Here is a 144,179-nt window from a genome sequence, read left to right on the forward strand (position 1 = left end):
CTTTGCAATTAAGAAATTACTAGGAACTTATATTACTGCATAGCCATTACTTGCTCCTTGATAACATTGGTTAGCCTCAAGACTTGTTGGCAAACCATAGTTTCACATTGGTCAGCCCGTTTTTTGTTAGCCGACGAACGTGCGTTGTTTGGGTGGTCCTGCAATGGAGTTTCTCGAGGAGGTGGTCCTGATAGCAAGGATACCGTGGTTAGTAATAGTTCTGCCAGTAATTATTAATTGCTTGGAAATAGAATAAATACATTTATCAATTCATCATCTGTTTGCTTGTTCACACTTAGGCTAGGCACACATTAATAAGAAACATGGACTATGATGATAAAGATTATGATGAAGGTTATAGCATAAGAGATATAGACAATAATTGGTTAAATAGTAATATGGATTATGATGAAACAGATTCTGATTCTGACAGTGATATAGATGATTATAACTATAATAATAGCATAAATAATTGAAATACATTAACAGGAGATAAAATCAACCAACAGACTGATAGACACAATAATTGTTTGTTAGAAAAGATTAATAAAAAATTAGAATTTTTAGAAACTGTCAAAAGATCCATAACAAATACTAAAGTAGAAAGAAAAAATGATAGTTTTTGGGACCTTCTTGAAAGAATGAAAGCTTTGAATTCAGAAAGAGAATTTGAACCTCATCATAGATCAACTTTAGCAAAAACCGTTATAGACAATTGGAATAATAGACAAAAGATGACAGATATAAAAAATAGTAAAAAAGATAGCCTAATAGAGACAAGTGATGAAAGAAATGATGTAAAGATACTAAAAACAACTTTGACAGAAAGTAAAGAAGATGGTCACATAATGCAACAAAAGTCAGAAATGATAGAAGTAGAGAAAGAAAGAAGTCCTATAGAAATAATGCAAGAAGAAAATGACGTAGAAAGACAAGAGAATAATAATAAGAAAGATGGCATAGTAATGGAAAGAACAACACGTATAGAAGCCAAAGGAAAGAATCCTAGTGCTATAGAAATAATACAAAAGAAGAACCTAGATATAATTGATAAAGACAAAGAAAAAGGAATGATAAGAAAAGGCATAGTAAAAGAGATGTTAGAAAAAATTGAAAGACAAAATGATGTAAAGATAGAAGCTATACGTAAGAAGATAGATATAAAAGAAAGACAAAGGAGTACTTTAGTAGAACTAGTCAACAAAGGATGGACAAATAATAGTCCTAGGAATAATGATAGTTTAAAAGAAAAAATTGATGAAAGACTAAAATCAATTGAAAGATCTATGATATATACCCAAAATGATAGCTTGGTAGAATTAACTAAAAAGATAGAAATTTTAAATTCACCTTTAGATATAGACAGAAAAAGAGACATAATAGTTTTAAATAATATTGAGTTATCAGATAATGAGAAAACTGACAGACATACTAGAAATATTATTTGTCATAAATGTAAACAATACAGACATACTAAGAAACAATGTGATAGACATAATAAAATTGTTAAACAAATCAGTAAATTAGAGTTTGAGAAAGATGTAATAAATGAATTAATGGAAATGTTTGATGTTAAATAGAAAGAGATAGACCAAGTAACGAAAAAGGAAGAACTAAAAGCAACCAACCCACTCAAAGTCAATAAAAGAAAAAGGAAACAAAAAAACATAATAATGAAATTGATAGACAACCTACCTAATCATTTAAAAGACAAAAAAGACTATTTACTAAAATTGAAAGATTCTATAGATATACCTATTGCCTGTATTAAGTGTAGGAAATATGGACATCATGTTACGAAATGTGGAAAAATGGAAAAAGCTAAGAAAGAAAAGACAAAAATGAAACAAGATGGAGTAAATATAAAACCAGTAACTCTACAAGACTTAATGACAGAAGCAAAAATGATAAAACAAGAAATTAAAGATGATAATTCCACAGACATAAATGAACAAAATATTGCAGAAATAATGATTTTAAAAGAATTTTCTAAACCCATGATAGACCCCCCCCCTTCATTAGAAAACGATATTCACAATAGACAAAATTTTTTGAGTTTAATTGATAGAGTAATTTTTCAAAAATGGCATACAAAAATCACTTTAGTAATTAATAAAAAGTTTTCTTTGACAGAAATTGCTTTAATAGACTCAGGTGCTGACATGAATTGTATACAAGAAGGACTAATACCTTTAAAGTATTATGAAAAATCATCTGAAAGATTAACTCAGGCTAATGGAGAAAAGCTCATAATTAATTACAAAATACCTAATGTTCACATAGGTAACGATAGAATATGTTTTGAAACTGTTTTTGTTTTAATTAAAGGCATTTCTTCTAAAATCATTTTAGGAAATCCCTTTATGTGCTTACTTTATCCATTTTTAACAACAGACAAAGGAATTAAAACTAATGTATTAGGAAAAGACATACTTTTTAAATTTATTTTACCACCGATCCCGAAAGAATTCTATTCACTAGATAATACTTCCATAATAAAAGAAATTGATAAAGAAAGAATTTACAGGAAAAACTAGCATTTGTTATCTTTAAAGTCAGAAAGAATATATGAAAGAATTGCTGATCAATTGACAGATCCCATATTAAATCATAAAATAAAAGTATTCAGACAACAGATTTAGACAGAAATTTGTTCTAATCTCCCTACCGCTTTTTGGCATAGGCACCCTGTGCCTTACCGATCCATCCAACGACCAATTGGTGAAGGATGAGGGAGCACAAATCTTTTATAGCATTCGATCGCAAACCAAGCCTATTGGTATTGGAGCGAATATGAAATCCCTCACAATCCCTCCCTCACAATGCGGCTCCAACGACTCGAACCTTTGATTGAGCTCCGATACCACTTGTCAGACTGTGTGCCTTACCGATCCATCCAACGACCAATTGGTGAAGGATGAGAGAGCACAAATCTTTTATAGCATTCGATCGTAGACCAAGCCTATTACTATTGGAGTGAATTGTGAAATCCCTCACAGATATGAAAAGTGGATTTTGGCAGATACAGATAAATGAGAAAGACATATATAAAACTGCCTTTAAAATTCCTTTTGGTCATTATGAATGGAATGTCATGCCTTTTGGTTTAAAAAATGCACCTATTGAATTTCAAAACATAATGAATGATATATTTACACCTTTTACAGATTTTTCAATTGTTTATATAGATGACGTCTTAATTTTTTTAAAATCAATTGATGACCATTGGAAACATTTAGTTATATTTGTCAAAGTAATTAAACACAATGGATTAGTTGTCTTAGCCACTAAGATAAATTTGTTTCAGGATAAAATCCGATTTTTAGGTCATAACATTTATAAGGGAACCTTAAGCCTTATTGGCAGAGCCATTCAATTTGCAGATAAATTCCCAGATGAAATAAAAGATAAAACCAGTTACAGAGATTTCTTGGCAGCCTAAATTATGTTTCGGATTACTTTCAAGGATTAAGAAAGATATGCAAACCCGTGTATAAAAGGCTAGAAAAGAATCCTCCTCCATGGACAGACAGACATATTATGATAATTAGATAGATAAAAAAAAAATGTTAAACAACTCCCTTGTATTGTTATTCCTTCCCCCAATACTTTTAAAATTGTTGAGATAGATGCTTCTGACATAGGTTATGGTGGAATTCTAAAACAGGTAGCAAAAAATGATGCCAAAGAACAGATTGTTAGATTCCATTTTGGCTCCTGTTTAGCCACCTAGTAGAATTACAGCACTATTAAGAAATAAATTTTATCTATTATATTATATGTTTCAAAATTTCAAAATGATCTTTTTAATCAAAAGTTTTTAATCAGAGTTGATTGTAAAAGTGCTAAAGAAGTTTTAGAGAAAGATGTTCAAAATCTTGTTTCCAAACAGAGTTTTGCTAGATGGCAGGCTATTTTAAGTGTTTTTGACTTTGATATCGAATATATTAAAGGAGAAACTAAATCGATTCCTGATTTCCTAACCAGTGAATTCCCACAGGGAAGATGAGTTTCCCTTCAGATAAGAGCAACTTCCCAAAACCCAGAACCAGACAGTCTTATGCTGCTCCTCCGATTCCCCCTAGCAGATTTCTCCCTTGTCCCTCTTTCACCTCACCCACTTTCTCTTCGAACAGATCCCAAGAAAGATCCCCATTAATATGTAGCCCAAACCCCTTTGAACCACTCTCCCCAAGCCCCACTCCAATAACCAAACAGAAATATGCCTCGTCCTCAACTCCCTTAACTCCTCCCTTAAAAAAACCATTTAACATAGTTGCATCCTCTTTTCCCCCTTTGGCCTCTCCCTCTAATCAACCAAAGCACAAATCCTCTAAAGCATAGATCCTCTACCTCTCAGAAATCCTAAGCCCTAAAAGAAGACCACAGTATTGAACTCCCAAAAGATTCCTGGAATTTTATTCTATGGATTGAACTAGAATACCAACACATAACAGATACCCTCTCCCTAGTCAGACAGCTCATACCCCCAAGATGGGAACACCCTAAGACAGAAACTTTAAAGATCCAGAAATTTTATGACTTTATTCTAGTTGATACAGACTCAATCCTGGTAACACATATGCCTTGCTCCTAAGACCCAAACAGAATTGGCTACTCTAAAGTAGTCATAAAACAGATCCTCACCCCCTTCTAATGGAAAGCACAACCTTGGATCACTAAGAACTTTTCCCAACTCTTTGACCCTTAGTTTTATAATTATTATGATTACATAAAAGCCTGGGATAGATTCCTTCTACTCCAAAATAATATTTATAGACATACTTAGTTTTTCCATTTTGATATGTATAGAAAGAAAGACATAATGATACCAAGATGGTTCATTGACTGGTGGAATTCTTATGGTCCTAAAGCTATGATTCTCCCTCCTGGTCTCTTAAAAGCTTATGAGACTTTCAAGAAAGAACCAGGCATACTGCATCTTAAGAATTTTCCGCATCTTTTGCAGTTCTTTTACAAGTTTCCAGATCTCCCATGGATCATTAGATGAGAATACAAGATAGAAAGACACCCCTAGTATCCTTTCCTCATGCTTACCAGAAAATTTAAATTAAAATGGTGGAATAAGTTTAATTTTGATCATAGTTGCCAAGAATTGCAGAAAAAGACCTCTTCCTCTCAGATAGAAACTTCTAATTTCCTTTTAGAGAAAAGTCAAGTTCAATGTCAACTTGCCTCTGTCTCAAACAAAAGACAGCTTAAAAAGCAACTACTTAAAGCTGCATCACAAATTTCGGATGATGAAGATGACATAATGATGGAATCCTCCTCTCCAAATTACAGGACTCACCCAGAAGCATTCCAAGACTCTCAAGATCCCTATGACATATGATAGGACGACAGAATGCGACAGCTCACTCAGACAGACCCTCCAGAAGACAATTATGACAAATCACTATTCACTAGCACCCAGACAGATCAAGACAAATGATAGATCAGAGACTACTTTCTGACTAAATAATGTGAATAATACCTTGACAGATTCCCAAATAGATTCAAAAGTTACTTCATGAAAGTCTACTGTTTATCAATAGTATTTTCCACAATGTTCTACAAGTTTCCGCTGATAGATTAACTTGAGTTAACTTTACCTACTCAGGTTACTTTTGAAGATTTACCATAGTTCATTTCATCTATAAAAGGACAGACTCCGAAGACAGAAGATAGGTTCTAGTTCTCAAGTTTAAGGTTCAAAATAGAGGTCCAAGTTTTAGGCCAACTCTAGAAAAAAGGTAGCCCTCTCTCCCTTAGAAAGACTTTTGTAATCCTTCCTCTCTTGTAATCTTGTAACCTTTCCCTTTAGATAGAAACTGGTAACCTTTCAGTTTCAAAGACAAATTTTACTTTGTAATCTTGTAACTCTTTAGACAGTTTTATTTTCAAAGCTTGTATCAAAGACAGAAGTTTGTTTTCAAGTTTTATCAAATATAGAAGTTTTTATTCAAGTAAGATTTTAGTAGTTTCTGTTTTCATATTCCATATTCCTTTTTAACCTATTTTGAATATATCTATTTTGCTATTTTCTTCTTTATCATCTATTTTATCATTGTTTATGCTTTCATATTACTGTAGTGCTCTCTCTTGGGTAGTTTATGGTAGATGAAAGGCAAGTGATGGGGTCAAGTGCCCCTCTTGAACTTCCAAAAAGTCCTTAAGTTATATTACTAAATTGTACTAAAAAGTCTTATTTACCCCCTTAACACACAGGACAAACAACTTCTCTACATATAGTGATAGTTATTAAATCTATACTAAACCACCGGTTAAACTATGAAACCCATAAACCAAAGCATTATCTAGAATAGTTTGGTGTAAAATACCAGATATGCAATGACCCATTATCAAACTGTATAGACCGACAGATTTCACGGGTTAATCTTTTTAACTTGCGAATAAAAGAAAGAAAAAAGACCATGTGTATCTATGAAAAAACTCAAAAAGACTGTACTAAATTACTGAATTTTGAAGTCATCAATTGTATTTGGAGATTTAAATAATTTAGTTATGCTTTAGGGTTTAATGATTAAGCTAAAAGTTTATTTTGAATTTCTATGAGATATGTTGTTTCAAGACTTTTGGACTATATAACTTGGTTATTAGATGATTTATGTGAATAATGTTTTTTTTTTTCTAGCCTTTTACCCCTATTTTTAAAAATATTTGGCAATATGCCCCTGTTTTGAAACTATATAGGTCCGTGCCCCTGTTTCGAAACTCAATTTTATTAAAATCGAGTTTCAATCAAAAAACTCGATTGGTAGAAAATCGAGTATGGGGCGATCAAACTTAAAAAAAAAAAAAAAAAAATTGCATGGAACTCGAGTTCATGGAGCTCAAGTTCCATACCTATAGCGGCGTTCAGGAAGACTTATAATGGTATTTTAAAGCCCTATAGTGGCGTTTTCATGCAATTTTTTTTTTTATAAATTTGATCGCCCTAGACCAAGTTCAGGGAACCCTATAGTGGCGTTTTAAAGCCCTATAGTGGCATTTTCATGCAAAATTTATTTTTATAAGTTTGATCGCCCCATACCAAGTTCAGGGAGACCTATAGTGGCGTTTTCACGCAAATTTTTTTTTATAAGTTTGATCGCCCCATACCAAGTTCAGGGAGACCTATAGTGGCGTTTTCATGCAAATTTTTTTTTATAAGTTTGATCGCCCCATACCAGGTACATGGAGCCCTATAGTGGCGTTTTAAATGGAACTCGAGCTCCATGAACTCGAGTTTCATGCAATTTTTTTATTTTTTATTTATTTATTTTAAAGTTTGATTGGGCATAACTCAATTTTAAACCAAGTGAGTTTTTCATTGAAACCCGATTTTGAGAAAATCGAGTTTTAAAACAAGAGCACAAACCTATATAGTTTCAAAACAGGGGCATATTGCCAAATATTTTTAAAAATAGGGGTAAAAGGCTAGAATCCCCTTAACTTTATTTCATATGATGTAATTTTTTTTTATTGTTATAATTTATTAATGGGTTTGGCTTACTTCTAGTATTTTTTAACTAGACATGTCATTTTGTTTTAATTATACAATGACAAGTGGCAATGGGTTTTAATTTCCATCTTTTATTTAGTTAGTGGGTGATGTGACAATCTTTCATTAAAACAAAAGGAGATTCCTTTTTAAAAAGTACTGGAGGTAAGCCAAAGCCTTTATTAATTGAGCTAAATGGAGTATTTTTATTTTATTTTAGTTGCTTTTTATAATTATAAAATATATTATTTAATTAATTAATAAATCTACAATTCAACTAATGAAACACGGGTTGAACCAATGTGCCAATTCTTCAGTCGAGTCAACTTTCGGTATGGTTTTGATAACTATGCATATAGTAACTTCAATTTCCATGACAAATTTTATTTTATTTAATCTCTTGTATTAAAATTGGGTCCCACCTAATAATGTTGAAACAACTTGTACAGTAACTTAGGGCTTATTTGGTTAGGGTGTTTAAATAACAATAATACTTCTGACATGTATTTCTATAACACTTAAACATGTATTTCCAAAACATTAAAAACTGAACAATAATACTTAAACACTGTTACCAACTGGCCCCCTTCTTTTCTACCACTACTTTGTGGACTAGGACTTTGACAACATACATTGACTTTTAGGGTATGTTTGGTTGGGGTGATTTCAGAGAGGATGGAAAAAAATAAAGAAAAATAAGAGAGAAAATAGTTGGAAGGGGTGTTTGGTTGGAAAGGAAGGAAGGAGAGAAAATTGGTCAAGCTCAGGTGTTTTCCACCCAACCCACCAAAAATAAATTGAAAGTTCAAATATGTGTATAAACACCCTTGAACGTTTAGACCCCCAAATTACAACTTAACCAATTCAAGCATTATGTCAAACAACTAGTGTGTGGAAAATTAACATAAGCTATAAACAGAATTGGAAATCAATCTAAGCCAATTATAAAAGACATCCACAGCAGAAAATAAGGCAAAGATAAAAGGGAAGGAAGATGCAAACACAAAGACAACACGCGATGTGTTATCGAAGAGGAAACCGAAGCCCTCGTCATAAAACCTCTCCGCCGCCCTCCAAGCGGTAATCAATCCACTAGAAAATATAGTTGGGATACATGGACAGCAAAAGACCTTCCAAGCCTAATCTACCCAGTGCACCTAAGCCCTCCAAGCTTCTTGCTCCAACGAGATTGCGCCGAACCTTTTTCTTTTCTAGCTTACCGGATTCCGCTACTAGACCATAGCATCAACCAATGTAGATTGGTTCCTTCCTAACTGCTTCCCAGAAATCCAAATAGCCCACTCACAGTGATGAATATGGTGAGAACAAGGTTTGGTAAAATGCCTCTCAAGGATTTGACAATAGAGAGGAAGAGAGTTGAGGAATTTGAAGAGACTCTAATGTATAGATTGTTGGTGAATCAATCTTGTTTTTCTTTAGGGTTTCTCTCTCAAAATTCTCTCTGGAAGCTCTCTTACATTTGTGGGTAAAAGGGGTATTTATACTAGAGTGAGAGAGGAATGTGAAACATCAGGTTTTACAAAACAGGGGTCGCTCGCGGCTTGACCTCGCGACTTGACTGAGTCGCGAGATCCAATCGCGAGATAACCATATGGCCAGTTGTCCTGTTTTGTCCTATAGTGCTCCAGCTGGCATGACTGTTCACCTTCCGGCATGCTTGGCACGTGTGCTGCGTCTGGCGGCTTGCAGCCGTGAGTCACCCACGAGGCCAAGCCGCGAGTCTCTGTTTTCTTGCACACTCTTGAGCAAACTTCACTCTATCTCACTCACTACCCTTACAACAAGCCCACCTAAATACAGGGTTACTAAATGCTGAAATACAAGCAAATTTGGCACGGAATAAAGCCAATAAAATGGTTGATTAAATTCAACCTTACAATCTCCCCCTTTGGCTATTTTGTGACAAAACCCTAAAACAGACTCTAGACTTAACATGTGAGTTGGGAACAGTTGAACAAAACTCACTCACACCTAACTCTAGAAGCTGTGAAACACTTGAATCATAAGAACATGAAACTCCTAAAACACAACAATACACCATGATCATTGTATGCAGAAAAACATGAAATGCATATGAAACAAGCTTAAGGTGATCAAGCAAAGATGAAGTGAAGATTCAAATCAAGGCTTGATCAACCAAGTAATCACCACAAGGTAGTAATCACAGTGCTCATTCACACTTGGAGTGAACACTTTGAGCATACAACTTAGCAAGAACAAGGCAAGATACTTGTATGCTCAACACTCAACCAATGCATAATACACAAAGTATATGCATCTAGGAACAATCCTACAAGGGCACAAGAGTGACAGTACATAAATCAAAATGCAAGACATTTAGATAGAAGTACTGATTTCAACATAGTATAAAATGCTGCATTAAGCAAGGTACAAACCATAAAGCCTACAGAATATGCATAAAAACATTAACCCTAAAAGCTTACATAAGCACATGGGTACAAAACACAATATATCCTGAAAAACATCAACAATATATATAAAAGGTTAAACCATGATTGTAAGTTATGAGTTTTTTAGAAACAAGAATACACCAAAACCACAGTGTATCAAACCCATATAAACACATAAAAATATAAACCTATAAGTTTAAAGGTTAAGACTTAAAATAAGAGTATGTGTGTACTCCCCCTATCACTATGCACACTTCCCTTTCAGCTTTCTCCCCCTTACTGAATGCTCTCCCCCTTTTTGGCACGAATAGCTAAAGGTTGTTGTCCAACTTTCGTTGAATATCATCTAGCTGATTCTTCATAGTCTCGAGACGCATTTGAACATGGTTGTTTGTGGAGTAGAGAAGTGTCACCATCTCATCAATGCGTTTCTGAATATTTTCAAGTAATCTACCCATTCTATCAGTTTGAGGATCAGTCTGTTCATCCGGAATGCTAGCTTGTGGAACTTCAGGAATAGCATGCGAAGTAGGTGTGGTATGTGCAGGTGTCTTTGACTCAGGGGCAGATGGAGTAACCAGAGAGATGTGTGCATTCTTTGGTGTTTTAGAGGAGTGACTTCTGCTAGCTTGAAGAGTGTACATGGAAATAGGACGTTGACGGATCAACATTTTTCCATCTGTGGGAGGAACAATGCCTTCACGAAGAATGAGCTTCATGATGAGACTGCAAAATGGAATAATTCCTCGAGCTGCAGTTCGAACCGCGGTCTTCCTCATGGTGTAAAAAATGTGAGCACATATATCAATGGGGGCTCTTGTAATAAGATCACAAAGGAATAGAGCTCTCCCAAGATTTATGAATGTAGTATTGGACAGTGGGTAGAGATTAGTGAACATGATCAACTTCAGTGTGGTCAGCTTTGGTGCAAACTTTGCGGTGCTGATGAATGTTCCTGTATTGGATACTTCATGATCGGATCCTAGGATTTGTAGAATTTCTTGAATCTCTGGAGTTCGATCATCGTACGGAGTTAGATCCACATTCTGAGGTCTAGTGATGCCGAGAACATCTACGATGGAGTTTGGGGAAATGCCAAACTCTTTTCCTCTGACCTAGAAAATAAGTTCAGCTCCAAGATCACTTGCATTGGAGAAGCATTCTTTAACCAGTTCATCCATTGGATCGACAAAGTTCCCAAACAAGTTTGCCCAATCTCGTGTCTCAAAGATTCGAGGGATAAAAGTAGTCCCTAAGGTGTTAAACTCCACCACCCGTTCCACTATAGGAGTAGACTTGTCAAAGATGTTTGAGTAGATGTGTGAGGTAAGCGGGGTTCTAAACCTCTCCTCATTGGAGTCTTGAGATGACTGTGATGAGAGTCGAGTCCTTTTAGCAACTGGGGTTGCTGAATCGTCAGCAACAATGTCTTTACCCTTAGAGGATCAACGAGACATCTGCAAGAGAATAGGTCCAACAGCAAAGAACCAAAAACAGCACCACACAAGATAAATATCAACATGATTCGATGCAAATAAGAGTGAGAACCATAGAGATTAATACACATATGCTAACTAAAGACAGTTCAGACCCAAACAAACCATCAACATTACTAAAGTGCACAAAACGACAGGTGCAGCAAAATGGAAAAAAATAGAGCATAGAGAGACACAAACTCTAAAATAACTGTCAATTAGACAGTCTACCATGACCATGATATGCATACAAAGATAGAAATCGAACATTAAGATCGGATAGCATAAAACAGACCACATAAAATCAGAGCACCCAAACAAGAACACATGGCTATGAGGCACAACATTCAGAAAAAGAAGTTGTTTTAAAGGAATACTTTCAAGATGCCAACAACCACACGTTATGTTAACATAAAAGCACAGTAAACCAATACCGTATGCCAACATCAACACATAAACAAGTGAAAGGAGCAAGTCACATAAATACCAAACCCATTTAACAAAAGATTTTCAGAATCAACAACAGGCAAATATCAGAACAAAGGAAAAAAAATTGTGACCACTCAACATGAAAACGGATGAAAACACCAACAAACATAACAAGCCATACCCATCACACAAAGAGAGGAACGTTTCGAACACAGTATCAATCCAAATGGTAAGAAAAACATCCATGAAATAGGGAAAATGAGATGAGGAAAACAAGACCCATACCTTTTCTTGATGATTTGGATAAGAAATGAAGCACCAATGGAGTTTGGAAATGGGTACACGGAGTGTTTGGGAAGGAGACAGTTGAGAAAGAAGATGAACAGTCACAAAAGTTTGAGGGAAAACTGAAAAAGATTTAAAAACTACCCCTATTTTTGCCAAACACGCGTTTTTCACGACTGAAGTGAGTCGCCACAAAGTCGCCAGTTCAAGCCACCAAAACACTCAAAGACAAAAGATTGAAAATTTTTCTAAGTGTTTTTCGCGACTGGAAGGTCTACCCGCGAGAGAGTCGCGAGCTGAGCCGCCAAAATCTCTGAGTAACCCTCGCGACTGGACCTTCCACTCGCGAACAAGTCGCCAAATATGACCCGCGAAGGCGCGACTGAGTCTCGCGACTTGACTTACCCGAGACTGAGTCGCCAAAACAGGGCAAAAATGGATTTTTGAAAAATTTCAGATTTTTAACAAAATACTTTCCAAAAACACCTAAAACACTCAAAAATCTTTTCGTGCTTGAATTAACAAAGATTGAGCATGTGAAAACACATTTCATCAAGTACAATCACACAAATGAATATGGCATTTATTGAACATAAACTTGTGTGTTGTGTGTGGATATCAACAATGAGATAGTCCTTAGACTAATGTGAAGCTTCAATGATCAATTCAACCAAGGCATACACAATTAGCACTAGATCATGTGATATATCTCAATAATAGAAATATGTATATATGACCTCCCACAAAGACTAGATAACATATCTTGGAGTTTTACATTTTACTCCACTTTCAATCATAACATTTGATCTTTTTGATCTTTTGAGACAATCACCTCTCATTGTGAGAGTGATATTTTATATTTCACTTCAATGAAATAGCCTTTGGCTTTTTGAATAAACATTCACTTTAATATAAGGTCGCTTACCCTTTTTCCTAGTCGAATACTAGAATGTACGACAGGCTTTTACAGCTCTATATCTCTTTTCATTTGGAGATTTACATTTGGTGAGCTCTTTTTAGCAAAAACAAAAATAAAGAGTGGGAAGATATATAGACGCAAGTCTATGCATGTCTCAAGATCATCATAACCATTCACTAATCATTCATGACAAGTTTGAAGATCTATTTACAACAATCACATAGATTTCAAGATTTCTCCCACAGTGATATGAGTGCAAAGGAACAAGCAATGCTCGAAAATGCACAAAGCCATTAGCACAAAGGTACAAGGCAAAACAGGTTTTGAGACAAAAGCTCAACCATGTCAATCAAACTTTTTGATTTTCTAATTTTTATGTGATTTTTGGATTTTTGACACTAGACAAAAGATTGATCAAAAACAAAAAAAAAAATCAAAAGTATGCACAAGTAGACAAGTAAACAACCATTGGCAAAAACAAAAAGCAAACAAACAAACATCGTCGCAAAACATAGGAAGTATTAATGCATGGACATGTTGTAATGCTTATGCATGAGTACCCTTTTTCACCCACACGTCACTTGCGTTTGGGGTGATTTCCTTAAAGGATTGGGTACGGGAGTTAGGGCTTTCAAACCTTCGTGAGAAGCTTTCCAAGCAGTTGGTGAATGCACCAATCATCTTCATCACGTTCATCATTCCGGGATCACCATTTTGATCTCTAGATTGTTCACCTGCCCAATTTCTTCTATCATTTCTAGGTCCTCGTGACCTTTGAGGAGTTGCACTATTCTTTGCTCTCAGCTTTTGGCAATTTGGTCGAGTATGCCCTAGAAGTCCGCAATGATGACACACATAAGTTGATCTAGGACCTCTTTGTGGTCGTGGACGAGACTTGGCACGAGATTTAGACCTACCTACATACTGATTGCGAGGATTCAGCAACCGTTGGTTCTCTACATTCTTCTTCTCCTTCATCTTGAGTTTCTCAGCAGTAAGGTCAACTTCAACTAGATCTTTAGCCTTTACAAACTTCACTTCTTTAGTGACATTTCCAGATGAGCTACTTCCTCCGGTATATCCCAACCCGGATTTGTCTGAAAAGCTCTTTTGAGATGAAATAACATCATCTAGCTTCTTGGTGGTGACCCTCTCTATTTTGGCATTTGCTTGCACAACCTCTTGCTCAAGAAATCTCACCTTTGTGTAAGCTTTGGACAGCTCACCATTCAGTGTTTCTATCTCACATTTGGCCTCCCTATATCGGATTAGGAGACTTTTATAGTCCTCCTCTGCCTTCTTCATTTTTCTCACAGCAGCCTTGGCCACCCTTGTGTACTCACCCGACTTCTCCAGGAGTGAGTTATAATTCTCTTGAAGATTGGCTGTGCTTTCATCTTCTTCAGTATCTGATTCTTCATCACTATGTTCTCCAAGGTCTCATACAAGCAGATTCAACTCGTCTGAAGACTCAACATGAGCAATAGTCATAAAAGCTGAGTAGTTCCCCTCTCCATCATAGCTTTCTTCAGATTCTGAGTCGGATGAATCCGAGTCACTCAATGTCGTGGCATACACTTTACCTTTTGATTTCAAATAGTTCGGACATTCCTTCTTAAAGTGTCCATGCCCGTTACATTCAAAACAAGTGACACCTTGTGTAGGTTGGGATTCTTTTCCATCTTTCTTATTGAAATCCCTTTTCTCCCTTCCTGAACTTTGGAATTTTCTTTTATCCCCAAATTTACCATTATTTTTGAATTTCAAGAACTTTCTGAAATTTTTAACAAGGTATGCAACATCTTTGTCAACCACATCTTCTCCCGATGAGTCTTGATCTTTCACCTTCTCATTAACGGTCTTAAGAGCAAGAGATTTACTCTTCCGTTGATTGGGCAGCGACATCTCATAAGTCTGAAGAGAACCAACCAACTCCTGGACTTTGATGTCATCAAGGTCCTTGCTCTCTTCAATCACTGTCACTTTAGCACGAAAACTTTCCGGCAAAGATCGAAGGATCTTCCTTACAACTTTAGAGTCCTCCGTTTTCTCTCCCAAATTGAACTTGCTGACAACCGCCTCATTTAGCTTCCCATAGAAAGAGTCAAAGGACTCATCCTCACTCATTTTTAGCTCCTCAAACCGAGTGGTCAGCATTTGCAACTTGGTGTCTTTCACTTTCTTCGTGCCTTCGTAGGTGGTTTCCAATATCTCTCATGCTTCTTTGGCAATGGTAATGTGAGAGATCCTGTGAAATTCATCTGGAGACACACCACAGAAAATAGCATTGAGTGCTTTACTGTTAGCATTAGATGCAGCGAGTGCTGCCTTATCCCATGTGGATTTGGCTTCCTCAAGCCTGGTCCAACCTATCTCAACAACATCCCAAACAGATTCATCAATAGAACACAGAAAAGCTCTCATGCGAATCTTCCAAAAAGCATAATTACTACCATCAAAATATGGAGGTGCATTTAGGGATTGAGACCGATCCATCTCAAAAGGGAGTCAAGGATCACACAATGGTATTGAAACCAATAAAAGTGTACCCGCTCTGATACCAATTGAAAGTTCAAATATGTGTATAAACACCCTTGAACGTTTAGACCCCCAAATTACAACTTAACCAATTCAAGCATTATGTCAAACAACTAGTGTGCGGAAAATTAACATAAACTATAAACAGAATTGGAAATCAATCTAAGCCAATTATAAAAGACATCCACAGCAGAAAATAAGGCAAAGATAAAAGGGAAGGAAGATGCAAACACAAAGACAACACGCGATGTGTTATCGAAGAGGAAACCGAAGCCCTCGGCGTAAAACCTTTCCGCCGCCCTCCAAGCGGTAATCAATCCACTAGAAAATATAGTTGGGATACATGGACAGCAAAAGACCCTCCAAGCCTAATCTACCCAGTGCACCTAATCCCTCCAAGCTTCTTGCTCCAACGAGGTTACGCCGAACCTTTTTTTTTTCTAACTTTCCGTATTCCGCTACTAGACCATAGCATCAACCAATGTAAATTGGTTCCTTCCTAACTGCTTCCCAGAAATCCAAACAGCCCACTCACAGTGATGAATATGGTAAGAATAAAGTTTGGTAAAATGCCTCTCAAGGATTTGACAATGGAGAGGAAGAGAGTTGAGGAATTTGAAGAGACTCTAATGTATAGATTGTTGGTGAATCAATCTTGTTTTTCTTTAGGGTTTCTCTCTTAAAATTCTCTCTGGAAGCTCTCTTACATTTGTGGGTAAAAGGGGTATTTATACTAGAGTGAGAGAGGAATGTGAAACGTCAGGTTTTACAAAACAGGGGTCGCTCGCGGCTTGACCTCGCGACTTGACTGAGTCGCGAGATCCAGTCGCGAGATAACCGTATGGCCAGTTGTCCTGTTTTGTCCTGTAGTGCTCCAGCTGGCATGACTGTTCACCTTCCGGCATGCTTGGCACGTGTGCTGCGTCTGGCGGCTTGCAACCACGAGTCACCCGCGAGGCCAAGCCGCGAGTCTCTGTTTTCTTGCACACTCTTGAGCAAACTTCACTCTATCTCACTTACTACCCTTACAACAAGTCCACCTAAATACAGGGTTACTAAATGCTGAAATACAAGCAAATTTGGTATGGAATAAAGCCAATAAAATGGTTGATTAAATTCAACCTTACATAAATCTACCCAAATCGAGAAGAAAGCAAAGAAGATCATTTTTTTCCTCTTTTTGTCTTAACAACTACCAACTTACCAGAATTAATTTTTAATTAAAAAAAATTTACTAGAATCAACGCTTTTTTTTCCTTATAAAGGTTCAGTACCAGACCCACCTAAAATAGGCACTAACACCGAGATGTGGGATTTCAATAATAATTTGAATAAGTAAAAAAAAATGTTAATGATTAATATAATAAAAAAAAATTGTAATGTTTTATGTAAAGATATAAGAGTAAATTTATACAAACCACATTTTTTATTCTTTCATTTTTCTTCTCAACCAAACAAAAAAGTTTTTCATCTCTCCACTTTTCACCCTTCAAACTAAAACACAAATGAGGAAAATTAAAATTTTTTATATCCTCTCATTTTTCCACTCCCTCCTCATTTTCTATTCATCCACTTTTCCATCTCCCAAACCAAATGGACCCTTAAGCAACTTTGCCACGTAGAATTCTGAAAATAAATACCACTTTTAAGGACTTACTATAGCCTCCACCTCCCATCAATTTTTTTTTCTTTCGATATCGACCTTTTTTTAGTCTCAAACCTAGAGTTTCTGCTATGAACCTAGTTTTAACTACTTATTAGAAGATGAAGATAAAATGTTGAATTCTACATAATTTCAAAAAGAATTCAAGGCATTAAGTCATGTATAAAACTTCACTGGTATATTGCTATATTCTTAATATTTTTACATTGATTTACTTTTCAATTTATTTTAAAGAATCAAATTATATGTTTAAACTGTTTGTATTTAGATTTATATCTTGCTTTGATTGTTCTTGACAATGAATATTATTTTTCTTTATTTTAATGATATGAAATATATATTTGTAATTAATTGAGAATATGGAGAATCCTAATCATAATAATGAGTCCGGATCAAATCCTAAATGAACTCATATTGAAATGAATTTTGCAACTCTTCACATGGATCCTAGTTAAAGAAGAAAAATTTATGATTATCATCCCAATGAAAGAGACCAAATTCGAAGATATTATCTGCAAAATAAACCTTGTCAACTAGTTGACCACGATTTTCCACAAAGTTAATTTGGCAAAATAAAGTGTGATTTAATCTAGCATAGTTCAAAGAAAATGCTAGTTGTTTATATTGTTATCTTTTTCGACCTAATACTGGTGATCAAGTAGGGGGAGACTCATTTGTTACTGAAAGATTTAGAAATTGGATAAAAAAAATTAGAAATTACAAAATCACGTTGGGGATCATAGTAGTGCACACAATATAGCTAAGAGAAAATGTGAAGATTTGTTAAACCAAAAGCAAAGTATTCAAACAGTTATAAACAAGCAATCAAATCTTGAGAAAAGGGAATATCGAACTTGTTTGAATGCATCAATGGACTATATTTGTTTTCTACAACAGTAAGGACTAGCATTTTGTGGCCACGATGAATCTAAAGACTCCAATAATCGAGGAAATTTTCTTGAATTATTATAGTTTCTCGAAAAGCACAATGAAGAAATTGATAAGGTAATCCTTGAAAATGCCCCTGAAAATCATCAAATGACCTCTCTTGATATCCAAAAAGAAATAGTAATACTGCTGTTATTGACATTATAAATGCAATTATTAAAGATCTTGGAGACTCATTGTTTGCTATTATAGTTGATGAATCATGTAACATGTCTACTAAATAACAATTGGCGATTATCAAAAAAATATAAATATCAATTGGCAAATTCCTTAGCATTATGTAGACAAATGTAGGACATGTGAAATAGCGTTTTTTAGGCATTACACATGTTAATATCACAACAACATCGACACTACAAGGCTACGACGAAGCAAGCAACATGCAAGGTAAGTTAAATGGACTAAAAACTCTTATTTTGAAAGATAATCCATCTGCCCTTTATGTCCATTGCTTTGCACATTAGCTTCCATAAAAAATCAATTGGTGTCTTGATTTGATGATAAAGTATTATCATCAAGAGCGGATGCCATAGGTTGAAACTATCTATCTCTTAAAAAAGAAAAAAGAAAAGAAAAAGAAGAAGCTTCAACTAGCATTAGTTGCAATAGAAAAAAATCACATCCAGATTGCAACCTTTTTAACTTGGTTACAAAGGTATCCACTATTGTTTGAGCATAGGGAAGGACAAACCCAGGTAGGGGCTTAAGGGGGCACAGGCCTCCCAGCCCAATTTTTTTTTTATTTTACTTATTATATTTTTCATTTTTGTTTTTGGGCCTCCCTTCCAAAATCTTAAGCCCCCCTTCTCCTCAATTAGCTAGCCTAGCCTAGCCCAACTAATGACTATTTAACCTAAAAACTTAACAAAAAAAATAAAAGTATTCACAATGGTGATTTTGTTTTAGCGAAAAGCTATTTTACCACCAAAGAACCAAAAACCATGTGTTATTTGGAAAAGCTAAAGTTAAATTTTTTGCAACTACAGTAAACTGGTATAAGTACTAGTTGACTGCAGTAAATTGTCAAAAATAAAATACAATATTTTATTAAAATTATCTCTCTTCGTTCAATTAAAAAACTCAAATTATTTCTCTTCCTTTATTATTTTAATGAGTTGTTTATATTATTTTATATGAAGTGGTAAAAAAATAGAACATTTGATGTTGGGTGTATTGTAAAGTAAGGTGATAAAATAGATAAAGTAGTTTTTTGATGTGCTAAAAGATAAATTTTTTAGCATCACTACTGTGAATGGTCTAACTTAAAAAAAAAAAAAAAAAAAAAAAAAAAAAAAAAAAAAAACCCTCTAGCCAACCTAGTATTAAAAAACAACATTATTTTGTTTTATTTTTATTTTTTTGTCTTTGTTCGTAGATGATTGCATTGCATCTTAATGTATTAAGAAACAATGATTTTGTGTATTTATAATTTATTAATATTAGATGGATGCCTATTTGGAGGTTTTTTTTTTTTTTTGCCTATACTTTGGTCTCCTCTAGCTTGAAATCCTGGGTCCATCCCTATTAGAGAATCATGCAAATGTTGTGATATTCTTCCTAAAAAACATAATGTTAAAGTTATAGAAGCACTAAAAAATAATGAAATTTCTACTGGTCATGGCTTGAATCAAGAAATGAGTCTAAAAAGACCTGGAGATACATGTTAGAGTTCCTATTATGGTGCACTTGTTAATCTTATTCATAAGTTTTCTTCTGTAATTAATGTGATTGAAACTATTATAGAAGATGCTTTAGATTCTATTCAAAGAGCAGATGAAAATATCTTAATTGGTTTACTCCAAATATTTGAATTGTGTTTGATTTACATTTGATGAAAGGTGTGCTTGTCATAAGTAATGATTTGTCAAATGCATTACAACGAAAAGATCAAGATATTGTGAATGTTATGAAGTTGGTTAACATTTCATAGTAACGTTTATAGGTCATGAGAGATGATGGGTGAAACTCTTTGCTTGAAGAGGTTTCTGCGTTTATTGCGAAAAATAATATTGATGTCCCTAATGTGGATGATTTATATCAACCTCCTTCATGACGAAAAGCTCAAAACATGAAAAATTCACATCATTATTTTGTGGAGCTTTTTTTATTTTTTATTTATTATATACTATTATAGATATGCATCTTCAGCAACTTAATAGTCGTTTTGAAAATTCTGGGTTGTTACTTTGTGTCGCATGTTTGAACTCAAATAACTTTTTTTCAACATTCAACAAGGAGAAATTGATTCTGGTTGCTTAGTTTTATTTAAGTTATTTTTCATTAGTTCAACTTATTATTTTGGATAACCAACTTAAGAAATACATCCTTCTACCAAAAAAAAAAAAAAAAAAAACTTAAGACATACATCCATGACATGCGGTCCACTGTAGAGTTTTTAGCGCTTAAAGAAATTAGACATCTTGCTAAAAAGATACTGTTGAAAGAGTTTTTTCATCAATGAACCTAATTAAAAATCAATTACACAATTGAATAGAAGATCAATGGATAAGTGATTGCTTAGTCACATACATTTAGAAAGATATGTTCAAGATTATTGGGTGTGAAGAATCATGCAACAGTTTCAAAATATGAAAAATCATCAAAGGCAATTGAGTTAATTAAGCTAGGTATGAAAAAATAAATTAAACTTTACATTTTATGTTAGATTGTGTTTGACAATTATTTTAGTATATATTAATATCGATTACTATTTTTTAGATTAATTTTTTACTTTCAATCTTGTCTTTTAATATTGCTCCCCTAACCTAAATTCTTGGCTCTATCACTGCCTAAAGGCATTGGTTTAAGAAATATTTTATAGAAAAAGAAAAAAAATAGCTGATTATTTTAACTTTTTTTTTCCCCAAAAGTTGTATCAAAATTTTTCTAAAATAGTCTATTAACAAATACTCTAAAGGATATTCAATAACCAAACCCATAAACTAATACACTTATATGTATTATTCAATTTTTATTTTAAAAATTTTTAAGACTTTATTTATTTGGAAAGAAATACAAAAAAAAAAAATTGTTTTACATGCTAAAATAGGAAAAAGTTTCTCTTCAAACTAGTTTGGAAAGAAATCCTTGAAACTCCTTATATATCTTTTTATTTGATGCGAATTTTGAAAATCCAACCGTTAGTTTCATATTCTTAACATACAAATAAGATATTATTTACTATTCAATCAATAAACTTATTTTTTAAACATATTTTAGACCACAAAAACTTAAAATTTAAACATTTGATTTGATGACATAGTTATTGATCTGTGATTTTTTTGAAATTTTACAAATATGAAAGAACTAATAAGAACATGCAATACAATAGTTAGATTTTCAAAAGGGATAATTGCAGTAAACCCACCCACCTATGATTTGGCCGATTTTAACTAAGTCTACCCATAATTTAAAAAGTATCACTTAACCCACCTAAGTTGGCTCCGTTAGACAGTCGTAACCTACCTCTCCCTTTCACCCATTGAAAAAAAAAAATTACAAACCCATAGCTCATCTTCAACAAAAGAAATGGAGATGGAAGGTTAGAACTTCAAAGAGGAGGCCTTGTATTGTGTGTTTAGGGTCTCAAACCCAAACCCGCGTATCATTCTCATCAAAAATTTCATCTTCATCATCTTCTTCAAAGAGCCAAGAAATTGAAGGTGTAGTTGATCCCAAAGGGAAAGGTTTTGACATCTTAATGTTTTGTCTATTCTCTCTTTTTCTTTTTCTTGATATGAGCCCCAAATCCCTTCAATTAATTTCTAGGTTTAATGGATTCGTGGGTTCGAATTTCTTGAGTTTAATGGATTTGTGGGTTTGAATTTCCTAGGTTGAATGGATTGGTGGATTCAAATTTTCTTGGGTTAATGGATTTGTCAGATCGAATTTTCTGGGTTGGTTTTAATTTCCTTATGGTTGGTGGGTTCAAATTTTTTGGGTTTAATGGATTTGTGGGTGTAATGGATTTCTAGGTTGGTTTAACTTTTCCTCCTTTGAGTTTTTAGGATTTAGCATATTTGTTCTATCTGTGGCTTCAAAAGAAGGAGACTGAGTTTTTAGGATCTGGCATATTTGTTCTATCTGTGGCTTCAAAAGAAGAAGGAGAATCTTCTGTGCATTGTGCAATTTTCTCCATTCCTTAGACTCACTCATGTTACTTTTTGGTAATTCTAAAATACATAAGCCAGACAAGGTGAGGTAAGAGCATGATTTGCATGATTCACAATAGCAGTTGACCCACAGACAGATTGATATATGCTCACCTTCCTTGTCCCTTGCAGTGTCTAAATTATGACATTACTTTGAGCAAATAACTTGGGTTCCTTTTTGTTTTGCCTTGCTAACTGGGTTTGTAACCTAAACTGATTTATTTTTTCTCTTTTTTCTTTTTTAACGGCAAGATTTAATGTATATTGTTGAACAAGATTCAGGTCACGATATGGGATTTGGATTTGAAGGTTTGATTTCAAAGATAGTGTGACAAAAGTTGTTCTTCAATACTTTGCTTTTAATTCTTGTTTTTATTGTGGCTTATATAGAGAAAGCATTTTTCTAACGGCAAAGAGTGAGGTGGGTTACGATTGTCTAACGGAAGCCACCACAGATAAGCCAAGTGATACTTTTTAAATCACGAGTAAGTTTAGTTAAAACCTGTTGAACCACATGTTGGCTTATTGCAATTACCCCTTTTCAAAATTTACTTTAATAAAATATTTTCCTAAAATAAAAGCTCTATAAAAAAAAAACCATTAGTTTCAGCCCAACCCATTTTTGACTCTGATGACCCGTTGGCCAGGTCTCATGAGTCTAGCCCATCTTTATTTTTTAAGGAAAAGAGAAGGTACACAGTACACACTGCCGATTTCATTTTTGTTTCTTTTCCTTTTTTCACCAAAGCTCAGTCAAGAGTTTTATAATGATAATAAATCATTAACTTCCTTTATCAATCATTTTCCACTTCCTCTTTTCCCAGCGAAAATTCTTTTTCCTACCAATTCAAACTTCAAACCCATCACCTGGGTCTTCACAACCAAATGCGAACCAATCCATTGAATTCAGATTCACACAAATCCTAGATCTCGCATTGCACAACAACAACAACAATGGCTCAGGTCTTTGAGTACTTTGTGGTCTGTGGAATCGGTCCAGAGATTCGAACCCTAGACAATATCAAAGGGTTCCAAGGAACAGAAGTGATGTACCTTCCTTCTTTGCTGGATCAGTACCCTCCGCCCAACCACACTCTCTACCCTCCTCCGCCGCCTCAGCTCCCCATCGTAAGTGTTACTTTTACTGCCGCAGTTTTCTGATTTTGCTTTTCGTGTTTTGAGTTCAATTTTTTGTGCTTTTTCAATGCCGAGAAATTTGAGTTGTTTTGGGAAAATGTGCTTTCTGGCAGGTCGTTCTACCGGCTGGTGTGGAGTTTTACTCATCGGGCTTTGATGCCAATGATCCTTCAACTTTTCCAAAAACCTATCCGATCGTTTTAACCGGTGCGTTTAAACTAAGCACAAATCTTATTCATTTATTTATATGAATTTTAGATTCTAGAATGTGTAATTTATGCTTGGCGTGCATTTTATTTTGGAATTGTAAGATCCCATATTTGTAATTAGCATAGCTAAGAAATCAGGACAATGTGATCCTATTAGTCAAGAGTCGTGTAGTTCAACTGGTAGCTCCTGGCGTTTCTAAATGGAGATGTTCAGGGTTCGAATCCGCCCTTCCCCATTGTTGTTGTAACTATTTAAAAAAGAAAAGAAAAGAAGACAATGTAATCCGATTAGCTGTGTGCATGAGTTCCATGGTTTGCTTTGCTTTAGTCATATTACTTAGCGGATTATGGGCTATAATGCTTGTTCTCTCTCTTTTGTTTTATTTTTGGTTAGTTACACGCATCCTGTGGATTTTGAACTTGTCACCTCACCTTCCACTGATAATTGTAGAAGGAGGAAGTGCAATTTAAGCTAGAGATATCAAGCCTATTCATTTGTGTCTTTCCTCACATTTACTTCACATCCATTACTAAAGTTTCCCAATTCGCTGTCTTTCTTCACCATCATTTGTCATCTGCCATTTTTGCTAGTGAGAAGTGCTCGTTCCAACACTTCTTTTGGCCTATGTATGTTTGAGTTGGGATCCAAAGTTGTAATGGCTTTAAACTTCTTTGAGTTGAAAGGTTATTACTCTCCCTAGACAAATTTTCCTTGTTTCCCATGAGTGTTGTTTAATCTTGTTAGACTTATTTTTCTTTCAGCCATAAATAACATAGAGCTCCAGCAATTATAGTTGCTGGAGCCCAGGCCCTAGAGTTAAATATTAGGAGCAACTCTCTATAGTTGTGCAAATGGTTATATTTGTAATTTTTTTGAAGTATAACATTGTTTCTAGTAACTATGTCTGTCCTGCTTGACAACTTAGACCATTAGAAACTCAAGTAACTTCCCACCCAATGCAAGTTGGCCTTGCCATTGACTTTATAAGCATTATTTTCTAGCCATCTGGTAGTGCAAGTTTGTATATCCCTCATACACTATCCTAAGCTTAGAATTCGATTGTTGATGTAGGACTTGTGTAGATGGCCTTTTGTTTGTTGCTATATTTGTGCATGTCTTGCATATAATCTAGTTATGCCACAATTTTTTTTTCCCCTCTCAAGAAGGATGATAAACGACGAGTGGGCTTTCGATGTGGTGGGTATGATTTGCGATGTGGAAGATAGTGATGGATTTGTACCGGCCTGATTTTTATTTTCCGGCCAAAAACCCTTCTTTTTTTCCCCCTCTCATATCCGGCTGTACTCAGACCTTGTCCTAGCTGTAACCTTAATAAAAAACTATTTATTCTTGCTTGGGTAAGCATCGGAGATAGTTGTACTCATATCTGACCCGTACCTCTGTCTAACACAGGTACTTTGCCATTTTTGGCGCATATGTGCATCTTAGATTTTCATTGCCCCAAATCACATAAGGATAAGACGAATATGTAGCAAATCTCAACAAATGCCTTGCAAAACAACCCAGTGTCATCTTCAACTAACATTCACTCCCACCCTTCATGGTCCGCACTAGTATGACACTAATTGCTTCCATGACTAAGATAAAGAGTATTGGAGATTAGAGATGATGGACCTCCTTGTGTCAACACCCTTGAGTTGCCCAATAGAGAACTGTTAACCAATACTGAAAAATGCACAATAGACACATAGAAGGCTATTGACTTCCTTCACCTCTCCCCAAAATCATAATGATCAAACATATACAATATTTACATGATCATATGCCTTCTCAATATCCAGTTTACCTGATTTGTGGTGTGGGGGGCTTCCTTGAAAGGATAACTTCTAGAACGTTAGGCATTGTTTGTAATAGGGATGCTTTAGTGGTTGAGCTTTTATCTTTCTCAGGGGATAGTTACCATTAGAATGTCTATTTTGATTGACTAGTACAAGATTGGGAGTTGGAATTGATTGCCTCCTTTTTGGATCTAGTTTATTTTGATATAGTGAGGAGGAATAGAGAGGATCAACTATGCTGGAAATCCTTTTCTAGGGAGGCATTTGATGTTAGATCCTTTTATAAGGTTTTACATTCCACATCCCAACTTCCTTTTCCATTGAAGATTGTATGGAAGGTGAAAGTGCCAACAAATATTAGTTTCTTCCTTTGGACTACGGCTTTGGGGAGAATTTTAACCATTGATAATTTGTGGAGGTGCGAAGTTGTGATTGATTGGTGTTGCATTTGTAAGAGGGATGAGGATACTATTATTTACTTATACATTGCCCTATCGCTAGAGAGCTATGGAATATGGTGTTTTCATTATTTAAGGTTCATTGGGTTATGTCGAGTGATGTTGTGGAGCTTCTTACTAGCTGGTTGAGCAAGTTTAACAAGTGTAAATCTATGGTTTTTGGAGCATGATCCCCCATTACTTAATGTGAGGCATTAGGCAAGAAAGGAACACTCTTACTTTTGAAGGAAGTGAGGTTGATTCATGACTTGAAGCATTCTTTCTTCTGGACTTTGTTTGAGTGGACAATGCTTTGGGTGTCTTTACTTTTAATTATTTGGTTGATTTGCATGATAGTTGTATGTTGTGAAATTTTAAAGCACTCACAAGTGCATGAACTGTATTGAATTATAGTTTTCAAGAATGAGGTTGAACTCACAGGGACTTATATGAACGTAGGAAAATTAATTAAATCACAATTAGATCAATCCTAATCTAGTTCAATAAAAATTGATTACTTTGAATTTAAATAAAACTTAGCCAAGATATAATATAAAGTAGTAAAAAGATGTAAACATCAAGAAGAACGATTTAAGGTTTTGGAATCCACTTGTTAATTCATTCCAGCAAATATTTATGATCATTAATTTTTCTCAACTATTGTATGATAATCTAGAAATCAATCTTGCTATCATGGAAAATATTCTCATTAAAATCTGTATTTAAAAATCTAAAGCATGTTATTCTTTGCTTTCTAGGTATAAAATCAAATCATCAATTGTATCTGTAGTCAAACAAATCACAAAAGGTATCCAATTTTAAAATCAATCATAAACCAAACATTCAATTAATTAAGATAAACACTAAATTATGAGAAAAACATGATTGAACTCATATCTAGAATCCAGTCTTAGTTAATTGAGATGAAGCAAGAACAATTTAAATCATTAAAGCACAAATGCCATGGGAGAAATTAAATCTCATAAATAATACTGATAATCCTTAATAAGGTTTCATCCTCAACCTTATATATAAATTTAGCTACTCATGGTTATTGAAATAAAACACAAAAATAAAATAATAATCATTAAACTAGACAAATAAAATAGAGAAAGAAATACTCACTATGCTGTCATGGAGGAAAGCTATAGAGAAGCCACATGTAGCACTGTTACACGCTCATCCCCCTCTGTCTCTAGCCTCTATTTTTTTCCATTCTATTTCATAAACTGACCTAAGGCTTATAAAAGAGAAGCAAAGAGAAGCCGCCTGACAGTATGCCATAATCCTAATACAAAGTTGGATAAGGAATTTATATTTCCAAGCCATGTCTAGCACAAGCCCTTTTATTTCTTTGCTTTGCTCTTTTATGTTCACACAACACGCTGACTAAGGAATTTCACAAGAACAAAGCCCAAATGGCCCAAATTCTCCACAGTTCCCTTCTTTGTTTTATTCTTCTTTTTAGCCTAGGCTGTAGCATTCAACTTCATTGTAAATTGTTCTAGCATAGCCATGTGAATAACTTCTTTCTTTTCTTTGTATTCCACTTCTCACAACAAATGATCTCTTGATTGATTAGGCTTTATTCACAATTTGTAGGTCTTCAAGTCTGAGTTGGGTTCAGCCCACTTGAACTAGAGTCCATCATTCTGCCTCAAATAAAGTCCATTAGCATGTAAAACCTTTATCACCTATAAAATAAAGATTATTATAATCAGTTACAAAATAGTATAAAAGTAAGGCTAAATATGCAAATATGAGAGTACTTTATTTAATATATTTCATGCATATCATTGTACTTTCCATTCTCATAGTTTCGATGTATTGCTGGTTGTGCTATGGTTCCTTGTATGATTTTCTTTTTCAGTGAAGCATTATTACTTATAAAACAATATCTAGTTTGACAACCACTCCAGGTATTTTTGTCTCTCAATCTATTGTCAAGATGAGAATTCCCCCCCCCCCCCCCCACTTTGGTGTGTAAGTTACAAAAATCTTGAGCCCTGACCTCACTTTCCACCCTGTTCTCACAAGGATAGGCTAATTAAACTAGAGTTCATTAATGTTATTTCTGGAATCAAATATATTATGGATGTCGCTGTTATCTATAGTCTTTCCTTTCCCCTTAAATAATAGAGAGCAATAAACTAAAACCACTTGAATCATGAGGCATGGTACAGTTCTTAAAAATTGAAGAAATAGTGGATTAGGAGCAACGAATTTAGAAGAAGCAAGTTATCTTCGTGAAAGGAGGAGATATTCATGACTAATCTTCCATCTCCTTGAACAATCCTTTCTTTAATTCCATTATACTTATGAAGCACGGGTGCATTTCGGGACTCGGGTGCGGGTGCGGGACTCGGCAATTTTTGAAAAAATAGGGTGCGGGTGCGGCGGGACTCGGCGATTAAAAAATTATTAAAAATATTTTTATTTATATTTTCTATATATTTTTACTATTAAAATATTCTTAAAAAACACATTAATATACTTGATTCACAAAACAAAGAAAGAATAAGGCAAGAAACGCATCTGAGGCCAGAATTTCGGCCTCTCCGGCGATTTTCACGGCCGATTTCGGCCTGTTTCGGCCGATTCCGGCATGTTTCGGCCGATTCCGGCCTGTTTACGGACCGATTCAGCCTGATTTCGGCCGCGTCGGTGCCGATTTTGCCCGCGTCGGCCCGAGTAGGATCCGCCACGTGGCGCGACGCGGCACGACGCAGGACGGACGCGCGGTCTGCGGCGTCCCTCCCGCGACGCTGTGTCCCGCCGCGTCGGACGCGGGTGCGCCGGCCTGGGAGCTGCGTCCGTGCATCCTTGCATTATACAGAACTCTATACACATTAGTCTTGTGATGGTTTTCTTATTAACCTTGCCAGCTAAGGCCAATCTAATGAACTTCCTATTCCTTTAGGGTCCATATGGTTGGAGTGAAAACAGGAGGGATGGAAAATGGGAGAGAGAATTGTTTTCTCCCTGGGGCCCACATTTTGTGAAGAGGGAGTTTTCTCCCCAAATTGGGGAGAAAATCAGGGGAGAAAGTGGGCTTAAGATGGGAAATTACCCATCTGCCCCTCCTCCCTACACATTGGTTTCCTTTTTCTTTTCTTATTTTGTAATAGGGACATGTGAGTAAATTTATACAAACACCGTTGTCTATTTTCTCATTTTTCTTCTCAACCAACAAAAGACTTTCCAAACCCAACCAAACACACGAGGGAAAACTAAAATCTTTTATGTTCCCCCACTTTTTCATCCCCCAAACCAAACAGGCCCTTAGGTAAAAAATATTATTTCCTTGTTAATGTGGTTTTATGTCATCTAATTTGGGTCTTGTACTTCGTCTCCAAATTCTAAGCCTATTTCAGGGATGAAGCATGAAATGTTTAAAAGCTGATTTTAAATGGTGACTACTGTTTTGCGTTAACATGGTTTAGTATAGGTTTTTTTTTTTTTTTTTAAATTTTATTTATATTTATCCATTTGAGTTAAATTTATTGTATTTGTTCATTAAACTGTGAATATTTTGTGTAAATTCTATTTTATTATTGTATGTTATTAAGACTTATCATGAAATTGTTATTTATATTTTTATTTGTCTAAACTTGCTGCAGAGGGAGATGGATCAAAAATTTATGTTAGTTGCATTGCTTTTCGAGATCCAGTAAATGAAGATATTGCTGAAGCTTACCATATACAAGCAAATTCTTTTGCTGACAAATGTATTTGTCTTGTTTCACGCTCGCCCAGTTTCCGTGTCCTTAGAAGTGCACTTGAGGAACTATTTACACTTTGCTTTTCCCCAAATGGAAGTAGGTATGTGTCCTTCAGTGCTAAAATCTTGACTGTGTTTTACAGTTGGCATTTAAGTGGGATCTAGATGTTTTATCTACAACTTTGTTTCTCTCTAGATGATATATGTACATAGAAGGGTTGGGTTTAAGTTATATGTGGTTTAGCTCTTTATGATGGGGGACCATGGTGGTAACCATTAAAGACCTATAAAAAGCATTCCAAAGTCAATTCTAACACCCAAGTGTTAATTTGGCACGTGACACTTATACCTTGAGGTTTGTGGATGAATGACAATTCCTTTTAAGGTTTGGCATAATCAACTGATTCACCATTACACTTGCAGATATAACACTAATCCATGGTACATACCTTTTTTTTCTTTTCTTTTTCCTCTAAATTGTTAATCGTCAACTTTTCCCTAAGACAGCAGTCCATACAAAGAAAGCCATTGGAGAAGGGAACTTAATCACACGCACACGCACACACACACACACACACACACACACACACATGTATATATTATGAATTTAAGTTAGAAAATTTGGCAATTGTAAAATGAAACTCTATGGTATTCTTTTCCAGTGTATTTAATGCTCTTAGCTTTGCAATAATTTCAGCAAGCCATTGTGGGATGTAATAGCACATATGGTGTCCAATGTACCTTTGCCTACCCCTGGAAGGGATCGAGTTTTGTTTGCGATAGATAACTGTCTGCTTTCTGTGGAGGCTCCACCCAAGGATGGTCTCCCTCATGCTGATGTATGATCCTCTAGTTCTTTCTGGTTCTTTAGCTATTTGGGGCTTCCTTTTGCTGATAGTGTGATTCAGCAGTTGTTGAAAAATAACCTTTTTATTTGTTAATCATCCTTTATTTCATGGATGCAGATATCATTTCAGCCACTGGTACAGTGCTTGGATGTTGACAACTTAATTAAACTTTTTACAGCAGTGTTGCTTGAAAGGAGAATTTTGCTACGATCAAACAAGTACCACTCTTTACTTAAGACTTTTGACTTGTTTCTAGTAAAAGCTAAGTTGTAATTATTCTTATTTTTTATCCAATGTTGCTTTAGTTGATGGCAATAAGCTGTTGCCTCTGCTGTCATACAGTTTTGTTCAGGTCACAAGTGATTTATGGATGATACCTGTGATTAATATGAAACTAATATTCTGCAGTAGTTTATTTTTATTTTTATTTTTATTTTATTATTTAATATTTTTTAAATTTGGGCGGGGTTTGGAAAAATGTAGAACATTATGGGCTGATTACATTGGTCCTGTATTTAAAATATTTTTTATTGGTAAGTTGCGCATGCACTTGATTGGTTTTGATGAAATTACCCTCCATATTGCCTCTTGCAATGGGTGAAGAAGTGCCATTGGAGTTAGAACTCGTAGGCCTGTATTTGCAATTTTTATCTTTCTTTTCAATTTTAGGAAATGGTACATGCATACAAGTACAATCTAGTTTTCCATTTTGGCATGTATTGATAAGATTGACTAAATGCATTTAGATCATCAGCTTTTCCTTGAGATCTTGTAAAAATAGTGTGAATTGCCACATGCGTTTAGTTATCCATTATGAATGCATTCATTTGAAGAGCAAGGGATTTGCCTGTTAGGTTATATTGCCTGTCTGTGCTTGAAGATAGCAATATGTAGTGGCAATACAACTTATCAATTACAAACGATAAAGAGTATTTATAATACAATTTTGGTGTACGCCATATTTTGTTGAATATTGTCTTGTGTCCATGTTTGTTTAACATAGTTAATCAATATATGCAAGCGAATGATGGTTTTACCAATCAATATTTTCATTCATGTGGTACATTTGGTGGGAGTGAAATGCTAGAAGCTTCAAGGGATGTGAACTCTCGATCTTAAGTTGTTTTTCTTTAAATCGTTGTTAGATTGGTAGCTAGTTTTGGGTCATTTTCCTTTACTTATCTCTTAGATATTATGGATCATTGTACCTTGAAAGCTTGATTGTGTGCCGTTAGTAAACTTCTTGTATACTTGGGTTCTTTTTTTTTGATAGGTAATAAAGATTATATTCAAAAACACTACCATATGCAAAAAAAACATAAGGCAAAGAGAAAAATACATAGGGAAAAGAAAGAGTGAAAAGAAAAAGAAAAGAAAAGATACTAAATACAAAGGAGGGAGCTAAGGAACATAGGGAGAGAATCACTAGAGGTGAGTCCCCACGCCCTAGACCAATCAAACAAAGTGCCACTGAAAGAGGCCAATAGCTGGTCATCCGAGCTATCCATGTCCTCAAATATCCTCCTATTTCGCTCCCTCCAAAGACACCACATCAAGCATAAAGGAGCTAAATTCCAAATGCTAGACAAATGCTTTCCAAGCCAATTCCACCAACCAAAAAGAGTATCCGCAATTGATCTTGGCAAGACCCAAGAGAACCCAAAGGATCTAAAAACCAAAGTACACAACCGATAAGCCTTTTCACAATGTAGTCACAAATGATCCACCGTCTCCCCATTGCTACGGCACATGATATACCAGTCGACAAAATCCAACCTTCTACCCCTCAAATTATCACCTGTAAAGATCCTATCCCATACAGCAGTCCACACAAAGAAGGAAACACGCCGAGGAACCTTAACCTTCCAAACACCTTTCCAAGGAAAAATAATGGGCAAGGGGCTTCTTAACTTATTGTAGAACGATCGAATATCAAAGACCCCATTCTTTGTCAACTTCCATCGAATGCGATCTCCGTTCTTAGTGGGAGGAAGATTTGAGGCCAAGGTACGGAGAAAATCATCCACACCACCCATTTCCCAATCATTTGGTCTCTGAGAAAAATGAACATCCCAGCTTCTCCGCTCCTCTATCCCCAACTGTTCAAGAGAAGAGGCCAGAGAAGAGGTCACTGATGCCCCTTTATCGGAGACCATCCCATACACAATCGGAAAAATCAATTGAAGAGGAGAATCCCCACACCATAGATTTGTCCAAAGCTTCACTTTATCCCCCACCCCTACCTCAAAGCGAATATTTTTACTAAAATCCTCCCATCCCATGCGAATACTTCTCCACAAGCCACATCCATGAACCCCTCTACCTAGCTTGGAAGTCCATCCCCCCCCCCCCCCCCCCCTCCCCCCCTCCCAAAATTCTTCCCCAAAATTGAGAGCTATGACCCTTCTCCAAAGCCTTGTCTCCTCAATCCCAAACCTCCATAACCACTTCCCTAGTAAGGCTTTATTAAATATAGTTAATTTCCTTACTCCTAACCCACCATTTTCCAAAGGTGCACACACCTTATCCCATCCCACCAAGTGTAGCTTGTAATCCCCCCACAAGAAATCCCTTTGTAGCCTCTCAATTTTATTGGCCACATGCGTAGGGATGGCAAAAAGAGACAAGAAATAGGTGGGGAGACTAGATAATGTGCTTTTAAGCAATGTTAGTCTTCCGCCTTTTGACAAATACATCTTCTTCCAACCTGCCAACTTGCACTCAATTTTCTCCAAGATAGGATTCCAAACAGTAGGGGACTTGTGGGACACCCCCAATGGCATACCAAGATAGGTTATAGGCAAAGACCCAATCTGGCATCCCATAAACTCTGCCAGGACACGGACATTAGGAACCTCCCTAATGGGAACCATCTCACTCTTTAGCACATTAACCTTTAAACTTGTCACTGCCTGGAAACAAAGAAAAAGCATCCTAACGTGTAGAATTTGCTCCTCATCGGCATCACAAAACAAAATCGTATCATCTGCAAACAAAAGATGCGAGACACATACCCCTCCACTTCGTCTACCATCAACCCTAAAGCCTCAAAACAAACCAGCCTCTTCAGCTCTTTTAATCATCTTATTGAAAACCTCCATCATAACCAGAAATCTAGAAAGCACGGACGCAGCTGGGAGGGTGCCACACCTAAGTCCGATGCGGGATGCAGCGCTTGACACAGTTGACTGCGCGTCGGTGCCGTGTCTAAGTTTTTATTTTTTTATTTTTTTATTTTTTTTTTCTCGGATTCGCACCGACACTGCTCGATTCGCGCCGAATCGGCTTCGATTCATGCTGAACTGGGCTGATTCGGCCAAAATCAGGCCGTATCGGCCATATCGGGTCGTGCCGACCGGTGACCAATACGGCCGAAACAGGCCGAAATCGGCCTTGAAACTCGCCGGAGCAGTCGAAATTCTGACCTTAGATGTGTTTCTTGCCTTCTTCTTTCTTTGTTTTGTGAATCAAGGTATATTAATGTGTTTTTAAGAATATTTTAATAGTAAAAATATATAGAAAATATAAATAAAAATATTTTTAATAATTTTTTAATCGCGGAGTTCCGCACCCTACTTTTTTTTTTTTTTTTGATAGGTAATCAGAAATTTATTAATAAAGAGAAAAAAGAAAAGAAAAGAAAAGTACAAGTTGTTCATGATGATGAACAAGAGGAAAAAAACAAACAACACAGCAAAACAAGAAATTAGGAAACTAAGCTAAGAGAAGACATAAACTCAAAGAGAGAAGAACATTCAGTAAAACCCCAACATCGAGACCACTCCCAAAGACTACGTTGGCATAAAACTTTTAACTCGTCCAAAGTCTTCTCATTATCCTCAAAGGAACGACGATTTCGTTCCAACCACACAATCCACATTAAGCACCCTGGAACCAAATTCCAGATGTCTGAATTATGTTTCCCGAGCCACTGATGCCAACAAGATAACAAACCCGCCACTGATCTTGGCATAACCCAATGAATACCAAAGGCCTGAAGCATAAAAGTCCAAAGGGAATGAGTAATAGGGCAGTGAAGAAGAAGATGGTCTACTGACTCCCCATCACAACAACACATACAACACCAAGTAGCCAACGGACGACCCCTAAGCATTAGATTGTCCAAAGTGAGGATCCGACCATGAGTAGCTGTCCACAAAAAGAACGCTACTCGCCTAGGAATCTTTGGTTTCCAAACACCCTTCCAAGGAAACAAAGAATTCGAAGCACCCCGAATCGCATGGTAATAAGACCGGGTGTCAAAATTTCCATCACCCTTCAACCGCCAAGAAAGAGTATCACTCCTATCACCCCGAGGAATGCGAGATTGGATAAGCTGGAGAAGAGAATAAGAAGCAGCTAACTCCCAATCTTCAAAAGCTCTATAGAACCTTAAATCCCATACTCTAACAGTACCCCCATCTGGCATCCACAAAACCTCAGAGATACAAGCATCCTTGACCGCTGAACACATATAGAGATTAGGATAGAGATTTTTTAGAGTATTATCACCAATCCACCTATCATGCCAAAAGCGTATACGAGTGCCTTCACCCACTACGAAAGACAGATGCTTAGAGAAGCTATCCCACCCTTCATTAATGCTTCTCCATAGGCCACACCCATGAGTCCTCCTGCACACTTTAGAGCACCACCCCCCTTGGCCCTCACCATATTTTGTGGAGATAACTCGCCGCCAAAGATGGGTATCTTCATGCCCATATCTCCACAACCATTTCCCTAATAAAGCTTGATTAAAAGACACCACACTTCTAATCCCCAAACCACCCATCTTGACGGGTAAACACACCTTTTCCCAAGCCACCAAAGGATATTTGAAACTCCCCTCAGATGATCCCCAAAGAAAATTCCTTTGAATCCTTTCCAATCTAGCAGCCACAGCTTTAGGAATAGTAAAAAGAGATAAGAAGTATGTTGGGAGGCTTGAGAGGGTACTCTGAAGTAACATGAGCCTACCACCCTTAGATAAATAGAGACGCTTCCACCCAGATAGCTTCTTCTCCATTTTCTCCAAAATAGGATTCCATATCGAAGCTGTCTTAAAAGAAGTCCCCAACGGCATCCCCAAATATTTCATAGGCAAACTGCCCACTCTACATTGAAGAATATTAGCCAGAGCGTTTAGATTATTTACCTCCCCAATAGGGACAATCTCACTTTTCCCAACATTGACCTTCAAACCCGTAAAGGCCTGAAAACAAGACAACACCAACCTAATGGACAGAAGCTGTTCCCTAGAGGCATCACAAAATAAGATAGTGTCATCAGCAAATAGCAGATGGGAGATACGCAACCCAACAGAGTTCACAGGGCCCACCTGAAAACCCCGAATAAGATTACACTCCTCTGACTTCTTCAAAAGTCTACTCAAAACCTCCATAATCAAAAGAAACAGAAGCGGGGATAATGGATCCCCTTGTCTCAAACCACGAGAACTACCAAAAAAACCTTCAGGGGAACCGTTTACCAGAATAGAAAAACGGACAGAAGTAACACAAGCCTTAATCCATCCCCTCCATTTCACCCCAAAACCCATTCGGCCCAACAAATAAAACAAGGCCTCCCAGTTCACATGGTCATAAGCTTTTTCAATGTCAAGCTTGCAAACCACACCTGGAAATCTGCTCTTCAACCTACTATCCAGACATTCATTTGCAATAAGCACTGAATCCAGAATCTGCCTTCCGCCAACAAACGAATTTTGAGACTCTGAGATAAAATTATCCAAAACCACCCTCAACCTATTAGCCAACACCTTGGATAGCAGCTTGTACACACTACCCACCAAACTGATAGGGCAAAAGTCCTTAATGGAAACAGCATTACACTTTTTGGGAATTAGAGTGAGAAACGAAGCATTCAAAGACCGTTCAAACATAGAGTGCCGATGAAAATAGTCAAAGAAATCCATGACATCCTTTTCCACAACACTCCAACATTTGTGAAAAAAAGCCATGGTGAAACTATCAGGACCAGGGGCTTTATCGCCCTCCATCTCCCTTAACACCTGGATGACTTCCTCCTTCGAGAACTCCTTCTCCAAGGACAACCTCTCTTCCTCTTCAATGCATGCAAAGTCTAAACCATCCATAGTAGGGCGCCAAGCCTCAGTTTCCTTATACAACCCCTGGTAAAAGAGGACTAACTGAGAGCGCACATCAGTCTCATCCTCATAAAGATCACCATCCACCTCTTTCCTCTTAATTAGATTAGCATTTCTATGGGAATTTGCTAATCTATGAAAGAAACGAGTATTATTATCTCCCTCCTTCACATACAAAGCACGAGACTTTTGTCTCCAGGAAATTTCCTCAAGAGAGGCCAAATGATCTGTGTCCCCTTTAAGCTGAATGCGACGATTGTGATCCTCATTCGAAAGACCCACTGACTCCTCTCTAGCATCTAAACCCATAAGTTCAGAAAGCAAATTCTTCTTTCTAAAAGCCAAATAACCAAACACCTCCTTGTTCCACTTTTTTAAATCAGCTTTCAAAGCCTTCAACTTTTGTGCCAAAATAAAACTTGGAGAGCCTGTAAAACTATAACCAACCCACCATTGCTGCACTCTATCAACAAAACCCTCAGCTTGCAGCCACATGTTTTCAAATTTAAAGGCACTGCGACCTCGTCGAACAACACCAGCTTCCAACAAAAGCGGACAATGATTTGAGATAACACGCGGAAGCAGCCGTTGGGATATATTCTCAAAATGATCCTCCCAATCTAGAGAAACCAAAGCTCTGTCAATTCTTGACATAGAGAGAATACCAGAATCTCTAAACCAAGTGAAAGAAGCCCCCTCTAAAGGTAAATCTACTAAAGAATTACTTTCTATAAAGTCCGAGAAAGCAAACATAGCCGGGCTGAACGACTCACATCCAAGTCTTTCACTAGGGTACCTGATAATATTAAAATCCCCTACTAAACACCATGCCATGGGCCACCTAGCACGCACCCGTAATAACTCCTCCCATAAAAAAGACCGCTGACTATCCTCATTGGGGCCATAAACACCTGTACAAGCCCAAACAAAGTCATCCACTACCCCTCTCAATAAGACACTGACAGAAAACTGTCCAACAATAACATCCATCTTTTCAAAAACCCTCTTGTCCCAAATCAGCAAGACCCCTCTCGAAGTCTGGACAGCATCCAAAGCAGCCCAATCAATGAAAGGACTTCCCCATAAACTTCGAACAAAAGCAGTGTCAAAAGAAGCTACTTTCGTTTCTTGAAAACAAACAATATCACATTTCCACTCTTTAAGAAAATTCTTACAAACCTATCTCTTCCGGGGATTGTTGAGCCCCCTTACATTCCAAGAAAGTAGTCGTAAATTCATTAAAAATTACCAACAACCCCCACAACATTCGAAAGAGCTCTGCTCCTACTCCTACTCCTAGAAGAACCACCTTCATAATTAACATTAGAAATGAGCCCCTTAAGCTCCCTAAGACCTCGTGACCCTGAGTTTGTAGGTTGCTTAGTCCCCCTAACCTCAATCACCTTGAGACATTCCTGTTCAAGAAGGCGAAACAAAGCCAAACATTGAGCTTCATGTTTCACAATAGGAAAACCCACCATATTACAAAAATCTTTCATCAGCTGGGACACCCAACTTGAATTTGGTTCAGTTTTAGCCATCTGAGCCCCTCTTGTATCATCCTGAACCGACACCATCTCACCAAGAGTATTAGGATCCCATCGAGTCAAAGGATTACACTCCAAAAGACAAATATCTTTCCCCCCACTACCACCCCCACATTTCTCAGCTCCATTGTTGTCCCACGGCAGGAAAAGAAGCCCAGAATCATTATGACAAATACCAACAGAAGTTTCAGACCTTGGCTGTGTTACCACTTCGTGGTAGTCACTAATAGACTCGACCCGATCTGCCCCTTCCCCAAACTCAGTACCCAGCTCATTACACAGCTCAGACAAAGGGGAAAAGCGATTCTGTTTCACCCACCGATGCCGACGATGTGCCTGTGACCCATTTTGCAGAGCCGGCGGCACCATCGCCGTACTCACTGGAGAAGAAACCACCTTGCCGGCATCGGAATCCACCATATCAGCCACCGGTGCACCGGAATCCTCCATCGGCGTGCACCCATCAAGCTCCAGCTCAGAAACTGAAGCTGCCGTCGCACTAAACTCTTCATTGGGATTGGTTCTCTCCAAAATGGCAAACGGAGAAGCCACTTCAGCCTCCGGTGCACCGGAATCAACCATCGGCGTGCACCCATCCATCAACGGCTCATAACCTGAAGCCACCGTCACTCTAACAGCAACGTCGGGAGAAGCTCCCACCAACCTGCCCGCCGGTGAAGCCTCCGATGAACTATGGGTCACTTCGCCGTTGAGTGCAGAGGCATTAAGCACCAGTTCCGGCGCTGTGGCGCTCTCCGGCGACTTGAAGTTACCATTTCTAACACCATTCGAGCACTCACCTATAACCCACGTAGTCTGAGCACCAGATTTTACTTGTAAAGAAGTGGGCTTGACCAAACTGCCCTTCTTTAAAGAAGGAACTTGCACAACGGGCTGGGCTTCAACAAGCCCACCTTTTAGTTTAGTGACTATTGGCCCATCACCAACATCCTTGGGCTAGCTGATCTCCTTAGCACTCAGGAAAGTCACTATACGTCTACCTCCCACAGGTTTGCACACCCTCAAAGCCAATAAGGAAGGAGTCAACTTAAACTTACAAGCCCGCGTGGGTCTGCCAGATAAAGCTGAAACATTGCCATTTCTAGCTGAACCATTTTCAAAATAACCACCATGATTCACGTTCTGCCCCCATTTAGTTCCATTTTTTTCAAACTTCCTGAACTTCTGCTGATTACCAAAAACAAACATACTCTTCCCACTCCGGCCATCACTAGCAGCACCTCCACCACCATTAAAAACAGAAACTTTGGCCAAAGAGATCGGTTTAACACCAAAGCAAAAATTCCTAAGCTCATTCTGAAATAAAGACCAACCAGCTCTATTAGAGCTTGCTGGTATCATAATACTACCTCTCCTAGCCCCACCAAAATAAACTGCAATAACAACAAACAAACCAGCTTTGTTAGATCTTCCACAGAACTCTAACAACTTCCCATTTTCCCTAAATCTCTTACAAAGTAAAACATGGCTAGGCACCCAATCTCGAATATCTTCAAGACAAGTAAGTAACCACTCTATGCCCCTACGTCCAACCCAAATAGAGCTCTTAACATTCCGACGTGTCTCGTGTATGGCATACGAATCAGACCGCCCCCCATCAAAAGAAAAAGAAAAAAGTTTTGCATCAACATGAAAAGAACTCTTGCTGCCCCCAAGGACAAAGGATTGAGGTTTAGGAGAGATGTTTAGAGAGGTTTCGATGGAGGGAGGACAAGGTGAGATTACAGGTGCAGGTACAAGGGATGGCTGTTTAGGTAGAGCTTGGTTAGACCTCTGAGATGGTGGGGAAGGGAAGGGCAAAGGCAGTGGTGGAGGAGGGAGAAAAGGATAAGGGAAAAGCCCGAATTGTGGAGGAAAGCAAATGGGGGAAGGAGAGGGAGAGGGAAAAGGTGGGGGTGACAAAAAAGGAAAGAAAGAAGGTGATGGTTGAGGGAGAGGGGAAGGGGGAGGGTGGGTTGGAGGAGGGGGGAGGAGAGACATGGGTTAAATAAACAGATCCCTACTTTTTCAAAAATTGCTGAGTCCCGCACCCGCACCCGCACCTGCACCCGAGTCCCGAAACGCACCCGTGATTCATAGGTAGAAATAACAGGGGGGATAGCGGGTCCCCTTGTCTCAAACCCCTCAAGCTCCTAAAAAAATCAACTGGAGACCCATTAAACAAGACAGAAAATTGGGCTGTAGATATACAAGTGCGGATCCATGTACACCATCTCACCCCAAATCCCATTCTCTTCAGAAAATCAAGAAGGGCCTCCCAATTGACATGGTCATAGGCTTTCTCAATATCTAATTTACAAATAACCCCCAGAATCTTACTCTTCACCCTACTGTCAACACACTCATTAGCAATGAGAATTGAATCAAGTATCTGTTTACCACCCACAAAACTATTCTGAGACTCCGATATCAGTTGATCCAAAACCTCTTTTAGGCGGTTTGCCAACACTTTAGCCAAGATCTTGTAAACACTCTCCACCAAGCTAATAGGTCTAAAATCTCGAATATTGGAAGCACCATTCTTCTTAGGGATTAAGGCTATGAAAGTTCCATTAAGAGATTTTTCAAACTTGCTGTGTTGATAAAACTCTTCAAACACAGCTAAGACATCTCTTTCCACAACTTCCCAACAATGGTGATAAAAAGCCAAAGAGAAATCATCAGGACCTGGAGCTTTATCTCCTTCCATCTCTTTAACAACTCGAAGAATCTCCTCATGCTCAAACCTCCGTTTAAGCCAATCCCTTTCCAACCCCTCTATTTGATCAAGCTCCAACCCTTCCACACAAGGCCTTCACTCCTTTGTCTCCTTGTACAATTTTTTATAAAACTGTACAGCTTGGTCGGCCATCTCAGATTCGTCCTCATAGGTAACCCCATCCACCTCCAACATACCAATATGATTATGCCTTCTCCAAGAGTTGGCCATCTTGTAGAAAAATTTGGTATTGTTGTTACCTTCCTTAATGCAAAGCATCCTTGATTTCTGTCTCTACGAGACTTCTTCCAAAGAGAGAAGGTATTGTATTTGTGATCTCAACTCAGCTCTCTCACCTAACTCCACATCAGAAAGGCCGAGCTCCCCTTCCTTAAAATCCAATAATTTCAAAGCCTCCATCAGTTCTTTTTTCCAACTCTCTACATTACCAAACTCACTCCGGTTCCACTAAATAATATCTTCCTTCAATGCCTTCAGCTTCTTGGCAAGTACGAAACTAGGGGTACCTGAGAAAGAATATTGATTCCACCAAGAATGAACCTTATCTTCGAACCCCTCCGACTTTAGCCACATGTTCTTGAACCTAAAAGGACTTTTCCCCCTTAATATCCCTCCTACCTCCACTAATATGGGGAAATGGTCTGAAATAGGACAAGGTAAAACCCATTAGGTCACATCCGGATGGTGATCCTCCCAATCAAGAAAAACCAGAACTCTATCTATCCTAGACATCGAAGGCTGCTCCGAGCCACTCGACCATGTATAACTCCCCCCTTCCAATGGCAAATCTATCAAGCTAAGCTCCTCAATGAACTTAGAAAAATTCTCCATAGCTGGGGTCAGACGTGATCCCCCCAACCCTTCACTAGGAAACCGAACAATGTTGAAGTCCCCTATGTAACATCGTGGAACTTTCCAAAGTTGCTGAATTCCAATCAACTCATCCGAGAACTGCCCCCTCAAGTTATTATCATTCAGGCCATAAACCCTAGAACAAGCCCAAATATAACCATCCCCCAAACCCTACCACCGAACCAATACGGAAAATTGACCCACCATTACCTCTAGCTTTTCTAAAACCCTCCTATCCCACATCATCAAAATCCCACCAGCTGTCTGATCCGCATCCTAGGCTACCCAGTCTACATAGGGACAACTCCACAAGCTGCAAATCAACTGTCTATCCTTGCCCGCAAGCTTAGTTTCTTGAAGGCAAACTACATCACAATTCCAAGCCCGTAATAAATTTCTAACTACCAAACGTTTTCCACGAATCATTCAAACCTCGAACATTCCAAGACACCATTCTTAACTTCATTGAAACTGTAAACTCCCTACTACACCCTCAGTCAAGCAGCCAAAGAAAGGAAAACTATCTCCCATCATAATTAACCGAGGAAATCAAATTCCTCAACTCCCTCTTCCCTTTATCTTTGGAGATAGCTTTTTGGAAGGTAGCATCTTTCCTATGCACCAACTTGGTTGCCTCAATCTCTGTCTCAAGTCTTTGTAATAGCATAATACACCTCTTCTCATATCAACCCAAGGAAAGCCCCATCATCTTACTGAAGCCAGGGAGTCTATATTTCACCCAATTAGACACCTTCAAATTGTTATCCAACCTCCTCACCTTTGTATTACAATTCAATTCAGCCGTCACCACCACCCCTAGGGGATTAATAGACATCAAGGGGGAAGAACTCTCCACATCACCCAGGGCCTCAACTGTATAAGTTGTATCGACCTCAGACAACGTCGACACCAATTGGTTAGCCTGAATGGAGGTGTCAATCCCCTGTATATCACTAGCACCCTCAACTCGACCACCTTCATCTCCACCCGGAGCACCCCATTCCTCAAACCCAATTCTCAGTCGACTCAGAACATGATTGGAAAGCTCAAGACCTATTAATGCCCTATCACCCTCTATTTTTGTCTTACCCAGTATGGACGAAGGCTCATCGGCACCATACTCACCAGAAATAAGACTCTCAGCCTCCGCCGAAGTCTCTGCAAGGTAACCTAGAGGCTCGGTTGGAGGAAATGCCACTAAATCTGACCTTGTGGTGTGGGAAAAAGCTGTATTGGCCCTATCCCATACCGCCAGTGAAGCCCAGCGTGAAACCCATCGGAAAAAGGGCCACCAACCATCGTTGATACCTTCACCGAACAACGATCCATGTCGTTTTGGGATGCCGGCGATCCATCTTGGTGTCGCATTGTGCTGGACGACAATCCATCTTGGTGACGCACTGTACCGGCCTTCACCGGTGGTGCCGAAGACTCCACAACTTGAACGACATAAGCATTTGTGTTGTCCTGAGCCTCCGAAGCTTCGTGATGAACTTTAGACATCACCGATGCTTGGGCTTCCTGCCTTAAGAGTCTTGGATCCCCCAGAGTTGGGCTTTCACCCACTTCTAATCTCATTGGGCCGGTGGGCTTTGGACCAGAGAACACAGGAAGGCCCATTTGATTACCTAAGCCCACCAAAGAAGATTGGTGAACCCGTGAACTACTAGGTACGTGCTCCTTCTGATCCCTTGTTACCCATAAGGAATTCCTCAGTCCACCTTTCTTCCATGCCACCCTCCTTTTTCCTTCCCCATTCACTTCAACAGTCAAGCTTTTTCCTGCCCAGTCAGAGCTCCCCAGTTCACGTTTATTTCCATAACCATGTTCAAACCAAACTGATTTGAAATGCAACGGAGATCTCTTATTATATCCTACCCGATTTGTCTCTCCAATGTAAAACTCCTCTGCATTGCACCGAGAACCCACAGCTCTACCTTTCATTGGAACTTGTAAGATCACCAGTGCTTCTCTCAACAAATTTTGTTTATTGATTGGGTTTTGCTTCTCTGGCTGGTTTCTGCCCCTAACCTGCACCTCATGCCCACGCTCCGTATCAACAAAGGATTTAAAAGGTTGAACCCCTAAGTTAACCTTATGAGGCTGAGCCACAAACTTCAATAACCCAGTCCCACCATTCACATAGTTTTCAGGTTCCAACATCTTCCTTAACTCTAACCCAAAAACCCTCCAACCATTCTTTGCTCTGCCTACTGGAATAATAATGGACCTCCTAGACCCGCCAACTTTAAGTTTAGTTAATAGTAGGAACAAGCCAAAAGAATTGGAGCACCGTTGGAGGGTGTAGGCTAAATCACCTTCCCTGAATGAATAAAAACACTTCGGACTGCTCCCAACAACTATCTGCTCTAAACTCTTTATCAGCTATTGTGCCACTTTCTTACCCATGAAGACCGACTTCATGAAGTACCTACACCACTCAAAAATCCTTAAAGAAAAATACCGTCCCCCTTCCTCTACCACCAGTTGAAAAAGTTTGGATTCAATGAAAAAACTACGAACACCACCCATAATGCAGCAAAGATAATCCTAATGTAGCAAAGAAATCCTCCACTATTGTCCTTAATTGTCCTAATGCAGCAAAGAAATCCTCCACTATTGTCCTTTATTGTCCTCCACAACTGGGGGTACCTTGGGTTCTTTTTTTTTTATTAATTAATAAAGTTTTGTTACTTATTTAAAAAAAAAATCATGTTTTCAGGTATTCTACTCTTTTTCTTTTCTTATTTTTTTGCCCCCTAAAAAGTATGTTATGCTTGTGTATCCTTGTGTTTGAATCATAGCAGCTATTTGTGCAGTATAGAATTAATGTCTATTTTGATTATAATTGTTTCTCATCACCTAATAAAGCACAGTTTTATGTCCAAATTGTATAATATTTTGTACTTAGCTTGACCAATTTCATTAATAATACATTAGATTGTTGTTATCATACCTATGTCAATAAGTTGTTCTCCTGTCTTTGCCAGGTACTCACTTTTAACTCTTGTATCTGAGGCCATATGTCATTTAATTTATCCATTTCGGTGGCAGGTAAGGTTTCATATTTTGAAGTCAACTTCTCTTTTGTTGGATTAGGAAACAATGTTTCCCTTACATATGCCTTGCGGATTTCTGCAATTCTGCCAGCATCATTTTAAAAAAAAAAATTTATGGTTATATTATTGATGGAAATGGCAGTTTTAACCTGTTATTCAGTTAATACAAGATAATCACATACCATACTGATACCTTTTTTGTGATTTTTATAAAGATTCTCATCTAATCTTGGTGTGTTTGTTGTGCTGAAGCATGTCTACATTCCATTACTATTTTTCAGTGGAGTCGACTATATTGATGCTCCTACGCCATATATGATGGGCCTCCATTCAGGTGTTGATACATCTGGTTTGGCAATGGATGGCGTAAGTTCTTATATATAAACTTCAGTTTTATTTTACCCTTTTGATCTCTTATTCATTACCACTGCCTGGTTTTTATCACTTGGTGTTTTACTTGAAGGTGGCAGTATTTCTTCCCCTCCCCACCCCCCTCCCAAGAAACAGCCCACTTAATTTCGCTGCAGTAGGCAACATTTATTTTAACCTCTTATTGGACTTATGGATTGTGCATGATAAGTCAAAGAAAAAGAAAGATTTCACTTAATTTCTTTCACTACTTTCCAAATAAGTTGTGCCATTGGGTAAACTGCAAGTACCCTTTTGAAGTTTCATCTATATGAATATTCTGCAAACAATAACTTCTCATATTAAGTGTTATCGATTTAACGGTCTATTTTGTAATATCTTAAAAGAACTTCCATAGTGTAGGTATTGCAACCTTAGGATAAGCAGAAAAAGCTTCAAACGGATTGAGACACTGACAATTTACTAATTATCTCAAAAGCTTAAACTAATAGAAAATGGTGAATTTAATTTCATAATCGTAATTCTAACACTCCTTCTCATGTGAGGGCCCAAACTCCTCCTTAATAAATGGAGCCTAACATGTGTGATTTGTAACATTTTAAATGGGAGGTAAAATTGAAACAGGGATCAAACTCAAGCCCTCCTGCTCTAATACTATGATAAATTACCGTTTGTCCCAAAAGATTAAGTTATTAGGAAATGGTAAATTACCGATTCTAACACACTAAGAAATTTTTTTTTTTGATTGGTAGATAATGGGGAGGGAGAGTGGGGTTCAAACATATAGATGTTGGTCTAGTTCCAAATTCCAACTTCCAAAATTTGAAGCGTTTTGTATTTCATTACTTCAATCTCTGCCCTTGGTTCTCTAGTTTAGTTGGTGGAGAGTGTTATTATTTTGTCAATCCATTCTCTAGATAGATGAGGGTCAATGACAAGTGTCTTTCTATATCCTTCAGCCTCTTTTTTGGCAATGATATGCCCTGACATATGCTTTCAGACTATAGTTTTGTTAATCCATGTTTTTTATTTTCAAACTAGCTGTTGTGCATGCAAATGTGTGTGCAAAATGATAAATAAAAAAAGAAAACACACACACACACACACATATACATAAGATAATAACATTATAAAATAAAATAGAGAAGGGAAAAAAATTTTAAATGGAGAGAGGCTTGGGGGGGGGGGGGGGGGGGAGTTGGTCTAAAACTTATTGTGCTCTTGTTTTAAGAAGCTTTAACTATTTCAGTTTCTGCTTTGGTGTTTTCTATTTCTGTTTCCTTTTTGGGTTTATATGCAGTTTTGGTCTTGCACGAGGGGGACAGTTGTTACTGTCTTTTTATGTGTTTTATATACTCCTCCTATACCATTTTGTTGGTCCATTATAGGGATTCCCACTTTTCAAGGAAGCACACATTTCAACGTATGAATTACCACAACTAGCTCTCATAAGTGATCTATACTACCCGTTTTGGTATAACATTTCAAAATTTCCTCTAAGCAGTTGTTTAAGAAATTGATGACGGAAGCATGAAGACAATTTTATTTTAATCTAGTTTTGTCTAATCTTAGAAGTCAATTGTGTTTTTACTATTGGTCCATTGAATGTTATTCTAGGTCTTGCCAAGAGCATTGTAACTCAACTGGCACATCTTGGTGTTTCTAAATGAGATGTCTAGGGCTCAAATCTGTCCTCCCCTAACTATTGAATTATCAAAATGAATGTTATTCTAGGTCTTTATTATCTAATTAGGTTAATAGTTTTTTATTATTATTTAATTTCATAAAGTCAAGTGCTAGTTTTTTGTAATTCAAAAATTGGTCTTTGACCCAAGTCAATTAGGATTAGAGTTTTCTCTAGTAGTCTATATAAGTGCACCATTGTACTCCAATGGAAACAAGTTTGCTTGATTAATAAAATTTTCTATTGAAAATTTTCTAATGGATTGGTGCCAATTCAAAGTACAAGTATATTTTAGCATACTTTCAGCAAAAAGTTTTCAACAAAAAGTTAGATAAATTGTTCTCAAACGGACACTATATTACTGACTTGTGTTTGATAGATTAAATTTTTGGGACTGGTGGTTTCTAGTATTGCCTAGGATAGCTTTCCCAATTGTTAGTGAGGCATTGCTAGACAACATGATATGTGAGCTCTTGCTTAATATTTTTTTTATTAGAATATTTGTTTCTTCATTACTATGAATGAAGATATTATCTATTGCTGCTCATGGTCTTTTGTTGGTTGCACTTGACATATGGTTATATGTTTCCCTTTATAGGTGGTTGTGGTAGACCTTGAGTATAATCGTATTACTACAACAGAGGATATTCCCCCTATTCCAGAGCCAGAATTAAGCTCTTTGCGTGGTGAAATCATGAGGTTGTTGTATCCCAATGTTGTGGGTATAGATCAGATGAAGGCTGATTTTTGCAATTTATCTGAGCAATTAACCATATGGGGCAACAAGCCTTGGGGAGAGGATCATGACCTTCAACTTAGGTGATACTTGGACGTCACGTGAAATATTTATGAAGTACTCTTGCTTTCCTAGAGCCAATTCAGTTTACTGCATTTAAATAAATATACTGTTTTGGATGGCTTTTGCATTCCTGTCTTTAGAAAATTATGATATGTGGTACACCGTACACTTCAATTCCAGAGGGTGCTTTCCGTCCTAGTTTTCAACGGAACAATTCTGCTCTATTATAAATGGCCTTTTAGTATTAAGGTCATGATTTAAAGCTTTTCATGCTTATTTATTCAGCAGAGAAAAGGGAGATTGTGTAACAATTACCTTAATAAAGTCACCATATTCCTGTTTCGGATCTATGCCTGCCACTGAAATTCTAGCTTGATGGTTGTTCTTGAAGCCTAACTCTAGTTTAGGAGACTGTCAAGTTACTCATTTCTATTCCTGGTTTATCTCTTAATTCTTCCAACACTATTTTGTGGTCGAAGTGGTAAATTTCTTGACAATTCTACTGTGTGAGCAAGTAGAGAATATGTATTTTCTAATATTAAACTATCAATCTTATGTACACATGCAGTTATGTTGCATAAGGCTAAACCTCACCATTTGCATTTTTAAGATATGATCTTTATGAAAATTGGATTGTTGCATGTTTTTATATATTGGATCCATTGCTTTATAGGCTAAGTGATCGTTAGCAGATGATACAGGTACTCTGCAGTTAGCGTTAATTTCTTGGATATTATATTAAGTGTATGCTTTATTGATTCTTGACTCAGTCCCCAATCTCAAACACTTGTCTGTTCTCACTTGTGAGTCAACGTTTTTCCTTATGTACTTGTCTACTTATTAAAAGAATTATTTGATTTTTCTTTTTTGATATTCCTATTTGAGTATGAGTGGATCTTCTAGGCAACTTACATGTGTGCACTAGAAATTCTGAATCTAAAAACCGATCCATAGTGTGAGTTCTAAAGCAAAGCCTTTTGTGGTTGAGTTTTACATTATAAAACTCTCTAAGTAGTTTGTCTTTTTTAAGATCTATTATGCTTACTTATCATTTTAACGTTACTAAGTATGCTTATCTTGTATGACCAGTGATGCTTTAATATGTCAATGTGAATTGCTTGATCATGTAAAAAACTGCATTACTACATGAAAAATCTGATTTTATATTCTGTGAATGTTTATGTGCAGGCTAATATTCCTAAAGTTCTTTGCTTCACTTTTAAGTGGCTACCGCAATTTTATCGTATGAACTTTTATCTTATATCTTTTAATATGGATTTAGTTTTTAATCATTCATAGTCATTTCCTTTTTTTTCTTTGGGGGGGGGGGGGGGGGGGGTAAAATTATCTCTTTCAGGAAAGTTCAGCAAATAATGGCTTCAACACTCAAGCATTTCTAAAGAAGCGCTCTCGGTCAACCAACCAACCACCTGAGCCCATGGTGATGTTATGTCATTCCACTCATCTTTATATTCCATTTTCCAATTCATTGCTTTTTCTTTTTTTTTTTTTTTCTTTTTTGGTTAATTATGAATGATGTTAAAAATTACTACTGTTATCATCATCATCATTATTTTTGGACTTTGTATAAATGACGTTAATTTTCTCTTTTGATTTTAAATTATTCCTCATTCCACTTTAAAATTTAGTGCCCTTGACTGTACTTGTCTCTTTGTTGGTTTTCACAGATAGCACAGTTTCTAGACTCACATGGTTTCTTGGATTATCTGGATAGAGGTCTGGGTTCTGGTGAAAATAATAATAACAATAACAATCTCCTTGACAAGTTACAAGATGCAATTGGAAGGGGTCAGAATCCTACTTCAATACTTCCCTCATCTTTGGTAGAGCCCGAGATTATAACAATATCAGATCCTGATGTAGGAATATCAGGTGTATTTGATGTTACTCTTTTTCGAGATTGCCAGTTATATACATCAATTATAAAAAGACAAAGATATTTCAAATTGGAGATAGTAATATTCATTTTTCATTTTGTTTGGTTCTTCAGGATCAGGTGCCAAATATACTTATGACAGGTTTCCTTCAAACATTAGAACAGAGGAGCAGGAGGAAAAGAGGAGGCAGATTCTTGCAGCAGCAAGTGGAGCTTTTGATTTCTCTGGAAAGCATACCCCTAGGTATATATTTATTTGTGACAACTTTAAAATGTTCTGTTCATTCCAGTGTTGTATACTTATTGTCATGCCTGTTAGAGTGTTAGTGCACCCCTCATTTTGTCTTTCTTTTTATCAGTTCACCTTCTATGCTAGTGGGTAAGGATTCCAAAGCAGGAAGTCTCAGTCCAATGGAGAGGGCTGTAAGTTCTTTACACCATCACCAAGATGCCTTGAGTGTTTTTTCTGTTTGAACTTTTGAATTGTCTTGAACTAAACTGACACTTTATTTATTTATTTATTCATTCAGGCAGAAAGGGAACGCATGGTTTTGGACATAAAAGTTAAGCTGCAGGTGAGATCTTATATCATTTTATTTTGTCTACTTTGTCATGTTTCCCTATATAGTTTGACAAATCCACATTTTCAGTAGCATTTATATTGGAGATTTTCCATGGATGGCATACCCAGACTTGAGTTAATTTCATCTGTCACTGGTTCTTTGAATTCACTGCGTGTATTGATTGATAAACATGCAGCAATTGTTGGTTGATCTCCGAATTAAACATATTTTTATCCCATAAGCGTTTAATTTTGAACTTGCCCAGTTATCTTATTTCTGAACTTGACACTGTTTAAAAAGTTCACATGCTGGGCTTTGAAAGTTTACCTGTCTTGGTCATAATGGTATTGCTCATTTTCACCAGTGTAAATGAGATTTTACATTTAGCTTTGAGCTGCTATTTGTTCTACTTGTTAAATTTATAATGAGGATTTAATATCATGCATGTTTAGATATCTAATAATGGGGGAAGCATTGACTAGCTAATGATGCTTAACTCTTGAAGCAAGATGAATTTAAGTTGGATCATGCTATCCCTCCCACTATCATTTTGTTTTGATCACCACCACTCATGCAGTCCCAGGTCCCATCCTTTATCTCCCTTGCACTGGCACCACTCCCCAGTGCCTCATGCTCATAATATTGAACCATTGGTGCTGATCATATCTTATCCCTTTTTTTCAATTAAACTTTTTTTTTTTTTGAAGACTCCGCTGCCGCACATATGTCTGGGGGGCTTGCCACCTTGATGATGTGGGTGGGTCATTTGAATCACCATCCACATGTCAAACCCCAAAGACCATTGGCCTTGACCCATTGCAAACCCTAGCAGGCATCAATGTCTCATGTTTCCAAACCCAGACCTAAACTTCACAAGCCCACATCCTCAAATTTACAGATCGAAATCTCCACTCCACAACATACATCATGAAACCTGCCGTCTTTTTTTTATTTTATGACTAACGAAAGTTTGTTAATAAAAAAAGAGAATACCCAGGTACAAGGTGTACTTGAGTAGCAGTACATCAATCTCTCAAATTACAATGCTCTAACATATCAAATAAATTAGAACAGGGAAGAGAGTTAAAAGCAGTATTACAATCCAGCAAAGGGTGAAGAAGAGATTTAATCTTGAGTATAGAAAATTCATTTCCCTCAAAGCATCTCACATTCCATTCCCACCAAAGACACCACAAGACAATGTGGCACAACACTCCAGAAAACTATATTTCAATGTTTGCCCAAAGGACCTTGCCAAGCTGAGAATAAATCGGTGACACTCTTTGGCATAACCCATAGAAGACCAATCAAATTCCACACCATTGTCCATAACTCAAAAGCTATGGGATAATGAAGAAGAAAATGATCCACTAACTCCCAACTTCTTTTGCACATACAGCACCAATCCACAACATTAACACCTTTATTCCATAAGTTGCAATGGTCAAAATCTTTCCTAAGGTTGTAGTCCAAGAAAAGATAGCTACCCTAGGAGGAATCTTTGAACACCACATAGGATTCCATTGAAAAAGAATGCCAAGAGTCAAGGAAAGGGAGAAATAGTACTCACGCACCTTAAAACCCTTCATTGTCCTTTTGCTATGGATCTATGGTCTATGGTTTTGGGTCTTTTTGGAGTAACTTGGGTTATGCCGCATACTGTTTTGGGGCTGTTACAGTGTTGGCAAGGCAGCTTTGGTTGTCATTGGAATGGTTATATTTGGTACATCATTCCTCATTGCTTATTTTGGTGTCTTTGGGGGGAGAGGAATAGTAGATGTTTTGAAGATATTGAGAGATCTATTCCGGACCTCAAGCTTCTCTTTTTTAGAACCTTAAGGGATTGGTTGTTTGCTTTGCAAAATAAATCATTCCCTTCTTTTATTGATTTCCTAGACTCTTGCAATTTTTGTATTTGATTTCTTTTCACTTGTTCACTCCTTGTGCACTAGGGTGTTCCTTTTTTATCTATATACCTTATTACTTATCAAAAAAAAAAAAATCCCAATGCTGCATCTGGTTAGGAAAATGCATGACTTCTGCTATAGAAGACTCCTTATTATGACTAATGCTATAGGGTTAGTTTGGATTGAGGGGGAGGGGTAGTAGAGTAGAGTTGGCCGGAAATTAGTGCCTCCCTCAAACTAACTGATAAAGTTTCGGGAAGGTTTCTTGAAGGGTACAATCACCACACTGCAGATCATGCCAAAATTTGACTCTATTACCAATCCCTACATCAAATTGGATGAATTTAGAGAAAGTTGGCCAACTTTGTTTTATGGTTCTCTAAAGACTTAACACCATTGGGTTCAAACACCTCTTTTGTACACCAGCCATATGGACAAATAACCCAAAACTGCTGTTGAAACTCACTATAATTTCATTTAAAGCAAGTAAGCAACAACTTCAAAACACCACTAAATACACACCCACGCTACCAATCATAGCCAATTGCCAACATGCTGCCATGAATCCTCACAAGAACTCACCAGTTAGCCACAATCAAATCCCAACAGTGCACCACCGCCTTGATGGTCCGTCCATTGGAATATATGTAATATGTTCAATTGAGAGAGAGAGAGAGAGACCAGGGGTAGCGGCAATTCAAAAGATATGGGGATTAAGGTTTTACTATTATGCATATATATAGTTTTAATACGTATTTTATTATGTTTGTAAAAATTTAAAAACACAGAGGGTGGTGCAATTTAGAAGGGACGAAGACCTTTTCGTTTTGAGAATTTGTGGCTTCAGGTGGAAGGTGGAAGATTGGTGGGATTCTTATCAATTCCAAGGTACACCTAGCTACAGAATGGCTATGAAATTAAAAGCCTTGAAGGCAGACTTGAAGAAGTGGAATGAATTGGAGTTCGGAAATGTGGCTGTAAAAAAAATACAACTTTGGAGTGATTTGAACGCTTTGGATGCAAAAGAGGAAGCAATAGTTTTATCAGAAGAGGAGAAGTTAGAGAAGGCAAGGCTTCAAACAGAATCTAAAAAAAATCAGCCTTTTAGAAGAGATTAGTTGGAAGCAAAAATCAAGAATGCTCTACTTGAAGGAGGGGGACAACAACACAAAGTTCTTTCATCAGATGGCTAACTCACATAGAAGGAACAATGCAATTACTAATCTCAAGGTTGATGGGGTCCTAACTTCTGATCAAAAAAGTATAGAGGATTGTATTATTCAGTTTTATAAAAATTTATTTACGGAACATAGAGTCTATCGCCCACATCCAGATGTGTTGAATTTTCCTAAAATCTCTGATGACAAGGCTAGCTGGTTGGTGAGGCCTTTTGATGAAGCAGAAGTTTTTGGGGTAGTTAAAGATTTTGAGGGGGATAAAGCTCCTAGCCCATATGGTTTCCCTATGGCATTTTTCCAAACTTACTGGGATGTTATCAAAGCAGAACTTATGAAGATTTTTCAGGTTTTTTTTGAGAGAGGTCAGTTCAAGAAATGTTTAAATGCAACCTTTTATCTCCTTGATTCCCAAAAAGTTAGATGCAATAGAGGTGAAAGATTTTTGACCTATTAGTTTGATTGGGGGGGGGGGGGGGGGGTTACAAAATTATCGCTAAAGTATTGGCTAATAGGTTGAAATAGGTGATTGAGGATGTTATTTCGGATTCTCAAAATGCCTTCGTTAAGAATAGGCAAATTCTAGACTCATCTCCCATTGCAAATGAGTGTTTGGATAGTAGGTTGAGATTAGGAGTTCTAGGGGTGTTGTGCAAGTTGGATGTAGAGAAGGCTTATGATCATGTGAATTGGGGTTTCCTAATGTATATACTTGAGCTGTTCGGTTTCCCAAAAAATGGAGAAAATGGATTTATTACTGTATTTCCACGGGTAAATTCTCAATTTTGATTAATGGAGCTCCATGTGGCTTTTTTGAGAATTATAGAGGCTTACAACAAGGTGACCCTTTGTCTTCATTGTTATTTATTGTTGTTATGGAGGCAGTTAGCAAAATGATGGATAAAGCAGTGATGGAAAGTCGATTTTTTGGATTTAGTGTGGGAACCCTCCATAGGTAATCACTTATAGGTAACTCATCTTCTCTTTGTAGATGATACATTGGTTATGTGCAATGCTGATATCAACCAGATTTTGTTTTTGTGCCTGATTTTGTCATGGTTTGAGATTGTATCGGGGTTGAAAATTAATTTGGATAAGTTTGAACTAGTTCCTATGGGAGTGGTTCCAAATGTTGAGATGCTAGTAGATGCGTTGGGTTATAAGCGGGGCTCACTTCCTATGAAATATTTAGGCCTTCCATTGGGTGCAAAATGGAAAGATAGAGCGGTTTGGAATCCCATCATTGAGAAGGTGGAAAGGAGGTTAGCGGGATGGAAAAGATTGTATCTATCCAAAGGGGGGAGACTTACTCTCATAAAAAAGTACTTTATCCAATTTACCTACTTATCTCCTCTCCCTTTTCCCAATTCTGGTAGATATAGCAAACTATATAGAACAACTTCAACGAAATTTTCTTTGGGGTGGTCTGGGAGATGATTCTAAACGTCACTTGGTGAATTGGTCCAAGGTATGCTCTCCTCCAGTCTGGGGGGTCTATTAATTCGAAATTTGAGATACTTTAATGAAGCGCTATTGGGAAAATGGTTGTGGAGATTTGGGTATGAGAGAGAAGCATTATGAAGAAGGGTTATAAGGGTTAAATATAGAGTTAAGGAGGGAGATTGGTGCTCTAATTCTATTCCAAGCTCCTATGGGGTGAGTTTATGGAAAACTATTACTAGTGGTTGGTCTACTTTTTCTCCTACATTCAGTTTCAGATTAGAGATGGGACTAGAGTGAAATTTTGGCATGATGTTTGGTGTGGGGATAATCCTTTGAGTATGTGTTTTCCAGATTTATTCAAAAGATAAGGAGGCTTATGTGGCTGATTTCATGCAGTTTTCTAAGGGGGTTCTTTTTTGGGACTTGGAATTCTTGCGAGAAATTCATGAGGGAATTAGGATTCGTTGTCTGTATTTTGGGATGTTATATATGGAGTCTCTTTGAGTGTTATTGGTGAGAATAAGATGTGTTGGACGCCTGCTAAGAGCAAGGGCTTTGAGGTAAGCAGTTATTATCAGGCTTTGTTGGGTGTATGTACTCAGTGCTTCCCTTAGAAAAGTATTTGAAAGCAGAAGGTTCCTTCCAAAGTCGCGTTTTTTGTTTAGACTGCAGCTTTAGGAACTATCTTGACTATTGATAATTTACGTAAGAAGGTGTTAATTCTAGATTGGTGTTATATGTGCAAAGGTAATGGAGAATCGGTAGACCATCTTTTACTACATTGTCCTATTGTTTATGAGTTGTGGTCTATGGTGTTCACCTTGTTTGGTGTTTATTGGGCGATGCCAAAGACTGTGGTTGACCTCCTTGCATGTTGGCAAGGAAATTTTGGTCATCATCGTAATGCTGTTATTTGGATGGCTGTCCCTCATTGTTTGATGTGGTGCATTTGGCGGGAAAGAAACAACCAGTGTTTTGAAAATTCTGAAAGGACTATAGCTGATTTAAAACTTTTATTCTTTAAAACTCTATCAAATTGGATGTCTGTCATAGGAAGTCATTCTATTTTTTCGGTCTATGATTTGATGGATTCTTGTAATTTATGTATTTGATTACAAATTGCTGGGGTGGATACAAATTGCTGTCCCTACTCCCTACAACCATATAATAGATGGATAGGTTTTAAGGAAATGAACTTCCTCTGATTTTTTTGAGATGATATCCAGCTTCATGAGTCCCTCCCCTCTCCCCCTTTCAAATAATTTTTCTGGTAAACAAGCAGAACCTTTGAATTTTTTTTTCCCCATTTTTACTTTGCTTTTCTGTATGAATGTGTGTGCGCCCATGTGTTACAAGTGATCTAAGTGAAACCAATTGAATACATGGGTCTGAAAGAAATGTGACAAACTACATTGCTAATGTGAAGTATTTATACTGCTAGTCTAGTTCGTCTACATGGGCATAAAATGCATATTAATTCCTTTCTATTTAAGTTAAATGATATATTTTGGTGGAATTTTAGCTATTGTTGTTTTCATTGTCCTTCACACTTCTTGTTGTAAGTATTGTGGTTTTCTTTAAATAGGGTTTGTGGCTTCGTCTTCTGAAATTGGGAGCAACTGAAGATCCTCTTGCGTCTTTTGAATATGGCACAATTCTTGGTATGCATCTAGTAGAGTTCTACTCTCTCATTGACATTTTTAGGAAAAAATTTACTTCTATCACTCACTAATTCAATCTGCTTTCATCCCATGACAATGTCTATTTGTTGGCTTTTTGTAGCTTTGATTGAATCTGATGCAGAGGGAATTGGCGGTAGTGGGTTTGTTGAATGTATTAGGGAGCATATACATTCAGTATGTAGCTTTAAAATGCATTGTTATTACTATTGCTATTTCAATTACCACTGCCACTACTATTACTATTTTGCGGCATAAGCTAACCTATGCACTGGATTTATGCTCTCAGGGGTGGAATTGTCAGCTGACTGAGGAACAGTTTATTGCAGTGAAAGAATTGGTATGTACCCGAGCAAGCATCATTGGTTATAAATTTTAAGAGTTAGAAAGCTCCATATTGCATTGATTTTACTTTATGCTTTTATGATGATGTTTCATCATTTAATTTTTTCAATTAGTTTTATTATATCCTCTCAATTATGATTATATCTAGGTTTAAGAGTACAAGCAATCAAATTCCTCTGTTTTTTTTTCTTTCATTTAATTTTTGATAATTTGTTTAATTTTGAAAAGGTAAATTACACTAATAAAAAAAAACTTATGAAAAGGTAAATTATCCAGATGCATCCCCAAATATAGATTATGCTTTTGCACCAGTTTTCTCTCTCGCTTGTTTTCCTTTACTTCTAGTTTCCTTAATACACTTTACATGGAATCTAAATGTTTGTGATGGTAAAATTTTTTCCTAAATTTAATTAATATGTTAATTCAGCTCAAAACGGCAATCAGTCGTGCAACATCTCGAAATGATGTGATGACCATTAGAGATGCCCTTGAAGTCTCTGCGGAAATGTATAAGAAAGATGCTAATAATGTTTCAGATTATATCCAACGCCACCTTATATCTCTGTCAATCTGGGAGGAGTTACGGTAAGTGTCGCAGACCGTATTTTTAGAGTAATTTATTCATCATACTTCCCACCTTTTTTGCCTGTTCACAAGTAGGACTTTGACATACTAACAATAGCGATGCTATTTGCAAATCTTATCCACACAGTGCGCAATTTAATTGGATGTGCAAATTTACTTTTTTCCCCATGTAATATTTTAAAAATTAAATGGAGATGAAATATTGTGCAAATAGCACTGCAAATCAACGAAAATTGCAACCACCCAGAAACTCAAGCAAATTAGAGAATGAATGACCACTTATAGTAGCCATCCAATCATAATATTAAGAAATTTTGATGATGCAGATCGAATATATAAAAATAATCGAAGTATATAATAAGTTTGAAGCCTGAGAATGTAGTCTGTTACTGATTAACCAATGTAGTGGAAATTCCTGTTCAGCCTAATATCTTTTTTTTTTTGGGGGGGGGGGGGGGGGGTGGGGGTGGGGTAAGTAATAAAGTATTATTGATACCAAAAAGGGGTCACCCAAGTATACAGGGATTATACAATTAATCACATAAATTACATAAATCTATTAAGTCAGCAACAGAAAATAAAGAGTGACTCCATCTAGCTGACAACCAATCCAATAGGGAAAAAGGAATAACTTAAGATTAAGGATAGTTCTTATTGTATCTTCAAAGCTTCCATTATTTCTTTCCCTCTAAAGACACCACATCAAATAATGAGGCACAACCATCCATATGTCACCATTTCTACGGCAACCAAATCGACCCTGCCAACACGCTAACAACTCAATAACAGACCTCGGCATAACCCAACACACTCCAAAACCCACTACCATGAACCAAAAATCAGTGGCAATAGAGCAATGAAGTAAAAATTGATCGACTGATTCCCCATCACATTGGCACGTATAAGACCAATCTAGAAGTAAAAATTGATCGACTGATTCCCCATCACATTGGCACGTATAATACCAATCTAAAATCCAAACCTTTTTCCTTAAATTATCAATCATCAATTTTTTTCCCAAAGCTGCTGTTCATATAAAGAAAGCAACTCTAGGAGGGACTTTTGGTTTCCAAATGCTTTTCCAAGGGAATGGCTGATCACCAGGACCAATCAAAAGACAATAGTAACCATGAACCTGAAATCCCTATTTCTTGTCTGGCGTTCAATACATCCTATCCTCCCCATTCCCCACCACCAATTCCCCATAGATAGCATCCGTGAAGTTTCAAGGACTCCAACTCCCAATCCTGCACTGCCCTCATAAAATGCACTTCCCAATGAAGAACCCCATCGTTGAATCTCATAAGAACTGCCACACACACCTCCTTCTCACTGCAAATCTGGAATAACTCAGGATAGCATACAGCCAAAGGGCTCTCCCCACACCATCGGTCCTGCCAAAACCTCACACAAGTCCCATCTCCTGTGTCATATTGAACATAATGCAATAGAGTAGGCCGACCGTGTCTAATAGATTTCCACAAAATCACCCCATAAGTGCCAGTGACTGAATTAGTACACCAGCCTCCCCATTCACAACCATGTATTGTCGCTATTACACGGTGCCAAAGCGCTTCTCTCTCAATACCAAATTGTCACAGCCATTTCCCTAGCTAAACTTCATTGAAACATCTCAAGTTCCTTATAGCCAAAACCCCAGACAGAAAAGTGGCACTAACCGTAGACCATTTAACCAAATGAAATTTGGGCTCATCTCCCAAGCCACCCCATAAAAAATTTCTCTGAAGCTATTTCATTCGATTGGCCACATCAACAGGAATAGGAAATAAGGAGAGAAAATATGTAGGCAAGTTAGATAAAGTCCTTTTAATTAAAGTGACTCTACCTCCCTTGGATAAATATAACCTTTTCCATCCAGCCAATCTCCTTTCCATTTTATCCAAAATTGGATTCCATATCGTCTTCTCCTTAAATTTAGCACCCAAAGGAATGGTCAAATATTTAAATGGAAGTGTCCCCTGCTTGCAGCCTAGAGCATCAACCAATATCTCTATGTTTGGAATCACTCCCACAGGCACCAATTCAGACTTACCTAAATTTACTTTCAAACCTAACAACGTCTTGAACCACCATACGAATTAACAACAGCTGATCAAGGTCAGCATCATATAAAATCAGGGAATCATCCACAAATAGGAGATGAGACACCATCAAATTTCTTCCCACCGTGAAGCCTGTTAAACAGCCCTCATTAACAGCTCTATCCAGCCTTCTACTTAGTATATCCATGACTAAAACAAATGACAATGGTGACAAAGGATCTCCTTACCTCAGGCCCCTAAAACTCTCAAAGAAACTACAAGGAGCCCCATTAATTCAGATAGAGAAACGAACTGTAGACAAAAAAAAAAAAAAATCCACCGCCTCTTTTTTTCTGAAAAACCATAATGTTCTAACAAATGAATAAGAAAGCCCCAATATATATGATCATATGCCTTCTCTACATCCAGTTTACATAACACCCTGGCAATCTAGACTTCAGTCTACTGTCTAGGCATTCGTTAGCAATCTGTACCAAATCCAAGATCTGCCTGCCCAAAACAAAAGCATCCCGAGATGCTGAAATAATATCACCAAGTACCACCCTCAGTCGAAGTGCCAAAACTTAAGCAATGATTTTATAGACCCCTCCAATCAGACTGATAGGACGAAAATCCCTTCCACAGCTTCAGCTTTTTTTGGAATAAGAGAAATGAAAGTTGCATTCAGACTTTTCTCGAACTGACCTTTATCAAAAAAAGTATTGGAAAACTGCCATAAGATCAAATTTGAGAACATCCCAGGAAGTCTGGAAAAATGCCATAGGAAAACTGTCTGATCTCGAAGCCTGATCCCCATTAAATTCCTTAATTACACCATGAACTTATGCTTCCTCAAAAGGTCTCTCCAACCACTCATCCTTTTCCCCGGTTAACCTGGGGAATTCCAATACATCAGGGTGAGGTCTATGAACCTGCTGCTCCAAAAATAATTCATATAGAAATTAGTAATATACTCAGCAATGAAATCCTGATCAGACAACAACACCCCATCAACCATCAGATTCGCAATGCTATTATTTCTTCTATTAGAATTGGCCATGCTTTGGAAAATTTCCGTATTAGTTTCCCCCTCCCTCAAATAAAGTACCCTAGATTTTTATCTCCAACTTATCTCTTCCAACAAAGTGATCTTTTCAATTTCAGCATGAAGACTCTCCTTGTCAAACTTCTCCTCAACTGATAATGGTTGTCATTCTGCTCAATTATCTAAAGCATTCAGCCCACTCCACAACTTCTGCTTATTGACTGACACATTCCCAAACTCCGTTTCATTCTATTTTTTCAAATCCATTTTCAAAGATTTAAGCTTCATGGCCAAACTGTAACTAGGAATTCCCTGAAATTGATGTCTCCCACCATGATTTCACTTTCTCCATAATCCTTCTGCCTGCAACCACATATTCTCAAAGCGAAAGGGAATCTGCCTCTTATGTTGACTCCCACCCTCCAACATTATCAGAAAATGATCAGACAAAACTCTAGACAACCTTCTTTGAGAGATATGAGGGACATTCCTCCCAATGATGAGAAAAAATAAAGCGGTCTGTTCGAGATCCTGAGGAGGAATTAGACCAAGTATAAAGACCACCTTTCAAGGGAATATCCATCAAACCATGATTAGAGATAAAATCAGAAAAATTATGCATACCCTGAGTAAAGCTTTCAGCCCCCAACCTCTCTGATGGAAATTGAACAAGATTGAAATCTTCTCCCACACACCAAGGCAAGTTCCACCAAGAATTAAGGTCCACTAGTTCCTCCCACACCAAACATCGCTCCCTGTCTGAATTAGGACCAATACACCCATAAAAGCCCATTCAAATTGATCCCCTACATTTTTAAATCTGCAAGATACTGAATACTGACCCACTGCTTCCTCCAGTATTTCTACTAGCCTACAATTCCGCATAATCAACATACCACCAGAAGCACCTTCTGATCCCAAGTACAGCCAATCCACATAAGGACAACCCCATTAACTTCTAGCTATGCCTCTTGTAACCCACTCCAGTTTTGTTCCTACAAACAGACCACCATCTCATCCCTCCATGTATGCAACAAATTTCAAATTTGAAATCTCTTATCCTTCCCATTTAAACCTTGCACGTTCCAAGATAAAATCTTTAAATTCATTGATGAACAATCAAAGCCCGACCCCCTACTGTTTCCTCAACACCTTGCCAAAGAAAAGTCATAATTAATGGAACTGAATAAACACTGTAATTCCCTTATCTCTCCCTTCCGCTCAGCCTAATATCTTAGCTACTCTATTTTTATTAATGTTGCATGTGGTTGACAGAAAAGGGCGATTAAAGCATTTTTTTTAATTTGGAACACAGTGCCTCCAGTCTAAAAGACAACATAAAGCCTCTCTTCAACCAAATTAATAGGAAAAGAAAAGAAGATTTCCAGAACTGAATCATTTCAAATTGATCCCATATCCGAAAATGACTAAAACAACTCCCCCTCCCTCCCCCCCCCCCCCCCCCCCCTCCCCGTGCGGGGCTGGCACCCCCCACTTTATTTAATGGGTAAAGATGGTTGTTAACAAATAATCCTTCTGTTAAGGCTTTTTGCACTGTGTATTGATTATATGATTGTGAATATTTGTTTTTGTGGTGCAGCTACTTTGACTATCTCCTTAACTGTTCATTTTTCTCTTCCTTTGTTGTTTGATATTCTGAAGCTTTAGTTACATATTATTTCTTATTAAATTCCTGTGGCTGAATTATTATTTAATTTAACTTTATAAAACTTCTATTGTGCTTTGTTTTTTGCTAGCTACTGCCTTGAACCTAACTTGTTCACTGTTGATAGTAGAGATCATTGTTTCTTTAGACACAGATTGTTCTAGATGGTGGAAGTGTTAGTTTTTTTTTTTTTTTTTTTTTCCTGTGAGTAATATGATTTATTAAAAACGAAACTCAAAAAGGTAATATGATTCATCAAAAAAAGGGGCTCAGCACTAGTACGCAAGGGGTATAAAAAGGAATGACCAAAAAAATAAAAAAGAGAAGGCATAATAAATAAAAGTAGTAAAAATGATTAATTGGAGCTTAGGGTGTCCGGGTACTTTAGAATGTTGGAAGTATAAGGAATCGAAGTGCAATCATAAAGTTTTTAGGAATAAGAACTTCAGCTTTGCCAATTCAGGTTGGAGTCTTAGGGAGCTTAAATTTGTAATGAAGTGCTATCTTTGGGACTGTATTAGTTCTTGTGCTTTGACATGGTGAGAATTTTTCATGTTATGGTGGGAAGACTCATTATGCTTAGGAAGTAGGAAAAGCTATGGGTCAATCTTTGTCTATAATTAACTCCTTAAAGTACTCTTGTTTACTATTTTGTGAATTGAGATGTTGAACTTGTGTGAGAAAAGGAGATAGTGTCCACTTCTCTTCACCACCCAATGTTTTCCTCTGATTTTCCATAGTCAGGAATTTTAATTATCAGGATTGATCATGGTTAAAAATGGAATTCAACCTTCTTTCACATTAAATAACCTTAAAATGTTTTGGGTTCTAATGAGTTTTTTACTAATTTAAATTTGGAATTTTCGTGGCATTTATAATTCTTTTACAGGTTCTGGGAAGGATACTTTGAATATCTAATGGAGCAGTCTTCAAACAAGTAAGGATTTCGTACATCTTTTTTTATTATTATTTATTTATTTTTTAATACAATTTACTAAATTCTACAATTTTGTATAGTCTACTGATGTTCTAGTGTTTCTAATTTCTTGTCCTTTTACTTGGGATAATACATTTATAAAGCTCTTTTGCTCTTGATTGCATTGAGTGTACACTCATGCCATGCATCAATTTTCTTTTTGAGTATAAAGATTGAACCTTAGTCATTTCCAATGCATTGCATGTATACCATGAGCATTTGTAACTGGATAGGCACACCCATCTCAATGTACGCAACTTAGATGCCCTTTATGATACTGCCTACAATCCACCTCAAACACGTATTTATCAGTTCGTTGTAATTGTACTCACCTGCTTAGTCTTCTTTTGGGTTCACTATTTTGCACTCAATTTCACACGAGCATTGGCTTGGTGAAACTCCTTCAGCCGATTCATTCCAGCCTCTAGAATTTGCTTTGGTGGTGTCCTAGGAAGCACCTGCACGGATATGGGTGCAAGTGTGAGTGCGGTGCAGCAACACTGCAATTTTTGAAAAAGTAGGACACGGGTGTGGGTGCGGCATGATATGTTTATTAATTAATTATTAAATATATATTTATATTATATATATATATTGTTACTAATTAATAAAAAATGTTATTACTCATTGCTGTTCTTAAGCCAAATGATATAAATTAATGAATGTAATATCACGTGGGGGAGTAAAAAATTAAATAAGAAATGGTAAATGATACATAAATATGGTCACATGGGGGAGTAAAAAAATTAAATAAGAAATGGTAAATGATACATAAATATGGTCACATGGGGGAGTAAAAAATTATTAAAAAAATTAGAAACTTGTGGTTGGAAACCCAAAACTCAAAATTTAAAAAGCCACCCATCCTGCCGTTGGAACTAAAAAAAGCTAGCCAATCATTTATGTTTTTCACGCTTTCCAAGATTTTATTAACTTTTTCTCTGTACACACGTCTTCCCAATTCCCACTTCACATTTTCACTCTTCACTTTTCAAATCTCTAAACACACTCTATATTCAAACTTTCAACCTCTTTCTCTCCGTGCGTTCAAGGATTCAACCCCAGTTTGCAAATGTCAATGAATCAATGGTGCCAGCACCAACCGAAACTTCTGCCCCACAAAATGAAAAGGTGCATTTCAGGCTTTTTTTTATTAAAAAAAAAAAATTCATGTGGGATGCGTGTGCAGCTGTGTCCAGGCCGCACCCCGCGTCCCAGCCGCGTCCGACACGGGTGTGGCTACCATTTAGCCGCACCTGTGCTTCCTAGGTGGTGTCGGGATTCCTTCTTAGATATACCTGTTTCAAGCATTTCATAGCAACCACGCTGTTACAGCCGATAACTCACCCTCCTCATTTTAGAGCTGTCGCATCATTGTCTTGGTGAGCAGTAGATAATCCTCCACTGAAACCAGACAGTTTTGTATCTTCCCCTGTACCATAGACCTGACGTCTCAGGCAAAAGGGCATTCCAACAATATACGTGTCATTGCTTTCCCCTCCTTTTCTTTTTCAATACAAGCACGTTGGATCACCAAGTATTCGTTGATTGTACAACTTGATCCTTGTAGGGAAAACATCATTGCATGCTCTCCTTATAAAATGCTTGATTTTACTCTTCACTTTTAGTTTCCATATCTTCCTCTAGAGTGTCCTTGCTGTTGCAGCAGTAGAGCATTCTTGCTCAGTCTGAAAGCCAGCCAATTTCAGTGCTAAAACATATGCCATCTTTACCAAGAATGCCCCCAAGGAGTTTTGGACTCTAGGTAAGTTGGTCTCGCGTGCCCAAGTTGCATAATGGTACCTTATCAGGGCCACACTCCTTTCATCAAGTACCTCATTAATCAATTTCACATTCGACCACTTCCAGTCCTCATCAATCAGTTCACACACCATGGTGACCTCTACCAAGTTGGCTTACTCTCCGGTGCCCTGGTCAACCACTTGTCATACCATACATTTATGTGCCACCCCTCACCCACCTCCCACGCAATTAGTCTAGCTTTTAGGCAAGGTTTCACCATACAGAGTACAAAGTGTAGTGTTGCTTCTCCTTGAGCCTGGCTATGGGGATAGTTGTCAGTCTATCTGGGTTGTTAGCTGCAACTTAGTTTTGGTTGGGTTGGTCTGGCATCCAAAAAGGATTAACCAAACTGTGGTTTTTTAATGTAAAGTGACAGTTTCAACCCAATCTAAACACTACAATTTGACCCAAGGTCGCTTTCTTTTTGTGGGGGGGGGAGGTTGATAGACAAAATGAACATGTTGGGACTATGAATTTGGATTATGGTTGGAAAATTTTGCACTTGGTTTTGTGTATCATATGCCAGAAAGCACGGGTGCAGCTCTAGGGCCGCCGCACCTGCACCGACGCGCACCAACACGGCGTGTGGTGGTCAACACCGCTGACCACGCGTTGGTGCCACATCGCTTTTTTTTTTTTTTTTTTTTCCTCTGTTTGTGGATTCGTGCCGAACCGGGCTGAACTCTCTGCCTACTGCCTCTCTCGTTATCTCACTCTCCGTCTCCCCTCTCTCACTCCCTAACCCATGGCCACTCACTCAGAAGTCAGAATCTCTCCTTTGCCTCACTGCCCAAGCTCACTCTTCATCTCTCAGTCTCAATCTCTTCATCATGGAATTGTTTAGTTTCAACCTTGTGGGTTGTATTCTAATTTATGAACATCATGTTTTAGTTATTATCTACTATTGCTCTTAAATTGATATATGTTTATATAATGTGAAAAAGTATACTTAGCAATATTAGAAAATATAAATAAAAATATTCTTAATAATTTTTTAATCGCCACACCCACAACCTACTTTCTCAAAAATTGCCGAGTCCCGCACCTACGTTCACACCCGCACCCGCACCCAAACCCAAATCCGAATCCGAATCCGAATCCGAATCCGAATCCGCACCCGTGCTTCATAGATCATATACCCCTGAGATACGACAGTGTGAATCCAGCCAACCATAGAATACTAGTAAGACTAGTAGGAGGTGCACTTTGGGTAGATTACCCAAGCCATCAATCTGAAGCGATGAGGTCACCTGCATGGCACTGCAATGCAGTTTGGCTAATTTATATTCCATCATAAAATGATGCGGGCACCTTCATGGCATTGCAATATTTTCTTTGAAGCTTCTTTAGAAAGGTTCCCTAAGTTATCAAAAAAAAAAAAAAAAAAAAATGGAATTTGGATTTCCAGCCAGGGAATGTTAATGATGGAACCAATGGGCTGAAAGGGAATCTATTCTTGAGTACGTTAATCGGGGGTGGAGATGAGGCAAGCTTGATCAGGGAAAAAGCTATCTTTATGCAAAATGAAGCAGAGCTTGTGAGAGGCCTCTTATGCCAGGATTTCTAAAGAGAGAGGGAGAGAGAGGTAACGGAGATGAGGTAAGTTTGGTCAGGGATGAATCCATTTTTCCACAGAATGAAGTAGAGCTTGTTAGAGGCCTCTTATGGCTGACTTTTTAAAATTAGATGACCCACCCTGGATGGAGTCTCATCACCCAAGATCAAAGGACATTGGTGGACTATGATACACCAACAGTGTAGGAGTTTCACTTCCAAAGTAGAGGGAATTTCTTTCTTATAAAGATGGGAATTCCATTGATTAATTTACTTGGAATGAGGGAATATGTATCTCATATAGCATTGATTTGGACCCTTACATTAAAATGAATACACACACACGCTTATACATACATACATACATACATACATACATACATACATACATAGGTTGTTTTCTGTGTATGATAAAATGGTTAGACTCAGAATATCATCAAAAGAAAATGAAAACGATCCTAGAAAGCCAATTTGCTATGCCTTGTGGGGTAGAAACCTTGATTTCTTAATGGAGCCAGCTTCACGTTGACCAAGGCCCGGTAGATCAGTTTGGATGTGGTTTGGATTGAACTTAATTTGGTTGTGTCATTATTTGGATGGACCATATATTTATGTTGGTGCACAGAATAATCTTGTTATAAATGTCTACTGTCTTAATCTGGAAGATGGAACATATGAGTCATTTTATACATTATATGTACCTTGCTACTTAAGATATAGGTGGATTCAAGAATCAAATCCTTTCAAGACATGGATGGAAATAGTATTACTAAAAATCCAAATACTATCCACTGAAATTCTTTCTTTCTTTCGAATTTGATTTTACCCACAAAATAGTGATTGTGTGAGATGTAATTCCTTGATATTGCTTTCATCTGATTTTATATCAGGTCAGCAAATTATGCATCTATTGTGGCAGTGCAGCTAATTATGGTGGCATCACACATGGTAGTGCATTCTCTTTATTCACTTCTTTTTTTCCTTTTTACCTTTTTCCATACCCTCACCATATACATATACATGAATGACTTCTTTTGAGATCTGAATTTCTTTTATTTCTTCGTAAAGGCTGGGCTGGGACTTCCTGATACTGATGCTTGGTACATGATTGAAACAATAGCAGAGAAGAACAACATTGGATATAAGCAGTTTGTAAGTAACATTTCTTTTGGAGGCTGGGTTACATTTGAATTTTAAATTTTCTGATATATGTGGCGTACTGATTTCCCTTTCCCCTTAGCTTATGTGTGTTTGTGATGAGGTATTCATCATGGCCAGACACCTTTATGTACTTGGGATTTCTTGTATTGTGTGATTTTATCTTTGTTGTTTTACTCAATTCTATAAGAATTAAGATGTTTCTGCAGGAAGAATGGATGTGGTGTAGGGAATGTCTGGAGATGCAACATAATGCATTGTATTTTAGTCAAAAATTGAAATGTAGGATGCTGATTGTTAGAATTATGGTTAAATGATTAAATACACCATTTCCTAATAGTTTAAGCTTTTGGGACATTTGGCAATTTATCATGATATCAAAGTAGGAAGTCCTAAGTTCGATCCTTATCCCCACACTAGCTCCCATTTAAAATGTTAAAAATCCAACATGTTGGGCCCCAATTATTAAGAGCGAGTTTAGGCTCACAAGTGAGGCGCAGTGTCAGAATTATGATTAAATGATTAAATTTACAATTTCCTAATAGTTTAAGCTTTTGGGCCATTTGGTAATTTATCACTTCTATTCCCATTCTTTATAATAATAACAAAGAGAAGGTGCTGACCTGAACTGTAGAAGTGATCACTAATGTTTCTAAATCCCTGGCATATGCTTATAGAGAAGAAGAGTGGTGGAAATCATTTATGAATAGTTTTCCAATTCTTTTCCTAAAAATGTTTCCATCTTCTGTGGAACTAGATTAGACTTTGTAATCCAATGATTTACTTCACTGACAAAGATACTTTACTAGGAAGGAGGAAACTTTACACATGGAAGGAGGAAACTTTACCTAGTCTAATTCTAGGTAAGTTGAGTCGAAGGCATGATTGGACAGATTTTTGTTCACTGTAGACTGGGGGGCTAAGTTTCCTACTGTGTCAGAGAAGAATGTCTAGGCTTTTATCAGACCACTTTCCAATTGTCTTAGAGGGTGGATCCTTCTAGCATAGGGGTAGGAGGCCGTTTAGATTTGAGAACATGTGGCTCAAGGATGAAGGCTTTGTGGAAAGGGTGCGTTCTTGGTGGGATTCCTACTATTTTCAAAGTGCTCCGAGTTTTGTGTTGGCAAATAAATTGAAGCTATTGAAAAATGATTTGAAAAAATGGAATGTGGAGGTGTTTGAAAATGTAGAAGAATGAGGAAAGCAGTTGTGGAAGGATCTTAGTAAGTTTGAAACTATTGAGGAGAGTCGTGATTTAATGGAAGAGAAGCTAGGCTTGGAGAGAATTCAGGGGGAGCTTGAAAAAGCTTCTCTTTTGGAAGAAATATGTTGGAGGAAAAAATCTAGAGTACTTTGTATTAGAGAAGAAGATAGGAATACTAAATTCTTCCATCGTATAGCCAATTACCACAGAAGATTTAACTCCATAGATAGGCTTATGGTGGATGGAGAGTTGTCATTAGATTCGAAGGTCATAGCAGAGTGTATTTCTCGCTTCTATAGGCAGCTTTATTCCGAAGATGTGGTTAAAAGACCTGTCCTTGATGACGTGGAATTCTCTAGGATTTCTGAGGAGGATGCTATTTGGTTAGATAGGCCATTTGATGAGGATTAGGTGTATGGGGTGATCCATGGTTTTAATGGCGATAAGACTCCTAGCCCAAATGGATTTTCCATGGCTTTTTTTTTTTTAGTCTTGTTGGAGTGTGTTGAAAAAAGAAATTATAGAAGTTTTTCTGAACTTTCATACTCAAGCTGTATTTGAGAAGAGTCTTAATACTGCATTTCTTACCCTTATTCCTAAAAAGGCAGATGCTGTGGAGATCAAGGATTTTAGGCCAATCAGTTTAGTTGGTGGGATATACAAGATTATTTTGAAGTTGATGGCTAATCGGTTTCAAAGGATAGCACATGGGCTTATTTCAGATTCTCATAATGCATTTGTTAAAGGTAGACAAGTTTTGGACTCTGTGTTAATTTCTTCTGAATGTGTTGATAGTAGACTGAAGATAGGGATTCCAGGGTTGTTGTGTAAGTTGGATGTGTAGAAGGCATATGATCATGTGAATTGAGGCTTTCTAATTTATATGTTGCAGCGTTGTGGGTTTTTAGAAAAGTGGAGGAAATGGATTTTGTGTTGCATTTCTACTGTTAAATTTTCCATTTTGATTAATGGGAGTACTTCGGATTTTTTTGGAAGCTCTAGGGGGATTAGGCAAGGGGATCCTCTATCTCCCTTGCTCTTTGATTTTGTTATGGAGGTTTTGAGCCGTATGTTGGATATGGCAGTAGTTGCTGGACAGTTTTCGGGGATAGTTTTCGAGCTTCTCTGTAGATTCTACACCTAGTACTTCGATGATTGTGCCTCATCTTTTATTTGCGGATGACACTCTTATTTTTTGTAATGCTGACCCTAATCAGTTGGTTAGTTTGAGGGAGATTCTGAATAGATTTGAGGAGGTGTCAAGGTTAAGAATTAATTTGGGGAAATCAGAGTTGGAACTAGTTGGTGAGGTACGTAATCTGGATGTGTTGGTGGGGCTGTTGGGTTGTAGGCATTCTTCACTTCCTTTGAAATATTTGGGACTTCCTTTGAGTGCTAAATTCAAAGAGTCATCAATCTGGAATCCAATATTAGGGAAGATGGAACGAAGACTAGCAAGGTGGAAGAGGCTTTATTTATCTAAAGGGGGGAAGGCAAGTCTTATTAAAATACTCTTTCCTCCTTACCTACTTATTTCCTCTCCATTCTTCCTATACCTGGGAAGGTTGCTAATCACACGGAGAAATTACAGAAATATTTTCTTTGGAGTGGTATTAGTGTTGATTCTAAGTTACACCTGGTGAAATGGGCTAAAGTTTGTAAGCCAATGCAAGTTGGAGGGCTAGGCATTAGACAGTTGAGAAGCTCTAACTCTGCCTTCTTGGGCAAGTGGTTGGTGGAGATATGGGTTAGAGACAGACGCGTTATGGAGGAGGGTTATAAAGGCGAAATATGGGAATGAATGGGGTGGTTGGTGCACGGAAAAGGTGACAAGTGCCTATGGTGTTAGCCTTTGGAGGTTTATTAGAAGTGGCTAGCTGAACTTCTCTAAACTCCTATGGTTTGATGTAGGGAATGGTACTAGGGTGAGGTTTTGGAAGCATGTGTGGTGTGTGGATTGTACCCTTAAAGAGGCTTTTCTAGATCTTTACTGCCTTAGTAGGGCAAGGGATTCTTTAGTGGCGGAGGTTATGTGTTAGATTGTTGGGAAAATTCATTGGAATTTTCAATTTTGTCGTTCACCGCAGGATTGGGAGAAAGTCTCTTTTGATCGGTTTATGGCAATTGGAAGCCAACAAGGAGTAGAGGTTTTGAGGTTAGAAGTTTCTATCTTTCACCCCCCTACTATCTCCTTCCCTTGGAGGTTGGTGTGGCAATCGAAGGTCCTTCCAAGGGTGGCTTTCTTTTCATGGTTGACCTAATTAGGTAAGATTCTTACAATTGATAATCTTCACAAAAGGAGTATTATTGTTATTGACTAGTGCTATATGTGTAAGAGGTGTGGGGAGTCGATGCATCATCTTCTACTTCATTGCCCCATAGCTTTTGAGTTGTGGTTTTTGGTGTTTTGTTTGTTTGGACTCCATTGTGTTATGCCACTTAAGGTACTTGGGTGTTTGAGTCTTGGCAAGGTAAATTTGGACGACATCGCAATATAGTTTTTTGGAGACTTGTGCTGCATTGCTTGATGTGGTGTATTTTTTTTTTTTTTTTTTTTTTTATATATAGGTAATAAGAATATTATTAAACAAACTTTAGCACTAACGAAAGCAAATACAAGGTGTTCATGATGGTGAACACAAGGAAATGCAACAAACAAACAAACAGCATCAAACAAGAAGAAAAAAATTAAAGTGCACAACTAAGAGAAGAAATAAATTCCAAGATAGTAGAACAATCCGAGAAGCCCAAACACTTAGACCAATCAAATAAGGTCTTCTGACATAGAGCTTGTAATTGAACCAAAGATTTCTCAGTATCCTCAAAAGAGCGCCGGATTCTTTTCATCCAAACAATCCACATCAAACAGCCAGGAACCATATTCCATATGTCTGAATTAAATTTTCCCAGCCAATTGCTCCAACAATACACCAAGCTATCCATAGAGCCTGGCATGACCCATTGGATCCCAAAAATCTGATACATGTAAACCCACAATGAGTGAGCTACAGGACAATGGAGGAGGAGATGATCCACAGTTTCTTCATTACAATGGCACATACAACACTGATTCACCAAAATGTGCCCCCTAAGCATAAGATTATCCAATGTAAGGATTTGTCCATGAACCGCTATCCACACAAAAAATGCCACCCTCTTAGGAATCTTAACTTTCCAAACGCCCTTCCACGGAAAATTGGAGGCAGATGCACCCCAAATGTTATTGTAATAGGACCGAGTATCAAACTTGCCATTCCCATTGAGACACCAATGAGAATTGTCACTCCCAACACCCCTAGGGATCCGAGATTGAATAAACTCAAGGAAAGAGAAGGCAGCCTCTAACTCCCTTTCTTGAAAATCCCTATAAAATCTCACATTCCAAAATCTATCATTTCCACCCTCCCGGGAGCATAATACATCAGAAATGTAAGCATCTTTGTCATTAGAACACACATACAATTAAGGATAGAGCATTTTAAGTGTGTTCACTCCAATCCACTTATCATGCCAAAAAAGGATACAAGTGCCATCTCCCACCACTAGGGCCACAAGTTTGGAGAAACTCTCCCATCCATCATGAATACCACGCCACTGACCACATCCGTGGGCCCTTCTACATGCTTTAGTAGTCCACCCCCCTTGACCCTCTCCATATTTAGTTAGAATAACCCTCCTCCAAAGGTGAGGGCCTTTTCTTCCAAACCTCCATAATCATTTCCCTAACAAGGCTTTATTAAAATGCACTAACTTCCTGATCCCCAAACCACCCAATTCTAACGGTAAACACACCTTCTCCCAAGCCACCAAAGGATGCTTGAAACACTCTTCTGAAGATTCCCATAAAAAATTTCTCTGAATACGCTCCATCCTATCAGCCATAGCTACAGGGATGACAAATAAGGATAGATAGTACGTAAGAAGGTTGGAAAGAGTACTCTTCAATAGAGTAAGTCTACCCCCCTTTGATAAATAAAGACGCTTCCAACTTGAGAGTTTCTTCTCCATCCTCTCCAAGATAGGATTCCAAACAAATGTTGTTTTATATGGAGTGCCCAATGGCATTCCCAAATATTTCATAGGCAGACTACCCACCCTACAACGAAGTATGGCAGCCAAAGCATCTATATTTCCAACCTCCCCAACCGGAACAATCTCACTCTTCCCCGCATTTACTTTTAAACCAGTAACTACTTGGAAGCATGTCAAAGCCAGCCTAATAGACATCAACTGATCTCTAGAAGCATCACAAAACAAAATGGTATCATCTGCAAACAGCAAGTGTGAAATGCGTACCCCTATAGAGTTAATTGGCCCCACATGAAAACCACTAAGCAGACCACACTCCTCAGTTTTCTTCAAAATCCTACTTAGCACTTCCATTATTAAAAGGAAAAGAAAAAGACGACAGCGGATCACCTTGTCTCAACCCACGGGAGCTTCCAAAAAAACCTACCGAAGAACCATTCACCATAATAGAGAATCGAACAATAGTTATGCAGGCCTTAATCCACCCCCTCCATTTCATCCCAAAACCCATTCTACCCAACAAATAGAATAATGCATCCCAATTCACATGGTCATAGGCTTTTTCAATGTCCAATTTACAAACCACACCAAGAACATGACTGTTCAATCTGCTATCTTTGCACTCATTAGCAATAAGCACTGAATCCAAAATTTGTCTCCCACTAACAAAAGAATTTTGAGACTCAGAGATGAGACTATCTAGCACAACCCTCGATCTATTTGCCAACACCTTAAACAGCAGCTTGTACACACTCCCTACCAAGCTAATAGGCCTAAAGTCCTTAACATCAATAGCATTATTTTTCTTGGGAATTAGATCGAGAAACGAGGCATTTAAAGACCTTTCAAACATTGAATAGTTGTGAAAGTGCTCAAAAACAACCATGACATCCACCTCCACCACACTCCAACATTTTTGGAAAAAAGCCATGGTGAATCCATCTGGCCTAGGTGCTTTATCCCCCTCCATCTCCATCAAAACCTAGGTAACCTCTTCTTTAGAGAACTCCGTCTCCAAAGACAACCTTTCATCCTCTCAAATACAGGCAAAATCAAGTCCATCCACAGTTGGATGCCGCATACCTGTCTTCGTGTAGAGATTTTGATAGAACTGAATCACTTGAGATTTAACAGCAGATCCTCTTGTAATTTTTGTTCTTGATTGTTTGAACCCTTGTACACTCCCTGTGTACTAGGGTGTTCCATTTTTTTGAGATCAATATACTTTTACTTATCAAAAAAAAAAAAAAACAGCAGATCCGTCCTCATATAAGACTCCATCTACCTCGATACTTCTAATGTGATTAGCTCTTCTATGAGAATTCGCTAATCTATGAAAGATCCGAGTATTGTTATCTGCTTCCTTCACATACAGAGCACGAAACTTTTGTCTCCAAAAAGTCTCTTCTAAAGCAACTAATGTTGCAATATCACCTTTAACATGTGTTCGGCGGGATTGTTTTGCATTGGAGAGATTCAACAGTTCTTCCTTAGCATCAAGACCCATTCATTCAGATAGCAAACACTTCTTCCTAAATGCCAAATCTCCAAATTCTTCCTTATTCCACTTCTTGAGGTCTTCTTTAAGAGCCTTTAATTTTTGAGCAAGAACAAAACTTGGGGATCCTATAAAGCTATACCCCTCTCACCATTGTTTAACTCTCTCGACAAAGCCCTCAACTTTGAGCCACATGTTCTCAAACTTAAAAGCACAGTGACCCTTACCAACTCCACCAGCTTCCACCAAAAGCAAACAATGGTCAGAAATAACACAAGGGAGCACCCTTTGAGACACATCCCCAAAATGATCCACCCAATCCACAGAAACCAGAGTCTTGTCTATACGGGACATAGCTCGCGGCTCGGCGTCTCTAAACCAGGTGAAAGAAGCCCCATCCAATGGTAAATCCACTAGATAATTATTCTCAATAAAGTTCGAGAATGCAAACATGGCTAGGCTAAAAGTCTCACAACCAAGCCTCTCACATGGGTATCTAATAATATTAAAATCACCAAATAAGAAACAAGCTATGTTCCACCTGACACGTACCCTAGACAGCTCCTCCCACAAAGCAGCCCTATGATGATCAGCATTGGGACCATATAGACCAGTACAAACCCGTTCAAAACCATCCAATACTCCCCTAAGAAGAACACTAACAGAAAACTGACCAACAAATACATCAATTTTCTCAACCACCCGTTTATCCCAAATCAACAAAACCCCCCCAGATGTTTGAACCACATCCAAAACAACCCAATCAATGAAGGGGCTACCCCATAAGCTCCGCACAATAGCAGAATTTAAAGAAGAAAGTTTAGTTTCCTGCAAACATACAATATCACATCTCTATTCCTTCAAAAGATTCTTACAAACCTCCCTTTTTTGGGGGTTATTTAACCCCCTAACATTCCAAGAAAGAAGTCTTAAGGACATTTATAACTACCAACTGCCCCTAAACTAGTCGACGAACCTTTGTTCCGAGAGTAAGTCCCATCATAGTTTACTATAGATATCAAACCCCACAATTCCCTAAGACCTTTTTGTCTAGCTTTAACAGATTGCCAATTACAATCATCATTAGCTACCTCAAGACACTCCTATTCTAATAAACGAAATAAAGCCACACGTTGAGCTTCATGTTTCACAATAGGAAAACCCATCATTTTGCAGAAGCTATTCATCATTGTAGACACCCATTTCAAATGTTCCACCTTTGACGCATCAAGCTCACCCTCCTCAGCCACCGTCCTCAACACCATATCCTTAGCTACCCTAGGGATCCAACAAGACAATGGAGCATACTCTAGAGGACCATTCTCCCCATTACCCGAATCTGTATTGTCAACTCCACTTTGTCTCCATGGAAGAAATAGAAGCTCAGACTCACAATTTTGCATTCCATCGACATACGCAACTTCCGACATTGTTTGGAAGTCACACCCCTCTTTGTCACTCACGCATGGTACTGCCGTAAGTACTTCCTCCACCTCCTCAGACCAAGGGTCCCCCTCCCTACCCAAATTATTCAAGCAAGAAAATTGATTTGAAATCTCCCACTGATGACGTTGGAGAGGATTACCACCCACTGACTTATCCTCTGGCGACGGCACCGCCTGATGTGAGCCTTTATCCATAACATCGGGCTGCTCAGGATTGTACGAGTCCACATTGTTCCTCGGATCGTCTCCAATCTGCCTCTCAACCTCCCAATCAGGAAGGGAAGCCACCGACATGGGGGCGAGAAGCTCCACAACTGGGAGTTTAGCCCTCATCGGAGCCATAGGAACCACCATCAAAGGCTCCGGCGCTCCGCATTGAGGGATGTGAGTGCTCCTTACTAGAGATCAAGTCTTTTTTCTTGCATACTCTCCCTGTTTGGAGTGTGGCTTTGTTGCATTGTTCTTGTTTTTCTCTTCCTGCTTTACTTGATCATTGTAATTTTGGTTCTTGCTTTTTGCCCCCACAGTACATCCCCAATATACTCAGGTTGGCTATTTTTTTCTTAATAAAATTTTTTCGTTACGTATCAAAAAACAAAAATTTTATTTTGCAGTCTTTGTGTACTTATTTTTGTCATACCTCAAACCCAATAAAGGTCTAGTGCATGAGAAATCCACAACATAAAAGCATCTATAATTTTTTTTTCTTTGACAATTCCTTTCAATGATTCCCAAACATCTAGTGTATAACATTGATCGACAAAGTTTGTACATTAAACTCCCCATATACTTCCAAAGTAAGTCAGAGCTCTATAAATAATTACATGGACCGTTGGCCACAAAAGAATGGAGGTCTGAATAATAATTATATATCAATAACTTGCCCAATGGGGATAAATGTCATCAACATTGTTAGATACAAAATAAATGAGTCAAGTCTCCTCTAGGATGTACAATGCCAACGAAAATTCTTGGGTCCCACCTCAAAAGTCCAGCCTCCAGTTGTAGTTGCCTAACTATTGCTAGTCACAAAAACTGCTTCAAAAAGAATAGAATGAGACAAAGCCCAATTAGTAGCATAATTAATTGGTGGGAAAAATGCAAGTTTCATAATGATGATCATATTACAAAACATGGTATAATATTGGAATTTCCATTTGAATTCTACAAAATCCTTTTCAGTAATAATATGACAAGAATGATTAAAATAATGCAACACAAAGTTTCTCAAAATAACCACCATGAAACTACATAAAACTACATAATATCATTGAGTTATAACAATGTCCAATATCATTTCAAAACTAGAAAACCTCACCCAATGCTACATGACGAGTCATCACAAAAATGTTGTCACAAAGGCAATGTCACGCAACAAGGGAAAAACGATATAAAGAGCTCACAGATTACATGTACTCAAAATACATAGTTTATTTCCAAGTAGTTTCATAAAATCTTTAAATGCCCAAGATATCCACAAAGTTCTTGAAGTCTTCAAAATCATTCCTTGTCAAAAGTGTTTGCATTAATTTCCCAAAGAACACAAGTCAAGATATGCATCATTACTCATTAGAATTTCCAAATAATACCATAAAGTCATAAAATCCATAATCAAAGGATTAAATCAAAGATGCTCGTATTATTTTCTATGCCAACAATTCATGCATTTTCCTATATGCAATATCGAATATGATGCACTTTTCATATGTAATCGTGTGTGTCTATATATATATATATATATATATATATATATATTAAGGGTTACAAAACAACACTTTCTAGGAAAATATAGTTCCACAATCAATTTTCCAAAAAATGTGTTTAACCCCAAAACAAAATTTCATGCAATATGATTATTTTTCTAAAATCCTATTAAGAAGCTACTTACCTTGCAACCTGCAAAAAACCTAATTTCCAAAGCTCCAAAGGTGGTTAGCTAGAACCTAAAGAATGCCAAGCAAACCTACCAAGATACATATAAAGCTTGAAATTGCATCTACCTCTGAAATAGAAAATTGCTAAACAAGTGACTAATTTAGGCAAACTTAAATTTTTAGAATTTGGGTGTCATCCTACCCACCTCATTTTAAGACAACACTGTTATTGGCATGGATAAATCAGCTATACCCCAACTCTTCCAAAAATCATAGGTAGACATCATTCTACCTGGTTGGCTATAAGTCTTCCATTGAGTTGGCAAGGCCTAGCTTAAAAAATCCCATCAAAATGAGTCTAAAGTCATTAGGTCCGCACAATAATTTAAGTTGAAAAGATTAAGCCCCTAAAGCAAATTCTCCCACATTCATAGAATTCCCTTTAGTCATGCCCAAAGATCTTAATCTCACATGTATTTGACTTACAAAGCCACTAAACAATATATTTGCAAGTCATAAACTCCAACTTATAATTATAAGCCATTCAAAGCCTTTCCTTTTTCCTTTTTCTTTTTTTTTTTTTTTTTTTGTTTGTTTGTTTGTTTAAATTCCTTTTTGGCCTTAAGATCCTAAACTTTATAAGTTGTTTCCACAAGATTTACACAACATTTTCAAGAGAGACTCATGAAACAAGAAATATCACAATATCCACCAAGACAATAACCAATCTAAACCCTTAACTAGCTCCAAATAAACTCAATAGCAATGAAAAATTAGATTTACCAACTATTTCATATTAGAAACCCCCCAAATTTTAGCTAAGCAGAAACCTCAAATGGCCATCATTTGCATAAAAACCTTAAACCATTAATCAAACAAGTCCACCAAATCAAAGAGCATATACTTACATGAATATCGCTCAAAAAGCTTAGATTAGAAGGAACTCTAGCAATAACATGAAAATCTACCAAAAGTTAAGAGTTCTACCTTAAAATTTTGAGGGGTGTGTGCATTTTATTCGTTTGTGTGAAAGAAAAGAAAAGAGAGAGGGAGCCAATGGCCAGCCAAGAGAGGGGGGGGGGGGGTGGGGGGGAGAAGAGAGATATTGAGTTTGAGTGGTTGAGGGGACTGGGGTAGGTGGGGGTCTTCTAAAAAATTCTGTTACACTTGTTTTGGTTAATGCATTGTCTAATGATGCTTCCCTTTTCTGCAATCCAATGTTAGTCTCAATGATTTTTTGTTTTTTCATTTTACCAGTTCTTGGGTTGATGGTCATTAAATCAAATTCATAAGGAGTTATTAATTTTTCTCACATTTTCATCTCATTGGTCATTGTGTGTTGAGCTGCAAGGTTAATATTTGTTTTTCCGCTTTCTTTTCATCTCATTGTTTATTTTGTGTTTTGATTTTTTCTTCCCCTTTCCTGTTGATTTTATTAAACTGAAGTTTTGCTCTGCTTATGGGTACTTTTGCTAAAAGTTTTCTACCACCTCTTTGTTGCAGATAAAACTCAGAGGATTCTTATCACATATTCAGCAACTCCGTGTTGGTTACTGGGGAATCACTTCTATTAAGGCCCAATCCATGTCATCTCTTGGATTGCCATCCCCACGTTCAAAAGAGGCCACAGATGAGTATCAGCAGCCTGCCGAGGCTTCTGGTGTTGGAAGGAACTGGGTTCAGAGCATGTTCAGCAGGGATACAGCAACCAGAACAAACTCTTTTAGTCGTGTTCGTAAATGGGCTTCTGACGGCGGCAGTTCAGGTAGCCCTTTTATTAATATTACACACTTGTATTATTATTTGTTGTTTTCAGTTAATGTATCACCATATCAATGTGATTTACTGTCTTCTGAGTTCAGCCACAAATGAGAATGGGACTCCTCGCAAACAAGATGTATCTACTGCTGGTCAGAAAAAAATTCAAACCAATGTTCGCATACTTAGGGGTCATAGCGGTGCCATTACTGCTCTACATTGTGTGACAAGAAGAGAAGTTTGGGATTTGGTGGGTGATCGTGAAGATGCAGGTTTCTTTATCAGTGGAAGCACAGACTGCTGTGTAAGTGTTCATATTTAGGTGTTTTCTTCTATCTTACAGTTTCTTCACTTGAGTGGCTTTGTATTATGTTGTAAAGATTTTAAAGATGCAATGTATATTCTTTTTCTACAATCATGCAGGTTAAGATCTGGGATCCTAGTCTTCGTGGTTCTGAACTGCGGGCGACTCTGAAAGGACATACCAGGTTTTCTTTTCCCTTTTTCTTTTTTTGGTGGATTCATTGAAGCCAATCTGCAGTACTCCCTTTGTCTCTTTGATTCACCTTAAATTAATATCTTTCCTTTCTTGCTTCTTATGAAGGACTGTCCGTGCAATAAGTTCTGATCGAGGAAAGGTGGTATCAGGATCAGATGATCAGTCCGTTTTAGTATGGGACAAGCAAACAACTCAGCTTCTAGAAGAGCTAAAAGGCCATGATGGACAGGTTTGTGTGCTCAACACATCTTTTCTTTGATAAATGACTGGTTATGGAACCAGAAAGGTGTGTGCAGAGGATATAAGTGGAAGAACAACCAATGCAATGTAACCGTAATAGAGTTGTACTTGGTGTAACTTGAATCTGACCCATACATGTGTATAAATATATGATAACTTATATGCGAAATTGCTAGCTTCTTTTTCTTCCTTTTCTTTCCTGCTAAGCAATGAAGACATTATGGAGAGCAGTAGTGACGATATATGTAGTTGATGATTGTAACTGAATTAATGTGTATGTCTGTCTTTGTAGGTTAGCTGTGTGCGCATGCTGTCTGGTGAACGTGTCCTCACTGCAGCCCATGATGGTACTGTAAAGATGTGGGATGTTAGAACCGATATGTGTGTGGCAACAGTAGGTCGTTGTTCTAGTGCAGTTCTATGCATGGAGTATGATGACTCAACAGGAATCCTTGCTGCCGCTGGCAGAGATGCGTATGTTTATTGAAAGTCACAATTATTATCAAATTTGGATATTCATATCTAGCTTGTTACCTGAAAGGCAACTTGGTAATACTTGCGTTACAGGGTTGCCAATATTTGGGACATCCGTGCAGGTAGGCAGATGCACAAGCTGTTAGGGCATACAAAATGGATTCGGTGAGAGAAAGGATCATATAATTTTTTTTTTTGTTGCTTTTATATTTTTTAAGGATGGGTTTAAAGACTCCATGATTTTGTGTAAAATACGCAGGTCAATTAGAATGGTTGAAGATACTTTAATTACTGGTAGTGATGATTGGACAGCAAGAACATGGTCTGTTTCACGAGGAACTTGTGATGCTGTTTTGGCATGCCATGCTGGTCCAATATTATGTGTTGAGTATTCCCCATTGGACAAAGGAATAATAACAGGTTGAACCTCATCACCCATTCTGTATGCTGTGTTCTTTCCATATCTTCCTTGGTTACTCCAAAAATTTTAGGGTACCAATGCTTTTGTGAAATTACATATGATGTCCTTTTTCAGGTTCAACTGATGGACTGTTGCGGTTTTGGGAAAATGAGGAGGGTAAGAGCATTGATGATCTCTTTATTAGTGAAAATTCTTTCTTTCCATTCCTTGGATTTTCAGCTTCTTTTAGTGCTTGACTTTATCTAAACAGATGCATGACACTGTTCATTATAGTACTTTTTTAGTGCTTGACTTTATCTAGCCAAGATTTGAATCTACATACCAAGTGAACAGTATCATGCATCACAAGATGAGGGTAAGAGCCAAGATTTAGATGTTTCTTCTTTCATTAAGATTAACTTTGTAATGTGTGCAGGTGGTATAAGGTGCATGAAGAATGTTACCATTCATAATGCTGCTATATTATCTATCAGTGCTGGGGAACACTGGTTAGGTATTGGAGCAGCTGATAATTCTATGTCTCTCTTCCAACGGCCTCAAGAGAGACTTGGTGGCTTCTCTAGCACAGGTTCAAAAATGGCTGGTTGGCAACTCTATCGAACACCACCAAGGACAGTTGCCGTGGTATGTGTTGTATGTCTTTACTTTCTGCTTGTATTATGGCTATTTGATCCCTCGTTCAGGGGTGGAGCCACACTAAAGTTGTGTCATGATATTTTGAGATTTCATTACTCACAAATTTTAGTATTTCAAAGTTTCAAAAAGATATTTTTATCAAGAAATGGATGAATTTGTGTTGTTTTATATACACAATAAACAAATGCGAAGCTTCTTTTATCTACTTAAAATGCTAAAAGACAACTGAATATAGTATATATGTTTTATTAGAGTACATCTAGTGATGCATGATACTGTTCATGTGGTATGTAGATTCTAATCTTGGCTCTGCTCTTATCCAAAATTGTGTTGTATGCTGTTGTTATCGTACATAGCTTATCTCATCTTTCTCAGCCATTCTGTTAGACTCTGCCCCCGCCCTTTTTTATGCTTAGATTTTCTTCTTCTTTTCTTTTCTTTTTTTGGGTGGGATAAGATTTGGCCCCGAGTGGAGGGGGAAGGGGAATTCACGTTTGGATTGTCCTTGTAAATTCAAGTTTTCCTCTATTCCCTATATGTATATGAATATGTAATATGTGTGTGCAAGTTAACGTTTGAGAAACTTATTAAACCTAGAGCACATATTTATCTCAGGAAGTTCATTGATTCTGATGTGGGATCATATTGCTCCAATTACAAATTTTTGTTTTTTATTTTATTATTGTAATTTGTGTATTTATCTTATTCATCTAGTTGTGTATATGCTGCGAACCCAACAACTCAAACCCTCACCCCCCTGCTTACCAACTCGCCCAACTGGTGGTGGTTATTCATCTAGTTGTTGAGAATTAACTCAATTAGAACAAAAATCAAACTAACATAAATGGACTTGCTTGATGACAAGTCATTTTGTAAGGTATTTGCTAAATAAAGCATAGAGCGAGAATATGCATGAGCATAAACAAGGGATGCAGATTTCATATGATCATAGTGATTGGTTTATCTTAATACATGGTTTATGCATGACACAAAAGATAACAAATGTTAAAATCAAAGCAATAAATGTCACATCTTGAAATCTTACAATGTGTGATGCCTTACATACAGATTCATGGTTACTTGATTCACTGTTTGACTTTGGCCTCTTCTGTGGTATCCAGGTAAGATGTGTAGCTTCAGACCTTGAGAGGAAAAGGATATGCAGTGGTGGTCGTAATGGACTTCTTAGACTATGGGAAGCCACTATCAACATCTAAGTTTTTATTGTATTTTAGTTCAAAAGGTCAAGGGGTAAGGGTTGCGATGGCAATTGTCTATTTTTTGCCTGGTGTCTGTGTGTAATATGTAAGATGGCTAAATCCTAATTTTGCTTGCTGGCTATGCTTTCACCCTACTGTTTTTATTTGTTTGGTTCATCAATGTATACAAGTGTTTGTATTGTAATATACAAACTTCAGGAAGTGAAATAAAATATGATGTAGTCGAGTGTATCATTTAATAAGAGATTGTCTTCAAATTTTTTTATTCTTCCATGGCTTGAATGGACGATTCACTTAATACAGGGCTAACTTAAACATGATATGTGGTTCAGTACAAGTCAAAAGTGAGGGTAGCAACGTGGTGGTTTATGGCTATTGGTGGTGTTATTTCTAGTTAGCCCCCATTAAGCTATTGTCCTTTAAAAATAAATAAACAAAATCCCATGAAGCTAAGTGGAAGTGTTGCTGCTAGCTTATACAGAGGATTAAGGGCCTATTTGGAATTTTGTTGTAAGAAATAGAGAAAAAACTAGTATGAGTTATGACTTATAATTTAAATAAAGATGCTTAGATTGTTTATTTTTGTTCTTATTTAGTGCCTAAACATTGACTAAAGATAAGTAAAAAATATCGAATATTTTTGTTCATATCAGGACAATTTGACAAAATAAATATATGTTTTGCGGTACATTATAAAATACTTTACATTTAAAATATTTTTATAGTAATTTCTTATACTATTATATATAACTAGCTTGTAATTTCATACATATGCATGGATACATTTAAAGATATACAATAAAATGCATAATATAATTTTTATATATATAATTTAAATACTATTGGTAGTCATTTTTATATTTTGTTAACTTTTAATAAAAAATTGTTAAGAATTTTATTAAGTATAAAATGTAAATTGTCCATGTTTATTTATTATTGTGATTTTTTTTTTTTTACGATTAATTTATTTTAGATTTTTTGGTTTTTGTACTTAATAACTCATTTGGATGTTAGCAAAATTAGAAGAATTAGAGGATGAATATTTATGATGTGGTTTCACATTTGATTCTAAAATTAAGAAACAAAACTTTTTAAGAATAAATATTTAGGACACATGGCGCAAAATTGAAACTCTAATTTGAAATTCTAATTTGAGTTTCTCTTAACTTCCCCTACTAAAAATGCTTAATTGTCATTTTTTTTATTTCGTTTAGTCCCAAAGACATATTCCTAACGATGTCACTACATTAATGTTATATATATATATATATATATATATTATTTGATAAAATGAGATTTTAAAGACATCTTATCATGTATACGGTATACCATTATAAATCTCCACCGTGTCTGTTGATCTTAAAAGCAAATAGTGAAGTTTCTTATCTTCATCAACATATCCCATATGTAATACAAAATCACATTTACTCGGCATACCTCGTGAATTAAGCTAATTATCTATCTCTAATGCAGATCACCCTTCAAGGAACGAAACATTAAGCAGCACAATAAATTCTAGTTTGATTCATTGGATGCATCAGATCAACTTGCTGCTCCTGGAAAGTTGGATTCGAGGTCACATTTCCCATCCATCCTATAAAAAAGAGTAACCCAAAGAACCTATGAACTTTGTTAACAAGATGATGGGAATTTTAACAGAATCATATACTATATTAAAAAAAAAAAAAAAATTGCAAAATAACTATATAATAAAAGTGAAGTTTGGGCAAAATCATTGTAAAAATATTGTAAAGTTGGAGATTACTTTTATTCTGTCTCTGCTTACTTTCTTCATCAATTGGAATCCTCTTTATTGCTTTTCACATATGTAATACAATATCACATGTACTTGCCAATTGCCATCCCTCGTGAATGAAGCTAATTATCAACTCTAATGCACTTTCACTCTTCAAGAATGAAACATTAGGCAGCACAATTTATTCTTTTCACTATTGATATCATTTCTTGAAAGAACAAATTACATGAGCACATCTGCACCTCAGCAAATGAAAATACTTGAAATTTAATAAAAGTCATAAGAATAAAAAACAGTTTAGCTTATTATTTTATCTTTCAATAGGCATTGGAGATGAACAAAAATGTAAAAAGGTCAAAGTCACACACCGCAATTCACAACCATTCGTATGAGTTGATTTCTAATCAACCCCACATTTCTTGATTCATTGGATGCATCATAGCAACTTGCTGCTGCGGCTGGAAAGTTGCATTCAATGTCACATTTCCCATCCATCCTATAAAAAAGAGTAACCCAAAGAACCGATCAACTTTGTTAACAATATGGGAATTTTTACAAAATATGATAATGTTTTGCTTCTTTTGACATGCAGTCTTGCAAAAGTATCACACAGTACTTCTGTACAAAATCTCCTTTCTTATCTAATCAAAATTGTCAAAATTATACTTTAGTAACAAAATTAATTTTGGATATAAGAGATCACATTCACACGCATAATGCTTTATGCAAATAACATTATTCCTTTTGTTACTCGCAAAGTCAATTACTAGTGCAACCAAAACTAACATGGCTGCATGGGATTAGCTATTATATTGTAGAAAAAATAATGATTTTTAATGGACGTAAAACTGAAATTTCAACATTCCTTTCATTATGGAAATGGCTTCATCATTAACCCAAAACATCTCAAAAGATGGCAAAATGACTGCTGAAGTAAAAATCACTAAATTGTTAAAATCAAAAGGAGATTACTTTTCCATTAAGTAAAGATCCATATTGGTGCAGTTTCAAATACATAAGAATTTGGATTTTCCTTATATTTTAGGTACTTTGAAGTGTTAACTTTCCTATTTAATAAGAGTCATTTGATGGTAGTTTATTAAATATAAAGTATTTAGATTTTTTTTTTTTTTTTTTTTTTTTTTTTGGTATTTGGTTTTATGGAGCTTATCAATTATCCTCCCAGCCTCTAAATGAAAACAACATTCATCAATTAAATTCCTTTGAGAATTTCAAATTCTTTATTTCTAGTAGATTTCATAAAAAAAAAGTTTCATGAATTTAAAGAATTTGTATCTGACTAGAACAAGATATTGCACTATTTATGCAGGATCATATAATGTAAGTATAAAGATGGTTCCAAGAAGAGTCATAATCATGCTTTGAGTTCTTTAGACGTTAAGACATCAAGAAGTGATCTATTTTATATTGCATCTATGTGCATGCATGGTTACCTAGAGAAGGGTCTATGCCTCTGGCTTGGAGTTCCCTATACTCTTGGCATAGTGCATAAGGCTCGCAGAAGAAGTGGGTGATCCAGTCCGGTGCTGGGGACTCAGTAAGGCCAACCTTCCCTTAACTTTGTACGATATGTGCCTGACATAATGCAGGCCATTCTAATGATGATGGAGATCAACCCGTACAACAGTCCGCTGACATAATGCAGTCCATGCTCTGAGTTAGATTTCTTAGAGCATTCACAGCAAACTCACTACAATTTTTGTTACTTTAACTAATCTACTATTTACGCACAACTACATCAGTTTTAATAATCTATCTATAATCCATTCATATATTATTTTCTTTCTTTCTTTCTTGTCTCCCTCTTTCCCAAATAAACTCATAAAAAAATCAATATCAAAATCAAAATCTACAGTGGTCCGAGCTCTACCACAAAATCTATAGTGATCACAAGTACCAAATTTAGGAACCAAGTCAACCCACGAGCTCCGCCACCCACAAATTTGTCATCTCCAGCTCAACCCGGTACCCACCAACTACTTAAATTTTTTTTAAGGTAAAATTATAATAGTCCATTTGGCTTGAGCCTATAAACTCAACTTTTAATCTATGTACAATTTTTTAAATCCTTACTTTTTCTCATATTTTCTTTCTTTATCAAAGTAAAAGTGTATTTTTTTAGCAAAAAACTAGATAATTAAGTTGCTCCCAAATAAACACTCAGTCTCATTTCTTTTACCTGTAGCTATACTTTTACCCTATAAACATTTTAAACAAAATAAACTAATGAAAAACAAATTTTCACCAAACATTTTAAAAACTTCTTACTCTAGTATCCACCATTTTGTGCATGTGATGTGAGTAAGCTTAGGAGAAAAATTAAATGCCTAGGTGTTGTGAGTGTATCCAATGATATTAGGTTTATGCAAAATAGAAAGAGAAAAATAGAAGAAACAATCAAGCTAGAAACTCTAGGAATGACAAGGTTTGAACTTATGCCTTTGTTCAAGAGTGCATCTAGAATAATGTTTCACTAAGAAAATAGAGAAATTACAGAAGTGACATAAAGATACCCTCATAAAACTCAATCTTAAATACACCTTAAGAGCTCTCTCTCTCACCACAATTAGCACGCCACATATAACAATCAAAGTTATGTGCTAGCTTGAACTCTCTCTCTCCACACAAAAAACCAAAAATATTGCATATATTTTTTGCCTTTTTTTTGTTAATTAGGTTTGTTGCAAAAGACCAATAAGGTTAGCTAGTGCTTGTTGAGTTCAAGGTTGCATTTATTTTGGCAAAAAATACTTTCCAAATAAAATTTTTCATATTTTTAGGTGTTTGGGCCAATTGAAAATGTTGGAAACATGAGCCTCTAAGGCGTAAATTGATTTGCATATCTCAAAGGTTGTAAAAAAATTTACACTAAAACAAATTAATACACCCACCCATCACTCCCCACCTACACGATCTCTCATGATTAGAAACCAAATTTTTCATAGTCGTGATTGTCCACTACATAATACCGTTGTTGTGATCATGACAAAAAAAAACCTCGAAGCATTTCTATCGTTCATCCTCCTTTGAACAACTCATGCCATCACCGCTCCATCCTCACACAAACGTTTCTCTCTATCTCTCTTTCATGCAAACGATCATCTTCTCCTAAACAATCAATGTTTTATTTTATTTTTTTAATTTTTGCAAGTTTGTATTAGATTTGGAAAATTTTGGTTTTGAAAATGTGGATATGGTGTTGATTGGATTCTATGGATTTTGTGACACGCCACCAGGAAGCTACCACACAACTTCCAGGCTCACACCGTGTATATTTTGACTAAACATGCCTTACAAGCATTACCATGAAGATCATATTTCACAGGAAGAATAGCTAAGCAGGGGACCAGACTTGGATCCTTTTATGTCCAATACAAACTGAGGAACGCCATTAAAGGGCAAGTGCTGGCAGAATTTGTGGCTAAATTCCCCCCAACAGTTGACGGTGCACGGGGAATATGCCAAATCTTAGTTAGGCCACGGCAGGTGTACGTGGATGGAGAATCTAATGCGCGTCGAGCGAGCATAGGAATAGTGTTGGAATCACCAAAAGGAATAAAATTGGAACGGTCGCTCAGACTAGGCTTCTAGGTTTCCAACAATGAAGTTGAATATGAGGCATTATTGGCCGGTCTCCAAGCAGCCAAGACTTTGGGTGCCACTGAGGTGGAGGTTTATTCAAACTCACAATTGGTAGTAAACCAGGTAGAAGGGAGCTTCAAAGCAAGGATCCATAGATGGTGGAGTACCTATAGTTGGTAAACTCTTTGCGGGAAAATTTTGATAGGGTAAAGGTAGCCTAAATTTCTAGAGGGCACAACAGCCATACAGACTCTCTAGCCACCCTTGCTTCATCTGTGGAAGATAGTATACCTCAGGTTATTTTGGTGGAGGTAGTAGACCAGTCGAGTATAGAGTGACCGTGTTGTATGGCTGCAACTTCAGCCATTGTCCCGAGCTAGATAGACCCTATTGTGTCGTTTATCATGGATGAATCACTCTCGAGCAAAACGAAAGAGGCTGAAAAGATACTGGTGTGCTGTCGCAGGCAACCAAAAATAAAACATATACTCCTAAAAATATATGTAGTAGTGCGAGTAAGAATCGTTCCCACGAAGAGTATCTAGCCTAGTTTTATGCTACGTGAACAAGGAGGAGGGGGGGTTTGAGTATAATGAAAACAATTTTAAGGAAAAAAAAAAAAACAACTAAGGAACAATTCAAATTAAATTATTGAAATCAATCAAAAGAACAAACCTTGGTCTAAGTCAACATCCACCATCGGAATTTTACAACTAATCATCGATGCAAGTATATATCAATTCACACTTTGAATATTCACCGTTGGAAATATTTTCCTATCTCTCCTTAGTCGCAGTTAATTAGAAAACAAGCGATCTAATAAACCCTAACTACTAAAAAACCCAAGACAAGCGCTAAAGGTTTAATTTAGTAGCAGCCTTAAGAATTAGAGAAATCGATGAAACTAAACAACACAAGCACAAGTGGTTGTATTTAATTTAGTCAAGTGTTCTTCCTAAGATCTAATAATTTCTGACGCAATAAATCATTAAATCTTGGTTGCTTCACAAGTTAGAGAGATCAAACAATTACAGATTTGATATCTAACCTAGCAGTAGATTGCAATGAATAATAAACTAGTAGGCTTTCTAGTAATTAAGCGAGACAATCATGAAAATAGGCACAAAAGAACATCCGATATTCAAAGCATAAATTGAACAATAAAAACAAATTAGATCTCACAGTTTTATTGATTCCGAGGCTTCAGTTTCCTTCGAACAAGTATAAAAGTTTTGCCATGCAGGACCATGATGCAAACTCAAAGGAGAAAATCAGAGAAGAGGGGAGAGAGAGGTGTGTGTGCGTCCAATTCTGATTTCTCCTCCCCTCTTTTACAAGTTAATTCCTCCTTTCCCAAGCCTACAAAATCTCCTAAAAATATTCTCAATAATAATATCCAAATCTGACTAATTAAGGAAAAATATTAAAAATAAAATAAAGTTCTAATATAACTAGGAAAGTGGTGTTTTTCAGCTGGAATTTTCGTGCATCAGATCTGGAAGCTTCCAAAAATAAACCACATTAGATCTGCGTATTAGAATTGCAGGCAAAGGAACATTCCAGAATGTCAACAGTGCAGGTGCAGCAACTTCAAGCCCGATTTTGACCTTGATGCAGCCCGTATCTCTCAAAACTCAAAAAAAGAAAGTTGTATATATTTGTCTTGGAGTTCCACAGCATCTTGAATCATCTCAATCGGAGCTCGGATGAGAGAGTTATGCTAAGATTACGAAGCGATGTCAAAGCTGTCCAGAACCGCCCAATTTGCTACGTTTTGCACTTAATGCCTCCATTTGAATCCTAAATCAAAATATAAGAATAATGAGTACATTTAGGCACCAAATAAATATAAAATACTAAACATTAAGGGAGAAAAATATGACATTTTGCATTCTCATCAGATACGAAGGAAGTCTGCTAGATTCTAGCTATTAGAGGAGAAGAGGTTGTACCGACGGTCCTATGGGGGACCATACCTTCTATGTTTGCATCCAGACGCCATGGAAGGATTGTTCATTGAGTTGCACGAAGGGATTTGCAGAAGGCATACCAAAGGTTAGTCACTAGCCCACCAAGCAATGGTGTAAGGTTTTTGGTGGCCGAACATGTAGAGAAACACTGTGGATTATGTTAAGAAATGTGACCAATGTCAAAAGTATGCACCGAACATTATCAACCTGGAGGGAGCCTTCGCCCAATCTCTAGTCCTTGGCCTTTCACCCAATGGAGCTTGGTATCATAGAACCATTCTCCCAAGCCATTGGAAATAGGAGGTTTGTGATAGTTGCCATTGATTACTTCACCAAGTGGGTGGAAGCCGAAGCTCTGGTGAATATCCGGGATGTCGATGTAAAGAAATTTTTATGGAAGAACATAGTTACAGGTTTGGGGTACCAAACACATTAATCTTGGATAACAAATTGCAGTTCAACAACAAGGCATTTCAAAAGTATTGTAGTGACCTCGAGATCAAGAATAGGTACTCAACCCTAGCGTACCCGCAGAGTAATGGCCAAGCAGAGGTGACAAATAAAGCCATCGTCAATGGGTTGATGAAGAGGTTGGAAAAAAGCTAAAGGAAAGTGGGCCAAAAAGCTACCCAATGTACTATGGGCATACCAAACCACCCTTAGGAGGTCTACCAGCGAAACGCCTTTCTCTTTTACTTTTGGAACAAAAGTGGTGATACATGGAGGTAGGCTTGTCAAGCATAAGGATTGCTAATTTCTCTCCAAATACAAATTAACGATGCAATTATGACTAAGCAATTGGACCTCTTAGAAGAGAATAGGGAGATGGTGTCTATTAGACTAGCTGATTACCAATAGAGATTCAACCGAAACGTGAAGCCTAGAGAGTTTGTTGCGAGTGACCTTGTCTTATTAAAGGTAGTAGGGAATATTAAGGAACTGATTTTGGGAAAACTGACTACGAATTGAGAAGGGCCTTACCGAGTGACAACAATTACAGGAGTTGGAGCTTACTACCTAGAAAGAAAAAAAAAAAAAAAAAAAAAAAAGACCGCTTTCCCTACCTTGGAATGTGAGCAATCTTCGAAAGTATTTCCATTAAGTGGTGTCGTTAACCCGAGTATGTAATGACCTATCTTATGTGTATTTGTACAAACTGTGTTTAAGCTAGTGTCACTCTAGTTTTGAAGATATGAAAATTCGATGAAGAAAAACATATTAACGGACAGAACCCTAGCCTTGGTTTGACCCCGGTCACCAACTAGGGGTAAACCTTTTCAAAATTATCCAAGGAAAAAACCCTAACCTCGGTTTGACCCAAGTTACTAACTGGGGATAAACCTTGAGAAAATTACATGACAAAACCCTAGCCTTGGTCTAACCCTAGTTACAAGGTTGGTAAAAACCTTGACAAGTCAATACAAGGATAAAGGCTTAAATCTTAGCCTGACCCCGTGCACGGCCATTGAAAAATGTAAAACTTGTTATATGTAAAGTGATTTGCAAATCGGGGCAAGTCGAACAATGTGTGACTTGGGGTTGTGATTTACAATGGTAACTTTTTGTGTGTATTGGATCAGTCCAAGAGGCGGGGATTGCCTCGTACATGAACACTTAGTTAAATCCAAATGGCAAACAAAAATGCAATGGAGAAAATTAGATAAACTTAAATAAGCCACAAGAGTTCATGAAATTTGAAAATATAGATTCAAAAAGAAGTTCCTTCTTTGCAATTACAAAAATATAAATAAATAAAAACTACAATTGGGTAAGGGGTTCCTACCCGCTAATCGGAGGGGTAGAGGGAGTTTCCACGGCAACCAAGGCAACATGGGCATCAGGGCTGAGTAGATTTTTTGCAATTTCCATACACTCGAGGGTGTTTAGAGGGATTGAGTTATCTAAGTCAATCACCTTGGTGTGTGATTCAACTTGCTCCACAAGTTCCTGCATGCTAGGGATGTCCTCTTCCTCCACAGCGGGGCGCTCCTTAGCGTGTACCTCCATAGGGGGAATCTCATGCTAGGGAAGTTCCCGCATGCTAGGGATGTCCTCTTCCTAGAAATGCATGTCGTCAAGTAAGAGTAGGGCCCGACCGAGACAGTTAGCAAGATGGTCCACTTCCCTCTTCCTCCATGTCTGCAGGTGAAAGTCTAGAGGAATGAGGCCATTACCCATCATGAAAATGTGTTGGTAGCCTAAAGGTGGGAGATTAGAATAGGAAGCCCCCCCAGTTCCCATAGGAGGGGGTCATTCCTCTGTCCTCAATACGGAGAGAGCCATGGACAAAACTTGAGGATCGACTAGCAGGAGAAACGGGAGGGACCTGTTCCATGGGCTAAGATTTGGTTTGGCTCCCTAAATCATCGGTTGTCCTTGGCCTTTTTTGACTACTAGTAGCCATTGAGGTGTGGGAATGGGAGGGGGGGGTGCTCGGCCTCCAAGAGCTTGTGGAAGTAGTGCCTAAACTTAACATTATGCCGACGTGCCATTCTGTCACCTGTTTCCTTGTCTTCAGCATCACTAACAAGAATTTGTTGAAGTCTCCCATGAAAAACCAAGTCTCCTGAATCGTCTCTGATCGATTCTAAGGAACCTTCCCTTGCTTGGCGAGGTCTCCCTCCCGAGCCTCATTCATAGAGATGTTTGGAATGGACCCCGGTAGACAGACGTCTATGTAGGTTAAAAGAGGATGCGTGGCGAGGAAGGCTGACCTTGGATCTTGGTAATTGGTGTATGAAGGAGTGCAGCCCAAAATTAGATGGGAGGCTCGGAGTTGTCTGTTGTAGTGAATGAATATCTCCGAGCGTAGGACAAAGTTTAGGTCTCGAGCATTGACAAGACCCAAGCTCTGTCTAATAAGATGGGACTCTGCATCAAAAACCGAAAGAAGAGTTAGTTCCATTAAAAAAAAATGGATGATAAACAAGGGGATTAATTCATGTATATTGAATAGTATGAGTTCTTGGGATACCGACCTAGTCGCCGAGGTGAGGTAGGACAAGTAAGTTCACAAGCGAGCCAATTCCCGCTCACTTTAATAAATTTCCCTTGGGTATTTCGGTTGGAATTAGGTAGGCATGATATTAACCTAAACCGAAGGTCCCGTACCTTGAGGTAATAGCCATTCTCGAGACTACCACATCAACTGTGTAGGAAGTTTATATCATGGTGGGATAGTTTTAAACCATACAACTGATTTAGTCAGCCAACACCACTAACTACCTTATAAAAATTAGGCAAGCACTGGTCAAGACAAAGTTTATAAAAGTTTAAAGTTTTGAGCATGAAAGCATCTAAAGGGAACCTAACCCCACCCTCCAGCATGGCCATTAGAGTAGAAAAATTAGCCTTGGGCGCCTATCATTCTCTATATCACCCTCTGGGCAGTACTTAATATGTATGTCCTCAGGGATGCCAAACGTGACCTTAAAACCCTCTATGGCATTGTCAGAATTTACCAAGTGGGCAAACCCCATCTAAAAAGGGTAGGGAAGACCTAGCAAAAAATGAAATATTAGGGTAGAGGCCAGCTATCAAATCCGACATATTTAATGCCTAATGCTTGATATCCCCGAAAATTTAATGGTCATTTCAAACACGATACCCCACGTGCCAAGATGACAAACCCCGATCCCATCCTCAGCACTTGAAAATGAGATTGCAGTGGGCTATTGTTAGTCATGAACGAAAGCCCAACCTAAGACCATGGCTTGCCCCTAAGACCGATCTGGCCCACCTAGATACCACACCAACCATTATCAAGGATTACCGAACATGACAATAAATCGAACATGGGGGAACATCACAGATCAATACCGTGAGTGAGAGATAATGCCTTGGGTCAATCTGCCTGTTAAGCACATCCCAACGTCTAGTGCAAGTTCCAAGAATGTCATCTCAAGAGCATGTAGTGGGTCCCATCTGGTCAAGAATATGGAACAGAGAGGGACCCACTTGCTTAAGGCAGGTCACCCCTCATGATGGTGAGCTCACTAAAGGAAGGCTATAAAAGGAGGAAGGAGGATATGAGAAAGTGGTTGGAAAATTTGAGGGAGAGAAACACGAGAGTAGTGAGGAAAAACAAATCCCGAGGAGAAGGAAATCCTATTCAAATTTCACAAAATGGAATCATTTTCACAATATCACTTTGGTCAGAAGAGGATTACAAGAAAAATAGCCAAAAACCTCTAGTCATCTCCTTCAAAAACCTACATCACCATTTTTGGGGCCTTCCATTGTTAGATATTCCTAACCCTCAATACAAGTAAATTGAGAGCTCAACCCAAATCCTTCACTCTATTAGGTTGAGTTGCCACAATTATATATTACTAGTCGCAGACTTGCCCGATTCGCTGAAAAAATTGAAACACAATGCAATAAAAAAGTTCTCTCTTATTTTATAGTGTGAGAACTATTAGACTTATTTTATAGTGTGAGAATTATTAGCACTACTAAAGTTTAGGTCTATAGCTGCATTTTTAACAAACAACACTTAAAACCCTAACTTATAACAGCATTTTTAAAGCGTTGTAGTAGGGGAACTCTATAGCTGTGTTTTTAAGGGTCTTTAGCTGTGTTTCTATGGAGAGGGCCTATAGCCGCATTCGAGAAGCATGGCTATAGTCCCAACCAAAAATTTTATTAAAAAAAAAAATGAGAATGTACTATAGCATTTTCAAAGTGTCATTAAAGCCAACCTATAGCTACGTTTTTAACAAACACTACTTAAAAAGGTATTGAACATTTTAGACCTATTATGGCACTTTTAAAGCACCGCAATAGAGGATTACCAAAAAAAAAAAAAAAAAAAGCATAAACGCATTTTTTAAAAAACGTGTATATTTTGTTATATTTTATAGTGTGAGAACTATTAGACCAAATTGCAACCATGTATACTTTGTTAATTACTATACAAATGTATGCGAACCACCTTTTATAAGTATATTTTTCTCCAAAACATAGATCGACATTTCTTTCTTTATAATCAATAAATCATATACTCCATCATAAAGTGGAAATATAAAATAAAGTAAAAGAAAATGCAAAAAGAAAAAGCAAACTATTTTTTCATCATTTGAACATATGAATAAATCTTGCAATATATAACTCTTCAAATTCATAAACCATATGATTACTTAGATTATATAGTAAAATAAGACCAACTGATCCATCATGACATTGCAGTATCGTCTAGATATTATTATATAAAAATCATGTTTTATTGATCTTGTCCCATTAACCTAAGGTATCATCTATACAACTAATAAGATCTTCAGAGAGTAACATATGAAAGGGAATTCTTAATTTGAACAGCCGATTATATACATAAATCATCCAACACAAATGTCGAAGATAGAATCTATGACTTTTATACAAATATTTGGCAAAATGATTGAATAGTATACTACCTCCAACTTTGTGAAATTAAGATATTGTTTTATAGGGAGTGAACACGTTCAACCAAGAGGAATTAATCAAAGAATTTTAATCACTAACAACTATGTTAGTTTGCTCTTTGCTTTTCATGGTTCTCACTTTTCAAAATGAAGATGGAATTAACATATTTAAACTACAACAATTATAGAGTAATTATACAAAACTATTCAAAAACTATTGTTCAAAACTTTGTACAAATAAATTCATTTTCATGCCCCATATGTTGTACATACTTATGGAATTTAAAAGTTCATTCTCCATTAAGGCTTACATTAAAAATACCAATGAGTTTGATAGGCCACAAACTGAATGACCCATTGTGATAGAAATTAATTAATTAATTAGCCAAGTTATTAATTAATCAATTTATCATGCAAACACATGGTGGCACAAACAAATCACCAACAAATTAAATATGCAGCGGAAAAATAAATAACACGGTGATTTGTTTACGAATAGGGAAAACCTAACGGCAAAAACCCCATCGGGTGATTTTCAGGTCACTACTCCCGAAACTCCACTATTATCACAACAAGCGGTTACAAGTAAAGGAATCCAAGTACCTTACCAACCTACAATTGAACCCTTACCCCAATACCCAATTGGACTTGTTCTGTAGTGACAGTTCCCCTTTCTGATGCACGACTCCCAGTACGTGACTAACTAATTGCGCGGATCCCAGTACGCGACTTCAATCACCAACTAAGAAGGTTGTTGGTTGCAAAGTTCTTCAGTTCATCCAAACGATGAAGATCAAGAAGATGATTAGTCACAAAACCCTACAATGCACATACACAGCAACTTCTTCAAGAGAAATAGATGAACTAGGGTAAGAACTTCATCTCCGGTCACAATTTGCTTGAACAGAGTTTGCTCAATGCTTGTGCCACTTGTGAACACTTTGACTGCCCTTAAACTGATCCTTTTATATGTCTAGGGTTAGGAAAAAAGAAGGCCCAAAGACACATTCACGGATCCCAAGGAAATCAAATTGAAATTCTGAAAATCTTAAACCTCGACAGATAGTAGCTGTCGAGCACACCGAATGAAGAACAGCTTCCTTAAGCTCGATAGATGCAGCTATCGACTAGCTGTCGAGCTTTAATGATTTTGCACTCTGAACTTGTTTTCTTAAACAGACTTGAAAACTTCAATACGTGATCTTGAAATAAGGTTTCTTGAAGTATTTAAAACATCCTAAATCTACCCAAATACAAGTGCGTTTTGTCAAAGAATAAGCCAATTACATAAAATCAAGACATATGTTTTTAACATGTGAAACACATATGTCCTAACAATCTTCCCCTTTGGCAATCCGTGACAAAACCACGACAAACAAATGACATATGAAAGAAGTCATAAATCACTCAACTCATATTCACTTGTTGAATACAATAAAATCTATCCTAACACAAACTCTTGAAAAACTTTGCAAGAAGAGAGTTTATGGCAAGTAGACTTTGACAACCTGTATTTCTAAAATACTTTTAAACAAAACTCATCAAGGCATCTTTGTGTGAAATAGAAATTATAGATTGCATACAAGTATAAGAAACATGTGTATAAAGAGCGAAAAGAAACGACACATGAAGGGGTAGGTGAAAAGGAAAACATACATCAATATAAATAAGGGAATAAGTACAATGTATGTCTAGAAATGGTCACAAGACCTCATGTACAAGAATAATGTATCTAAAAAGAAAGAAAAGAAAAAATACATACTATCCTCACTACATCCATCAAAAATGTATCAACACTCCCCCTAACAAAATGATCATATACTAACTCTCCCCCTAAGAGAATATTCTCATACCAAAACTACTCCCCCTTTTTGTCACGAATGACAAAGGGTAAGAATGTCAAGTAGACATCTCATTAGCAGAGCTAGCATCTCCATCATCATCATCTGAAGCATCATCGTCATCACCATCATCATCATCCTCATCCTTAGAAGCAGAAGCCACAGGAGAAGGCGGTGAAGGAGTAGCCTCAGGAGCAAAGCCACCCATAGACACCTGTCGTCGAGCAATACAACCGACACGAACTTTCACCTGATACAACTCCGTAGAGAGTGTATCGAGGCGAGCATCCACGCGCTGCAGCTGCGCCATAATATCTCCTAGAGACACATCGCTCGAAGAGGAAGGAGGAGTCGATGTGGATGGAGCTGAATGGGATGGAGCGGAACGAGAGGAAGGAGCCGCTGAATCCGACTGCCGCGACCGAAGCTGGGCCTCGCTACGTTTAACAATAGCGTAATCTATGGCACACATGACGGTGAAGTGGTCGGATGAGGGAAAAGGAACAGAAAAGTGGCGTAGAATCCTCATGATAGCAGAAGGAAATATGAGCTTATCATGGGTCGCCGAATCTAGATGAACATCTATGATAGACAGAATGAAATGAGAAGGGAAGTCTATGGTGTGATGCAAAAGAAGAGACAACAAAAACCGAGCACGAGGCTCTGTGATGGAGTTATAGTGAGAGAAGGGATGCAAAACAAAAGTCATCACCATGTTCATAAATCTAGGACCTTTAGCAAAAGGTCGACATGGTGTAAAAATACGCTCACCCCAAGAAGTAGGGCGCTCACAGAAAGTAGACATGAGCTCATCCCTGGACACAGTCCTCAAATGCTCACAGCTAGGATAATCAGGAAACTCTGTCCTAGGAACCTGAAGCACATCCGCAACTAGCTGCGGTGTAATAGGAATGCGCGTACCTCGAACGCGAGTGAAGAAAAGAGGTATTGACCGATCAATCTCGTGCATGTTGGAGTAGAACTCCTGAATTAGCACGAAAGGATAGGTGACCGGGGCATCACACAGTGACTCTCATCCCTACTGTGAATGACAGAAGGAAGGTCGGTGTCAGCAAAATCTGACAAGATGACTTAGCGTTTCGAATGAATGCCTCGTCGAGAAAAGTTCTTCGAAAATGCCTTAAAGGCATCATCATCACGGAACCGGATATGAGATAAAGTAGGATTAGACAAAGAAAAAGCACCGGAACAAAGAGGGTTTCGGGCTGGAGTGGATTTACGCTTAGGTGCCATAGGCACAACTAACGTAAACAATAGAGAGGGAGAAAAAGAAAGACAATCAGAAAAGTCCCAAACATTTTCAAATACATCAAATATATTGAAAAGAAGTACGTATGCATGGGAAATGTATGAACATGCGGCATGCAAAAGAAATTTCACCATGGGCTCAGCCCAATCCAAACCTACCAGCACACAATCATATAGCACACATCTAAATGCATGGCAAGATCATTATAATGTGAATGTAATGCAATGTATAAGGTTTTAAACACATTTAAGTGAAAACCCAACCCAAAATTTCAATGAAATCTCATCAATTTTGAAAAACCCCAAAAATTTCCAAAAACCCCAAATCCTAGGTTTCAAAACATGAAATGCATGAATGAGAAAGGATTAGAAGCTTACCAAGTGAGGAAAAACGTGAAAAACCTTGGAAAATCCTTGAGAACCAAGATAGGAGTGAGATTGGAAAGTTTTTGGGAGAGAAACAGAGAAGTGTCGAGAGAGAGATCGATGGAAATGAAGATCAGATCGCGTATGGGCTTTATATAGGAAAGCCAGTAATTCTCGACATATGCAGGTATCCTACTATCTGTCAATGAGGTGTCGAGAAAATACACGTCGACAGCTGAGGTGTCGAGGAGGTATCGAGGATCTTCACATCAATTTTAAGAACAGAATCTCGATTGATCCACCAAGTATTGAGGAGCTATCGAGCATATAGATCCAACCTCGATAGATCCACCAGGTATCGAGGTGCAGGCGAGATTGCGATAACAAAAAGCTTAAGGATGCTCGACAGATAGCCAGCTATCGAGGAGGTATCGAGGAGGTGTCGAGCCAGCTTTTAAAAGCAATTTTTCGAGATATGAAAAACACAAACATGAATGCAATCCAACATGCAACTCAACCAACGATCCAATCAATATATTAAGCTCTTAAAATCATCTCTCAAATGAAAATTTAAGCACATGGATCTCCACAAACACACACACACTAAACAAGTCTAACCAATTTTATATTTCAAAAACGAGATTAGACAGTTTAGTGAGCATACATTAATACATGTAAAACCTCGTGATGGCCAAATCACGTTGTACCTACACATGTATCAAGAATAGCAAAGAATATTGCGTGTTGTGTGTGAAAACATCGCAAGATTGCATAAGTGTATACATGTTATGATGATTTGAGATATGAGAAAATCACTTAATTCACACACAATCATAACTGCTTGATGGGGACTATCACCTTTAAGGTATATCCTATAACTCCCACATCTCCTAGAATACACGCTAGCAATCATATTTAAAGCATTTTTTATCTTTTTGCTTTTAATTTTCTTTGCATATTTTTCTTTTAAACATATCATGCATAGACTTATTAGAGAGAGAAAAGAAATACCTAATGATAATTGACATTCAAATTTTGTTATGCCTAAGCACACAAATGTTACTGACACTGCACTTTTGCTATGCCGAAGCATACAGGTGTCTTATTATGATTGGCGGGCAACAGTGGTGAGATGGTTATTTATGTCTTTCTCTCAGGATTTTTTACTCCTTCCCGTCAAAAAGAGTGATATGCATGTTAAGTTTAAGAGACAACTTAATTGTACTCATCACAAACACAAGCCACAAAGCTCACTTGCTTAGTTGTGCATAGAGATGCTCGTCTAAGTTACAAATGATACAAAGTTTAGAAGACTTTGTTTCAATGGCCATCCAAGGTACACAAGTACCAATGTACAAAACACACACTGTTTTTGTATTTTTCTGATTTTTCAATTTTTTTTTATTTTTATAAAGAAAAACAAATCAAAGCAAAAAACTGAAAAATAACCAAACAAAAACATGTTAAACAAACAAAGCATAAAAATTAATGCAGATGCATGAGGAAAAAAAAAAAAAAAAAGAGGAAGATCATCCTGTGGAGATAACACCAATGTTTTGACGAAGGAATTCGAAGCGTTTACTATCAAGAGGTTTGGTAAACAGGTCAGCCTTTTGATCATCGGTGTGAATAAACTTAAGAGTGAGAGTACCATCTTCAACAAGCTCCCTAATGAAGTGATGTCGAATCTCTATGTGTTTGATTCTAGAATGTTGAACTGGATTCTTAGAGATATTAATGGCACTGATATTGTCACAATAGATAGTGAGATGTTCTCGACAAATACCACAATCATGAAGGAGTTTTTACATCCATAGGAGTTGGGTGCAACAGCTACCAGCAGCAATGTACTCAGCTTCTGCAGTGGATAATGAGATGGAGTTCTGCTTTTTACTCATCCAAGAGACAAGATTATTACCCACATAGAAACAACCCCCTGAAGTACTCTTTCTATCATCAACATTCCCAGCCCAATCAGCATCAAAGTACCCAGCTAGGACATCACTTGTTTCCTTGCTGTACCACACACCAAACTCAACTGTGGTTTTGACATACTTTATGATTCTTTTTAAAGTAATCATATGGGACTCTTTGGGATTAGCCTGATATCTAGCACATACTCCAACACTGTAACTAATGTCAGGTCTACTAGCAATAAGATAAAAGAGACTACCTATCATGCTTCTATAAAGAGAAGGATTAACACTTCTACCTAACAAGTCAACAGTGAGTTTAACATTTGGGCTCATAGGGGTTCGGACAGAACTAGCAGATTCCAAACCAAATTTTTTCACAAGATTCTTAGCATATTTAGATTGAGATGGAATATACCTGAATCTTGTTGACGAATCTGCAGCCCAAGGAAGTGGGTCAGCTCTCCAATCATGCTCATCTCGAACTCTGCCTGCATGAGTTTTGAGAAATCATGAGCAAGTACATCCTTGGTTGATCCAAAGATGATGTCATCAACATAGACTTGGACAACTATTAGCTCGGTATCTTCTCTTTTGATGAAGATAGTCTGATCAGCCTTTCCTCTTGTGAACCCATGTGACACCAAGTATTATGTAAGTCGATCATACCAAGCTCTGGGGGCTTGCTTTAACCCATAGAGTGCTTTCTTGAGGTACAATACATGATCTGGAAAGTGTGGATCAGTAAATCCTTTTGGTTGCTCCACATAAATGTCTTTTTTGAGAAATCCATTTAAGAAAGCAGTCTTCACATCCATCTAATAAAGCTTGAACTTTAATTGACATGTCAGTGCAAGGAGAATTCTGATGGACTCCATACGGGCAACCGGAGCAAATGTCTCATCATAGTCTATTCCTTCCATTTGAGAGTATCCTTGAGCTACAAGCCGAGCCTTGTTTCAGATCACATTGCCCTCCTCATCGGTCTTGTTGCGGAATATCCACTTTGTACCAATGATGTGTTCACCCTCCGGTCTAGGTACCAAGGTCCAAACATCATTCCTCTGAAATTGAAGAAGTTCATCATGCATTGCTTTAACCCAACTTTCGTCCTGGAGAGCTTCCTTAACTTTTGTGGGTTCAACCTGTGATAAATAACAAGAATAGGACATAAAGTTAGCAACATATTTATCAACAGTTCGTTTCCTTAATGTGAGTTCATTCATATTTCCCACAATATCTTCTGGAGGATGGTTTAATTTAACCCTGGATGAAGGTCTTTTCTCTTCATGAGACTTAGAATCTGGTGAAGTGGATATGTCTACAGAATCTTCCAAAACACTGGGAGTACTTGGAGATGCAGGTTCTTATTTAATAAGCTCTTGAACTCCATTAGGCTTAGGATGAGGAATTTCTTTAGGTAACTCTTCAATACTTTTCTGAGAGCTGGAATCTGAAGACTCATCAATAACAACATTTACTGTCTCCATTATCTTCATAGTTCTTTTGTTGTATACTCGATAAGCCTTGCTTGTGAAGGAGTAGCCCAAAAATATACCTTCATCACTTCTAGAGTCAAACTTTCCCACATTCTCTCTATCCTTAAGGATGAAACAGGTGCTTCCAAAGATCCTAAATTACTTCACATTCGGCTTTCTTCCTTTCCATAACTCATATGGAGTCTTCTTGGTACCGGGTCTAAAGTACACCCTATTAACTATATGACAAGTAGTGTTAACAGCTTCTCCCCAAAAGTTTCTGGCCAAATCCTTGTTATATAACATGGCTCTGGTCATCTCTTGAATAACTCTGTTCTTTCTTTCTACCACACCATTCTGCTGAAGAGTAATAGGGGCAAAGAATTCTTGAGATATACCTGATCTCTGGCAAAAGGACTCCATATGTGAGTTTTCGAATTCTTTACCATGGTCACTTCGAATTCGATCAATCTTCAGGTTCTTCTCATTCTGCGATCTTGTGCATAAGGCTTTAATGTGCTCAGGAGCATCAGACTTGGATCGTAAGAGAATGACCCAAGTGTATTTGGTGAAGTCGTCTACCACAACCATGATATATCTCTTATCACCAAGAGACTCGATTCTAGTTGGACCCATAAGATCCAAATGTAGGAGCTCCAATGGCCTAGATGTAGCTGATGTCTGAGTGCTTGGATGCTTAGCTTTTGTCTATTTCCCAAGTTAACATGGTCCACACACCACATTGTTCATTCTACTAAGTTTCGGTATTCCCAAGACTGATTCATGCTTAGATACAATAGAAAGGTGTTTGTAACTAGCATGCCCCATCTGTTGATGCCATAAATCTTCATTAGGTAAACGAATACTGTTGCACACAATATCAGCATCAGGAACCAATCCATAACAGTTGTCTAAAGTGTGAACACCACTTATGAGGCTCTTTCCAGACTCATCCATGACAAGACATTTTCCCTTTGAGAAAAGAACCATGAAGTCTTGATCACATATCTGACTTATGCTTAACAGGTTCACCCTTAGACCTTCTACATAGAGGACATTTGCAATGTCTGGCAGTCCAGGTAGAGAAATAATTTCCTTTCCTTTAATTTGAGATTTGCTCCCATCTCCGAAAGTTACATTGCCACCCTTTTTAGACTCAAAGGTCTTGAAGAGAGATCTGTCTCCAGTCATATGTCTTGAGCAACTGCTGTCGAGGTACCGCAGACATGTGTCCATAACTTTAAATGACAGATCAGTGGGAATGGTGCTTTCTCTCATCTGCCTTATTTGAGCTAAGCCTTTAATGTTTACTCTTCTCAGACGAACTCCTTTGCACATTTTCATTATGAGATAGTCTAGTTTTTTCTTAGCCGAACTAAGATCTTTTTCCACAGTAATTATAGAAGAATTCAAATAACTTTTAGACTTGTATTTTCTAAAACACTCAATCAGAAAGAGATTAGAAAAACAAGATGTATTTGAAAACATAGATCTATTCAAGCTGGTTACAGTCATGACAACAAGGGTCAATGGATTAACACAGCAAAGATTAAACCCTAATCAGAGTGTGCCCGCTCTGATACCATTTGATAGGCCACAAACTGAATGACCCCTTGTGATAGAAATTAATTAATTAATTAGCCAAGTTATTAATTAATCAATTTATCATGCAAACGCGTGGTAGCACAAACAAATCACCAACAAATTAAATATGCAGTAGAAAAATAAATAATACGGTGATTTGTTTACGAATGGGGAAAACCTAACGGCAAAAACCCCATTGGGTGATTTTCAGGTCACCACTCCCGAAACTCCACTATTATCACAACAAGCGGTTACAAGTAAAGGAATCCAAGTACCTTACCAACCTACAGTTGAACCCTTACCCCAATACCCAATTGGACTTGTTCTGTAGTAACAGTTCCCCTTTCTGATGCACGACTCCTAGTACATGACTAACCAATTGTACGGATTCCAATACGCGACTTCAATCACCAACTAAGAAGGTTGTTGGTTGCAAAGTTCTTCAGTTCATCCAAACGATGAAGATCAAGAAGATGCTTGGTCACAAAACCCTACGGTGCACATACACAGCAACTTCTTCAAGAGAAAAAGATGAATTAGGGTAAGAACTTCGTCTCTGGTCACAATTTGCTTGAATAGAGTTTGCTCAATACTTGTGTAACTTGTGAACACTTTGACGGCCCTTAAACTAATCTTTTTATATGTCTAGGGTTAGGAAAAAAGAAGGCCCAAAGACACATTCATGGATCCCAAGAAAATCATATTGAAATTCTAAAAATCTTAAACCTCGACAGATAGCAGGTGTCGAGCATGTGTCGAGCACACCGAATGAAGAACAGCTTCCTTAAGCTCGATAGATGCAGCTGTTGACCAGTTATCGAGCTTTAATGATTTTGCACTCTGAACTTGTTTTCTTGAACAGACTTGAAAGTTTCAATACGTGATCTTGAAACAAAGTTTCTTGAAGTATTTAAAACATCCGAAATCTACCCAAATACAAGTAAAGTGCGTTTTGTCAAAGGATAAGCCAACTACATAAAATCAAGACATATGTTCTTAACATGTGAAACACATATATCCTAACAGAGTTCATTATAGAAACCAACCCTGTTGAGAAATTTATGTGGTGTAAAGCTTAATTTGGCAAAAGTAGGGGTACCTTAGGCATTGCGTTTGTTGTCCCTACAACATAAGCTTAATCTGGTGCTATGTAATAATATTTGTGCAATTTCAAAATCACAAAGAGACTAAAAGGGGAAAAAACAAAAGATTAATTCAAAAATGTTAAATGAATTAAGTATTTCATATATGAAATATTTAAGTAAATAATGGAAAATCAAATTTTATTCAAACTAACACTAACCTTCTTTTCTTTTCTTTTTTCATAGGTAGATAGTGGTGGAAGGGGGGGGGGGTGAACCACAAACATGGGACACCACAAAGAATGTCTTTATTGCTACGCTATCAGTTGCACCCCCAAAAATCAATCTAAGAGGTTAAAAAAAAAGAATAATTCGAATTCCAACAAAGAATCAATCAAGTTCCTCAAGTACTATAGTCTTTGTGACATTAGTATCTTAGCACCCGTCTTTGTGATGGTTATTGAGTTCCGTCTTTGTGATGGCATATTTAGTTTCGGCTGTGTGTCAGCAATAAGTTATGTCTTTGTGACAACAATGAGTTTCATCTTTATGACGGCATATTTAGTTCTAGTTGTGTCTCGGTGATGAGTTCTATCTTTGAGACAGCAGATTAGTTTCATCTTTGTAATTGCATTGTCATGTGGCCTTAGGTTTGGAATTGCATTGTTATTGCTCACAAAATTTAGTATGTAGTTCATGCGAGCATTTTGAGAAGTTTTGTGTCGTATCATTTTAATCATTCTTGTTATATTATTATTGGAAATGGTTTTGTAGAATTTATTTGGAAATTCCCAAACTATAACATGCTTTGTAAACTACACATCATCATGAAACTTGCATTCCCCCCACCCCCATTAATTATGCTACTAATTAGCCTCTGTCTCATCCCATTCTTTTTACAAACTTTTTCAGAGTAGGCAACGATTTTTCACTCCTCACACACTCCTCACATGGTCCGAATACCTCTCCAAGCTCACCTCAACTCCACCCCACGCACCAACTAGAGAGAGACAAAGCTCCACCCCACACTCTAATGCCTATTCGAGGTTCACCCCACACTCCGACAAGCAGTGCCACCATTTTCCCCTCCGCGCCGGTGAGTTTTCTTCCTTTTCTTCTCTTATCTCACTCAACCTCACCTCTGGCCACCTTGAGCTCTGCATGTACCCAATCCATAGAGCCAAAACTCTCCCTCACACCAGCGAAGCCCTACTCGCCTCTAACATCTCCAATCTGTCACTCTAATGTCGCCGGCGAAGCTGTACTCTCAAACCCACCCTCTATAATACCCGATCCACCCATTGAAAACCCAAATTTTCCACACCTTCTCTGCCCTTGTCTTCTCAGATCCAATCTATATATATTTATATATTTACTTATTTGATTTATTTATTTATTTAATTATCCATTTATTTATTTATTTATTTACTTATTGATTTATTCAGATGTTGATAATTGTAGTTTGTTGGTGTTAAAATTATATGTGCATAAATTATGGTATTCGTTATCAATGTGATTTGGATGTTTTGGTGAATGTATATGGCAGCTTGTGAATACTGTGGACACACTGCCACATTGGTTATTTTTTTCCATTGATCTTGAATTGGGCTTGTTATAATATTTATGTGAATTTGGATGGTTTAACAAAAAGTATGCATGGTTGTATGTACTGATTATGTTAGAGATCACATTTTTGTGTTGGTTGACAGGGTGTGTTGTGTTGTTTTGTGCTTGTACTTTTTTTATATACTGTGTAATGTCTAAAATAGCATGCTTGTTTATGTACCTCTTAGACCACAGTGCTTGTGATTTTTAGATGGAGAAAAAAAAACCAAAGCAACAATTCTTGCCTCAGTTGCATCTGTCCTCCTTGTGGGGGTTGCATTGTTAATGAAATTGCGGCGTAGACGACTACATAAGGCACCTTATGTTAATCATGCAGCCCAAAAAGAGCATTACATAAATAGTATTCTGTATGGAAGTGAGAGACATTGTGTAAGTCAAATTAGGATGAAGCCTATAGCTTTCCACCAATTATTTAACATCCTCACTGAGGGAAAGCACATATGGCCAACTGTTCACATGTCTGTTAAGGAGCAAGTGCTAACTTTCTTACACATAATTGGTCATAATGTGAGGTTCCGTATAATTGGTAGTCAATTCCATAGATTGACTGAGACTATTAATAGATATTTCAAGGTCATCTTTAAGGGGTCTTGAAATTATACAGAGCTCTAATAAGATTGCCTAGCAAAGATACACCCTCAAAGATAAGGGATAGCAAAAGGTTCTACCTATATTTTAAGGTAAATATTGCGACTTTGTGTATTTTTGTAAATTGTAAAGATTTGTGTACTTTCAAACCATTATGTCTGTCGAAAATTAGGATTGTGTTGGAGCAATAGATGGTACACATGTTTGTGCATCTGTGCCACCTGAAATACAAGGAAGGTTTCTTGGTCGCAAAGATGGAACCACTCAAAATGTGTTAGCTGCCATTAGTTTTGACTTGAAGTTTACTTATGTATTGGCTGGATGGGAAGGCAGTGCACATGATTCACGTGTGTTAAATGATGCATTCGCTAGGCCAAGGGGATTTTCAATTCCTGAAGGTATTGTAGGATTACTTCACCTTTTGGGTTTATTAGTTTAATAAATTTTGTTCGTTTTACTAAAGCATAGTAGTGATTTCGTTTTATTTTTCAATATATGTAGGTAAATATTATCTTGGTGTTGCTAGGTATGGTAATAAAAATGGAATTTTGTCAACTTATCATAGTGTTCGATATCACTTGAAAGAGTTTAATGATCGTCCTCCTAAGAATGAATGTGAATTGTTCAACCTCCATCACTCATCATTAAGAACTACCATTGAGTGAGGGTTTGGAGTGTTGAAGAAACGTTTTTAAGTGTTGGATGCAGAACCATTTTGGTCTTTTGAAACCCAAGTGGAAGTAGTGTTAGCATGTTGTGTGATTCATAATCACATTATGGGGGTTGATCCTACTAACTATATTATGGAAGCTGCAATGAACCAAGTAGAGTCTAGCGGCTCACAACCAGAAACACATTCACGTTAGGACTCTATCGAAGAAAGTAGAGTGTGGAATGTTAAGAAAGATAAGATATGCCAAGCCATGTGGTTTGATTATACCAGAAGTGGAGAGTAGTACTTTATTCAGATTTCTATAGTTGTAATATGTAATGTATTTTTCTGTTGTGTAAGGACAATGTATTTACTATAAACTTGTGGTGGTGTAAGCATAATCATTTTCAGTATTACATTCTTATTTCCAATAGTTGTTTCGTTTTTTGTGCACATCTATAAGTTCATTTGTTAATGCATTTTTCCTTAAATAAGAATGGTTGTATGTGTGTTTGATTTGTTATTCATATGCACAGTAATTATTAAATGCTACTCTCACTATACAATTTTTACATGTAGTAATGTCAAAAGAGAAAGAGAAGGAGAAGATGGGTTCTAAGCAGTTCATATGGTTACCCCCAATGCACACTACCATGCTTACTCTACTTGCTGAAGAGGCTATAAAGGGCGGTAAGCCCTTAAACACTTTCAAGGTAGGCTCCTTTGCCACTGTAGCCAAGGCCATCTCTGCTTAGTTTAGGGTAGAGTGCTACCTCTCATTTGTGGAGAACTGGCTGCGTACGTTAAGGACTATATGGAGTACCATCTAGACTCTTCAAAAGAAAAGTGGATTTGGATGGGATGACAACCTCAAGATGATCACATGTGATGCCAAGACCTATCAGAAGGAAGTTATGGTATGGCTTCCAACAATATTTTGTTAATATAGTCTTGTTTTGATGCTCTTGCAATGTGTACTGAGTTAGGTTAGTAAATATTGAGATTATGAGTGAATATGACATCTATATTATTGAATATTGAATTTATGAGTGAAGTGAATATTGAATTGTTATTATACGTTCATTTCTCCCTTACAACCGCATCATAAGCATGCCGAGTTTTTGAACAAGAGGACAGAGATGTACGATGAGTTGGCCATTGTAGTGGGTAAGGATATGCAGAGGCAGCTTTGCTAAGTCATACGTTTATCTCGGCAAAAGAATGGTGATGACATTGAGATTGTGGCCGACAATGGTGAGGAGGGTGTGGTGGATAAGGGGGAGAAGGGGAAGCATGTGGTAGAATCATCCACCACCGGGTCCACAATTTCAATGTCCTACAAAAGAAGTCGTGCACCTCCCAGTGATGATAGTGTTCTGACTAATCTATCTGATCAACTTAAGGAAATTGCTGGCCTTGAAAGAAACCAGTCAGGAGCCTGTTGATTACACTAGTCTTTACTCTAAGGTGATGGCTATGGTGTTGGATAGGTATAGTGAAGATATGCTCGCAATTGCCTTCGACTATCTGTGTGAAAATAAAAAGGCAACTAAGGGATTTCTTGCCAAGAATGCTAAGTCGAGGAAGCTTTGGATGGATAGTTATTTTTTTACTTGACTCTGACTTGTCTGTTTGGTGTTGACTGTGATGGTAGTTAAGGGATTTCGTAATATGTTGTAGTACTAGTATTCACCTCCGATTGTACTATATATGTGACAGTATTGTACTTATCAGAAAATATTTTCCCTTGAAATTATTTTACACTTGGAAATTCATTTACATGGAGCCAAACACAGCCTAAACTTCGTTATTAAAATGCTTTTTTTTTTTCCGCAAGATTCTTTTAATTTAATTCCATCTATTTATGTTATATATTTTGTTCACAACTAGTCCGTAGCCTGGAAAATAGAGAGGATTATGGTAGGTTGATGACTTGTGTAAAATTTAGTCACTTTATTATGAATGGATCCACTACAAACACATTAAGGTGCCCCTTACTAGCAAGACTACATGTGGCTAACCTTGACTAGTCTATTGTTATTCTTGGGACTAAAATTTGTTTATTGTCATCATTTTCGTTGTCGTTGTTTTTTTTTTATATTATTCTTTTAATTTATATTTTGAACAAAAGTTGAGATTTTATACCTTTGAAGTCTGGTCTTGAACCATATTATATATTGGTTGAACTCGCAATTTTTTGCTGACATGAATCCTTATGAGCTACAATTTCATTATGCTGCATCTTCTCAACCATTATCCTATCATCCTTGCATGCCTCCCTTGCCACATTTCGTCTTTCCCAAAGATGCCACAAACCAATTACAACACCCCCAAAAATAAATACACTTGCAAGCATGCAGATTACAAGGAGAAGCTCTTTGTACCACTATGAAGATATGTCATAAGGGTTTATGTAGAAAATATTGAGTAAATACAGATAAATAACAACCATTAAATATCACAACATGAACATGATAACTTTAAATGCAAAAGAAAAGAACAAGGAGTGAGAGCATAACTAAGCATACCAGTGGAGGTTATGATTCTTAAGTGACAAAAATGTGAATCTCAAGATTTAGTTTATCCGATAAAAATGGACAAATTGATTCCATATTATTGGTAGAAAGAAGAGGAAGCTTGTTTGATTTTTGCACAACCCAAACAATTAAGATGTTTTGAGATAAACAAGGTTTTCATTCTTTAGTACGATGGAGAATGTCATTTAAGATAGCCAAAAATGGTGAAATTCCTATGCCACCTGCTACTAAAATAAGGTTTTCATACCTAGATAATCAAATGATGAAGTCAGTTCATAAAATAGAAGATAATATGAAACTTAAAATTAAGATTGATATCTAGTAAATTCTAGTGAAATTGATTGTCTGGGTGTGTACATTCTAGAATTCTGTTCTTGTTGAAGTCTTTCATTGTGGAATCTTAGTAACCCCTCCTATTAAATTAATTTTGACGTTGATGGTTAAAACCATATTTTTTACCCGCATAGTTGCTTAATGAGTTCATTAGAACCAAACTATTTACTAATCTTACGCCTTTGCTTACTATAAATACCAAATTGTTATTTGTTAATCTTCATTCATTACTGCTAAGAAAAATTCTTAGGCTATTCTTCTCTTTTTTTCCTCAATTCTCCACTTCCTTCTCTTAGAGGTTTGGCTACCTCAAATTATCCATATACTTCACAATCTCGGGAAAGGATCCCCTACAGGGACGGAACCACGTTGAGGTTGAGGGGGGCTATGGCCCCCCTCCAAATTTTTTTAAAATATTAAATAGTAGGTATATATTTAAGATTTTTGAAAATTAGCCCAAGAAAAATTATATTTGTCCCCCTCAACTTCGAATCCTAGTTCCGTCCTTGATCCCCTACCATTCTAAATCCTCCAATTTCTTTTAATTTTTATTCATTTATAAGACACGTAATATAAAAATAAAATAAAAATCTATGCAATCTATTCAAAATCAAATAAATACTACATGTCTTACTTCTATCTAAAAATTGGAGATAATCCCCCAAAACCTGAAGCAATCTAGTTCTAAACGCTCTCTTGTCTCCTGTAGAACAGGTTGACCACCCTTCCCTCCTCTACCCCCCAAAGCCCATCCGCCAAAAAAAAAAAAAAAAAAAACGGAAGTGTTAAAGACAACTTCAAACTCATGTTGGATAAAGTGAGGTCACTTGATATTGGAAACCAACTCGTGAAATCATCAAAGTGCATGAGGCTTGTGTGGGTGCAAGGGAGTACACCTCGGCCTTGGAGACTTGGAGTGTACTACGACGGAGGGTGAAAAATGGAGTCACCACCTAGATTAAATCTAGGAACCATATTGAGCCTTTTAGGCCACTCACTTACATACATAGGTCTACATACTAAATTATGGGTCCGGATTTTGGGTACTGCTTGGAAAAATATTAGGCACCCAAGACCACCCGGCTTATGAGTTGACCTCCATTATGTGTTACTAGGCCATATTTAAATAAAGAAGTTATTAAAAGAGCCATAATCTTTAACCTAAACATACATCATGCACTTAAATAAAATAAAAACGCACAATATGTTAATGATCATATTACAATATAAAAGGAAACAAATAAAACATAATAAAATAAAATAAGGAAAAGATAACAACTAAATAACACAGAAGGAAAAAAAATCACAACTAAACCAAACATGACAAAAAGACTAAAACAAACATGGAAAATAATTAAACACAATTAATTTACCTATACAAAGTTAAACAGGATCAAATAACACGTGAAAAATGATTAAATAAATAAAAATAAGATTTTGCCCTAATATGGGTTCGAGATGCATATGCATACTCACTATGCATACACATGGTCAAAACCATGCGCACACATACTCAATGATCCATACACATCCTTTAGCACAGATCAAAAAAAAAAAAACACATTTTTATAGATTTAATCAAACAAAGATATAGCATGTGAGATCAAATAAGCATGTTAGAGACCCTAAACACTAGACTAACATAAAACAAATAAAACAAACATCCATATAAATAAACATGAAACAAAATAAAATAAATAGTAAACGACATTAAATAAATAAACATGTTAAACTTTACATAAAACCAAAATGATAAAACAAGAACAAGCAAAACAGATTATAAACAACCTAAAATCATATTAATAGATAGATAAAGAATTAAAAACGATAAACAAATCAAATATAACAAATATAAAACTACGTTAAGAAAATCATGTGAATCCAATTAAACAAAGAAAAAAATTCATGGGAAGAACACTCACCTTGATTAAGATTTTGAGTTTGAGATTGTTTAACCAACCCCTCATTGCCTACAACACAAAGATTAGATTGATAGAACAAGAGAATTAAAGAACACAATAGTTTCTAGGAATCATAACTCAAGAAAAAAGTTTAATTGAAAAAGGTTTTGAGAAATCAAATTAGAACATTAGTTTCTGCCTTAGAACTAACTAAAAAGAGGTTTTTAATTTGTAAAAAACGTGCAAAGGTGTTGTGTATGAGTTTTAGAAAAGAGAACTTGGGTTTTAGAGAAGATGGTGGCCAAAAAATAACTCTCTCTAGCTAGGGTTTTGATTGGAGAAATAAGGTGAGTATTTCCAAGTTAAAATTAGGGTTTTTGGGGATTTTTAATGGTCTTTGGACGTTCCCAAAGGTCTAGGGGCCGGCCCACATCAAAGAATGATGTTTTTGGCCCTTAAAAATGAAGTTTTAAAACCTTGAAAAGAAGTCTACATATGCATGGTCAGGGCCATGCATACGCATGCGTGATTCATGCGTACGCATACTCCCTAAAAATCCTAATTTTGACTACTCAATTGGCCCAAGTTCAAATGGTCATAACATACTCAATATAAGTCCAAATAAGGCAACATTTGTGTTCAAATTGAAGTTCAAGATGTCTACTTTCTAATGAAACAACCTCACTTAAAAATTCTTTGTGGATAGAAAGTTATGGTTAAACCAGTAAGTAAATGTTATTTTTCAGTATCAATTTCAAAGCGATTTGAGCACTTTTGAGTTGTGATTACTTCCAAACTATTGTAAACTCTTTAATTACCTTTGGTTGACGTATGTCAAGCTCATAATTAGGGCCGATGACCAAAATTGATTAATGGAGTACAAAATAAGGTGTCTACAGCTTAATGGAGATATTAGCTAACTAATCTTGTGAGAAGACAACTCATAGCTATAAAGTACCTTGAAGCAAATGATCATGAAAGAAGTGGTAAACAATCTTAATATGTTTAGTACGCATATGAAAGACATCACTATGGGTATTTGAATGACATTTCAATGGTCATAGTGGATTGAATTCTCTGGGAGACAATCAACTCCAAGATCTTGTAGGAGCCAATGCAACCAAAGAGCTTGGTTGTGGACTTGTGGTGTTAGCAAGTGCATGATATTTTGCCTTAATACTTTAGAGAGTAATGACAATTTGTTTCTTGTTGTGCTAAGAGATGAGGGAATTACCAAGAAATAAGCAATACCCTATAATGACCGACGGTTAATGGGATTGCCTGCCCAATTTGCATTTTAGTAAGCTGGAGAGTCAATGGAGAATGAGAGGAAAAGTGAAATCTATGGAACTTCAAATACTGGAGGATTCTAGGAACATCAGCATATTGAGAGGATCGTGTTGCAACCATGAATTGACTAACATTGTGAATTACATAGGAAATGTCTAGGCAATAGGATAGACTAGACTCCCAACTAGCTATCTATAGAGGGTAGCATGAAGAAGAGGTTCTCCATTGAGTATACCATGTTAAAAGATTGAATGTCTTATTGTATAAAATTGTCTAAAATATTATACAAGGAATTGCTTTTATAAAGAAAGAGGTTCTCCAATATGAGTGAAATCCAGGTAAATGTAGTACAATAATACAAAAATCTTAAAGCCCATTGAGCTTGTATTGTAACAAAATGTATCCTATTTATCCATTTGTCACTTTTATTTTCCTTTAAAAACTTGGAGATTAGAATAAATAATTTCATCACCATCTCTAGAATCCCTATTAAAGATCAAGGAACCCAATAATAATAGCTTAAAAGTGCATATACACATATAATTGTATGTATATGCTGTTATTAATATTTATACATATCAATAGAAAGTATTTAGCTTCTAATATAATTGATTATATTAGGGGGCGTTTGATTCGCCGTGATGTTACATTATACTGTAATATTACATTAATGCAATCTCAATACAAGAATACAACATTACACTGTTTAGGAATGTGATGAGATTAAGGTGATGTGATATATTTTGTAATTTTAGATTATGGTAATATTAGAAAAAAAAAATAAACCAAAAACCTTAATCTCACATCATCATAATATGCATCACATCAAGGGCACATCACAGCAAACCAAACACCCCTTAAGAGGAAGATGAGATGATGAATGTGGTGCCTATACATCGAAACTATGGCTATTGAAATGGAAGATTGGATGATGGCGTTGTCTCCTAATATTCTGTGACCTAGTTTCTTTAGCAACGCTTGTCTGAAGACTTGGAGGACCACACACAATAACACCAACATCAACACAGCCCCATTTCTCTGATATATCCCCAAAAATATCTACAACAAGACAAAGGAAAGGTAATCAAGAAAGTCTCTGATGTAATACAACTACAAAGGTTAAACTTTGTTATTAAGGTTTTTTTTTCATGTTTCTTGCAATTTTACTCCATCTATTTATGCCCTATATTTTGTTCACAGCTGGTCCTAAGCCTAGTAAATAGAGGAAAGTTGTGGTAGATTGATGGCTTTTGTGAAATTTAGTCACTATAAACACACATTAAGGTGTCCCTTACAAATGAGAATACATGTGGCCAACTTTGACTAGTCTACTATTGTTGTTAAGACTAAAATTTGGTTGTTGTCATCATCATTGTCATTGTTGTTGTTATATTATTCTTTTAATTTATGTTTTGATTAAAAGTTGAGATGATATACCTTTGAAGTCTGGTCTTGAACCGTAATAAGTACTGATTGAACTCGCAAGTTTTTGTTGACATGAATCATTGTGAGCTACGATTTCATTATGCTGCATCTTCTCAAGTATTATCCTATCATCTTTGCATGCCTCCCTTGCTGCATTTCGTCTTTCCCAAAAATGCCACAAACCAACCATAACACCCCCAAAGATAAAGACACTTGCAAGCATGCAGATTACAAGGAGAAGCCCTTTGTATGACCATGAAGATATTTCATAAGGGTTTATGTAGAAAATATCCAGTAAAAAAAGTAAGATAACAAAGCCTAGTGTAGACGAGATAATATATAGTCCAAACCATATATTATTTCCTGTACCAACCAAAACTGACATGCTGCAACAGTTAGACATAGGAGGAGAAGAGTTTGTAGCCTCGTGTACTTGACCTTCTTCCTAAAAATAAATAACAACCATTAAATTTCACAAAATGAACAAGATAACTTTAAATACAAAACAAAATAACAAGGGTGTGAGAGCGTAACTAAGCATACCAGTGGAGGTTGTGATTCTCGAGTGACAAAAATGTGAATCTCAAGATTTAGTTTATTTGAGAAAAATGGACAAATTAATTCCATATCATTGGTAGAAAGAAGAGGAAGCTCGTTTGATCTTTTCACAGCCCAAACAATTAAGATGTTTCGAGGCAAACAAGGTTTTCCTTCCCTAGTACGATGGAGAATGTCACTCAAGATAGCCAGAAATGGTGAAATTCCTATGCCACCTGCAACTAAAATAAGGTTTTCATACCTAGAGAATCAAATGGTGAAGTCAGTTCATAAAATGGGAGATAATATGAAACTTAAAATTAAGCTTGATATCTAGTAAATTCTAGTGGAATTGACTCTTTGGGTGCATACATCAAGTAATATGGTAATTCATGACCATAAGGCCCCTCAACAGAAGCTGTTATCTTTGTTTGAGGCCAGAGATGTAGGTCAGCTCCAGAACTATTCAAGATATTTCCTCTAAGATTTTCTGTCCATTCCCCAATAACCTTTATGAGAACAGATAGATGATATTTACCATCTAAAGGACTAGATGAAACACTGAAAGGATGCCACTGTAGCCAAGATAATTCCCGAATTTGAAGGAAAATAAAACTGAGGGCATTGTACCGTAGATCTACATTGTCAAGGAAAAATGTCACAGCTATGGTAACAACAAAAAAAACAAGGAAACTACAAATTTGTGGGGAACTAGTATTACTTGGAGGTTTTGAAAGCATCAATTCCACAGTCCCACAAGGAAGGCACTTGATTGAAATTATATCAACAGTCTTTCGTGATTGGCAGATTCTCAAAAAACGATCTAGAATGAAAAGAAATATTCCTCCAGCAGATACACCGAAAATGAAATGCCCAACATGCAAAGCTAAAAAGACAACGAAGATTACATATAGTTGATGAGTGTAGAAGAACAACTCAAACTTCTTCTTTCTCACTGGATAAAGTGATGTCATCCACATTAGTAGACCGATTGCCAGACTTATAACACCTGGAAAATGACCAACACCGAGATCTACCCACATCAACGTCTGCATTAAACAATTAGAGATATAAGCAATGTCATATTCATATGACCTTATATTTCTTTCCATGAAGATGAAGGTATTTTTAGATACATTCTATGAAGGAAGAAAAAGCATATGGTTTAGCCATTGACAAGGGTTACGAAGGAGATGGGTTTCTCGTCTTTCTTCTGTGTGATGCTACTCGATGAATTAACTTACCTCTCGATTAAGTCTTGAAGAAGAGGATGAAATTAGTTACAACCTAGTTCTACACAATTTAAAAATGGCTTGAATAGAAATTGGAACAAATTCTGTGTGATGAGCATCAAATTAATTAGAGATATAAATAAACACATATCAGCTTGGCTTCTTCCAAAACCAAGGAGACATTCTGACCCACACATGCATACAAAAATACCAAACATTACATAAGCTAAAAAATTATGACTACAAGCCAAGACTAATGGGACTCACTTCTATGCTCATGTTTTTTTTTTATCATGAACTAGTTAGAATCATGAATGTTGTCACATGAGTAAGATAACATGGACAAGAGCCAAAGGTCATCAAACAAGTCAAGTCAATGACTTGTAAGTTAACACCATGCTTTCATAGTTTGTGTGTGCTAAGTAATTATCCGTGACCATATCATTGAATCAAGAAGAAGATATATTAAAAAAAAAAAAAAAAAAAAAAAAAAAAAAAAAAAAAAAGAAAGAAGAAGAAGAAGATATTTTTAGCAACAATTAGTATACAATCACCAAACAACCTTAGCAAGAATATCAATATGATCTATCCAATAATCAAGAGTTGTTGAAGTAGAAGAATTTGCGTCATAACATAAACGGTTGTTGACAGGTGTTTTAACCACAAAAAATCACAAAATCCCATTCTAGAATTGTTTATAGTGCCGTGCTTGTGTCTTTGAATAATCACCATGTTATCTATATATATATATATATATATATATATATCTAAAAACTAAAGCATAATATTTATTATCGCTACGCTTCAGCTAAGCCACATCAGCAACCCTGTCATTATCATTTTTTCCAATTTTTTTTACAATTTTTTAACATTTAAAGCGAATTAAAAACTCTATTATATTACAATCAAAATATCATATTTATCTTATTTTTAACTATTCTTATTTATTATTAAATTTTCAATTCCATTTAACTTTTCATATTCCCACTACTCTCTACCTTAACTATCTTCAACCTTTCTCATTCCATTTCAACTTTTCATACCCCCACTACTCTCTACCATAATATCACTATTCTTCTATGCATTTATCTTCCTTAATTTTTTGCTCTTCCTATTCTTATCCTTATACTATAAATTTGTCATTCCATCTCTCATTCCATGCATAATTTTCTATCTTTCCACACACAAAATGCTCTCTCTCTCTCTCTCTCTCTCTCTCTCTATTTTTATTTTATTTTTAAGTTTTTGGTATATATTTTTATTTTTCTTGCATCTTCACTTTAGGTTGATGAACTTTTGTATTCTTTAGAATTCTCCTTTGGGTTGATATGATTTTGTTTTGTGTTTTATGTTGTTATCTTTTTTATCTTCATTGATTGTTAAATGTTATCCTATTGCATTATGAAGATATTATATAAAAATATAATATTATTTTATTACTTAGCATAAATAAAATAATTTGGTATTTATTGCTATACATTTCATTTTTACTATTTTTCTTTCTCATCTTATTTTATTCAACATTTAAATTCAGCAACATCCTTCATATCATTAAATTATTTATATTTTGTCTTATTTTAAAAAAAAAATTAAATAGATAAATTTTTATTTAAATTCAATAAATAAAAATTGTTCTTATAAAGTCTTCCCATGAAATGTTACAATGCATCAATGGAAAAATGAAATACAAAAGAAACACAAACTTAGAAACACTAAATTAATAATAATAATAATATGAAACCAAACATAATATGAAAAAACTAGTAGTTACGGATATACTAACTTAATGGAAGCAAAATAGAGTGAAAAAATAAATAAAAGTAAATGTTATGGTACATATTTAGTACATTAGAATTATCATTAAATTTGGAAAAACAATAAGACGTCAACAGAGAAACAAAGAGAGAGAGAGAGATTTATGGATAATAAAGTATAGACAGAGAAAGAAAAAAATAAAAATAAAAAATCAAACTTCAATTTGTAACTTTTAATTAGAAATCGGAGAGAATGATAGGAGGAGTAAAGAATAAAATAAAGATAACCTCACGGAGGACATCAAAAACTTTACTTTTACTTTTATTTTGGTCAATTTTTTTATTTTTCTTACATCTCTACTTTAAATTGATGAATTTTTGTACCATTTAGAATTCAACTTTTGGTTGATATGGTTTATTTTTTTGTTTTACGTTTTTTTTTTTTTTTATCTTTAATTATTAAATGTTGTTCTATTACATTATGAATAATAAATAGAAAAATTTAACCAAATAATTATGAATAAAACAGCCAAACCAGAAGGTAGCGGCGTAAAGGATCATTTTCAAAAAGAGTCAAATCAAATTAACAAAAATAACAATTATTACTGCTGCACAGCATATCCCCATCTGTAAGTCTTGAAACTCTGCTTTATTATTAAATAATATCTCTAGTCTTATCATTCCCATTTTTACATTTTCAATTGCTGTTTCCCTTTCCGTTGCATTCTTTTTGCGTGTGTGTATATATATATCAAGGGGATAATTCAACTTTCAGTAGTGATTAGAAATATACTCTTCCTTTGGCAAACAAACTAACAAGTATATGCTTATAAATAAAAAACTAACAAATATATATATAAGGAAAAGAGAAACACATATGTATAAATATGGCTATGCAAAAGAAAAAGAATTACACCCTTAGCACTCACATTTTTTAGAAGGTTTCCCTCAATTGTCCATGAAATTAGATAGAGTAGTCCATGGAGAGTAAACAGTAGCATAGTGAGATGTCCAAGCCACACATGATATCTTATAGCTTGCTCGAAAGGGATATTTATAAGGCGGAGAAGAACTGATCCCCTTGCAACCGGAAGAAACAAAAAAGCGAAGCAATCTAATCCGATAGAACCAAGGCGAAGTCCCAGATTATTCAAAATGAAACAACTGAAAATTTCAACAAAAAAAAAAAAAAAAACTAGGAATCTCAACCAGTGGAAACCAATCTTCATGTACTGACGAAAAAGAACTCTAAAAAATTTAAAGGGAAAATGCACACTCTGAAGAATTTAAATTTCTCATATACAACATGTTTTATGATTGCAAAGAGATGAGTTCAGATCAGTGACAATGACTTGTAGTTTGAAAGCTCTCAAACGGTGTCATTGGAGCTGTAACAAAGTTTGTTAAATTAGTTTTAGTTATTAGCCACGCGTAAGTCTATTATTTCTTAGTTGGAAAGTTTGTTGGGCTAAGCACCAAACTCTGTTTCTTATATGGAAAATGTTAAAGCCACAGATTATTTTACAAACTTTATTACAAATTGTTGAGGTATTGATTGGTTATTGGTAAGTAAAAAAAATAATATTACAGACACAAACTAATTTACAACATTTTTATAAACTACTGATGTGGTTTTAGCATTTTTAAATAATTATTGATGAACATAAATGTAATGTTAGTGATAGACCCACATTAGAACTAATAAGAATTAGCCACATCAACAATTTGTAAAAATGTTGTCAAATAATTTGTAGTTATAGCATTACTTAAGTAAAAAAATGATGTTAGTGGTGGACCAAGATAAGAATCAGTAAGAATTTTTCACATCTATAATTTGTAAAAATGTTGTAAAATAATTTGTGACTGTAACCATAGTTTTAAAAACCGGACTGTATCAACCAGTTCAATCGAGAATTGGACCCTAATCCAATCCAATAAAAAAAATGGAAAAATTGGTAACTAGGCCCAATTTTAGTTCTTTGATAGTTCTAGTTTTCAAAACTTCCATATGTATTTAGATTAGAGAAGCATTTCTTCATTCTAATATGAGAGATTAGTAATTTTAATTCCATCTTTGTTATAAAAGTTTGGGCAAATTATAGTAAACCCACTTGTGGTTAAGCCCGTTTTCATCTTGCCTACCCGTGATTCAAAACTTAACATTTTGCCCACTTGAGATTAGCTCTGTTTTTCTCTTATAACCCACCTCCATTAAAGAAAAAACAAGGGTAAATATGTACTTTTAATTTGCACCCCTTTTATGTCTCTCTCCTCCCAACACAAAAAATAAAAACACAAAAACAGATTAAACAAGAAATTTTGTAAAGAAACAAGCTATGTGTCAAAACTAAATGAATAGACTCTCATCAACTGTTTCTCAAACTCCCATTGTCTCTATAACTTCAATACCAAAGGTGAATTTCAACAAGAAAAGAAATGTAGAGAAAAAAAAAAAAAAAAGGAGAAGGAAGAGTGAGTGATGGAATTTGGGTTTCTCTATGACTTTTATCTTAGTTTCTTCAATGCCTCATATGATCTAGAGACTTTATGAGGAGGCCAGGTTTTGGATTTAATTCCTTTTGTTCTTCTTTCACATTTTTTTATAAATACCACTTTTTGATCTCTTTTATTTATTTTTTATGTTTTTTATGTTTTTAATTGTGAAAATGGAGAGGTGGGTTAGACCATCTCCAATAGGCTCTCTAAAGCCTTTTTTGGAGAGCAAAAACACTAAGAACACCTTCCAATAGCTTCTCTAACTCTAAATATTTTTAGAGTTGCTACAGTAGCATCTCCAATAAGCTCTCTTCTTCAAGAGAGCTACTGTAGCAGCTCCAAACATTTTTTTTTCCCTTAAAATAATCACACGGTTGATTAAAAAATTAATTTTTTTTCCTCACTCACTCTCTCTCTCTCACTTCTCATAAAAAAAAAAAAAAAAAAAAACTCTCTTTCTTCTCATCAGAAAACAAAGTTAGACAATTGCCAACTCTCTCTGCCGATTATGTGTGTGCGTGAAGTGAGACGAAGAGGAAAGAAAATAAAAACAAAAATGTAGACACAAAGGAGAAGTTAGAAGATGTGTGGAGAAGAAACAAAAATGTGGATACATTGGAGAAGAGTGGCATACTTGTGTGGAGGAGAAAAAACAAGAAGGAAAAAAGAAAAAAGATGGTAGAGATGATTTTAGAAAGTAAATGTATAGAGAAAAAAGTGGCATACTTGTTGTGAACGTAACATTTCTTAAAAAATAATGGAAAAAATAAAAAAAAATATTAAAGAAATAGTAATATTTAAATGAAATAGAGAAAAAATAAAGTCAGTTGAAAAATGTATTTAAAAAAATAAGTAGGTAAAAGGTGAATGTAACTATTCACTCTCAAACAGTACAAAATTTTAAAAAAGCTGCTAGAGATGCTCTTACAGAAGTCTAACGAAATTTATCTCAGGTGGCAAAGTGCAACTTTTGAATCATGGGTAGCCAAGGTGAAAATAAGGCAAAGTGTCAACTTTTGAATCAAGAGCAACCAAAGTAGAAACGGGCCTAACCTTGGTGAGCTTACTGTAATTTCCCTAAAAGTTTTATAAGGATGACACAAAACTGCAAAAACTATCGAAGTAGAATGATCAAAAGAAAATTAAGCAATATAAAAATAGGTTATGGTTTCTATTTAAAAGCTATACAATAAAGTCATAAACAAAGTAACACCCAACCCAACAAAATATCTTACCACTTTTCTACGGGGATCAAGTAATCAGGTAACGTTCCTAAGATCACTGCAGTATAGACATAAACATCCCAGATAACAAACACGATAAAGAGGATAATGCCAATCAATTCAGCAGCGGAAACAACCCCAAGTGGTCCATCCACCAGTACGGGAAAAGTCCACAATCGGAATCTTGGAGTCTTCTTCCTGAAATAGATGAAACTTATGCTTTTTCTTCATGTTACTCCAATTTAAGCAAACAGATTATGGGCAATATTATATTATTCCTTTTGCAGCTAGCTATCATATATCGTAAAAACAAAATGAAAACATGTAAAAGGAGTGCATAGATTAAAAAATACATACTCTTGTAGTTGTAGTTGTAGTTGGTCTTCCTCACAGATGAGAAGATATGGAACAGCAAGAAAAGCAATAATGATAATTGGGGCACTGTATAACAGCAACAAACTCCCTGAAATGCACATTTTTAAGTCGAACTCTTTTGAATGCGACAACGAGGTTGAATTAAGAAGTAGCTACCTGTGTACCCAAATAGGCTTCCACTGGTTGCATCAAGCCAGTCAGCATAGAGTTCACTCCCAAAGTCTGTAGGAATGACAAAAAATAGAGCAATCCATGCAAGGAATACAATCCACATGGTAAATTTGAGAACCCATTTAGCCAATGATACAGAGTTGATGTTTTTCTTGTTGTTGTTGTTGTTGGCATGAGCTCCATTGGAATGAAGAAGAGGGTGTTGAGAAGTGTGTAAAATGTCATCAACGGCCATGACTATGAGAACAAGGAAAAGGAATCAGTAGCGCGCAAGAAGCAGATTGATGTTGTTGTTATTGGAGATGATGATGGCCATTTTCATATGGAATATTACATAGGCGATTTCAATTATAATTTTCGTTTCGTCTCTTGTTTGTACTTCCTTATGCGCATTAACAATTTCTATGGAAGAAAATATTTTTAGTTGTCAACTAAAGGTCTTACTGGTCTTACTAGTCTTGGTACCCTAGGTTTCACTTGTGTCTGAGTTTGCCTAAGTTATAGCTACATATTATTAACCTTTGCTTTTAAAACAACTAATCTTATTATACCTTCTCTTTTCTCTTTGACTTTACTAGTATAACTACCGCATTGGTGCATTATTCTTTTCTCTCTTTGACTTTACTAGTATAACTACCGCATTGGAGCATTGTACTTGAAAATCTTCATTCATGATCAGGAATGTTAGTTGATTCTTCTCTCTTTTCTCTCAATTCTCCATTTCCATCTCTTGGAGGCCCGGCCACCTCATATTAGCCATGTACTTCATAACTCCCGGAAAGTATCTCTTTTCTCATTTAAAATTATAAATCCTCAATTTCTTGTAATTTTTATTGATATATAGGACACATAATATTTAAAAAATCTAATGATCTTAACAAACCCATGTAAACCACACAAAATCGAATGAAAAATGCCAAAGGTACCACAAGTTTTACTACAAAAAGCTTAAAGTAAAATTTTTGTTTTTTATTGGCTTAATTATGTGCCAAATTTTCTTGTAATTTTGATCAATACATTGTATTGGATTATTTTTATAAAAAATTGAAAGTTCAAATAGTGTAAAACACCCTTGAACGTTTAGACCCCCAATTTACAAATTAACCAAATCAAGTTTTATGTCAAACAACTAATGTGCGGAAAATGAACAAAAGCTATAAAATAGAATTGGAAAACTATCTAAGCCAAATTAAAATCACAATCCACAGCAGATAATAAAAGGCAAAGATAAAAGGGAAGGAAGATGCAAACACAAGGACAACACGCGATGTGTTATCGAAGAGGAAACCGAAGCCCTCGGCGTAAAACCTCTCCGCCGCCCTCCAAGCGGTAAACAATCCACTAGAAAATGTAGTTGGGATACATGGACAGCAATAGACCCTCCAAGCCTAATCTATCCAGTGCACCTAAGTCCTCCAAGCTTCTTGCTCCAATGAGGTTGCGTCGAACCTTTTTCTTTTCTAGCTTTCCGGATTCCGCTACTTGACCATAGCATCAACCAATGTGGATTGGTTCCTTCCTAACTGCTTCCCAGAACACCAAATAGCCATCTCATAGTAATGAATATGGTGAGAACAAGGTTTTGGTAAAATGCCTCTCAAGGATTTGACAATGAAGAGAAAGAGAGTTGAGAAATTTAAAGAGACTCTTATGTAAAGATTGTAGATGAATCAATCTTGTTTTACTCTAGGGTTTCTCTCTCAAAATTCTCTCTGGAAGCTCTTTTTCATTTGTGGGTATAAGGGGTATATATATACTAGAGTGAGAGAGGAATGTGAAACGTCAGGTTTTTCAAAACAGGGCTGGCTCGCGGCTTGGCCTCGCGACTTGACTGAGTCGAGAGACCCAGTCGCGAGATAACCGAATGGCCAATTGTCCTATTTTGTCCTGTTGTGCTCCAACTAGCATGACGGTTCAACTTCTGGCATGCTTGGCACGTGTGCTGCATTTGGCGGCTTGCAGGCGCAAGTCACCCGCAAGATCCAGCCGCGAGTCTCTGTTTTCTTGCACACTCTTGAACATTCAACACTCTATCTCACTCACTACCCTTACAACAAACCCACCTAAATACAGGGTTACTAAATACTGAAATATAAGAAAATTTGGCACGGAATAAAGCCAACAAAATGGTTGATTAAATTCAACCTTACAAAAATATTATAATTTATTTTAATATTGGTTATATGCTCAATTAAGTGGATTGATGAAATCAATCTTTATCTGTTAATGGATAAATCGATTGTGTTAGAGTCATATTTTCTATGTAATTGGCTAATACTTTGACAAAATGCACTTTACTTGTAATTGGGTAGATCTAAGTTGAGTTTAATGTATCAAAAAGTATGTTATTCTAACATATCAAGTGGTATCATTAAAGACATGAAATTTGATCTGTAAGAACCAAGTACAAGAATTCTGGGCCTTAGATCCCTTGGGCTCGCAATTTATTTGTAGTGGGTTTAAGGATTTCCTACAATGGGTCGTTCTTGGCAGAGAGACTCAAAGCATCACTCAGTTGAAATACTCTCTCCTTGACTATTTTCTCTCCATTTTTCTGAACCCCTTCTTCTCCCAACTTTCCTCTATTTATAGTGAAGGTTAGTGGGGAGATCATGATTACAATCACCGTTAGTGCTACTGAAGGTCCAGTATTATCTGGTTAAAGTGGTTGTTTAGGTGAAAGGGCGGTGCAGCATTTATGATCTTGGAACTTGGTTCCATTTTCACCGATTATGTTCGGCAACTCACGTTCCCGTGCATATCATGTCCTTCCCGGATATGACTCATGCGCTCTTCCGGGAAGGATCAACCGGTCAACTCTAGGAACTTAATACCCAAAACTTGTTTTTACTCTAAGGCAGTTTCAAGAAGGGCATAAGGTAACTGGAATTTTCTGCTGGGCCTGCATCCAAGGCCGGTATGGGCTTGGGCCCGGGGCCTAAATGGGTCTGGGCCCAAGGACAGTATGGGCTTTGGAAGCTTGGTGCCGTACAATAGCCCCCCCTTGATTCATACTCGGTTGCCGAGGAGAATCAAGGAGCTGCCAGGGCCTTTTGATCCGGGGAACCCTCTAGCCTGGGGCTTCTGGCTGTCACTTCTCATTAATACTCATCTCAAAAGACGCGCCGTTTCGCGGCGCCAGGTGCAGTCGTCATTATTGCCTGACGATTCGTGAACCGAAACGACGCGCAAATCAGTTACGCTTGGCATTCGTTGGGTCACTCGTAGGCTGTGCCCATTTATTGCTTGATTAAGTGTTTCTTCTTCCCCCATTTCTTTTGGCTCTATAAATAGTCCTTCTCCACACATCATTCCATTTTTCCTTCGCCTCTGATCTTTAGTGCCTACTCTCTGCCGATCACATCTCTGTGTGCTTGCTCGCTCAGCGTTCTTTTCCTCCTTAGCACCGAAAGTAAGTCTTTCTTCCCTTTCCTGTTCCTACAGCTTTGTTTCTTTGAGTTCATTCTTGTAGTTTTAGGCTCTGTAGATGGGTTATTCTTACCTTCTAGATACCCCGGCTGCGTTGGCCACCTTTAGGAGTAAATTTAGTATTCCCAATGACGTGGACGTGGCCTACTGCCATGAGAGTGATATGGAACTCCACCGAGGGCAGGGTACAGCCTTCTTTCCTTTGATGTCCATTTTGGAGGGTGGGGTTAGGTTCCCGGTAGATCCCCTCCTGATAAACACACTCACCTACTATGGGCTGTGCCCCGACCAGCTTCCCCCCAATTTTTACCGGGTAGTTAGTTGTGTCAGCCAATTGAACCAAACCTTTAACTTACAATTAGACCAACATGATATTAACCAAATGTACAATTTCTGTGGGAGCAAATCCACAAATTATTACTTAAAGACGAGGGATGCTCGGGTACGGCTGATATATTGCCTACCCGATTCGAACAGGAACTCCGCCGGGGAGTTCGTCAGGGTGCGCGGCAATTGGTTTGCCGGGGAGATCCATTGCCCCCTCACACGGCGTGAAGTGGGTTCGTACCATCCCCTTCTTATAATTGTTTGAGCAAAAAATTTTATTTTTATTTTTATTTTTATTATTTTTATATTGTTAAAAGCTAATACGTCACCTGTTCTTTTGCAGACGGCAAAGTGTTTACTCAGGACCTCAGAGCCGTCCATACCAGGGACTTGAACTTCGTTCTCCGTTCCGAGATCTACGTGCATTGGGACGGGCAACTCCGGGTCTCACACCTGATCCTCGGCGTGGAACCGGTTTACTCTACTTGGCAGCCTTTCAAGCAGGCGTTGATAGTTGACAGCCCCCTGCTATCGTACATAGACGTCCGGTACGTGAATTTCTTGCCGCCGAAGCTTACAACCGGGGAGGCGAGGGAATTTGGTCGACGGTTCACTGCCGCGGACGAACTAGTTCCCCTACGAGACGATTCCGCGGAACGGGTCTCTCGGCGCCTCAGAGAGAGAGCTCACGAAGCCATTCAACAAGGGGATCAAGCCTAAGAGCAGCCCCATCTCGAGGATCCACCCGCCGAGCCTCAACAGCAAGTGACAGAAGCGGCTAACTTGCTAGCTGAAGCAACCCAGCCCGGTGCAAGAATGGTGGCAAGGAGAGTAATGACCCTTGACAGGTTCATGCCTAGTGCCCGGCCGAACAACCCGCCCCCGCCTACTCAAGGTCGGGGTCCAGCGTCTCAACCTCCTCCCCCTCCGCAGTCCGGACGGACCCGTAAGAAGCAGAAAGTAACCGAGCAGCTTTCCACGGGCCCGGGGGATGCCGTAGTTCAGACTCCTCCCCGTCCAACTGGTGGAATCGTTATCCGCGAGCCGCCAACCGAAGCTGGCACGAGGGGCGCGTCCTCCTCCCAAGTGGCTCCAGCGTGGGAGCCTAAGTTCCTTTTGGACGGCAAGCCATTGCCCTCAACCGCCTCCGTTCGGATGTGGGATAAGGGCGAGGGCGGTCGTATCGCCCAGACTTTGGCTGGAGCTCTCCAACTCTCCGAGGACGTGCATGCTTTCGAGGATGGGTCCGAGGAGTCTGTGGGGCGCCGGTTAGAGTGGCACGCCATTGCGGCAATTCTTTTATCTTTTTACTTTCGTATATATATAGATTTCCTTTGGTTTCTTTGTTAACCCCCGTGTTTGCTAGGCCGCTCAACTGGCTCATATCGTGGCTGCCCGGGCACGGGAGCTTGATGAGGAGAATGAGCGCGAGAAGGGGGCGCGGGAGGCAGCAGTAAAAACGGCTAAGGAAAAGGCAAAGATTGCTGAGGCTGCCGAGAAGAAAGCTGCTGCCGCGGAGAGGTTCCGAGCATCGGCTGAAAAAAGGTGTACAGACCTCCTGGCCAAGCAAAATGAGACGGAACTCAAACTAGCCGAAGCCCTCAGCCTCAATACTTCCCATGCTGACGAGATAGCCAATCTCAGGGCAGGCTTGGCGGCCGCGGAGCAAAAGTGGTATGACGTAGGCTTCGCCGACGCCGAGAACTCCGCAGAGCCGGTTGTGGCTCGGGCTCGGCATACGGGTTTCGAGGCCGGGTGGTTTGCTGCTCTTCAGGCAATGGGAGTTCCTGAGGACTCGCCGCTGAGGGACCCCAGCCAGATTCCATTTCCAAACCCTGTACCTGCCGGCCAGGACGCCCCGGCTGCTCTAGACGAGGAGGAGACGGCCAGTATGAGGGAGTTGGTTGAGCAAATCGACTCTCATGCCGAGCCCGAGGAACTGGAGGCCACGAGCATACCTACTATGCAGGAACTTCTTGACGAGGCCCAGCCTTTCTCCCTGATCGTCCAACAGGAAGTGCCACCACCGACTCAACCTCCTAGTTGATTTTATTTTAGCTTATTTTTATTTCATCTTTATTTGCCTATGTCACCGGGATGTGGTGATTGAACCGTTGCTTTAATTTATTGGTTTTATTTGCCTAGGTCACCGGGATGTGGTGATTGAACAATTGCTTTTACTTGTTTAATTGGTAGTCCGCTTTCTTTTCCTGTTTCAATTTGTTGAATGAAATTATATCCGTTTGTGCTTTGCTTGAATTATACCAGTGCTATGGCCGCTTAATAGAATGGTACCCCCGAGAACCTATTGTGCGGAGCTGTGGGTAGTTTTGAGAGCGTTATTTGGATTTAGTTTTTGTAAAAAGGGTTAGGTTTTTATCAGGTTTTGGTTTAACCGAGAATTGAGTTTTCGTCCTTCGAGCATTTGTTTGCAAAGTTTCCGTTTGTCCGGATATTTGATTTTAACCGAGAATCAAGTTTTTGTCTTCATAGATTTAATTGCAAGGTTCACACATGCTCGGTGATTTTGACTGAGCCGAGGGTCAGGTTCCTGCCCTTAAGATTTATTCGTCAGGTTTTCACCTGCTCGGCAATATTGATCGAGCCGAGAGTCAGGTTTCTGTCCTTAGGATTTTGTTTGTAAGGTTTTCACCTACTCGGCGATATTGATTGAGCCGAGAGTCAGGTTTCTGCCCTTAGGATTTTGTTTGTAAGGTTTTCACCTGCTCGGCGATATTGATCGAGCCGAGAGTCAGGTTTCTGGCCTTAGGATTTTGTTTGTAAGGTTTTCACCTGCTCGGCGATATTGATCGAGCCGAGAGTCAGGTTTCTGTCCTTAGGATTTTGTTTGTAAGGTTTTCACCTGCTCGGCGATATTGATCGAGCCGAGAGTCAGGTTTCTGTCCTTAGGATTTTGTTTGTAAGGTTTTCACCTGCTCGGCGATATTGATCGAGCCGAGAGTCAGGTTTCTGTCCTTAGGTTCTGCTGGCGATTCTCTTGGTGTGCAGCTACAGGGTTAAAAACAGCAAAGACAAAAAAGTTCATCATACTCTTAATCTTCATAGAATACAAGTTTCGGCTTACATCGATGGTTACGCGTAGAATTTCTTCAGGTTGTTGGCGTTCCATGGTCGGGGGAGCGGCCTCTCGTCCAGGTCCTCCAAGTAGTAAGCCCCTGCCCCCGCGACGGCTGTGACTCTGTATGGTCCCTCCCAACTCTGAGCAAGCTTCCCTGCAGCCACGTCCCGCATGTTCCCCACTACCCTTCTTAACACCAATTCCCCGGCACTGAATTCCCTGGTCCTTACATTTCGGTTGTACCTTTGCGCCAGCTTCTGCTGATACTTGGCAAGACGTACGGTCGCGGCCTCCCTGCATTCTTCTAGCCAATCCAACTGCTCCATCATAAGGTCGGCGTTCTGTACGGGGTCAAACCCGACGACCCGCGCACTGCATAAGCTCACCTCGGTTGGTATCACTGCTTCTGCTCCGTATGCCAGAGAAAATGGGGTTTCCCCCGTGGATCTCTTGGGGGTCGTGCGGTAGGCCCACAAAACACTGGGTAGTTCTTCTGCCCACCTTCCTTTCGCTCCATCCAACCTTCTCTTGAGCCCGTTCAAAATAGTCTTGTTTACTGCTTCAGCTTGGCCGTTGCTCTGGGGGTATGCCGGGGTTGAATACTTGTTCTTGATGCCGAGCTCGCTGCAAAAGGTCCGAAAAGCGTTGCTGTCGAACTGTAGCCCGTTGTCTGTCACTAGTGAATTCGGCACCCCAAACCTTGTAACTATGTTTTTCCACACAAACTTTTTCACGTCGGTATCCCGGATATTGGCCAAGGCTTCAGCTTCAGCCCACTTTGTGAAGTAATCCACGGCCACCAGTACAAAACGGCGGTTCCCCGTTGCTCGGGGGAATGGCCCGAGGATGTCGAGCCCCCATTGTGCAAATGGCCACGGGCTGCTGACAGGATTTAGATGTCCGGCCGGCTGATGGATCATTGGGGCGTGCCTTTGACATTGTTCGCAACTCCGAACGTATTCGGCGGCGTCCTTCTGCATCTGTGGCCACCAAAACCCCTGCGTCATTGCTCTGTGTGCTAAAGATCGTCCCCCGGCATGCCCGCCGCATACTCCTTCATGCAGCTCGGTTAGAAGCTCCTTGACTTTTTCAGGATGCAGGCACAAGAGGTAAGGGCCAGCGAAGGACCTTTTGTACAACTTTCGGTCCGAAGACAACCAGTACCTGGGAGCCATTCGTCGAATCTTATTGGCCTCGGCCTCATCCTCTGGAACTTTATCTTCGGAAAGAAAGTCTATGATCGGGTTCATCCAGCATGGTCCAACCACCGCCACCTGCGCAACCTCTACTCCGGCCCGGTCGAGAGCAGTCTTCACACAGATGCTTGGTTCCCTTACAAGTTCAATCGTGATAAGCCTCGGGGTGTCCTCGGTAGCCGATGAGGCTAACGTGGCAAGAGAGTCAGCATGCTTGTTTTGCGACCGGGCTACCTGGGATATCTTTACCGTTCCAAACTGACCGATAATCTGCTTTGCCGTACTCAGATAAGCTTTCATTCGGGGATCCCGAGCCTCGAAGTCCCCAGTGATCTGATAAACAACCAGCCGAGAGTCTGAGTAGATTTCCACGTCCCTGGCGCCCAGATGCAATACTGCCCTTAGTCCGGCCAACAGGGCCTCATATTCGGCTTCGTTGTTCGAGGCTTTGAACCCCAATCTGAAGGAATGTTCCAGTCGCATACCTTCAGGGGTGATTATAACAATACCAGCCCCGGCCCCCATAGCATTTGATGCGCCGTCCACAAATAACCTCCACGGGCGAATCTCTGCACTACAGATTACCTGGCCTTCATTCTTAGGTGTAAATTCCGCGATGAAATCAGCGAGAATCTGCCCTTTCACCGAGCTTCTAGGTCGGTATCTTATGTCAAACGATCCCAACCGAGTCCCCCATTTAGCAATCCGTCCTGTGAAGTCGGATCTCTTCAACAGTGATTGCAATGGATACTCGGTGAGGACGAACACTGTGTGTGCCTGGAAGTAGTGTGGTAACTTCCTCGTGGCGTGTACCAAGGCCAAAACCAACTTTTCAAGAGGCAGGTACCTTGTCTCGGCATCGACCAAGGTCTTGCTTACGTAATACACCGGTATTTGCACTCCCCGGTCCCTTAGTAATACAGCACTTACGGCATGATTGGTGACTGCAAGGTACATAAACAGATCCTCCCCGGGCTCCGGGGCCGTCAACCTCGGCGCCTTTGCCAAATACTCCTTTAGTTCTCGAAAAGCTTCATCGCAGCTCTCGTCCCACTGAAACCCCTTCCACTTCTTCAGAAGTTGATAGAATGGCCGGCAGCGATCGGCAAACTTGGAGATGAACCGGTTCAGGGCGGCCAACATCCCGGTGAGCACCTGCACCTCCTTAGGATTGCTCGGTGGTTTTAGGCGACTGATTGCCTCTATTTGGTCGGGGTTAGCCTCTATTCCCCGAGTGGAGATCAGATAACCCAGGAACTTGCCAGCCCCCACTCCGAAAGTGCACTTTTCGGCATTGAGGCGCAGCCTGTGTCGTCGTAGTATCTCGAATACTCCCCGAAGGTCTTCAGTATGCAGCGACTCTTTTCTGCTCTTTACTACCATGTCGTCGATATAAACTTCAACCGTGCAACCAATTTTTTCCCGGAACATCCTTGTCATCATACGCTGGTAGGTGGCCCCAGCATTCTTCAATCCAAACGGCATGACCTCGTAGTGATAGTTTGCGTTCGGGGATATAAATGCTGTCTTCTCTCGGTCCTCGGGTGCTAAGGCAATCTGGTGGTAGCCTTGGAAGGTGTCCAAGAAACTCATTCTCGGGTGCCCGTACGTGGCATCCACCAACTGATCAATCTTGGGCATCGGGAACGGATCCTTGGGACACGCTCTGTTTAAATCGGTGAAGTCCACGCAAACTCTCCATTTACCGCTCTTCTTCTTTACTACGACAGTGTTTGCTAGCCATCTCGGGAAGAATATTTCTTTTATGACCCCGGCTTCCTTCAGTCGCTGGACCTCCAGGTTTACTGCATCGACGTGCTCCTTTGATGCTCTTCTCGGCTTCTGCTTTTTCGGAGGAAATGATGGGTCCACATTGAGTTTGTGAACAATGAACTCGGGGTCTACGCCGGGCACTTCATACGGGTTCCACGCGAAGACATCTATGTTCTGCAACAGGAACAACAACATCTCTACCCTTTCCCGGTCATTCATGCTTGTACCTATCTGGAAGTATTTGTCACTATCTGGGAGAATTCTTACCTTCAGCACATCCTCGGCAACGTCCGCCCCATTTTCCTGGGGTATCTGTAATTGCTATGCAGTCTCTTTCTCGGCGTGCTCAGCTTGGCCGAGCTGTTCCTTTTCCCACCGGACCGCGGCTACGAGGCATTACTTCGCCACCTGCTGATTCCCCCTTACCTCTACAACTCCGTACTCAGTAGGAAATTTTACTTTCACATGAAGGATGGACGGAACAGCCCCTATGGCGTGAATCCACGGCCTCCCCAGGATTGCGGTGTAAGGTGCGAACGATCGGACTACTATGAACGTAACTACAACTTCCTTGCCCTCCATGTCCACTGGGAGTGAGATTTGCCCCTCGGGAATCACAATTCTCCCGTCAAACGAGACCAATGGCGTGTTATACTTCGCCAAATCCTGGGTTTTTAACCCGAGCCCTTCGAAGAGGTCCGGGTACATGACGTCAGCCCCGCTACCTTGATCAATCATCACCCTCTTCACCAGGAATCCGCCTATCCGGGCTGTCACCACCAAGGCGTCATCGTGAGGTTGGATGGTTCCTTCGAAATCATCTTCTCCGAACGAGATGTCTAGCCGTCCAACTCTCTTTTGCTTCTTGGATGATTCTCCCTCCGCGCAAGCCACTGTCATCACCATCCTTGCCGCTGCTGCCCCTCTCGGTGCGGCATGAATGACGTTGATTACCCCCCGGGGTGGTGGGAGGGGATTCCTTCTCTGTGGGGCGCCCTGCTCGGTCTCCCGGTCAGTGGAATCTGCTACAAACTCTTTCAGGTGCCCTGCCTTCACTAACTGCCCGAGATGATCTTTCAATACCCTACACTTCTCGGTGGTGTGCCCCTTGTCTCTGTGATAAGTGCAGTATAGGCTTTGGTTCCTCCGAGATGGGTCGCCCCCCATTTTGTTCGGCCATCTGAAGAATGGCTCGTTCCTTATCCGTTCCAGTATCTTGTGCACGGGCTCTTTAAACAACACATTAACCCCTTCGATCTGCACCTCTGGTTCCTGCATTCTGAAGTCCCTTTTCGGCTTTGGCGGCAAGATGCTTTGCCGAGATCTCCCCGAAAAAGGGGCTTTCCCCCTGCTTTGCAGCCGGTCATCCTCCAGGCGTTTGTACTCCTCTATGCGTCTCATCAGTTGCCTCATGTCCTCCGGGGGTCTTCTTGTCAGCGACTCCCGTAATTCAGAATCCTCGGGGAGCCCCATCCTAAAGGTGCTAGCCGCAATTTTCTCGTTTCCCCCACCAATCTCATTGTAGAGTTCCCAGTATCGGCTGGCATAACTCCGAAAGGTTTCCCCGACCCTCATTTTCATGGAAAGCAACGCGTCGACCGGTTGTTGCACTCGGCTGCATGTTACGAACCTGCTGCCGAACTCCTGAATCAGCTCGGCGAAGCTGTGTATAGAACCTTTCCGCAACCCATTGAACCATCTCAGTGCGGTAGAGCCGAGACTAGAGGGGAATACTTTACACATCAATGCATTGTTGTGCGCATGCAACGACATCATGTGGATGTAATGACTGACATGCTCCACGGGGTCTGTCCTCCCCTCATAGGAATTGAATGGTGGACGCGTGAATCTGCTCGGCATGGGTGCCCGTTCAATCTCATCAGAGAATGGAGACCGGGCCGCCATCCGCAAGGCCCTGCTCATGGCGTCCATCGCGGCGTTGTGGTGCTGCCGCTCCTCTGGCGACTCTGACCCTTGGTTATCATATCCATGCGACCGGGAACGGTCCCGTCTACGACAAATATCCCGGGAGTGACGACGTGACTCTTGAGAATGGGATCGGTCTCGGTGTTGTTGTGTAACAGATCGGCTGGAACCTTCCTCGCCACGGTTCCTCCTGGGTTGGGGGTTGTGGTTCCTTTCGTGGCGCCGACCCCTTGCCTCCAGCTCCAAGTCCATTACCAATCTGCGCAACCGCTCCAGCTCCCGGTCTCTATCATCATGTTGCCGATGTGCTGAGACGTTTGAAATTGTCCGGTGCGTTTGGGCCGATCCTTCTCCCAATCCGGACCTTTCCTCTCCTCTTGAATGCTCCCTATCCTCCAGCCGCTTCTGCCTTCTCTCCCTCCACGTCGATCCCCGAGAAGATCCTGCGGAATTGCTCAGAACGTGCCCTCTTGAACGCTCCTCAGACATCTTCTTTGCTTGAGTCTCACTCGAACCACAGCTTCGTAGGATGGCCCCACGGTGGGCGCCAATTGTAAGAACCAAGTACAAGAATTCTGGGCCTTAGATCCCTTGGGCTCGCAATTTATTTGTAGTGGGTTTAAGGATTTCCTACAATGGGTCGTTCTCGGCAGAGAGACTCAAAGCAACACTCAGTTGAAATACTCTCTCCTTGACTATTTTCTCTCCATTTTTCTGAACCCCTTCTTCTCCCAACTTTCCTCTATTTATAGTGAAGGTTAGTGGGGAGATCATGATTACAATCACCGTTAGTGCTACTGAAGGTCCAGTATTATCTGGTTAAAGTGGTTGTTTAGGTGAAAGGGCGGTGCAGCATTTATGATCTTGGAACTTGGTTCCATTTTCACCGATTATGTTCGGCAACTCACGTTCCCGTGCATATCATGTCCTTCCCGGATATGACTCATGCGCTCTTCCGGGAAGGATCAACCGGTCAACTCTGGGAACTTAATACCCAAAACTTGTTTTTACTCTAAGGCAGTTTCAAGAAGGGCATAAGGTAACTGGAATTTTCTGCTGGGCCTGCATCCAAGGCCGGTATGGGCTTGGGCCCGGGGCCTAAATGGGTCTGGGCCCAAGGACAGTATGGGCTTTGGAAGCTTGGTGCCGTACATGATCCAAGAAACAAGTGAAAAAAAGTTGTTCCATTAAAGTTCAACACTAGCTCGACACTAGTTGCTATCAAAGATTAATGAAGAAGTTCGACACAAGCTTGACCTATCGAGAATTACGATTTCAGAATTCTTATATCTGAAATTCAGCCCATGATGACTTGAATGATTAGGGTTTCCATCTCTATAACTCTAGTCATATAAGGCTTATTTTAAAAGTCATCAAGTACAGAAGTAGAGACTTGGAACTCATATACTCTGTGTGAAACTACTGCGTTTGTACGCCTTAAGTTTTTGTAATTAAATGCCTCCTCATCTTCATTGTTTATAAAGTGAAGAACTTTACAGCCAACAACATTCAATCAAGTTGCTGGAGTTAGTCACATACTAGGATCCGTGCAAAGGAGCTAGTCAAAAATTGGAGATTTGTGCAAGCAAAGAAGTCTTCTACAAGATCAAATTCAATTAGGTATCGAAGCAAATGCTCAACTGTAGGTTGGTATTTTGGGATAAGTCAAGGTAGTGGTAAGATTCCTCATACTTGTAACTGCTTGATTATTAATTAGTGGATTCTTAGAAGTGATGATCTTAAATTCACCCGATGGAGTTTTTGCCTTACGAGAGGTTTTCCCCATTTGTCAACAAATCACCATGTTAATTTATTTTCCACTGTATATTAGTTATTTGGTGACTTATTGGTACCTCCACGATTTGCATGTAATTTGACATAATTAATTAACTTGGGTAAATAAATTAATTAACCGGAGTCATTCTTTTTTAACCCAATAGATTGTATCCTTCAAGTTTGATGTGATGACATAGACAACTGGTAGAAAAGGAGAAATATTTTGTCAATAGACTGTGGGTCTTCAAAGATAATGCTCTATGCGTCATCCGCTAACTTCTTTCCCTCCCTATCTTGCATATTAAATGAAAAATAAAAAATAATAAAAACCAATTGAAGTTTTGTTGCATCTTACGCTCTGTTTGTTTCACTGGAAAACCTTTTCTTAAAGATAGTTTTCCACATTTTCCAGTGTTTGGTAACACAAAAAAAAACTGGTCAACGGAAAATTATTTTTAGTCAATGGAAAATCTTAATAAAAATAGGACTTGTTTTCTATAGGTTGTTTTCCAAAAAAAAAAAAAATTGGAAAACAATCTCTCTCTCATGGTACGCTCTCTCACTCTTTCTCTCTTCCCTTTTTTTTTTTTTTTTTTTCTTTCCTCACACCCTCACTATCACTAACTCTGGTCTCCCCTCTTCCATAGATCTCTCTCTCTCTCTCTCTCTCTCTCTCTCTCTCTCTCTCTCTGTTTCTCTTCCCCTTTATAACACAATTCTCTGATTAGATTTTTTTTTTTTCCCTCATTGCTCAGTAATTATTTCTTCCTCTCTACCAACTTGCAAAGGAGAACATATTTGCAGTGGTAATTATTTCATTCTTCTGAACCAAAATCTCAATTCTTTACTTTGAATTTCAAACTTGATTTTATTTTTTTCTCTAAGAAATTTTTGATTTGATGGATTGCAGGTAATTCTTTTTTGCGCATAAAAGTGCTAAAAAAATATAAAAAATAAAAAATAAAAAAGAAGAAGAAAGAATGAATGAAGTAAAAAACGAAAAATTTAAACATAGTGCCTATATGGCTCTAAATTGCTTTTGCATAGGATAATCTTTACAGTAAATTAATAATATTGTTATATTATAAATGATAATTGTTAGGAGAATTGTATTTGTTGGTAGATAAATTATGCAGATACTATGCAGTGATAATATATTATGTAGATACATTATATAAATACATAATTTCAAGTAATATTAAAGACATGGTTGACCATAGTAGACAATTAGTGTACTAGCAAAAAGAATAGACAATTAAAAGTTATTATTATTTGTACTTATTAAAAATGTATTCCCATGTCAATTTTATGTATATAGACAAATGGTTGATATATATATATATATATATATATATATGTATGTATGTATGTATGTATGGACGTTATTGTCCATATATATGAGCAAGATGAGTGGTAGAGATCATGAAAATTTGATAACTAATTTTGATTTTATCTATTGTCAAAATTTTAGTATGAAAACCAAATTCATTCTTGGTTTTATATATATATATATATATATATATATATATTGATTACATTATGTAAGGTTGAATTTATTCAACCATCTAATTGGCTTTATTCCGTACCAAATTTGCTTATAATTCAGCATTTAGTAACCCTGTATTTAGGTGGGTTTGTTGTAAGGGTAGTGAGTGAGATAGAGTGAAGTTTGCTGAAGAGTGTGCAAGAAAACAGAGACTCGCGACTGGGACTCGCGGGTGACTCGCGGCTGCAAGCCGCCAGAAGCAGCACACGTGCCAAGCATGCTGGAAGATGAACAGTCATGCTAGCTGGAGCACTACAGGACAAAACAGGACAACTGGTCATACGGTTAACTCACGACTGGATCTCGCGACTTAGTCAAGCCGCGAGGTCAAGTCGTGAGCCACCCCTGTTTTGTAAAACTTGACGTTTCACATTCCTCTCCCACTCCAGTATAAATACCCCTTTTACCCACGATTGAAAGAGAGCTTCTAGAGAGAATTTTGAGAGAGAAACCCTAAAGAAAAACCAGATTGTTTCACCCATAATCTCTACCTTAGAGTCTCTTCAAATTCCTCAACTCTCTTCCTCTCCATTGTCAAATCCTTGAGAGGCATTATACCAAACCTGGTTCTCACCATCATCATCACTGTGAGACAGTTGTTTGGATTTCTGGGAAGCAGTTAGGAAGGAACCAATCTTCATTGGTTGATGCTACGGTCTAGTAGCGGAATCCGGGAAGCTAGAAAAGAAAAAGGTTCGGCGCAACCTCGTTAGAGCAAGAAGCTTGGAGGACTTAGGTGCATTGGGTAGATTAGGCTTGGAGGGTCTATTGCTGTCCTTGTATCCCAACTGTATTTTCTAGTGGATTGTTTACCGCTTGGAGGGCGGCGGAGAGGTTTTTCGCCGAGGACTTCGGTTTCCTCTTCGATAACACATCGCGTGTTGACTTTGTGTTTGCATCTTCCTTCCTCTCTATCTTTGCCTTTTTATTATCTGCTGTGGATTTTATTTTGTTATGGCTTAAATAGTTTTTAACCAATTTCATATTATAGCATGTGTTAAGTTTCCGCATACTAGTTGTTTGACATATTGCTTGAATTGGTTAAGTTGTAATTTGGGGGTCTAAACGTTCAAAGGTGTTTTGTACACGTTTTTGAACTTTCAATTGGTATCAGAGCGGGTACACTGCTATTGGTTTCATTACCATTGTGTGATCCTTGACTCCCTTTTGAGATGGATAGGTCTCAATCCCTAAATGCACCTCCATATTTTGATGGTAGTAATTATGCTTTTTGGAAGGTTCGCATGAGAGTTTTTCTGTGTTCTATTGATGAATCCGTTTGGGATGCTGTTGAGATTGGTTGGACCAAACCTGAGGCAGCCAAATCCTCATGGGATAAGGCAGCACTTGCTGCATCTAATGCTAACAATAAAGCACTCAATGCTATTTTCTGTGGTGTGTCTCCAAATGAATTTCACGGGATTTCTCACATTACCATTGCCAAAGAAGCATGGGAGATTCTGGAAACCACTTATGAAGGCACGAAGAAAGTGAAAGACACCAAGTTACAAATGCTGACCACTCGGTTTGAGGAGCTCAAAATGAGTGAGGATGAGTCTTTTGACTCTTTCTATGGAAAGCTAAATGAGGTGGTTGTCAGTAAGTTCAACTTGGGGGAGAAAACGGAGGACTCAAAGATTGTAAGGAAGATCCTTCGATCATTGCCGGAAAGTTTTCGTGCTAAAGTGACAGCAATTGAAGAGAGCAAGGACCTTGATGACATCAAAGTACAGGAGTTGGTTGGTTCTCTGTAGACTTATGAGATGTCGCTGCCCAATCAACGGAAGAGTAAATCTCTTGCTCTAAAGACCATTAATGAGAAAGTGGAAGATCAAGACTCATCGGGAGAAGATGTGGTTGACAAAGATGTAGCTTACCTTGTCAAAAATTTCAGAAAGTTCTTGAAATTCAAAAATAATGGCAAATTTGATGATAAAAGAAAATTCCAAAGTTCTGGAAGGGAGAAGAGGGATTTCAAAAAGAAAGATGGAAAAGAATCCCAACCCACACAAGGTGTCACTTGTTTCGAATGTAACGAGCATGGACACTTTAAGAAGGAATGTCCGAATTATTTGAAATCGAAAGGTAAAGTGTATGCCACGACCTTGAGTGACTCGGATTCGTCTAACTCAGAATCTGAAGAGAGCTGTGATGGAGAGGGGAACTATTCAGTTTTTATGACTATTGCTTATGTTGAGTCTTCGGATGAGTTGAATCTGCTTGTACGAGACCTTGGAGAACATAGTGATGATGAATCACTAGGAATTGTTGAAGAATCAGATGCTGAAGAAGATGAAAGCACAGCAAATCTTCAAGAGAATTATAACTCACTCTTAGAGAAGTCGGGTGAGTACACAAGGGTGGCCAAGACTGCTGTGAGAAAAATGAAGAAGGCTGAGGAGGACTACAAAAGTCTCCTAATTCGATATAGGGAGGCCAAATGTGAGATAGAAACACTGAATGGTGAGTTGTCCGAAACTTACACAAAAGTGAGATTTCTTGAGAATGAGGTTGTGCAAGCGAATGCTAAAATAGAGAGGGTCACCACCAAGAAGCTAGATGATGTTATATCATCTCAAAAGAGCTTTTCAGACAAATCCGGATTGGGATATACCGGAGGAAGTAGTTCATCTGGAAATGTCACTAAAGAAGTGAAGTTTGTAAAGGCCAAAGATCCAGTTGTAGATGACCTTACTGGTGAGAAGCTCGAGGTGGAGGAGAAGAAGAATGTGGTGAACCAACGGATGCTGAATCCCCGTAATCAGTCTGTGGGCAGGTCTGAATCTCGTGCCAAGTCACGTCCACGACCACAAAGAGGTCCTAGAGGAACTTATGTGTGCCATTACTGCGGACTTCAAGGGCATACTCGACCAAATTGCCAAAAGCTGAGAGCAAAGAACAGTGCAACTCCTCAAAGGTCAGGAGGACCCAGAAATGATAGGAGAATTTGGGCAGGTGATCAATCTAGAGATCAAAATGGAGATCCCGGAATGATGAACGTGATGAAGATGATTGGTGCATTCACCAACTGCTTGGAAAGCTTCTCACGAAGGTTTGAAAGCCCTAACTCCCGTACCCAATCCTATAAGGAAATCACCCCAAACGCAAGTGACGTGTGGGTGAAAAAGGGTACTCATGCATAAGCATTACAACATGTCCATGCATTAATACTTCCTATGCTTTGTGACAATGTTTGTTTGGTTTGCTTGCTGTTTTTGATGTTGGTTGTTTGCTTGTCTACTTGTGAATATTTTTAATTTTGTTTTATCAATCTTTTTGTTTCTTGTGTCAAAAATCCAAAAATCACATAAAAAATTAGAAAATCAAAAAGCTTGATTGACTTTGTTGAGTTTTGTCTCAAAACTTGTTTTGCCTTGTACCTTTGTGCTAATGGCTTTGTGCATTTTCGAGCATTGCTTGTTTTCATGCACCTATATCACTGTGGGAAAAATCTTGAATTCTATGTGATTGTTGTAAATAGATCTTCAAACTTGTCATGAATGATTAGTGAATGGTTTTGTTGATCTTGAGACATGCATAGACTTGTGTCTATATATCTTCCCACTCTTTATTTTTGTTTTACTAAAAAGAGCTCACCAAATGTAAATCTCCAAATGAAAAGAGATATTGAGCTGCAAAAGCCTGTCGCACATTCTAGTATTCGACTAGGAAAAAGGGTAAGCGACCTTATATTAAAGTGAATGTTTAATAAATAAAAAAATAAAATAAAAAAAGCCAAAGGCTTGTTCATTAAGGTGAAATGTCAAATATCACTCTCACAATGAGAGGTGATTGCCTCAATAGATCAAAAAGATCAAATGTTATGATTAAAAGTGGAGTAAAATGTAAAGCTCCAAGTCATGTTATCAAGTTTTGTGGGAGGTCATATATACATATTTCTATAATTGAGATAGGTCACATGATCTAGTGCTAATTGTGTATGCCTTGGTTGAATCGATCATTGAAGCTTCACATTAGACGAAGGACTGTCTCATTGTTGATATCCACACACAACACACAAGTTTATGTTCAATAAATGCCATATTCATTTGTGTGATTGTACTTGATGAAATGTGTTTTCACATGCTCAATCTTTGTTAATTCAAGCATAAAAAGATTTTTGAGTGTTTTAGGTGTTTTTGGAAAGTATTTTGTTTTAAAAAATCTGAAAATTTCAAAAATCCAGTTTTGCCCTGTTTTGGCGGCTCAGTCGCGGGTATGTCAAGTCGCGAGCCTCAGTCGCATCTTCGCTGGTCATTTTTGGCGACTTGTTCGCGAGTGGAAGATCCAGTCGCAAGGTTCATTCAGAGATTTTCGCAGCTCAGCTCGCGACTCACTCGCAGGTAGACCTTCCAGTCGCGAAAAACACTTAGAAAAATTTTTCAAATTTTTGTTCTTGAGTGCTTTGGCGACTTGATCTGGCGACTGTGTGGCGACTTAATCAAGTCGCGAAAAACGCGTGTTTTGCAGAAACAGGAGCAGTTTTTAAACCTTCTTTTCAGTTTTCCCTCGAACTTTTGTAACTGTTCATCTTCTCTCTAAACTATCTTCCTTCCAAACACTTCGTGAATCCATTTTCAAACCTCATTGGTGCTTCATTTCTTATCCAAATCATCAAGAAAAGGTATGGGTTTTGCTTTCTCAATCTCATTTTCCTTTTTCCTGCATATTTTTGTTACCGTTTGGACTGATAGTGTGTTCGAAATACTTCTCTCTTTGTGTAATGGGTATGGAGTGTCTTGTTTGATATTGTTCTCACCTGTTTTCATGCTGAGCGGTCACAATGTGTTTTTCATTGTTCTGATTTTTGCCTATTATTGAGTCTGAAAATCTTTTCTTAAATGGGTTTGGTGTCTATTTGACTTACTCATTTCACTTGCTTAAGTATTGATGTTGATGTTCGGTATTGGTTACTGAGTTTTTATGATAACATAATGTATGTCTCTCAACCATGTGCTCTAGTGTGGATGTTTGGTTTCTTCATATTGAAATATTTTCCCCTTGTTCATATCTCTGGTGGAGTGATTTATGTTATCTGCTTTAAATGTTCGAATGCTGTATTTGTTTGCATATCATGGTCATGATAACCTGTCTCATTGACAGTTTTGTCAGTTGAGTTGTCTATCTATGTCTTGGTGCACTATCACCATTTTGCTGCACATGTTATTTTGTGCTTCTTTGTATTGTTGGAAGTTTGGTTGGGTCTGCACTATCTTCAGTTTGTGTTTATATATTGAAATTTTGTTTACACTGAATCTTGTTGACAATTATCGTGTGTGGTATTGTTGTTTGGTTCTTTACTGTGGGCCTGTTCTCTTGCAGATGTCTCGTCGATCTTCCAGGGGTAAAGACATTGTTGCTGACGAACCAGCAACACCAGTTGCTAAAAGGACTCGTCTATCATCTCAGGCATCTCAAGATCCCAATGAGGATAGGTTCAGACTTCCGCTTAACTCACACGCCTACTCAAATGTGTTTGACAAGTCAACCACTATAGTGGAACGGGTGGTAGAGTTCAACACCTTAGGGACCACTTTCATCCCTCAAATCTTTGAGAAACGAGATTGGGCAAACTTGTTCGGGAACTTTGATGATCCAATGGATGAGCTGGTCAAAGAATGCTTCTCCAATGCAACTGATCTTGGACCTGAACTCATTTTCTAGGTCAGAGGAACAGAGTTTAGTGTTACCCCAGACTCCATCGCAGATCTTCTCGGCATCACCAGACCTCAGAATGTGAATATAACTCCTTATGATGAACGAAATCCAGAAGTTGGAGAAATTTTACAAATCCTAGGATACGATCATGAAGTATCCAGTGCAGGAACATCCATCAGCACCGCAAAGTTTGCACCTGAGCTGACCACACTGAAGTTGATCATGTTCACCAATCTCTACCCACTGTCCAACACTACATTCA

At 37.9% G+C, this 144,179-nt stretch overlaps 2 protein-coding genes across 4 annotated transcripts; one reads left to right on the forward strand and one right to left on the reverse strand.

Annotated features, from left to right (window-relative positions):
- Positions 1–23,056: 23,056 nt before the first annotated feature.
- On the forward strand, positions 23,057–83,065 carry LOC126702279 (DENN domain and WD repeat-containing protein SCD1-like). Its single transcript, XM_050400949.1, has 31 exons — positions 23,057–23,472; positions 23,595–23,688; positions 29,548–29,749; positions 30,346–30,487; positions 30,614–30,714; positions 44,750–44,813; positions 45,071–45,184; positions 47,470–47,690; positions 48,859–48,913; positions 49,028–49,111; positions 49,359–49,563; positions 49,682–49,811; positions 49,927–49,990; positions 50,098–50,142; positions 56,241–56,316; positions 56,438–56,511; positions 56,624–56,674; positions 57,107–57,264; positions 62,907–62,954; positions 67,241–67,298; positions 67,419–67,502; positions 79,062–79,323; positions 79,421–79,620; positions 79,740–79,804; positions 79,921–80,044; positions 80,348–80,529; positions 80,623–80,694; positions 80,789–80,949; positions 81,065–81,106; positions 81,366–81,574; positions 82,708–83,065. The coding sequence occupies exons 1-31, from the start codon at positions 23,299–23,301 to the stop codon at positions 82,801–82,803; spliced, it is 3,657 nt and encodes a 1,218-aa protein (XP_050256906.1). The 5' UTR covers positions 23,057–23,298; the 3' UTR covers positions 82,804–83,065.
- Positions 83,066–114,509: 31,444 nt separating this feature from the next.
- Positions 114,510–123,667, reverse strand: LOC126701789 (ferric reduction oxidase 7, chloroplastic-like). 3 transcript variants are annotated; one of them, XM_050400156.1, is made up of 9 exons: positions 123,193–123,658; positions 123,019–123,124; positions 122,674–122,859; positions 119,872–120,106; positions 116,678–117,005; positions 116,329–116,593; positions 115,963–116,218; positions 115,432–115,864; positions 114,510–115,053 (listed from the first exon to the last, which is right to left on the reverse strand). In XM_050400156.1, exons 1-9 carry the CDS (start codon positions 123,440–123,442, stop codon positions 114,884–114,886), a joined length of 2,229 nt encoding a protein of 742 aa, XP_050256113.1. In that variant the 5' UTR covers positions 123,443–123,658; the 3' UTR covers positions 114,510–114,883. The 3 variants fall into 3 exon arrangements, with proteins under 3 accessions (XP_050256113.1, XP_050256112.1, XP_050256114.1); XM_050400155.1 differs by having other exon boundaries at positions 116,329–117,005; positions 123,193–123,660; XM_050400157.1 differs by lacking the exon at positions 114,510–115,053 and having other exon boundaries at positions 115,648–115,860; positions 116,329–117,005; positions 123,193–123,667.
- Positions 123,668–144,179: the final 20,512 nt, after the last annotated feature.

The sequence above is a fragment of the Quercus robur genome, chromosome 10 (assembly GCF_932294415.1).
Source record: "Quercus robur chromosome 10, dhQueRobu3.1, whole genome shotgun sequence".
In the NCBI taxonomy this organism is placed as follows: domain Eukaryota; kingdom Viridiplantae; phylum Streptophyta; class Magnoliopsida; order Fagales; family Fagaceae; genus Quercus; species Quercus robur.

Coding starts and splice junctions, on each gene's coding strand:
- LOC126701789 (XM_050400155.1), bottom strand. CDS start 123,442: ATGGCCGTTGATGACATTTTACACACTTCTCAACACCCTCTTCTTCAT. Junction 117,006..119,871: donor AGGGAAACCTTCTAAAAAAT/GTGAGTGCTAAG, acceptor TGTTTAATGCAG/ACGTTGATGTGGGTAGATCT. Junction 115,054..115,431: donor TTCAAGACCAGACTTCAAAG/GTATATCATCTC, acceptor GTCTTGTTGTAG/ATATTTTTGGGGATATATCA.
- LOC126702279 (XM_050400949.1), top strand. CDS start 23,299: ATGGCTCAGGTCTTTGAGTACTTTGTGGTCTGTGGAATCGGTCCAGAG. Junction 49,112..49,358: donor ACCAACCACCTGAGCCCATG/GTGATGTTATGT, acceptor TGGTTTTCACAG/ATAGCACAGTTTCTAGACTC. Junction 79,621..79,739: donor GTGGAAGCACAGACTGCTGT/GTAAGTGTTCAT, acceptor ACAATCATGCAG/GTTAAGATCTGGGATCCTAG.